We start from the raw sequence: 143155 nt of genomic DNA, 5'->3' as shown, positions 1-143155 counted from the left end.
AAATAGTGTTTATTTTACTACTTTATGACAAAGTTTTCTGAAACACATATCCATTCTTTTTGTTAAATTGTATCCATCCCCTTATTGTCAAAACCTATTCAGTGAAATACGAAACAGAAGGAAAGTAGTCCATGCTGTTGTGGCAACAGAGATTCTATATAATAATCAGGAAGAATGAAGCAAGCAGCAGAACTGCAAAACTGCATACTCCAGCAAATATTTTGTCTTCCAAAAAATAAATTTCGCAAAGTTGCAATTGCAAAGAAGAGACAAATCATTACTAATTTCATTTTTGCATGACATTTTGGGGGTTCTGAATTCATCTAACTGCTAGGGGAGGGAACGGATTCTCTGTTTAAGTGGATAAAGATGTTGGAAGCTTTACAGCTTTACCCTCAAGCTATCATCAATTATATTATAGGGAATAGGCGATCCATAAATTGAATACATAAATAAATAAACAAACAAACACTATGTCTAAATTTGCTAACAGTTCTGTTTCCTCTATATACATTTTCTACAGAATCAATGCAAAACATCAGAAGTCAGGAACTATTGTTTTTTAATTGCAGAACAGAATGTAGTAGAGCCAATGACCCAATAGCAGAAGGAGTTCAAGGAGTGAATTACTCCCCCTTCTCCTGCAGCCCTTGGCTTAACCCCCTCCCCAAATGCTGCTCTTGAGGCTTAGTAGACCTTGAGAACTCAGTGGAATTAGAGGGGAGGTAGTTTGAGGGGAAAGTCATAGAGATAACAAGCTCTTCTGCAACCAGAGCAAGAGCTGAAGGGGGTCTGCCAATTTCCTGTTCTGTCCACAGCTCTCCTGTGGTGCATACTGTTCCTTAGGATTTCCTAACCCTCAGAAACAGCTTTTTCAAGGCCTCAAGGGGCTTTGGAGGGAAGGCTGCAGGGCACAATAATTCAAGGCTTATTCAAGGCTCACAGTATTTAACCTCTGCTTGGTTTCAAGGCAAACCTCTATGTGGTTTCACTATTTGAAAATAGGACCCTTGCTTTGTTGTTAGCATCTTAAAAGAGAGGGGGGGGGGGGGGACATGGCTTTTAAAATTATGTCTGTTTCCCAGCTTTAAAATGGTAATAACAAAAGAGGAGTCCTGGTTCTAAATGCAAACAGAGTGGAGGTAAAAGGGTTAAACCCCCTTCCATTCCCCACATAGCCCTGAAACAAATTGAGGCTGTATGAGCCTGTGATGTGTATGTTATGGATGAAATGATACACATGATCCTCATCTCATTAGTTTGACAAAAGAAGTCACAGAAGTAGGGAATGACTAGTTGTCACATTCATATTGTGATAAAATGAGAGATACCCATGAATAGAGAAACATTTTCCTTTTAACTGCTCTCAAATCTACCCAACTTCAATTTGTAAGAGAGTCAAAACAACATCCGAACTGTGCTCTCCGTTACCTTTCAATTCTCTGACCCACCTGACATTGTTACATCTTGTGAAAAACACTATTTCCAAAATATATTTTGTACAAGTTGTTCCTTGTATCTTTCAGCTCTATAAACACACCAGACCCCCTTCATTCATCTATACAGAATAACTGCCACTCACTCTTAGATTCCATACGTTAAGCTAAACAGAACCCCCACTTTGCTTACAAAACAGCCAGTTTGGTATAGTGGTTGAATGCACAGACTCTAATCTGAGAAAACCAGATTTGATTTTCCACTCCTCCACATGTAGTTGCTAAGTGACCTTGGGTCAGTCACAGTTCTTGAGAGAGCTGCTGTCTCAAGAGCCATTCTCTCAGAGCTTTCTCAGCCCCACCAACCTCACAGCGTGTCTGTTGTGGGGAGAGGAAGTGAAAGGAAATTGTAAACTGCTCTGAGACTCTGAGTGAAGGGCAGGGTATAAATCCAATCTCCTCCTCTTCATCTTTTTCATTGAAAGGATGCAAGTGGTTATTTAATCACAGTAATCCACCCAGACTGAGCACTGATGGTTGCTTTAGATTCATTAGAAGTGAGCTGCATGCCAAAGCAAGTTACTACCACATGTGAATCCTTTTGAGGATCCGGTGCTCCACATGCAATTTCCTTGGCTGGACAACAGCAGATATATTCAAAATTTCTCCTTTTTGGATCAGAACCCCATGAGGAGGACCAAGCAGATGACTGAGGCCGTCAGATGTGAAAATGCTTTGCAGTCTGGAAATTATCTTTCTCACATATCCCACCACCCTCTAACCATGAACAGGTGACCGTCATCACCATGATGGAAAGACATCTCTGTACAGCAGTGTACATATATATGTATCCAGGCCTTGGATTCAGCAAGAGCTCACAGGAGTGCAGCTCCTGACCTTTCTGATGCCCCCCTCCTCACCTACCTACCTTGTCCATTGAATAGTATGTGCAGCTGCATAACAATCCCTGGATGAGCTCCACCACCTATTTTTCTACAAAACAACCCCACTATGTATCTCCTACATTCAAGTTCAGGAGCACCTTAGAGACCAATAAGATTTTCAGGGCATAAGCATTCAAGAGTCAAAGTTTCCTTCAGCAGATGTTAGTGATATTGTTGGTCTGAAAGGTGCTCCTGGACTCAAATCCAGCTGTTCTGCCGTAGACCAACATGGCTACCCTCTGAAACGAAATATTTACCTCCTGGCACTGCACAGAAAAATCTTTGGATACAAACTAGCACACTAGCTTCCTTGTCATCCAATTACACTGCTTCACTCTGTTTCATTGTGCCGAGGTCATCTCAGCAGATGCTGATTAAAAAAAATAAAACCTGTTCATTTGTTCACTTAAATGTTTTACAGATCATTACGACTGGATGCTCTCTGATTGTAATAGCATGCAAAAAATACAAACAATTGCTTCCTGCTGGTGTTAGTTTCTGTTATCTACATAGATACTTAATCAAATATTTATAGAAAAATGACATGAATGTGGATTACGTTTCACCAGGAAGCAATAGACAAATCTAACCAGACAGATTTGCACCATTAAACGTAATGTCCAAAACAATGCTAATGATGATAACTGTGCTTTCAAAGCAGATCTGCTGTGAATCCTATGCAGGTTTATCCCATCAGCTTAGGGCTACATTGTGTTTTCTTAGGGCTACATTGGGTTTTATACATGTGTGTTTGTTATACATAGCTGTGGCACTGATCTGATAATCATGTTGGCTACATTTTATGAGAAATCTTTTAATTTGTGTATTTATCCATTACTTCTTTCATTCCAATCTCATTTGAAATCCAAAAGTCAAGTAATTTGCATTAATGCTTAGCAAGTCATGTCCAAATTCTAAAATTGATGTGTCATCGGTTTAGACTTTGGGATGAAAATAAGTCATTGTGGGCTGAAAACAACCTACTGATTTCAGCTGGTAGCACACATTATAATAAACATTTTCCTGATTGAATTCCAGTGATGTGTACAGGATGGAATGGGAAGCCATTTGTTTTCTAAATTTTCATTGTACATCTGTATCACTAAAGAAAGAAAATGTCCCGCCAACCCACCCACCCATGTTTTTATCAATAGATTTCAAGTTGTGCAACTATGAATGCTAAGATTTATTGAAAGTTAAACTAGGATTCCTTAATTATGGGTGGCAGATCAATATACCTAGAAGTATGTAGGTATACTGCATTCTGAAAATATACATAAATATTGCTATTTTGGGTCATTATTATGATCCTCCAAATCTAGACAAATCTAGGATTCTTAGGCACAATGAAAAGGGGGGTGGGGGAGAGAACCCTAAAAAAAAAACTGTGTTGTTTTCCTGTTTGAATGCTTACCATCAGCAACAGGCATCTTGTTTTTCTTTGACCATCCCAATTTCCAATGACATTTCTCCCAGTCATATCCTTGCAAGGGATCAGGCGGCAAGTGCTCCCAAGTAATCACCTTTGGAACAAGCCCCAGAGAATTAATTTCTGCAAAAGAGCCTGTGTTGAGCAGTGAGTGCTCAGGTTATTCCACCTGCAGCTCCAAATTTATTCAAATAACTTCCCAATGGATGCATTGGGAAGTTATGCAAATAACTTCCTCTAGGATCAAGGAAAAGGTTGGAGGGGAACAATCATGTCACCCTTAGTCAGCAAAATCATTTTCTGTGACTTTGAAAGTGACATTCTTGGAGTTGGCGTGTGACTCTGATTAAAAGCAGAGAACTTTGAGACAGCTCTTAAAAAACATATGTAGCTTAGCCCTCAGGCTCCCATGTCCCAGTCCTTTGCTACCTCTTCATCCTCTCTGCCTCCTAGAATTCCTTAAATACTAATAGTAATTAAGGTACCCCTGCAGCGGACATCCAGCATGAAGACTAGTGTCTCATAGCAATTAGATGATTGAGTCGTCACATTCAATCACACACAGAGACATGCTGTATTTTTTTAAATGAACAATTTCCAAAAATGGGGAGACTTTCCACAAAGGAAGCCTTCCTTGCTTTGTGAAAGGAAACAACAGACAACAACAAGGAAGGATGGCAACTGCAGTTTTCAGCAATAGGAATTTTTTCATTGTATGTCATTGTAAGATTTACACTAAAAGCAGATGCAGGCAGGATTTTCTAAAAATGCCCCCATTCCCGCAGTGGAGAGTAGTGCACCTGTGCCAAAAGTCATTTCCTTTGTCCATCCTGCTTGCAACTTGGGGGGAGCAGATTAGAGCAGGACTACATTTGGTGCTAATTTGATCCCACTGTCTTGAACTGGCAATGTCCTACCTGAACATCAGCAATCGCAATAAAGGTCCCCCATCCCAAATCCTGGATCTGAAATTAAAACCTTTTCTTTGCTGGAGCACAGCCCTACCTGAGAGTCAGCTCATTCACTAATGCTAGTCCAGTAGCATCAGTGCCAGACTTGGACCAGGGATTGCCTTTGAAACACCAAATCAACTGAGTGACCAGGGCTGCCAAGAGCCACCATGAACCCCCAGACAAAGATTCTACCTGGGCCTCCCCATGTGACCATTATCCAAACCAAATATATCAAAACATATCACTTTGTTTGCTGCTACCATGAATCTATAGTAATAAAGGAATCAGCCTGTCTTTCCATTTATGACAGGCATAACTCATCAGAAAATAAAGCTAGGAGACTTAAAATTGGCCATCGGCTTTAGGATAATTGTGGGAGTTTCAGGGTCAAGGGTGAAAGGCATGGGAATAACCTAGCCTGAGACAAACACACCCACCCCTGTGCTATTCTCAGTGGAAGCTAAGGGTTTATGTGGGAGGTATAACTCATCAGAAAATAATGTCACATATTAGAAAACTGGCCACCAACCCAATAATGATAATGGAAGCTGCAGTGCCAAAAATGAAGGGAATTAGAACACCCTTAACCAGGTTGTCTTTACAATAGACAACATGTAATAGGAGAGCTTTTAAGCAACCTGCCATGTGTGTCTAATACTCAAACCTCCCCCCCCCCACCATCCACCACTGAAGGTTGCTGGGTGATACTCTCTCATCTGGACTTACTCACAGGGCTGTTGTGAAGGTAAAATGGAGGACAGGAGAACAATGCAGCTTTGGGTCCCCACTGGGGAGAAAGACAGGGTGTGACATTTGTTACAAATCTAATTTTTAATGGCATTTAAAATATTGCATCATTTGTCATATAGCAAAGTAGCCTTTACAAAGAGCTATTAGATCTTCCATCGACACAACCCAGTGATAACAACCCACTGTCTGAACACAGAGTTCTAACTTCTGTTCCACATGTACAACCATCAAAGCATATTAATGTTCCATTACCATGGATGTTGGATAGGGGAAGCATCCTTTTACTACTTTGTTAGATCACAGGGAAATATTACTCCCTTCTGTCCATAATATTAACAAAAGTTTGCTACTATACTACTACTAAAGTACATTCTGTTGCAAAGCAGGATAGGGTTGAGAAAGGGGTTGTGACCAAGACTTGAAAATGAGGGGGGGGGGGGGGGTTATGGGAAAATTACATCGACAGAAAGATAAATGAATCAGGAAAAGGTGGAAAAATTAGGTGGAAGGAGAGAGAAATTAATGAAAAAAGATGGAAAAGAGAGGGAAAGGTCGTTTCATCTTGCTGCAACGCACTAAGCACTCCTTTGCTTCAGTCATGCATAACAGGGAGTCTAGCCAATAGAATTTAAGAGTGCCTTTTACTGCTCTTAGACTTCCCTGCACCCCTAGTGGCTGCAGTGGGAAGTTATTGCAAGGGCATTCAGCTGGATGCATGATGGCTTCAGGGGGCCTCCAACTGACTTGAGCCCCCCAAATTTTGTCCCCTCAGTTTCCCCACTGTTGGTGGCCCTGTGAATTACCTTGATGGGATCTTTTAAGCTAACATACCTCACCAGGGTGTTTTGTGGAAAATGACAAAATGTCATCAATACATGGAATAAGGGTAGGATAAAATGAATAAATGGAGGAATGAATGGTCTTTCTTCTATCTTCTATGTCTGCTGCCATTTTCTGTCATAAACCACGCCTATAGTTACCATGAATTCTAAGGTCAAATCAAAGCCCCAAACTCTATTACATCAGGGCTAGCAAAGTCTTGGTACAGTTTGTTCCATTATTTTGTCTGAACTCATTTTTTAAACTTATCTATATCCCTCCTTCCTCCTCAGTGGAGACCCAAAGTGATTTACAGCATTCTATTCTTCTCCATGTTGTCCTCATAACAGTCCTGTGAGGTAGATTAGGCTAAGAGTGTGCATCGGGTCAAGAACTCACTGTAAAAAAACACTTTTTCACACAATGCTGTGAGGAGGGAGAAGGGGCTTCTGGTTTTCCTTCCACTGCTCTTTCACCAACAGAAAGGTTGCGGGGGGGTACATCCTTTTTCTCTGGCTCCACATGTGAGCCACACTGCTTTTCTCTAGCTCTTTCACAGTTCTCCCTTACAGAGCTGAGTGAACAAATGCCCTTTCAGGTTAATTTCCTCTATGTATATTAGTCTGCAAGTGATTCCATTCCTGTCAGACATATTGTCTAGTTTTGACCTTTAAATGAAAGGACTACAGAAGGCTGTCAGTTACAGTATGTTTTTTGCTACTAATATATGGCCACGCAACATTGTGAGAGATTAGAGAGCATGGAAGTCTTCATATATTCGTGTCAGTACATTTATGGGATCAGTTACCCAAAATATTTTGTATCAGGTTAAAGATGCTTTTGACACTTTTAAAATGTGGAATATATCATCATAACATGCGCCTTTGGCAGCACCTTATGCATTATGGTTCATTAAGATTTATTTTGTAAGAAAATTGACCAGAGGAAAAAAGGGAAAAACTGAAAAGGCAATTATTTGAGGGCCTTCCCAAATAAAGTAAAAATTAACAGTGCAATCCTAAGCAGAGTTACACCTTTTTAAGCACTGCATTGTAAAACACTATAAACAATGGCTTGTTTAAAAAAAAAACCCCTCTGTGCTGGCCCCTTGCACTGTTAAATACACTATATATAGCAAGCTATTTTCCTGCTCATGCAAGAAACAGAATTCTAGAAATGACTAGAAGACATAAGCAGGAAATCTGCTAGGTGTTGCAGATCTTGTGCAGGTGGAACTGTGCTAAGTCCACTTGCATTTCTGCTCATGCATCACTGAATCCAAGTCAATGGCAAATTTAGTGTAGATTATATAATATCAACTGCTATGGAATCACAGTAGAATTTAATGAGCCTCATCAGATGAGGGCAGTTGTGTTTTCATGGTATAAGGAATTCATGGGATGAAAAGAGCAAGACACACATTTGGACAAATTAAGATAGTATTATCTCCACAGGGAGATAAGTTCTAGGAGCAACACCACCATAAGAAAGCACTGGTGTTTTCTAGTATTTGCTTTATTTTAAAAAAATATAATTATGTCATTGGTGGAAGTACTTGTTGGGCAACAGATTCCCTATGCCCATCAGATTCTCAGACAGAAAGAAAGACTCTACATCCTCAGAGTTATTCACTTTCAGCCAATGTGTTGTTCTATCTCTCTACCTTTCCTTCTATTTCTCCTCAAAACGCAAAAGCCACAGAGTCTTCATGTGTATACTTCGTATACATACTTCATATGTATACTATGTACACACACAAGGCCAGCTCAAGGATTTTGGGTACCCTAGATGAAGGAAGACAGTGTCCACTTTCCTTACTGCTTTCCCAGCCTGGATGTAGAGAGGCAGGAAGATGGGTGCCCATCCCTTCACACTGCAGCAAGAAGGTACCACCCACTTCCCTCTTATGTGCAGCAGAGAGGCATAATGCAAGTAGGGAGGAAGAGGGCTGCCCCCAAAACAGAGAGGGATCCTTGATGGCCACCCACTGGGGCCAGGAGTACCTCCTGGTGCAGACCCCATTGCCACATGTGGGCAGCTAGGCAGTGGGGAAACAGGCTGGTTGGGACCCCTCTACCATTGGCACCCTAAGTGATGGCCTCTGCTTGCGTACACCCTTCCCTTTTTCTAAGCTAAATGGGCGTTACGACAGAGCTATCTTAAGATCATTTCCTGACAATTAGTTCCTGCTGAGGAAATATCTACAGCTGTTGGAAACATCATTTCAGTGCCACTTTAGGTTTACTCATTCAGTCAACAATCTTATTTTACATACCTATATCCATACAAGGGTGGCAAATTCCAGGTACAACATATAAAAGATCTAGCATCAGATATGCCAAATGGATTGGATCCAGCAATCAGTTAAGTGCATGAATAATGAAGAGAGGGCCACAGTTCTGGTACAAAGAAAGCGACACAAAAAGTCCCTAGTTTCCTCTGTGAAATACTGCAAGATATGAAGCTGCACTTTCACATTTGTTGTTTTGATCCACATTTCTCCATTCTCTTTTTAGAAAAGTCTCCTCATAATCAAAAGAGTTCAAGAATCAGTAGGCTTCTCAGATTGTGTGATATTCTGCTGTACAAAATATACACACATAGGAAATCTTAATTATGCTTGCAATCAAGAAATGAATTAAATCAGCCAGTCAGATCCAGAAAGTTACCTGTTTTGTACCTTCAACTACTTTCATCACAAAAATGAAAACTTCTCTCCAATAGTAGGAAGTTAGTCCATGTATTTTCTTATACTTTTGGAACAATTGACTATAAGGGTGATTTTAGAACAGCTAATGGTTCTGGACAGCCAAGACAACAGAAGTGAATTGCCTTGAAGTTATTTGAAATAAAGTATATCTTTATGATGATCCATGACACGGTAACTACTCAGCAGTTATTTAAAATGGTCATTCTAGCAGGCCAAACCAGAAGTCAGTTAATCCTCGGTCTTTAAATTGGTCCTGGGTTAGTTCTATCTCATTCCAGTTATGAGACTGAATCTATAACTGTCCATACAAAGTAATCTAAACTTCCTGATATATAATGCCAATTATATTGCAAATGAGATTTGAAAATGAGCTGAAATTAAAACTGAGCCACAATTATTTTTGGTATCTTCTCCCATGGCAGCCAGTATTGGCAAAAGTAATACTTATTCTGTTGCCATATCAGAATGATATATTCTGCATTTGGTACCATGAATGTCTCCAAGGAAATGCTTTTTGTCAGATCTCTAGAACCAAGTAATCTCAGGGGCTGCATGAAGGCCTGCCCTGCTCTTCCAAGCTCAACCTTCTGTCTAAAACATATGCTGTCAGTCTGCAAAGACTGGTGCCTCCACTGATTCACCATCTGTTCCTTCTCTTTGTTGATTTCAGTGTACAAACATTGGCCCTTTTTGTGGTTCTTTTGGTTGTAAGAAAGTCAAAGTGCATACTCTCAAAGAACATGTCCAGCATCACCACATGTCTTTTCCTAGCGTGCATTACATTTTACCATAAATAGAAACTTCACTGGAATATGAATATATCCTTCATGCCTTTGTCAAAGATGCTGGAGTGAATCCAAGGAGAATCCTCCATCCTAAGGAGCATCCCACCAATTTACACAGTTCTTCCATTGGTCTCCTTAGGTTAGTTGAAGGCTTCATACTTTGTTCAGATGAGTGGTAGGATAGGGGTAGGTGGGGTAGAGTCTACCTACTGTTGCTATGTTGTGGATTATTGTCTATTGTTTTATGTAAACTGAATAGCTGATTCACAACATTGGTTGGGTCAGTACATATTCAAGTTAAGAGGAGGAGGAGGAGACTGAGAGAAAGAGATTGAGTTTCTAGATACTGTGCCATGGAGCAGATGGTCACAGAACCAACTTGCGGGGGGGGGGGAGGCAGTTCTGGGTCCTACATAATGGTCAGAACCTGGTGAGAGATGTAAATGTGACAGCACCAGTTTTGAATGGTGACCATATTACGTTTAACATGATTTGTGTAAATAGGGGGTTGCTCAAAAAGACCAACACAATCACATTTAACTTTAGAAGGAGTAAATTCTCTCAAATGAGGAGGCTTCTGAAGAAAAAACTGAAGGGAAAGGTAAGGCAGGTCAAAGCCCTTCAGGAAGCTTGGAGACTATTTAAAATTACAATTCTGGAAGCTTAGATATAATGTATATTGCAGTTTAAAAAAGGTACAAGTAGGTATAAAAAAGGCCTACTTGGTTAACAAACAATGTAATGGAAGCAGTGAAAGGGAAGGGCTTCTTTAAGTGCTAGAAGGCTAGTCTGATACCGATTTCACACACAGCTTACCTCGCGGCTACGTTCCTCTTCTCTGTGCAGCGTCCATCAGATTTCCCTCTATCTGCGCCAGAGTTACAGGAAGTGTCGCGGTTTTCACATAGCAAACGTAAACCACTAAAACCCAGTTTACAATTGCTAAGTGAAAGTCGTGGCACTTTCTGTAACTCTGGCGCAGATAGTGGGAAATCCAACAGACGCTGCACAGAGAAGAGGAACGTGACCACGGGGTACGCGGTGTGCAAAATCGGTTTGAGTGTGGTAAATAAAATGGAGCACAGACTTTGGCAAATAAAATGCAAGTCAGTTTCCAGCAGGCAAAAAGGTCCTATGAAGAACATATTGCAAAAAAACGTAAATACCAACAACAACAAAAATTTCAAATACATTAGAAGCAGGGAGACAGTAGGGCCCTTGGATGACCATGAGGTGAAAGGATCACTAAAGGATGTTATGGAAATAGCAGAGAAGCTGAATGCTTTTTTTTTTTTTTTTTTTTTTTGCTTCTATCTTTACTGTGGAAGATGGGACATGCTTGGGCATTGCAGAACCATCGATTTCAGGAAGGCAGTTGAAGGACCTGAGCTGGATTGAGATGATGAGAGAGGAGATCCAATGACTGATGGACAAATTAAAAACTGACAGATCACCAGGTCCAGATGGAATACATCCAAGGTTCTGAAAGAACTCAAATGTGAACTTGTGGATTTCCTGACAAAAATATGCAATATTTCATTAAAATCTGTTTCCATTCATAAGGACTGGAAGGAAGCAAATGTAACCCCCATCTTTAAAAAAAAAAAAAAGGTTCCAGAGGAGATCTGGGAAATTACAGGCCAGTCAGTCTAACATTATTATTGGGTAAGTTGGTGGAATCCATAATTAAAGATAGTATTGGTAGGCACTTTGATGACCAAATGCTATTGAAGAAGAATCAGCATGGATTCTGTAAGGGAAGATCTTGTCTCGCTAACATTTTTTAAGGGGGTGAACATCCATGTGGACAAGTAGACAAGCTGTTTACCTAGACTTCCAGAAAGCTTTTGATAAAATTCCTCATCAAAGACTCCAAAGTAAACTCAGCACTCATGGGCTAAGAGGACAAGTCTTGTTGTAGATTAAAAACTGATTAATTAACAGGAAACAGATAGTGAGTATTAATGGGTAGTTTTCACAGTGGAAGGTAGTAAACAGTGGAGTATTTCAAGGTTCGGTATTGGGTTCGGTGCTTTTATCTTGTTCTTTCATTATTTGAAGTTGGGAGTTAGCAATGAAGTGGCTAAGGTTGCAGATGACATTAAGTGCCTGATGTGGGAAGAGGAAGGTAAGGTAAGATGCTTTGAGACTCCTTAAGGCACAGGAAAGCGAGGTATAAAAACTACTCTTCTTCAGGGGGGGGTTGTTTGTATACTGGGGAGGGATTGTATCTCAGTGAAAGAATCTTAGCTTTGCACACAGAAGGTCCACGCTTCAGTCCCCAGCATCTCCAGTTAATGGACCAGGTGGTAGGTGGTGTGAAAGACCTCAGTATGAGACCCTGGAAAGGTTTTTCCAGTTTAAGTAGTTGACAGTACTGACCCTAATGGACCAATGGTCTGATTCAGCGTAAAGCAGCTTCATGTGTGTTCATGTGAAAAATGTTACTTATGTTTTGTTTAAATTGATATTCTTCCGCTTTTCTCATTCAACCCAGCCAGACTTCAGCAGTGATTAAATATTCATTAATTCCAACAGATTTTGACGATTTTATTGTTTGCAGTAAAGCTTTTTGCCAAACAACAGATGACTCTTGAGTCAGTAAACATTTCAAATAAAAGAATATAAGCCATAATTGAAACCATCTCTGATTTGTTTAGCATCATTCATTGTTCTGAATGTCGTATCTCATCTCTCAAGCAGTTATTGTGAAGCACTGCTGCAAAAGTCATTGGCATACATAGTAATGACAGGAGACATTCTGCTAAAATTGTTAGTTTTGCAACAGCATGGTCAGAATTAACTGGGCTGTGCATAAAACCACATACTGTGGTCATTGTAGCAATTATTTGGATAAAGAAAGAACACTCATCACTTTAATTTGGTAAATGGGAGACCTGCTGATACCATTAAAGATTTATGGCCAAATGACCTGTAATCTCTTAACCTGCAAAAATCTGAGCATCAGAATTCATGGTGTAGAAGAACATGACTATATCAAGTTTTTTCCCCTACTCATTGCACAATCTCCTTTGAATGCAGCCATCATTTTAGGCCCAGAAATACAAACATATCTAACAAAGAGGTAGTAATTGCCCTGAATAAAAGGTGTTGTTTTTGGTTTCAGCAGCTTAGGGGTGATTCAGTTTTATAAATATCCAAGAATATATTTTTTAAATCTTGCAAAGAACCTTGACCCTAACTGAATACTGGAATTGCACTCCTAATAGTGCCAGATTTTTGTCTTCCTTTTGCCTCCTGATGTTTCTGAAGAGTAAGGGAGAGGTTGTGACTCTGTGACAGGCAGAGCTTTTTTTGTAGCAGGAACTCCTTTGCATATTAGGCCACACACCCCTGATGTAGCCAGTCCTCCTGGAGTTTACAGTAGGCCTTGTACTAAGAGCCCTGTAAACTCCAGAAGGATTGGCTGCATCCAGAGCCAGCGCGTCCATTAGACAGCCTGAGGCGGCTGCCTGGAGTGCAGCTCCGGGGGGAGGGCACCGATTTCAGGGCTCCCGCCTGCCCTTGCTCCCCCAGCAAGGGAAACAGCAAGCACAGTAGCTGCCGCAGGGCTTTCAGCCTTAGAGCACATGCATGCCGCTCGCTTGCTGTCCCTCCTCCCTCATGCCTGTGCTTCCAAGCTCCGAAGCGCCAGCGCCGGCTACATCAGGGGTGTATGGCCTAATATGCAAAGGAGTTCCTGCTACAAAAAAAGTCCTGGTGACAGTGTGTCTCTTTTTCATGCAGAAGGACTCAAGTTCAACTCCCAGCTTCTCCAGTTAAAATTATTTAGTAGTAGGTAATGTGGAAGACCTCTGCCTGAGACGCTGGAGAACTGCTGACAGTCAGAGCAGCCAATACAGACCTTGGTAGTCAGATTCAGAAGAAACCAGGTTCATGTGTTCAACAAAATCTACCAAATCTGTTTTTAAAAAATCTTGCACATGAACTGCAATAGCAAAATCGTTTGAACCTATGTTTTAGTAGTAAACTCAATTTATTCCAGACTAGAAATGCAAATTAGTGTGAAACTGTATCACAGACATTTAGGATATCTAGTCAGATGAGCTACAATTAAAATTCCAACTGGAAAAAACACAGTTTGTTGACATCCTCACCCAAGCCTCTTGCCCTCCTTCTTCTTCTCCTCGAACATGCAGAGCTTGATTAAACACTGCTTGATCAAGCTCCTGTTTGCAATGATATTATCATGAGCCCTGAGGAGGGGGAGCTGGAAGGGTTAACAGACCAGGAAGAATGGCCTTCCAGTGCCTCAGCTGAACAACCAACGGCTGGCCCATCAATCACTCTCCCCACATTCCAGGCACCAGCTCTAGCTGTTGACAATCAATCTCCTCCAAGGTCTCCCCCTCCCATCTCAAGAATGCAGAGCCGGCTTTGAAAAACACTCTCAGAATGCAGGCACGAGGCACACCAATGCTTCTGATCTCTTAGTCCTGAGTTCTAGGAGAATTATGACCACCCAGGGGGCAGGCTGATTGAGGCTCCCATATAACTCACACTGGGACTTGGCAACCTAATGGAAGCAACAAGTCGATTCTCTGGCTTGCATCCATGCTACTTCCTGATTCCAGCGCCTAACCAGTTTGAATTCCTTGGCACCCTGACCCTTTGGCTTTGGACACTGACTTCTGCTTCTGGTTTGCGATTTTGCTTCGGTGTGTCATGAACTCTGACGAGGAGGTGCTGGAAGGGTTAACAGACCTGGAAGAGTTGCCAACCAGTTCCTCAGCTGAACAAACAGCAGCTGGCCCATCCATCACTCTCCAGGCACCAGTGTCAGCTGTTGATGATCAATCTCCTCCCAGCTCTCCTCCTCCCATCTCAAGAGTTCAAAGCAGGCTCCGGAAAGAACTTTCAGAGCAAAGACATGAGGCACGCCGATGCTTCAGATCTCTCAGCCCTGAGTTCTAGCAGTGTCACTGCCACCCAGGGAGCAGGCTGATTGAGACTTCTATATAGCTCCCACCCAGGACCTGGTAACCTTGTGGAAGCAACAAGTCTATTCTCTGGCTTGCATCCACGCTCCTTCCTGATCCTGACCTGCTTGATTTCCTTGGCACTTTGACCTTTTGGCTTTTGGACATTGACTTCTGATTCCGGTTTGTGATTCTGCATTGGTGACTTGGCTCCTGCTAGACATCCTGGACTTTGACCTTGGACTGGCTTTAAACTCCTTCCTGCCTGCACCCTGAGAACATGACATGGTGATTCAGGTCCTGCTTGACTTCCCAGACTTTGACCTCAGACCGGCTTTGGACTCCCGCCTGCCTGCGCCTTGAGAACATGACAGATATCCAAATACTTGTGGAACTGGACAAAGAGCCAGCAGATTCCAGTTTGGAGAAAAGGGTTTGATTTCCACTTCTCCCCATGAAGCCTGCTGGGTGACCTTGGGCTAGCTGCACTTCTCTCAGAACCCTTTGGCCACCTACTTCACAAGGTGTCTGTTGTGGGGAGAAAAAGGGAAGGAGATCGTAAGCCACTTTGAGGCTCCTTAAGGTAGAGGAAAGTGGGGTATAAAAACCTTCTCCACTTTTGGAGTTAGTAGACTACTATTAAATACTGGGTTCAATGCATGAGGAGGTTCTTGCGTAGTGATTAAAGCTTTTTATTAGTGATTCAGCATCTCTACTAAGTGACTACCAAACTACTCCTAAGCACCAGAACATGTGGCAATATATACAGTTGGGGCTGGACAAACCCAGCCCCCAAGAAGCAGAAACTCATCTGTGATTGTGCCCTTTTTGGATCCTTCATTAGAATATGCATCCTCATTGGCAGATCCTAGGATCCTCTCAGTCTATTGTGATGTGCCTCAAGCTCAGTCCTGTAGCTCCAATGAGCCAGCAGGAACTTACGCCCAACATGTCCAGGCAGGGGCGTAGCTAGGGCTTTGGGGGCCCGGGGCCCAAGATTTATGTGGGCCCCCCTACGTGTGTGCACGCCACCGGAAACAGGAAGTGACGTCACTTCCAGCGATGTCACTTCCGGTGACATCATGCCACCGCCGGAAACAGGAAGTGACATCACTTCCTGTGACATCATTTCCCCCGTGCCACCTGCCGGAAACGGGAAGTGATTCCTGAAAACTTATACTCTGGAACTTTTGTTGATCTCTGAGGAGCCGGTGGACTTTGACCTAGGAGTAATCCAAGTAAAGTTAAGCCATTTTTCAAAAAAAACGGGGCCCAGAAGTATTTAACAGCACTGTGCCAACAGCAGCCATGCCAGCACATTACCTATCATTTCCCCAGGTGATCCAGGTTACTTTTTAAAATCTTCTTGGGGACTTCTCCGTGGCTGCAGAAGTTCTGTACCGATGTTACCTGGAACGCTTTGAAAGGAAGGCCAGGATCACGCACAATCGCTATTGCGGGGGTGGCTGAACTTGCTTAATGTAAGAGCCACACAGAATAAATGTCAGATGTTTGAAAGCCACAAGGAAGGAAGGAAGACAGACAGACAGATGATTTATATTCTGCCCTCCACTCTGAGTCTCAGAATGGCTCACAATCTCCTTTATCTTCCTCCCCCACAACAAACACCCTGTGAGATAGGTGGCACTGAGAGAGCTCTCCCAGAAGCTGCCCTTTCAAGGACAATTGCTACGAGAGCTGTGGCTGACCCAAGGCCATTCCAGCAGATGCAAGTGGAGGCGTGAGGAATCAAACCTGGTTCTCCCAGATAAGAGTCTGCACACTTAACCACTACAATGGGAGGGAGGAAGGAAATGGATGGGGAGGGAGGGAGAAGTGGAAAGAAATATACTTTAACTTTAAATGCACTCTCCAAGTCACCAGCTAGCTTGGCAAAGTGATTTAAAGAGACAAATGCCTTCTCCAAGCCAGCTACAGGGCAGTGGGGATTTCAAGAAACCTGGACTGGCCACAAAAACAAAAGCTCTGTGTTAGAAACTGCGTTCTCATGGGGAATTTGCAACCTCGAGTGACAGACATGTCCATTCACAACCAATTTTAGATCCAAAACCTTCAGGAGTAACTCAAGAGAGTTTTGAGAGCCACACGATATGTGTGAAAGAGGCACATGTGGCTCCCGAGCAGCAGTTTGGCCACCCCTGTGCTACTGGTAACCCCCAGGTCCTTGAACTCAAACTGCACTCCCCAACAGGCTGTGGCACAGTGGAGCAGTCCCCTCTACTCCAAAGCAATTTGGGGCCAGTCTCCATCAGCCTGACCTACCTCAAAGGGTTGCTGTGAGGACACAACACAGCTCCTTAGCTGAGATCAAAGTGCACTGGACAGAGGAGCAGATCAACACAGCAGGCAGGGGACCCCTCCACCCCCAGCCCCCGGGGCTGTGGCGGCACGGAGGCCATTGGGCGTGGGGAGAGCCAAACTCACTTAATGAAAGAGCCACATAAAGTAAACATCCGATGTTTGAGAGTTGCAAGACATGCGCATCAGGGGAAGGAAGGAAGGAATCACAGAATCCTAGAGTTGGAAGGGACCTCTAGGGTCATCTAGTCCAACCCCCTGCACAATGCAGGAAACTCACAAACACCTCCCCCTAAATTCACAGGATCTTCATTGCTGTCAGATGGCCATCTAGACTCTGTTTAAAAACCTCCAAGGAAGGAGAGCCCACCACCTCCCAAGGAAGATGGGGAAGGAGAGGTGGGAAGAAAGCAACTTTAACTTTAAATGCATTCTCCAATCTGCCAGCTGACTTGGCTTGGAGAAGCGATTTAAAGAGAGAAATGCCTTCTCCACAGATCAATTTTCCATTGTACCCTATGAACTCAGCAAAGAGAAGCCGAGATAGGACAAGGGGGGGAAGTATTCTGCCATATATAGAAGGAAAAAGGCAACAGAGAGATGGTGCAGATGTACCTGTGGGATCAGGGAGTAGAAAAAGGGGGAGGGTTTTGAGAAGCACAGGAACAGAAACACCTGCATGGCTAGGAGGAGTATCTGTATTTCTCATTAGCTTTGTATTACCTTTCTGAGGCTTGTGACACTGGAGTACAACCTCTGAGTGGAGACAGGGTAAATGAAAGAAGCAAATTTATATACATAATTATGTTAGAATTTTTGCGCCGAGCAAGGATACAGCGACTGGGCCAGACTTTTGATCTGAGCCATGAAACTGTCCATGTTGCCCTCAACGGCGGTAAAGTCCAGCAGGAAGCTCTCCACCGGCAGCCCTGCCGCCTCGCTCCGCTCGCGGGCCGCCGCCCGCCTGCTGCTGCCCCCGCCGCCTCCAGCTTTTCCTGCCCTCCCTGCCGCCGGGCCCCCAGTGCAGCAGCCCCAAGAGCAGCAGCAGCGGCAGCCTCTGCACCGTCCCTCTGCCCATCGCGCCGCGGAGCCACCGGCCGGGAAGGAGGGGGAGAGGAAGGAGCTGCGGCGGCTCGAGGGCGCCTCGGGGACGCTGCGCTCTGCCCCTGGCGGCGAGCGGCGCTTCGCGGACTCTGCGTCGGGGGGGCTCCCACCGGCGGCCTGCGCCCGCCCGCCCAGGGTCTAGCCGCGGGGAGGGAAGCGGGAGCCAGTGCCTGACGGTGCCCGAGCGGCCAGGGCTCAAGAGCAGCAGCAGCGGCAGCCTCTGCACCGCCACCGTCCCTCTGCCCATCGCGCCGCGGAGCCACTGGCCGGGAAGGAGGGAGAGGAAGGAGCTGCAGCGGCTCGAGGGCGCCTCGGGGACGCTGCGCTCTGCCCCTGGCGGCGAGCGGCGCTTCGCGGACTCTGCGTCGGGGGCTCCCACCGGCGGCCTGCGCCTGCCCGCCCGCCCAGGGTCTCGCCGCGGGGAGGGAAGCGGGAGGCTGGAGCCAGTGCCTGACGGTGCCCGAGCGGCCGGGGCTCTGCGAGGGGCCCCCCAGACCTGCAGGGGCCCCCGAGACCCGGGGCGGGCCGCCCTCCCCGCCCCCCCCCCTCCCGACGCCACTGTGTCCAGGCATGCCTTCACATACATAACAACTACACATAAATCAAGGTTCAAAACTGCAATTTAATCCCAGTTCCAAATCCCGTTGTGCCAAGCAAATGCATTCCAATTTGCCCACACCTGTGTTTGTATACAGGGCACCTTAGGCAAGGCTAACTTCTGGTGCCCCCTCCCGCACTGATAATGTTATTGAGTCATATGGGGGGCACCCAATTTGGCACCCACAGAAGGCCCATGCCGTAGGCAACTGCCTAGTTTGTCTAGTGGCCGGGTCGGCCCTGTTTGTATATCAAAGTGAACTGAACCTCAGTCAAGCTGTGAAGTGTTCCCAGACAAGGAGGAAAGAGGTAAAAGGAATAAGCAGCACACATGAACATAGCAACAAACTATTTTTGCACCCAGTTGGAGATCAAATTGCAACTTCTTGGGAATGCACTCAAAAAGATAGTTGTCCTGTTCCAACCATTTTGGATGTTCCAGTGCATATATTGAGGTTTTTTCTTGTCCAGCAAGTACCTTCACATTTGTTTCAGTGAGGAAGAAATGGGTGTGCAGACATCTTATATGTGCAATATGTATATAGCTTTGCCCTATTTACTGAAATAGGTGTGCTAACTTTTTTCTCATAAAAATACTCACATGCCTGTTAGAGCATAAACATGGTTATTTGAAAGGGAATTCAACATTCAGTGGACTAGATTTTGAGTATTGTGCTTACAGCCTGGACAGAAATGCTCTGAAGACTGTGCTAAGCTGAATTTTGCAAATATAAGGAAAATAGTCAATTTCGATGTTTAGGTTGTGGATTTCAGCTTTCTGAAACTGACAATCATCTATTAAAACCTGTGGGATGCTCTGGAGAAAATGGGTGGCTGACATAATGTGTTAGTAACTTTTCTTTCCAGGTCATTTTGTTTGTTTCTCAGTCTCCTTGCCAACTGGAGGGTATTTCAGGGCTGTTTTTTAAAAAGCTTTTCTTTGTTCTCTTGCTATGGAAGCATTGATTCATTCATGAGAAGAAACTGCTAAAACACACCAGGTTTTTTTTTTTTTAAAGACAGATAACTATATATTACTAAAAATACATTTCTGCTTGAACCACAAAAAGCTCATTGACTCTGCAAAAAATATAACGTCATGAGATACAGAAGTCATAATTTTCAGTGCATTCCAGGTCTTGTTTGTGGTCTTTTATAGTTTTCTGAAGTTAGGAATGGCTACAGTGTATACTCCTTGCACCTTAATGTTTTCATTCAATTGTTTTTACAGCACAGACATTTGTATAATGTGTTTATGGCATCTTATTTCGGTACCTGTTCCACAGTGGATATATATTTATTTAGACTTGTTTCTTGACTGTAAGAAAGCCACAAATCTGTTCTGTGCATATAAGAAAGTTTGTGACCTTCCAGACTATAAAATATCAAGTGGTGCTTGGTATCATTGGCCTCTGGTGCTTTAGAAGGGTAGAGGGCAGCGATGCCATGAATTCCTCAGTGAATCCATACAAACTGACTTGATTTGGTGCACACAATCCAACTGTGATTCAGTCTGGGATGTCTGGATTGCATCAGTCAACTCATACAGCCACTGAACACTAACTCTGTAGTGGCCTGTTGGACAGAAGCCAACTGATTGAGGAAGAGTTCTTCTCCACCCTGCCCCTCAGCAAAAGAGCTAAACAGTGAAGCTGCCAAAGGGAGCTCTTCCCTATGCTGGGTCAGAACAGATGGTTTCAACCTCTGCACTGTAAAAAGGAAAAGAAAAAAGAACTAATTCCTCTCCTCTTTTCTGCAGCTGAAGCCATTAGCTGGGTTTTCTGATATCCCTCCCCACATCCTGCAACTCAGCAAGACTGGGAGGCAGCAAAGTTTCCAGATTGTCAGAGCAGAAGAATCTGACCTCTCTAGCTGATTAGTTGACCACGCCCATCCTCTCAAAAAATAACAAACCTTTGCTGGGACAAGAGCAACATATTCCAATGGGATCAGAAGCAACTTACAGCGGATCCCTCGTCAAGGTTGGCTTCTAAGGGTTGCAAGCAGCCTATTTCTGCAAATGCATGTGAACAGTCTGCAAGATGCAAAACAGCCCACAAATTAACTGGCTGCTGGAGAACAGGAAGTGAGCTGAACTGGCTAGTGTTCAAGCATCCCTTTAGTGGGTAGTACTCAGCTACTGCTGACAAGCAGTGACAAAAAGGGAAGAGCACCAGCATCCCTACCAGGGGGTGTCATGATAAGACTGTAGCAGAAATAGAGGACAGCTGTAGGTACACAGAGCCATAAACTCACCACAGTACCCAGCTTGCCTACAGTCTGCTGCCATCATCATCACATGCTGAATTCTGCAGGCCAATCAGCAGCCTCACGCCTGCCTTTCTGTGTGCCATCTTTTAGTATTGCACTTTCTCTGTTGCTTCCTTGCTTGGTATAGCACTTTCTCCTCTGTTCCCTTGAAATGCCTGTTGGTAAGAGGGTATGGGTCTTGGTTAGTGCTTATCTGATAAATCGCAACATCTCTGTCCCCATTCATTACTAGTTGGTAGAATTTAATATTACTGTGGGAACTGCAAATGTTTTTGTTTATTTATCAAAAGTGTTTTATTCCAAAGCATCATTTTTCTCCTGGGGAACTGATCCCTGTAGACTGGAGATGAACTGTAATTCTGGGAGATCCTCAGGCCCCACATGGAGGCTGGAATCCCTACTCAAAAGGGGCCTGGCACTCTCCTGGGATTAGACGTATATCTGTGTTTCAACTGTACCATAGTATGATTGATAGAGCTAGGGACAGATTTGTGGAGAGGGGAATTTCTGTTCAAAAAAGAAGCAATCCCAAATTTGCAGGAGGGGAATCTGAAATCTGAGGGAAAACAATAAATACATCATGGAATCAAAACTCCCCAAAAGAACAGAAACAACATCTGTAACTTTAAGAATGCCCACTGGACTCTATGGCTGTTGGACGTCACTTGCAACCACAGCACTATTGCCATGCACATGCAGTCAAGCCTTGATTGCTGGAAAGCGAAGCTGTGAGAGAGGGAGCAGGAGTAGACTGACAGGGATACTCCGTTCAGTACCCAAACTCCTTCACTAAACACACCAATACTCTTCTTTTTAACTGACTCATCAGGATTTAAAAGCCAGTTTCTAAACACATCAGACTAGGGATCTCGCCAATCCTCAGAGCTATCTCCTTGTTTTAACTGAGCAGTGAAATTCTTTTCTCACCAAAAGATCTATCCCCTTTTCTGGCCTGAATGGGAGTCTTCATCTAACTTTCCACTCCTCCTGCCAACCTTCCCAGTACTCCATCTGTGTTAAACTGCTCCCAGTCAGGGTTAAACACAGACTCTGTCAGCACTAGACCTATGTCAGGACTAGACTTAGACTCATCAGTACTAGGCTCTTCTCAGTCAGGGCTGAATTCAGACTGCCCTCTCCTCAGCATTCAGCTCTCAAGTCTTTCTCTGCTCAAATAACACTAATCAATCATCTCTTGGAGTAGCCTGTCACTCAAGGCTTTCTGGCTCTGTGAGGAATTCACAGTCCTTTACCTGTTTACACAGCACTTGCAAGATTTTAAAGTGCCATCAGTCACACATCCAATAGAGTTTTCTTGTTTTTCTGAGAAAAAAGGATTACTCCCTAGATACACCTATGTATGTTGATGCATGCATGCACATGAACACAGAGATAATCCCTTTTCAGTGCCAGCCTTATTGAATCATTAAGTTGCAAATTAGTCTTATTCATTTGAATGCAAGGCTTGGATTGAAATGCTATAGATGTGTTCCCTCTAAACTGAGTTAACATGAGCTAGCTCATTGATTTTTAGCCTCCAGCTCACAGATTGTTGTCTTAGCTCAGGAAAGATGACCCCAGAGCACAATAATTTATGCAGTAGCTCACAACTCTGCCAGTAGCTCTCAAAGTAGAATTTTTGCTCACATGAGAGGAAAAAACCCCTTACAGAACATCGTAGTCACCAGCCTGGTTGCCAGAGTGCCTGGAGAAGTAACTCACACACGTCTGGTCAGAGAGTGTGGGTTTGCCTAACCAGGCATGGAAGGGACTTGTAAAGTACTAGCAGCCACAACGCTACTATAGCACTCAAGACCAGTGAAAGAGTGCTAACCAGGAGAACAGATGGTTTCCCGTCGCTCTGTGTGATGCCAATCTTGGCCATGGAGTGGAAGAAGTTGCTCTGCCAGGAGCTATCCAGGCGAGCAGTTTTCAGCACTGACCATGGAATCCAACGTGGAAGGCTAACACCACATGCAGTTATCTTCCTACCATACCAGACTCCATTCCAGCGAAGCGAACGGCTCACGTACTCACCAGATGTCACCTTTACATACAGCAATCAAGCTTATCCTGGGTGTGGACAACTGTCCAACCGCCACAGTCTTTGTCCAACGGAACTCTAGACAAAGACTGGTGCCAATGGAAGATTGAAGAGGAGAAAGACCATCTCCACCCTGAGTCAAGTGTCTTTGTGTAGACTGGATGTTACCTTAGGCAGCAATTTGGCCATCTATTGTCACCATTGTAGCTAAATTCAACCACTCCCATGTACCTCCACCCCAGTAGTTTCACCCTTTCTTTCCCTTGACAGCTACCCTGGAGCATCCCACCTTGGCCCATTGTTACCTGGAGGTCCAATCAGGTAACTAGTGCCAAGTCCTCATTGGCCAGGAGCAGGCAGCCAATTAGGTGTCCCCTCCAAGCCAGCCATTGGCTACCGCACAAGTCCAGCCCTTATGGTCACTGCAGAGCCTCCCCTTTTTCTGAGGTCATGCACCAGTTGACCACTTTCCTCCTCCCTTGTACCTCCCATTTCCTGAGGGCTCAAGGTAGTCCTTATAACCTGTGGCCTAGCTACCCACAGGTGTGCCTCTAGCAGTATCCCAATTCCGCAGTCTAGATCCATCCCCGATTCTTAGGCCTAGTTTCGGGTCCCCTCTCCCTCGTCCTCGCTCGTCACCATTGGAGCCTTCCTTGAAGACTACATCGGTAATTATCACCCTGTTTGTTTACCCATGTGTTTCTCTATGTCTCTCTCTAATTTTCTTAGGACAGTATGTATGATTTTATGAGTATTCTATCTTGTGTGTGTGAGATCTATATTTTCTAGAATAAATTCAAATTGCTTTTACTTAATTATGTATACTTAACCTATATACATAGGCTCTGATCCTTTTAAAGTCAAGTGCCTACCTGTCAATTCCCCAACCTCGGTTTTGAGGGCATTTTGGCTTACACACAAGACTCTGCAGCTTAGAGGGAATATTGGACAAGGAGCTGTTTAAATACAAGAACTTAATGACCAACAGTGCTATTGAAGGGTGTAGCTATGCTTTGCATGGCACTATAAATGTAAAACCGTTGGGCTGAATCCAAGCAGCCTTTCCACTGGTGGTGACAAAGAAGAAAGGGGGTTTCCTTTGGCCACCAGAAAGGCTTTGCTGGCCTTTGTGGGACCTGCATGGACAAAAGTCACGTGTGACAGCAGCTGTAATTAGAAGAGAATTGGACATGACCAAGTGAAAAAGGACATCTGAATCCAATTCACACTCACATTATTTATATTCAGTTTAGGATTTTTCCCCTTTCCCACAATTTAAAAGAAAATCTTAGTTAACTGAACTAGGTTCTCCTATCATTTTGCTACATAATAAAATCAAACAAAATGTAAGAGCAGGCCATAATCTGAGGGAACAATTTCCTTACCCTTGCATGATTTGTTACTGAAAGAATTATCAAACCATATGAAAGATAGGAGTGGGGAATGTAAAGCAAATTGTTGTGTGTCCCTTTCAATACAGAGGACTATTTGATGTATCCTGTATCAGGGATTTGGAGAGCAAAAAAAGAGGCCCCGGGATCAGAATTTTGCATTGATATAAGTATAGTAACTGTGATAGTACAAACCTACTAATGACTCAAGTTGAATCAAGATCATTGGGAGAATCTAGCAATACATGAACATCTCGTCCAAATCTTCCATTAACTGTAATTTGCCAATGATATGCCTAAACACACAGTTGCAAGAACAAACTGTGGATGGTTTGTACTTTGTACAGACTCTTGCACCCATAGGACAGCCATTCCCAGACAGTGAATCACAGAAACTGTGTTCCCAAGATTATAGCAAATAATGTGGAGAGTAGTACACTAAACAAAAGATATCACACAGCAGTCTACTTCCTCATGTGAACTCACTATATCCAACTGTAGCATTTATTGTGCATTGTCCAGTGAAGAGATTTTCCATAAAAATATTGGACATTCCTGGAAGAGAGGCTTCCAGCATTCTCCTTTTCCAAAATTCTTCCCAACTTTTGGGCATCTGAGTTGTCTTTTCTTATTTACAAAGTAGAAATACTGTACTAGGAATTATCCCTCATTATGATTCTTAATTTCTGAATTTGTTAGAGTGGCTGGATTGCCAGCCTCCAGGTGGGGCCTAGAGATTTCCCACTTTTACAACTGATCTCCAGCTGGAAGAAATCAGCTCCCCTGGAGAAAATGACTGCTTTGAAGGGTGGGCTCTATGGAATTCTATCATGCTGAGACCTCTCCCCTCCCAAACCCCACCCTTTCCCAGAGCCACCCCAGGTATTTTCCAACACAGACTTGGCAACCCTATATGAGTCCCAAAGAGAATGCCCCCATCCTTCATTATTTCCAATGAAGAGGTGTTTAAAAGAAATGTGATGGCTAGAACTCCCTTCAGAGTTCAATCGTGCTTGTCACAACCTTGCTCCTGTTTCCGCCTCCAAAGTTCCCAGATATTTCTTGAGTCAGACCTGGCAACCCTATAGAGTGGTCTGCATGCACAGTGTAAACAAACTAAAAGGGGAGGGGGGCAAGCCATGTGTCATTCCTTTTATTCGTTCATGCTTAAAATCCACTCAGTATTAATGTGCATACAGATGTCATTGAAGTACTATAAAAGGTAGATCTTCTATGAACATAGGAGAAGCCATATTGGATCAGACCAGTGGCCCATCTAGTCCAACATTCTGTGTCACATAGTGTCCAAAAAACAAGGTGCCATCAGGAGGTCCACCAGTGGGGCCAGTACACTAGAAGCCCTCCCACTGTTGCCCCTCCTCAAGCACCAAGAATAAAGAGCATCACGTGCCCCAGACAGGGAGTTCCATCTATACCTTGTGTCTATGGGCCACTGATGGACCTCTGCTCCATATGTTTACCCAATCCCCTCTTGAAGCTTTGTACAGATGGCACCTGAGTTTAAATAACAGTTGGTGAAAGGAGCACCAAGTATCTCCAGTAAGCGCTTTCAGCACCTCTGTATGGCATGAAAATCAGGAGTCAGCTTGGCTCTGGACAGAGCGACTTTTAAAGCTTGCAGCTGCCCAAAGCCCTGCAGCTGATGTCCAGTCAAACCTGCTCTTTGTTCTTGGCTCCCTGATCTGATTACATTTTCTAATATGGTTTCATATACCAAAGGCCACTGCATTATCCCACGGGTCTCTCACCAGAATGGTATGTTTAACAATGTGCAGGCTGCCTGTGTGCAACCATAAAACACCCCTCAAAAAAGACTGTAGTATAATCACATCAAGATGCTGTGGGAGTGGGTGGGATTTTGCATTGTTTTAGCAATGGGCATGCATGCCTTGGCAATGCATAGGTGGGAAAGACAAACAAACAAAAGGCAATAAAGGTTCTAGCCAATTGTCCATGCTCTTGTTTTGGAATTAAGTTTAGAAATGTGTCTAAGCACAGAACAGAAGTTCAGTGTGGTGAAGGAACAGAACGAAGCAATCTGCTTAATCCTAATAGCTCATCTCTCCATTACCTGGGTGAAAATCCCCCACAAAACTGGAAGCACCCACATGTCAAAGCAATGCTAGATGCTATGGACAATTGCCACCTGCAAGTGGCCTTCCGAAGGGTATATAGAACATGCATTCTGTGTGTGTTTCACTTCTAGATCAATGACTGTGGCACAAGAGGTAGAACCAAGAGGGAAATGCTGTTGCTGGATATCTTTGAAAACCATGAATATCAATGAGTCACATAAAGAATCCTGTTAAAATAATTTAATGCAGTAATAACCACCTCGTGAAGTGAATAGCGGGCCTCAGACACCTGCTACCTCAGCTCATGGCCTACCTGCAGGTTTTAGGCAGAGTGCTGGCCATGGGACAATCTGTTCTGCCATTTGCAAGAGGTTCAACCCCATTCATTGTCCACTCCTTCTTTGTAGTGGGGTGTGGTGCTATACAACTTGCATTTCACTGTACCATGCTGTACACAAGAAATCACCCCCATGCCTCCATCCTCATGCATAGACTTGCCACCACCAGAACACAGTCAGCCCCACATCTCCCTGCCTTCTCCATAGACCTGCCATCATCATGGGTCTGCAGGCCACCTGCACTTTCTGCTGCCACAGACTGAGAGCTGCTCAAGGTCAACTTCGATGAGTAAGGCAGGCAGGGCTGGCCCTGCAACTAGACAAACTAGGCAATTGCCTAGGGTCTTGGTCTTCTGGGGGTGCCAAATTGGGCACCCCCCATGTGACTTAAGAACTTGCGGTGCAGAGTGGTAAAGCTGCAGTACTGCAGTCGGAGCCCTCTGCTCATGACCTGAGTTTGATCCCAACGGAAGCTGGTTCAGGTAGCTGGCTCCAGGTTGACTCAGCCTTCCATCCTTCCGAGGTCGGTAAAAGCTTGTAGTTTAGATGACTGGGGAAGGCAATGGCAAACCACCCCATAAAAAGTCTGCCGTGAAAACGTTGTGAAAGCAACATCAACCCAGAGTCGGAAATGACTGGTGCTTGCACAGGGGACCTTTCCTTTCCATGTGACTTGGTGATGTTATCAGTGCAGGGGGGAGGGCACCAGAAGTTAGCCTTGCCTAGGGTGCCAGACAGTTTAGGGCCAGACCTGGAGGCAGGTCTGAGGCTCTGACCAATGGTGGCCATGGCAATCAAACACAGTGTGCTCGCCTGCCCAACCAGTCAGCTGCAAAGTGTACAGCATGCCTACATGCCATTTAAATCAGATTTGTCAAGGAAGAAAAGATTTATTAGATCATTAAAGAATAAAATGCAATAAACCAGGGGTGGCCAACGGTAGCTCTCTAGATGTTTTTTGCCTACAACTCCCATCAGCCCCAGCCAGCATGGTTGATGGCTGGGGCTGATAGGAGTTGTAGGCAAAAAACATCTGGAGAGCTACCGTTGGCCACCCCTGCAATAAACTATTAAAACCATGTTGTCTATCAGGGATATGAGTTTTTTAAAAAAGGGAATGAGCCGCACTGAAGCTAAACAAGTCGAGTACGGAGAATCAAGGAGATGATGGCTGCAGAATGGATAAAAATAGCTGCATAACAGTATTGAACTGAGAGTGAGGAGTCGCTTCATTGAAGCTGCTTTCGCTCATTATTGAAAGGGAATAGAACTTTTGGCAGGAAAGATGGAACACCAGCTGATGACAGCACACCCAGGGAGCAATCACCATCCAGGGAAGTAAACATTGCTCCCCTCTCAGCAAGCAGCTCCAAAAGAAGGCAGTGGAGACAATTAATACTTGATTGTATGGCTTTTGTAGCCATAGGTACCTGGGACCAATTCTCTTGCAGCCAAGCCTTACCTCAGTCTCTTTTGCCAGTTTCGCATTACACCTCTGTTCAGAGGCCAGACCAGGGCTAGAGCTGGGGGGAAACCTAGTGAGACTTCAAACACACAGCAGTGAGTTATAAATGGGGAGAGATATCACAGGGTTTTTTTAGCTACATCTCTCTTGTTAGCAACAAAACAAATGCCACATTTAATCAGCTTGGGGAAAGTCAAAAAATGCAGCTGATAAACATCTATAGACGCAGCAGACATTGTTCCTTTTTAAAATCCTAATATATTCCCTGCTAAGCTTCACAACAATCTCTCAGCCTCAGCAGAAAAGAACAGGGGTTAATATTTTGTTTCATCTTTTTTACCCCCAGCTATCTAAAAAGAATCACGATAGGCTGCCTTCCCTCACCTTAAGCAATGGGAAAGGATGCAGTCTAATGGGTGATTGATAGCATGTTTGCTGTTAAATTAAAAAAAATGCAGAACTGAATTGTAATCCATGTTTTTTGTTTTGTTTTTAAGGAGAAAGGTAATCTTACTCTTCGGGGAATGAAGAGACTGTATATTGTAATGAGAAGAATATGTTTTGAATCTCTGAGATTGTTTTTTCCGAAGAAAATAAGATTTCACCCATACTCCGTGACTGAACCAGATTGGTTAGAACTTTCTATGCTGGATAAGAGCAAATGTCTATCTAGTGCACCATTCTGTTTCCAATAGGGCCAGTGCCAGTTAGATGTCTGGGACTTTCACAAGTCAGGTCTGAAGGCCAAAAGCCTGTTGCTTGTTACCAACACTTGCTACTCTGAGGTATACAGAGGCTGTGCTAGCACAGATAATTGCTGCTGACAGATCCTCCCTCTCTAAGTTATAAAGATTTTTAAAAATATATTGATGAGCTGGTGCCAACATTACTGCTGCAGCCATCTAATGCCCATAAATAACTGATCCCACAAGTGGTCTATTCACAGAAGCATTTTAATATCTAAAGTAGAGACTCGCAGAAGATAGCAGAGGTTATTTTCATGATCCTAAAAAGTAAAAAGGTAAAGGTAGTCCCCTGTGCAAGCACCAGTCATTTCCAACTCTGGGGTGACATTGCATCATGACATTTTCATGGCAGACTTTTTTTAAAGTACAAGAGGCCATTCTCTCTAATCACAAAGATCTTCTACCCTTCACAGAGAGCTTTGCCACTTCCTACTTCAGAGATTAACTGAAACACATGCAAAATAAATTAACTGTTTGGAAATATACCATCTGTGCCAGATCCAAACTCAAGGCTATTACCACATCTCATGGTAGGAGACCAGTGGCAACGGCCAGTAGTAGCAGTCAGTGACATTAACGTCCCATTCCTCCCAGGACTGGCAATATAAGGGCTTAAACTACACAATATGTTTTATAGCTAGTCAGGTCTGGGTTCCCTGGAGCTGTGGGCAAGGGCATTTAAGGATCCATAAGGGTACACACAGCTCCAAATCGGGGCAAAAAATTCCCTCTGGGTCTGTTTCACTTCTGGAAAATGGAAATTGGGAAAGGCAGGATCTTCTCTTTTTCCTGTGCTGCAGTCTTCAGCTGAATTGGGCCCCTGAAGACATTTTCAATGCCATTTACAATACTAGGGAAACCAGATCCAACTTACTTTCTCCACAGTTACACAGCAGCTGAGGGGAACTGCATTTTAAAGGGGAACCTGGACTTGATTCGTTGCAAAATGTAACATTGTTTGACCCTCAAGGCAAATTCCACATATACCTGTGAGACAAGGGAGCTGTCCAGCAGGGTTAAGAGCAGGATGCTGATCAGGTAACTGAAACAGCAGGAAAGTAGTCCAGCCAGGTAAGTAGGCTTGAGGCAGAATACAAAAAAGTGGTCAGAAAGCAGAGGTCGCACCAGCAATGTCCATGCAGCTACTGCATCTCTACCCATTCTAGACGTAATAAGGAAACCAAGCTGGTCTGGGATTTGTCTGCGTTCCGCAGGGCCTGTAAGACCGAATTGTTTAAACAGGCTTTTGCGGTTTGATCGAAAAAGGGCTGCCACCGGACATCCTACAGAATGCTGGCGATCATAGTCGAGAAGTCACTCCGCCTATACTGGACTGAAATAGCGCTATAGAATGGTTTTAAAGTTGATATATGTAAATTATGGTTTTATATGTTTTATTGGATTGATTGTTTTTATAATGTTGTGAGCCGCCCTGAGTCCGCTCGCGGAGAGGGCGGGATATAAATGCGAAGTAATAAATAAATAAATAAATTTATGTATGAGACCCTTTAGCAGAGGTTGTGCTGGGAACAAGTAAGCCTCTTGCTTTGAACTTTTGTCCTTCACTTATGATCATCAGCTTCTTTGGTCTGTAGTGGAAACCATGGGATAATGGGCAGTCTCCTGGATGGAGAGAAAAAAGAAGAAAGAGTTGTTTTTGACACCCCACTTATCTCTATCCTAAAGAGTCTCAAAAGTGGCTCACAAATCACCTTCCCTTCCCCTCCCCACCAACAGTAACCTTGTGAGGTAGGTGGGGCTGAGAGAGCTCTGAGAAAACTGTGATTGGCCCAAGGTCATCCAGCAGGCTCCATGTGGAAGAGTAGGGAATCAAGTCTGGATCTCCAGATTAAAGTTGTCACTTTTAACCATTATACCATGCTGGTTCTCAGGATAGCAGGATTCAGCAAAGTCAGTTGGTATTCTGCTTGATGTCTTGGAGCCCCTATCATGTGTCTTGATTCTTCCTGTGTGCAGAGGTATTAAGATCTTCCTCTCTGGATAGTTGCTGGAATTCAGAGTCCCAGTGATTCAACCTCCTCCAACAATGTTCCATCTGCTTTTGGGCTCTTCAGGAGATTGGTGAATGGCATATAAGTGGACCCACAGGGTGATAGAAGAGCAATCTTCATAGAAAAGAAATTCTTGCCCTAACCTAGAAGCATCCAGGGCAGCCATAAAGGAGCACTTCAGCCAGAACCATGGAAGCACATAGTCACTGGCTGGACAGCCCCTTCCAAAGGCAGCAGCCTGAGTTGTATTTTGGGCAGTGTGTATTTACTCTGCTAACAAAGGCTGCACCTCTGCCTATCATCACTGGCAGGTAATTTCCCTTTCCCCGCAGTAGTTGTGGGAGGTGGTTCACCCAAACAAACCACTTCACCAGCCACCAGAGCTGGACATGGGCCCCAAATGTAGAAAAATATGGACATGTGGTCAATGCTAATGTCTATCATTCATTTCTTTTTTCCTTTTTTTTTAAAGAACAGCATGCCTAATTCTACACAGAATTGGGGCCAATCGTTTTATTTCTAGCTAAATGTGGCATTGTAGAGGGAAATCAAGATTAAATAATACCGAAGGAGAAACCGCAAGCTGCAGAGCACTGATGAGACTTCTTTTTCATACTGCTTTCTTGCTGAAACAAAAACCAGCTGAAATCCCACGTTTGAAGTAAAACATGCTGGGCACTAGCTCAGCAGAACATCTGGCACTGGGATTTATTTGTTTGTTTGTTTGTTTGTTTGTTTATGTGATGCCTTTTACTCTAGAGTTTATGGTGCAATCTTCTTCAAGCCATATTGTAGGTGATGCTGCTGTTGAGAATGAGGTCAGTCTCCCAGCACCTCTCCCTAAATCACAGCTGGCGTGGATTTTTCAAAGGGATGAAGAAAAGCAGAGGAATAGCTGGAATCGCACAGAACAGTCTACAGCCAGGTTGGTAGAACTGCAGAGAGAAAAGGCTTTTTAGATGGTGCAGGCACCCTGTCTCCTTTGCCATAATGCTCTACATGCAAGCACCTTGTTTTGTGTAGACCCAAGCGATGTTCCACATACAGCAGCAGGACAAAAGCAATAATGAAAGCAATGGAATAAACTCTGAGAAGCAGGAATAGCAAATGAGGAGGCAAGACCAAAAACAATGGAAGAAGAAAAAGTAAATTATAACGTCGGAGAATGGCAAAGGCCGAATGGATGGAAATGGAAATATGGGTAACATTTCTAAGTACAGAACGTGTGTGCACAGAACATTCATAGCATGGTGCCCAAAAGATTCCATCTCATAGTGTGGAATTTGAAACATCCTTTGTAAAAGTTAAAATTGCTGAACCAAAGTAGAAAGCAAGCTTTAGGGAAAATTGATGGGGGAAGAGTAGAATGAAAGGCAGGGCTCTCAAGAGAGGCACTCGATCCAAGACTGAAAACAAACAGTGAAGCACCAAAACAACAGTGCCTCAAATATTGATTGAGAACACTTAAATGTATGTATGAATAGGCATGGTTCAAGTTACATTTTGATTAGTAAACTTTTGACTGAACATCTTGATATTTGGCAGGGTTTTTTGTGTAGCAGGAACTCCTTTGCATATTAGGCCACACATCCCTGATGTAGCCAGTCGTCCAAGAGCTTACAGGGCTCTTAGTACAGGGCCTACTGTAAGTTCCAGGAGGAGCCCTGATATTTGGTATGTAAAACTGAGGTTCAAGAGACATCTCTAAAGTCCCCTGAGTCACATGTAGCTAGTCAGTATATTATTTTGATCTCAACTTATATTTGTGAAATGGGCAAACATTTAATTTTGTCTCTAGCTGGCCTAGCAGTCTACTTTAAAAGATACCAGTAGAACATAAATAAAACACATGGAACTCCTTAGACAGATTTAACACAGTGGGACTACATCATTCATCTCTGAACATTTAATTTTAATTTGTTCTGTGAATCATAATTTCAACTTCTTTTTGACATGTCTTGCCTCAAGGCAGTACCATGACAGCCAGCCTGCTGTAGTGGTTATCATGTCAGACTAAGGTCCCAGGAAGCTCACTGGGTGACCTTGTGCCAGTCACATTTGCCCAATCCACCTCACATAAGGTTGTCAGCTCCTACAGTGGAGGTGGGGGTCCCCTGCCACCAGGAGACCACACTGCCAATCAGCTGGCAGGGGGACTTACCAGGAGACATTGCCAGTGGGGTAACATCACTTTGGTGCACACAGGGAATGATATCATCACATAGGCAACATCTGGGTGGTGCTTTTGTACTTGGGCAAAACTCTGTGGTAGAAGCCATTTTAACCATAGAGTTTTTTGCCCAGATATCAGAGCATCACCAAGGCTTTGGAGCTTGACAGCATTATCTCCTATGTGCACCAGAAGTCATGTCTTCATATCACCTGGACCTCTCTCTCTCTCTCTCCTGGTAAATTCCCTGGATCCCCTGCCAGTCTCAGAGACCTGGAAACCCTAACCTCACAGGATTGTTGTGAGGATAGAAGGAAGAAGGTGCATGCATCATGAGTTTTTTGGAGAAAAGATGAGAAAAATATATACTAGATAGATAAAACAAAATTGATTTATTGAATCTCTCCAAAAGTGCGTTGTTGGTCCCATCATCTGTTGGAGTCCTTTTCTAACACTCCAGAAGAATGTTTTGGAAAATGTCTTGGTGGGAGAATAAAAATTTCTCCTTGCTCAAAGAGAGCTGCAATTTAGATTAAAAATAATCTCTGTAAAGCATAATTATTCAATTTGATGAATATATTTGTAAAAAAAACCCAGTCTTGTACTCTGGGTTATTTAAAACTTGATTTATTAAAAGTGAAAGAAAAGCACACAATCAGAAACATCATGTTATAATGGATTTGACTCTAAATGAGAGCTGATATACATTTCCAGGCAACACAATAAAAGAGATTTGTCAGACTTCAGGTTACCCTGCTCTTGGAAAACATAATGGCGAGACAGAAATTTAAGCCCTTTTTTCCCCCTCTGAAAAAAAACAAATTCATCCTTTTCATAGGCCAGTGTAGCATGATCACATTTTCTTTCTATTACACATAATAATTCAGTGCTATGACATTTCAAGAAGAAAAGGCCTACAAAAGAACAGACACTACACATCCCATTTTGTAAATGACCTTACAATCACACTCAAACCTGAAGGACTGGAGAGCTACTTGAATGATTGTTACATGAAGGGAAAAAGTTGTGATCTACTCTGATGTCACAAAAAAGGGCATTAACCCCATCCCCCCTCCTTTTTCTGCACTTCCCAAAGTTCATTCACTACTTCTCTTTTATTTGCACAGGCACAGATGGGTAAGATTGGTATTAGAACTGAACAGCAGCAAAACTGGTGGGATGTTTCAGGTTCTTTTTATGATATTCATCTTTTAAAAAATTATTTATTAAAAATTAGGTTCACAAAAAAGAGCAATCTAAAAGCAGAACTATTATAACATCAGGATAGTCATATTTTCTGACCAAGCAATTCTGACATTTTAAGGTGCTTTGTAGAATAAGAGGAATTTTGGACCAGAAGACAATTTCCTAAACACAATCTGTGCTCATAAAGTGCTGCTTCTACATTATGTTTGAAAGGGTTGAATTGGCTCCTGCAAATTGTTCTGGAAATAGTTAAATATTGAAAGAGAAACACCCTCTTCTCTTCTAAAACCCCCAATATACTAGAGCTAGAGATGACATGGAGAATGCTGGATTATCTGGGATTGAATCTGGGACCTTCTGCATGAAGAGCAGATGCTTTACTGCTGAGCCACAGCCCCACCCCACAATCAATTTCATGCTAGGATCTATTGAATAGTGTTTTTGGAAAGGAGGAAAAGCAGGGGACTTTGTGAAAGATGCCAGAGAGAAAAATGAATTTTGTAGATTGTACACAAAGCAAACCGGCCTGTTTCTTAGAAATATGGTAAAGTATCTGCTTTGTATGCAGAAAGTCCCAGGTTCAGTCCCCAGCAACCCCTGTGTTTGTTTGCTTTAAGTCAAGTAGTAGTTAATGTGGAAGACTTCTGCCTGAGATTCTGAGGAGCACCCGTCAGTCAGAGAAGACTAGTGAGTGACCTTGAGAGAACAACAGTCTGACTGTTTCATGTATTCAATAAGCAAGAACTTTGCAGTTGTCTTTGCAGACAGTTTATGGCACAAGAATCATTCACTCTGTACATTGCCAAATAAGTTGGAGTTTGACCCTCCAAACTATACTCATGAAATCTTAGTTGAGTCCCAATGCAGACTTTAAACACAAGGTTAATGTCATGACGACACAGATTTTCGTTTTTAAAAAAAGTTAATTCAAGCTTTTAGGGCTCAGGATGAAGATTTTAATAATGCACATAATTTACTTCTTTAAGGTGCAATGAATATTAAAAATTGGTCCTGATGAAATGAGGCCATGCAAATCAAACATCTGAATCTCTTTGCACCATCTATTTAAATCTAAGAAGCTCACCGAGTCAAATCAGGCTGTTAACTAAAGTCTAATTGCCAGAATCAGATGCTAGGGCAAGGAAAATGTTCACTTCTGGAAATAAATTGCAGAGGGATAACCATGTGACTAATAAAAAAGTGGATCTGCACCTCCATAGCAGAGCACTTTGTGTGTGCAGAGGATCAGATTCAAATTCTGCAGGAAAGCTGCAGGAGATTTTCACTGTCAGCCAAAATATATGTGCTGAGCTAAAGACCAAAGGACTTACTTGGGAAGCTACACAGCCATGTTGAACCTTAAAGATTAAAATTTACTATGGCATACACTTTTGTGGAATACAGCCTGTTTGATAAAATGGACTTTGGTTTATGAAACCACACACCATCATAAAACTGTTAGTCTTTAGGTGCCACAAGAGCTTTTGGAGTTCATTTTGAAGCACATTTTCCTGTAACAGTTATCTGAAAGAAAAGGGGAGGGGGGAGAGATTTAAAAAGATTCCAAGTGAATGTGCCCAAGCCCCTGGTTCTGCCAAAAGTGGCTCTGTGGATCTTGGGAAACCAAACCAGCATACTCAAACTACCCAAAATTCTTGTTGCTTTTATTCAAAATGCTTCTCTCTCCTGAGAGACAAGTATTCTGGAATTCCTAGAAGGGTACTTTTGCTTCTATTCCTGTGTTAGGAATGCTACCTAGATATAATGCAGGCCTCACTACCTCATACCTGGAGGACTACCTCACTAAGCATGCCTGGAGCAATGATAAAAGAATCATCACCATCAACAAAGCCTTATGTTGTAGCCAGTGCTAAAACAAAAAGATATACATCACTCCTTTTAGCATATTTACTGCAAAATGCATTGTTTGCCACAATGCTAGGAAGCTTGCAGGTGCTAAATAAAACTGTATTTATTTAACATATTTATACTCAGCTTTCACGAGGCAGCTAGAATTGCCAAAATAAAACCTTTGAGAATCATCTGATTCTTTTTGAAAAAATCCACAAGGTAAGATGCAATCCTAGTCAGTTCTACTCAGAAGCAAGACCCATGTTATCTAGTAGAGTTATCCATGTTATTCAGTTATCCTCAGGATTGCAGCCTACAGATCTGAGAACTGTAATTAAAACAAAGATCTTTTTCCTGACAGAACAGGGGTGGCCAAACTTGCTTAACATAAGTGTAACATAGGCCGTTTTCGCACTTAGCGTTTGCTCCCCTTATTCCGCGGCGCAATTATGTCCAGATCATTTTTCTCGTTTTCCCACTAGTGACTCTTTGCGGAGTCGCCTTCCCTGAAGCCCCGGCTCAAATCGTTTTCCCACTGGCATCGACTTGAGTTCGATGCCCTGTCAATCATTTTTTTTTTAAGCGCAAGTCTGGTTGCGTAATGACGTACTAACGTAACATCGAGCTGTTCCCTCCCCTTCTTTTCGTGGACAAACCGCATCATGTGTGCTGCTGCTGCTTATGGATTGGCTGCAGCTGTAGAATCCTCCACAGCCCTTTATGTATTAACAGAAGCATTCACAGTGGAGAATCCTAGCACTAGATTCCCCCCCCAAATTCTGAAGCACTAGATTCCCCCCCCCCCCAAATTTCCTCCGCTCTCTTTCCCCTCCCCGGCTGGCGCTTGCAACGGGGACCTGACTGATTCCTGCTGCCAGAGCTCCCCCCCCGCCCCATTCTCTCCTTCCCCTTCTGTGGCGCGTGTGAAGAGCGAGCTCGCGTCTATTTTCTAACCGAGCTGAATGTAGCCAGGGAGAAGAATGCAGGACTCCAACTTCCCATTTTATACATGGCGATTTTGTGCAGGTCCAGAAATCCTGGTGGCACAGCTGAGGGAGGCATTCCCTTTTTAAAACACACACACATGAACGCTTTGGCCCGCACCGGCACTAGATTCCCCCCCCCAACAATGTTCGTTTTCGCATTATCGAGATAACGCAACAGCGAAATAACGCAACTAAAGTCAATAAAAAAAAATTCTAACGAAACCAATTGAAGTGGCAATTGAGGCTATTCCAGGAGGGGTTTTTTTTCTATTTGTTAATTTCGAAATATCGCTATTACGCAAAACTGTGAAGTTTAAAAAAAAAATGGCCGTGCCGGCACTTTGGGGAAGCGCCGCGAAAGGCTGATGATTGGCCAAGGGGGTGGATGGGGTGGGAGGACGGAAAGGGAGAGGGTGCCGCCCACACAGCAGTCGATCCGGCGTGGATGGATTTCCCACTGCAAAGTCCGCGGAGTGGATCCGGTGTGGATCCGGAGGTTTTCAAAAACTCCAGCAGCATGCTGAAAAACATACTCCGGTGTAAAACCCCTGAAGCGCCGGAGCAAAGCGCGGCGCCGGAGCAACAGGTGCGAAATCCAGGAAAAGATCTGGAGGTAAATGGGGCGCTACGCCGGAGCAAAGGCTAGTGCGAAAACGGCCATAAAGTAACATGGCCAAACATTGCTTAACATAGAATAATGCCAGATATTTGAGAGCCACAAGACATGAACATCCAAAGTTCTGAGGGGCCACAAGGAAGGAAGGCAAATAGATTGGGGAAGGAGAGGTGGAAAGTAACTTTAAATGTATTCTTCAAGCCACTGGCTGGCTTGGCACACACACACACACACACACAATCACACATATATATATTCTAGTGTCTTAAGTGTAGTTGAAAGAATGAGACCTGGCACACACTTTTTTCTTTCTAATTCAAAAACCACTTTTAGTTACAATGACATAAATCACAGCTTTTATTTTGTAACATCGAATACTACAGAAGCAGAATTTTTTTAAAAAATATGTCTTGTGGTTTTTCTGTTCCAGATTGTTTAAAAATTCATAGTTCTCTTTGTTTTGGTTTCCAGTTCTGAGTGAAATGTTGACAAAAGAATCTCCTTGGTGCTGCTTCTGCACAACTGTGCCAAAAAGTGAAGGAACCGTTCCTGTATTAGTCACTTTCCCATTGGATTCTAGAACAACATTTTGGGCCTACTGAAGCCAAGGGCAACATTTCCACTAACATCTTGATTACCATCATCCTTGCTACATTTATGAACTTGGAGGCTTTTAACATGATCTTTGGGTGTACGGAGCTGCTGAAAATCTGCTCAGAATCATTTCCCACAAAACTGTGTAGGTCAGGGGTGTCAAATATACAGCCTGATGGTTGGAACCGGCCCATCCAGATCTCTTATCCAGTCTGCGAGCAACTAGGAGGGAAAAACAGCAGGCTGCTCAGGTGGGAGGGGGACTGGTGCAGTTGGTGAGGTGTGTGTGGTCACAGCTGTCAAGAAATAGAAAGAAAATGGCCAGATGATGGGCTAATAGACTGAGGTAAAATAGTGGGTGGGGATGGCAGCAAAGACAGAGAAAGAGGTCTGATGTTTCTTCCCTTCTGCCTTCTCTGTGGCTCAGTGAGGACTGGCAAAGCCACTACACGGAGGAGACAGAGCCAAGCAGCTGGTGCTGCCACCACCATGCCAACCAGCTTCATGTTTTTTTTTCAAGTGGCAACCATGAAGGGGCATATGGCATGGTAGTTTGTCAACGAAAGGACAGGGTTGGTGGAGAAAGGAGAATAAGGGCTGGTGCATGGATTGGGAGGCAACTGGGCTGTCTTGTATATGCCACTCTGAGGGGAAAGAAGTCTTAGCCTTGGAAGCAAGTGGAGTGAAGGGCTGCTCACTCAGCCTGGTTCACCTAACATGATTGTTGTTGGTGATGGGGATGGAATGGTAGAAGGGGGAGTCTGGTGCACCTCCTCAGAGGTAGGATGGCGGAACATAAAAAATATAGAGCAAGATGCAAATATCAATGCTAGCTGATAAGGCTAAGAAGTGTCTGTGCGTGTGCTGAAAAACTAAAATATTTACTTGCAAGATGACTCATCTAAAAGTTAACTAATTTCTGTGGAAATGTAATATACCCCTCCCTTTTATGGTAAGGCGCAGTACCCAAGTGTGAGAATGCACAGACACCTCAAAGAAGATCACTTCCTTTCACTGCTAGGAATCAATTGCTTTTGTTTGTATTTTTGACTAAAAATAATATTGCTAATTGGGTTTGCCAGCATCCTCATAAAGTTTGTATTTCTGGTACCTGGCATTGCATTTTAGGGCACAAATGGCCCAGAACAAAGTGCCATTTATGTCAGATCTGGACCTCATAACAAATGAGTTTGACATCTCTTATCTAGGTGGCAGCACAGATAGGACTGGATTTCTTGCAGATTATTATGTCATTCTAGATAAGCAAGTCCAGAAGTGTATTGAAAACACAAGTATCCACATCCAGGCAGAAAACAAGTTAGTACAGTAATTCTAAGCATGTTTTAGGCACCACAACATGACAAGTCATATGATCTGGCCTTCAGTCTCCACTGTTATAAAAAGAACCCCTGGAATTTAATTATGGGTAGTATATATTCTAATAGCTACGTGTGAATTCATCTGCAATCCTTATATCTGTGGATTGAGCCTACATGACAAGAAGATACGCTTTTTCTCCAAACTTGGGGGACTCTCTCAAGGTTGCAGAAAAAATTTAACCCTATGCTAAAAAGGGGAGAGGGGTGTTAAAAACCTCTAAAACAGTGCTGCTGGAGTTGGGTAGGGGAAGAGGACAGGGGGAAAGCAGTGCTGAAGAAATGGCGGTGTGAGAGGAATCCTTCTACCCACCCTGCCTCCAGCATTGCTGAAGTTTGACTGATCAGAAGCAGGGGGGGAAATGTTAAAAGGACCACTTCTGAATCTCCCACAATGGGGAGAGAAAAGAGGGGGGATGGAGGAAGGGAAGGAGATATTGCTTAAGAAGGGGTGGAATGGAAATTGTGAAAAGGTGGCAGGAATAAAGGGGGAAGATTATCTGAGAAGAGGTGGGTGAGAGATGATTGCCGGATAAGGGGTGGTGGGGGAGAGAGAAGAGGAATACTGACAAAGAAGGGGTAAAGGTAGAAAGCAGGGGGAAAGGTGAGGGAAGATTGATAGATAAGGTATGGGGGCAGAAAGAGAGGGGGGAATATAGAGAAGGGAAGGATGAAAATGTGGTGGAGATGCCTTCTCTCTGGAAGTTTCTTGCAAGTTCTCATTTGTTTTACATAATTTACTGATCAACCTATAAAACACCGTGTCAAATGTACAGAGGAACTTCCTAAAAATGGCGGCATCACAAGCAACCATTTGATTCCCTGTTGATAACTATTTATTAGACTAGAACTGCTAAAAAACCTGTTATTTTTTGTATTTAAATCCCAATCATTGTCTGGAGAGCCTAGAACCAGCTTTCATGTAGTTCTCATCTGGTTTCTCCTCTAAAACCTGTACAGCTGACATCTTAAGAATTAATAATAATGATAATTGTATGGCATTGTGTGTGGTATAGCTGGGAGATTGTAAGATTGTCTAGCAGTCTGAAATTCTAGTTCTTTTTGCGTTATACATGAGCTAGACATTTTTGGGGCTGAGAGAGATCTGAAAGGTCACCCAGCTGGCTTCATGTAGAGGAGGGCAGAATGCTTCCCAGTTCTTCAGATTAGAGTCCGTCGCTCTTAACCACTATACCACTTGGGCATCTTAATGAAATTCAATCCATTCATAAGCTACCATTCCACCATTGTCCCACAAGGCAGCATATATTTCACCACCTTGACAAAAATTAAACTAGGTTTATCAAAGCAAGTTGCAATACTACAGCTTAAGATACAAGATTTAAGCTTAAAGAACTGTAAGCAAAAGATGAAAGTAAAAAAAAAAACCCTTAAAATCAGAGTGGAACTAAACTCTTTCCCCCTCAAACACTGACCATTAGGTTTCTCAGAGTTTAGTAGCCGCTACCCTTTCTATTCCTGTTAAGGAACACTTTTTGCTAGGTGACAACTGGTATTTTAACTAGTGGGTGACTTGGGTAAATTGCAAGCATTTTCCTTTTTGTCTTTCTCCCCTTCTCCTAGTAATGGGGCACATGCATGTACATGTATTACATATAGAGAGAATCAATCACTACTACTATTATAGCTTGATTTTGCACTCTATTTCACTGAAGAGGGTGAGCAATTTTCTCCTTTCTTCTTCTTTGTTCTTTCAGTTATTCTGTTGAATTATGGAGAGTACAGGAAGAGCCAAGACAAAACCAGCTACAGTTCTTCAGAGGACAGGGCATTGTTCTTGAGTTCGTCTACATTCAGAGCCAGCCCTAGAGCATTTTGCACCCTAGGCAAAACTAACTTTGCACGCCTTTCTGCAGTGCCACACCAGAGAAGGGGTTTAAAGTTTAAATCCCCTTCTCTAGAGGCATGCAGCAGCAGCGGCCCAATCCCTCCATTCTATCCTATGGACCATAGGAAAGAATGGAGTTCATTCTATCCTATGAGCCCACAGAAAAGAATGGGGGGTGCAAAGGCAGGGAGAAAGCCCCCACCGTGTGTGCCTCTCAGGAGACTCCTGAGAGGTGCAGAGGGACTCAGAGAGGCAGCCACTGAGTAGCTGCCTCACCGAGTCACATGGGGAGTGCCCAATTTGGTGCCCCTAGTCTGCTGGCACCCTAAGTAACCACCTAGTTTGTTTAGTGGCAGGGCCGGCCCTGCCTACATTATACAGCCCCATACAGTGATTTTATAAGGAAGGATGCAGCACAGCCAAGCAATGCCATTGCCTCTAAAGCTATCTCTAACACCCTGACTCCAGTGGGGATTTCTGCCTTACTATCTACATTCTTATCATTCCAGCTGCATTCTACCTATTGTGATCTCTTGGTCAAGAGAGCCTTCTGTAGGGGATGCAGCAGCTACAGAAATTGTGGGTAATCTTCCAAGGGTACCTGTTCCTGGAGCTGAAATCATTAGTTTTGTGTACTTCATGATTTTGGTAAAGGAAAACCAGCTGCGTTTCAAAGCTGGGCAGCAGAATCCTGCTAGAACTACACAGATACACAGTGAGATCCACCAACTTATGGTGAACATTTTAATGTCACATACAGGCAGCGCATACATGGGAGTGCAAAAATGAATCAGAGAGTACATAAACAACCAAGAATGGCACACACACACACTACATGCTAGTGTACACTGTTTATTAACTTTTCCATAATTTGTGATCGATTCTTTCAACAAGACAAAATTCATTTTGGAAATGAACTTACATTTAAAAATACACCAAAAGGCAGTGAGGCTTAAACATGACAGTAATGTTTTGTTGATGTACGGACTCTTAAAGGACATGCACAGTTCATAATCTGAGGTCTCTGCACCAGGCTAGCTTTCTTTAGATTGGTTTGTAACAGGGGTTCTCAATGCTGAAGGAAAGTCTACTTAACCAGTAGTTCCTTCACAAAAATTAAAAACATAAAACCACCAACTAAATATATTAACTCAGTATATTTCCTTCTACATTTTTGATTTAGCCATATAATAATTAAGACAAATATACAACCAAAATGGTGCAATAGTGTCCTCTTGGCCACAAAAAAGAAGCAGGGGGAGAAAGAGACATTATAAAAATTGTATTTGAGAAGACCACACACTGATTTTGGAGTGTTTCCAAAGCCAACAGGAAAGGGACTCTCACATTGTCCATTAGCAGTCCTTTCACAGCTGGCCAAAATAATCACAAGAATGGAAACTTTGCTCTGATTATCTCTTAGGTCTATCTATGTCATCAATGGCCGCAACTAGTTTTTGTCTTGCTTTTTTATTGATGTGTGATCCCAGACAAACATTCACCAGATTATTCAATTGCTTGGTAGAATATTCCTGGCCAAAAAAGAAAAGAAATAAGTTTAGATTCAAGCAAAGAGTCTAGAAAAAAGACAGGGTCCAAATCCATTTTTCACCATACACAGAACCTGTCACTTCCTAAAGAAATACTAAATGCCACGTGTGGCTCCTATTTATAATCACAAAACTAAAAAGAGAGTGTTCTGCTACAAGTATGGAAGATTATAATGTAAGTTACTCAGTCAAGTGCTGGACAGAATACCATTTTACAAAAATTTAAATATCTTAAGGCACATCAAAATTTATTTTCCATTCTTTGGGGAAAAATATGAAACACTGGCTAAGATTGAAAATAACTGTGAAAACAGACACTTTAAAAATGCTGTTTCAACAAATCTGTTTTTAGGACTCCCGCTCATATTTCCGATTTTCCTTTAGCTAAAGAATTGGAGAACAAATTAGCAACATTATATCAGATCAAAAGAAACATAAAATTTTTAATTGCAAAACCCCCATAAAAGTTGGGAAAATGGTTAACTGCTATAAAAAAAACCAGCGAGGTGTGCCAGGAAACAGCTGCCTATTCAAACAGAGCTCTGCTGTTAGACACTGCCAGAACATCTGAATGATTAACAGAGGTAAAGACTAACAGCTTTTTAACATTTCTTTTTTGCTAGGAAGAATGGTGAAAATGTGAAAACTCCTATCCAAGAAAAGCAAAACCCTAGCTAGAGAGAAACATAGGGTGATCCAGAATTACAAATTCAGTGTGTCATTTTGGAAGTTTATAAATTGCAACCATCCATAGCTCCAACAAGCCCACGATGGCCCTAACTATGCCTTTAACTTCTATTGTTTACGAAATGCAACAGGCATGTATGGAATACATACCAAAACAACCACACACACACATTGGTATTTAGGTTCTGGCACAGGGTCTTAGCTGATTTATAGATGGTGTGATGTATATTTATTGTCTGTTTTTGAAGACTTCTTTAATATTCCAATTTCTTTTTCAAAAACTGGCAAACATAGGGAGTACAATTTGCAGCTTAAATTAGATTTGTTTTGTGTGTATGTCAGATGATTAGCTGGTGACCCTCTAGTGTCTGTGCACTTTCTTCCTCAGATGTCTCATCAAGTGAGAAAAACTAAACACAGCCCTGGCACATCCGATTCATTTTGTTTCCAGGGCTTCCAGATGCAGCATATGGTATTGCTCTCCAAACTATTGCCACCCAGAATGTTTCATCAGCTCACTGCTAATTGACAACAGTTCTATTGCATGATCAAAGGAACACAGAACGATCAGCCTCCAAGTTTGCCTATATGGCAAGAAGCCGTGATTACGGGAAAGTTTTCCTTTTGTTTTTCTTCACATTACTTTAAAAGCACCTTTTGATCAAATGGGTTCAAGCACTTATGTGGGCTAAGTTCAACAGGAAAGACTCCGCTGAAAGTCCACCCTGAACAGGAAGATGGTTTGATATAAGGAAAGCAGGGCCTTACTGGCTGTGGCCCCAGCCTCAAGATATGTACTTTCAAAAGAGACCTAAAAAGTTAAATTTAGCCATGTGGAAGACGGTATATGAAATGCCTTTTTATTAAGAAATTTGAAGGGATTTTATTGTGGCTTACCAAGGCAAATTAGTTTACTTATTGGTTTTGTATGTTTTCATATTAAAACTGTAATAGGGCTGTGTGACCCATTACAGGAAATTACTGTAACAGAATACTACGGAGTTAGTTTCTTACAGATAAATACATTTTCGCCCTAACTTTTTACTGTTAATTTGTATCAGCAATGTCAAAAATCTGAATATTGTTTAATAACATAACTGAAGATCCTCTATTTGTGACAAAACAACTAAAAAAAACATTGAATGGTTCCTAAAAGGCCTTTTCCCTAGCATCACAGATAGAAACAGCAGCAGGCGGGTTCTTGCTGTTCCCTAATTCAAAAGCAGCACCATAAACCCCTGGAGTTTATGGTAACGAAACCAATGCATTTCAGACATAAACACCTTATTTAGCAGCATGTGCTATTCTGGGAGACTAAACAAGCAACTCTACCACTGTAAAGCGCTATGAGAAAAGGGTTTTACACCGAACACATATTGGGGGTAAGTGAGGCAGATCTTGCTGGCAGCAAGCTAGTAGTAGCTGAGTTCCATTTCAGCAAAGATTATTTGCCTCTCCTTGCAGGTATTAAACTGGGGCCAAAAAGTTCAAGCTGAAGAGCAGGAGCCAAAGGGTTCTTGGCTACTAGTGCTAGGTTTGTGGTTCACAGCCTGGAGCTTGGGTCATCAATTAGGACCAGCCTGTGATGTGTTAAACTATATTATTCCTTTGAATTGGTAAACTACATTGGTAACTTTTGTTACCACTGATCTTCTTTGGGTCCCTTCAAGAGGAAAAAAAAAGCACTAAAATGCAGTAAATGAATAAAATTTCAATAAGTTATTTCCTGCAATGACTACTCCTCCCTGCTGCCTGAGAACCCAATATCACAGTGTCAGTACAATAGATATTTTAGACTGGAAATTATTGTATCTCTTGAAATTATAGGTTCAATCACACTCAGAATGGGAAATGGCTTCCACCTTCGTGACAATTTAAGTAAATGTGTGTGGGGGGGGGAGTGTTAAATTAGTGGGCTGTATTTTCAGCATCTTCTTCCCTTCTCTGCACTCCTATCCAGTTTGAGAAGCCAAAGATCAGTTCTTACCCTGTGCTCTTTGATCCAGCGTTCCATGTCATTTTCAGTCAGATAATATGCTTTGATGTAGGTCTCAACAAATTCCTTATCTGGAATTGGCCTGATATCCGTGAGCTTTTCCAGTTTCATTAAAAATTGCTGAAAGTCCAGCTGCATCAAGGCACGGCCCTCGTTGCTGCACTTCTTGACATTAGCATAACTAACAGATAAGCAAAATATTAGCGGATAAGCAACAGAAAGTCACATGCTCGAGCTTTCTTTGGCAATTGCCTTGATAATCCAATCAATTCCACAATTTACTCTAGTGTGTAGGGAGAAGTTAAATGGTGTTAGAGAAATCTCCATTTATTATTTGTGAGATATTTACAAAGCCAGGTCTACTGAACTGACCATAACGGGGGTGGGGGAAAGGTGGGCGCTTGTATATATTCTACTCGACAGATCAAACCAGACATGGAGAGGGAGGCCCATGACCGCTGCTTTCCCTAGTGCTGCAATCCCTTCCCTCTAAAGAGCTGTTTTGAAGGCTCTGTTTTGTTAAAGGGCAATCCTTATCTCTCATGTCATCTACACTGACTGCAATCAGTTTGGAACAGGCACGGTCTAGCTTTGAATGGGCATCAAGGAAATGAAGCTGGAATGTATCTAAACATCCTAAAATCCTACTAAATACTGCCTTGTGGATAAAAAGATGTGTGCTGATACATGAAGCAGCCTGAAGTGCTGTTGCAGCTGTTCCTCCACAGCAAAATTACAAGGGAAGAGCTTTCACTAATAAGGCAAAATCCTCATATACATGCAATAGTTATATGTTGAGGCTCAATTCGAGGATTCTCTCCCTCACCCCCATGTATCAGATGCTGAACAATCAACCGAAATATACATTGTAATTTTTATAGGTTGTGGACAGAACCATTGACCTTGAGGGGAAGAACAAACTATGATAATTTGACTAGTTAGATAATCTATATTTTATAACGCAAAGAAAGAACATGAATGAATCATGTGCAATAAGGTGTGCTTTGCCTCTGAAAAAAAGAGAATGGTGCCCCTACCCTTCTACAAGAGTTCGATTGGCTAGTCGTATACAGTGCTCCCAAAGAATATTTGACACTGGCAACGGAATACGGACTCTTCTTGATACTTCATTCAGCCTCCTGTTGAACTGTTCAAATTCCTAGGAATGTATAAAATGTATATTAGGTCAGTGCAACATAATGCACCTTCCTAGTAAATGGAAAAGCATAACTATGCATAAAGTACATAAAGCAAAATATTTATATAATTATACCTGCTACAAATATGTTGACTGCATCTCTCCTAATAAATCTACATTATTACTGAATTATCAGTGGGATATGCTAATCCCAAGTTTTTATGATGTTCACAAACTGCGTGCATGCATGCACATTGGAGCACACACACACACTGCTTATGCTACAGCTTGTGTATTTCAACACAAGGAACTTAGGTTCAGTTAAGCATTAAAATAGGAAGCATCAGCCTGGGATCATGGCCAAAAAGTAGTAGATTAAACTGACAAAAGTAATGCACACATCTGTGCAACTTGTCCAGGAAATTTAGCAAAAATAAAAAACCTTATAGAATTAACATTTGTAACTTAGTCTAGGAACTCTGGTGTTCTTTTTACAGGACCACAGAAACACATCATAAAATGGAAAATAAAAGGAAGGAAATTATACTACATTATTACTTAAGGTCAATCTGACCGGGTCCTGGCAAAGTTGACTATTTATCAAATTACATTTGGCTCTTTTTCTTTGTGCAGTGTTTCATATGATACATTTTTCAGATTTCAAAGAGTGCCAGACTCTAAAAATGTAATTGTGCAATAGAAAGTCCAACTCAAAATTTGAAGTGGACTCGTATGAAAAACAGATTTCAACATTCATGACTAGCCTGTCACTCACAAGTCAAACTACTATCTTTGATGTTCTCATTCATTATTCTGTTAAACTATTGCTAATCTTTTAGATGTAGTAATGGATAAACCAAACAGGTATATTTTTTCTGCCTCTAAGGCCTAACAATACAGCACCAAGCAGATGAGAAGAAAAAAATGTAGCTAATTTTCAATACAGTCATATGTAGAATTACTCCAGACTAAGTCTATTGATTTCAACTAACACTGCATAGAACCACACTACTTTAAACACTGCAGGGGGGGAAATATTTACCTTTAAAAGTGAATCTACATAAATATTGTGCTGGGACATGATTTCCTTCACATCCCATTTCACGTTGGCCATAAGGTGTAGCATCTGTTCATAATCAATTGCTTTAGCAGCTACGATCCAGTAAATAGGTTTACGCAACTCACTGGCTGTCGATACCGTCTAGAACAGGGTAAAAGATAATGTGTTTGTTTTAATCTAAATGATGCCATGAACAAATTGCACAAGATATTATCAGGATGTAGAGGAAAATGAATGATTCCTAAGCTTTGGAACTAAAACTGGGGATTTCGTGCATCATCCTGACCTGAGAGTAGAATTGCTGAAGAAAAGGTTTCTTGGCTGGAGGCATTACAGTATCGAGATGAGGCTGAAGGAACTCAAACTGCTCGGCTAAAAATACTCTGAGAAACAACACAGAAAATCCATTGTCACTGGGTGCAATCTTTCACAGGCCAACTCTCATGTGGCTGACAAACAAAAGAAAGACTTGGGCAGGGGGGGAGATAGCTTAAGCCCTTTTAGTACAGATTTGTATCAATATTTCATTCTGTAAATCCAATCCCCAAGAACTCCTTGTTAGTAATTATATTATTGCAAGAAACACAAACACACACGGGGAAACTTCCCAGTGGGGCCAGAGTGTTACCTTAGTTACAGAGGTATTATCTAATTATTTCTGAATTATAAAATCACCTCTTTTCCAAAACATACACACACACAAATCTAGACGATCTACAACCATGTATTGAAGGGGAGAGCTTATAAAACCAAGACAACTTTTTAAAAAAGAAAGGCAACAGCTGGCAATGTGAGCACACTGGCAGAGCAGTATATAAGGCCATGTAGTCTGCTATGAAAGAACCACACTAGGGTATTACCCATTACTCAAGACCTATAATAACTTTAAAGATTATTTCTCTTATCTAAATGCTGCTGCAAATGATGGCTAAATATTTGCAGACTTTTCTCAGTCTCTGGGAGTTTCTGCTAGTTTTGCTTTTTTTCTCCTAAGGATGCTTCTAAGTTAGAGGGACCCAAGGGTCCTAGAAATGCATCCAAGATGGAAGCATCAGCAAAAAGTCTATGAATCTCAGGTTAACCAAACAGGTGCATCTTCTGTGTTTTTCTTCTTTGCAGGTGCTCAGAGCCATTAGCTGCATCTGTGTATCAGGAGAGCAGCTCTTTTGGTTTTTTACTTTTTCCTTCTCCGGGCTCTTTTGGTTTTTTACTTTTTCCTTCTCCGGGCAAGGACTTGCATTTTGCCAGGAAACTTGGGGGCTTCACTTTATTTTGCACTCTGTAATCTTGTATCTTCTGCATCCATATGATTTTATACCATTATTCTGTTGCTTATCATCATGTAAGCAAATAATAACAATTAACTGTATTCTGGTGTTTGCATCTTCTCTCATTTAGGTTCAAACCCCTTTTCCTGCCAAATAAACCCTGGTTGATCCAAAACTTATTTGAGGCAAATATTACCCCTTAGCATAGTTACTTTTCATTGCACTGATGACAGTGGATCTTAGTTGCACATGGGGCAAAATTGATAGAAGACTTATCAGTACAGTAAATCTACCCAGTCTAAGTCTATTCAAAACTATTTAGCAGGCATTTATTAACCAAACCTGCCAACACCTTTCAATAAATGAAAAGAAACCTGGTTTACAAGTTTTAACGCACAAGGATTCTGTGGCCACCACTCTCTCTGCCAAGCCGTATAGAGTGCTGCCAGATGTTAGAATGACAAGGTGGCTGAGATGTGGGCTTGGAACTTTCTCCTTTCTTTCTTCAACACCAGTAAGAGTTCCAGTGGTATCAGAGGACATCTCCTGCAAAAAAGGAAATTTGCTGATGAGTCGAATTAGGGTGTCAGAAATTGTCAGGTCTCATTTCTATTAAGCTGAATTTCAAATGGAATAAAGACACTCTAGGGATCATGACCTACACAGTGCTACAGCCCCCATTTTAGGTTCCAGTGGACAGATTATCTAACACTAAGAACTCACACACTTCAGTGGGCTTCTAAGGCAGGGAGGCCAGAAATTTCAGAAGCATAATCACCTTACCTCCAGAGGTGGCAAAGTATGTTCACAGCTACAAGCAAAGATTAAGTTTATCCTACTTGACTCCAACCCTGCAGCTATTTTATGCATAACAAATGAATCCATTTTGTCTATGATTTTAAATTTTACCAGCACAAGCACAAAGAATATATATTATTTTAATAATAACCATACAGTTTTATTCAGTAGGATTTTCTATTTCAGTTGACTGCATTTAATATTATTCAAACAAATCCCTACAGGAAACCTCAGCTGAAGATGTGTCATGCACTAGCATACTCAGTTGGTTCCCAGTGCTCTGAGTAAGAAAAATAAGTTTTAAGAAGGAAGAAACTATTATCAGCAAGTAATAATAATATGATGATATTGGATTTATGTCCCATACTCTGAATCTATGTCCCTATACTCTGAATCTTAGAGTGGTCACAGTCTCCTTTACCTCCCCCACCCCCACCAACAGACACCCTTTGAGGTAGGTGGGGCTAAGAGAGCTCTTACAGCAGCTGCCCTTTCATGGACAACTCCTAAAAGAGCTATGGCTGACCCAAGGCCATTCCAGCAGGTGCAAGTGGAGGAGTGGGGAATCAAACCCTGTTCTCCCAGATAAGAGTCCACGCACTTAACCACTACATCAAATTGGTTCTCAATAAGAAATTGCCAAGGTAATAAAAACAAAAGCATTAGGAACAAATGAAGTTCTACCACAATATTTATAATACAGATGACCCAAAAGGTAATAGGACAATGTACAATGCAAAATCCTACCACACCATCCTATTGTGCATATCTGTATCTATAATTAATGGAACCCTAGTTAATATTCAGATCTCCAACACAGACTATTTTAAGGTATCCACACTGGATATGAACTTGCATCACACATCAACAGATGCTAGTTTTAAGCACCATTCTTGTCTTATGGGAAGGCTATGCCTGGATTCAAATTAGTTTCTCACATCAGGTATTTTTGCTGGTTTCTATGGCCTGCATTTATGACAGTCAGCTGCAATGTCCATGGATGTATGGAGAAAACAAGCACCATATGTTTGGGTAAGGCAACCCACACGATCAGTGAGATTTCATAAAATTTTACCAGGTACTGTGTCACCAGATTATCAGAATTAGTGGGAGAATAAGTATGTTGCTTCTATGCTCATTACAGAAAGCTAGACAGATTCACTGATTAGATAGATCCGTTGATAATGGCTATTAGCCATAGTAACTAATGGGACCTACACATTCAGAGGCCACAAATCTTTGAATACCAGTTCCAGGAAGCACCATCTATGCCCTGATATCAGCCCTCCAGAACAACTGGTTGGCCACCTGGTAAGACACGATGCTGGACTAAATGGACCACTGGTCTGATCCAGCAGGGCTCTTATATTCTTATGTGGAATTAAGCACACTCTAAGTACCATGGCAGTCCCAAACAAACCAATCACCCACCCCTAGATATGCATCAACAATAACTGACACCTAAGATCTCAGTAACTTAACTTCCAGTATTCTCAAAAGTAGTAAATATGTGCAACTTCTCTTCACAGCTCTATTTTAAGGAAAATTTATTACAGCAGATATCTCATCAGATACAATGCTGTGCAGTCTCTCCTGCACATTAACAAGATAGAAAGCTGTACCCTATAGAAACACTTTTTAAAAATCCAGTTTTGTTTGCAAAGTGAATGAGAAACAAGCACCATGCTCAGAGGAAACCAAAGGAAAATTATTGCAAAAAACTGGCCTGGGGAGTCCATGCCAAGAGACAGTGCTCTTTGTTATTGCCTTCATCAGCCTTTAAGTCAAAAAGAAAAAATGGGTTTGTAATTGAAACACCTCTCCAGCAACTGATAAATCTCAGTGAAAGAAGATTTCAGACTGCTAATGCTTACAGCAAGCATTTTTAAAAGAAAATCTGGCTAGAATGCCCATTTTTACATCTGACCTATCAGCTGTATTATTATACTAAGTACAGGTGTGTGAAAAATGGAAACAAAGAAAGGTACAAATGGAAAGATAATTCAGACATTTTTACCAAATTTAAGTTTGGCTATAATTTCAAATGTGCATATCAGGCTGCTCAGACAGAACTTGTGGGCTCGTTCCTGATACCTCCCCCTTCAGAGAGACTGAAGCATGTTTTGTGCCATGTGTTAGCCTTCCCTCTACTACATTTCCCAATTTGCCCTGCAGGTATATAACCAGTGCCTGCTGGGAGCCACTACCTCCTTTGACCTCTTCCCATTTGATTTGGAATTTGAGACTTTGGCTCAAAGTGAGCACCCCCAGTCATCCATCTTAGGACAAGGATGGGAATCTGCAAGCAAAACTGGGAATCTACAAGCAAATTGATATTATTCTCTGGGAATCACAACTCAGTGGAACACCCATATCAGTGGGAAGATTCTTTGCCCTGGTTCACACACACAGGAGAATGAAATGGCAGTTCCTTGGAATGGCATAACTGAATGACTGTATCCACTTGAGATGACTAGGGTTGTGTTCTCAGTATATACCGAGCGAAATATATACATGAAAAATAGTGTATCAGTATTTTTGGGGAATTTATTCAACTGAATCAGATTAGAGAATCTGATCCAGCTACCAAAATAGTCACACCCAAATAAAAAAGCCGATATTATTCTGCTTTTATTCAGGCATGGCTAGAAGGCATTTAAAGAGACTGCCGTTTCTTTAAATGCCTTCTGAGTTCACTCATCAAGTCTTGCCACACTAGGATTATGACAGTTGGTTCTGTTTTTTGTTTTAACTTTCAGAGAATTTTTAACACAAGGAAGCCTTCCAAACATGATCCTCCACCTACAAACTGAAGTGATGTGGTCCATCTAAATATCTTAAGTCTCTGTCATCTTATTTCCCTGCATGTGTGAACCAGGCCTAAGATCTCTCACTAATGATTGGATGGTTTCATCTCCTACTTTGGCTTCTGCATGACTGGAGAAATTGTAAGGTCACAATATGGAAACACCTTCTGAGGAGACAAACTAGTGCTGCAATGATTCTCAAATTAAACCTGATAATACAGCCTCTTTTTGCTTCACTACAAGGCTTTCTATGCTGGGCTGTCTCAATGGGCATCTTCAACCCTAGTTCTGAACATGGCACTAGAGTATGGATCAAAAATCCACAAAACTGGTTCATTAACAGACATGGGATTTTCCCTACAAACCTGGGAGCATCTTCAGTTTTGCAGAAAAAATTGATAAATAAAATGAGGATTTTAAATGATACATAAAAAGAAGATTTTAAAAACTCCCCAAATTGTTTAACTTGAAGAAAACTCAAGCTTATATGATGCTGTGTTATAAAATCTCAGCCATTTGGGGAGCAGCCTAGCAATCCCTCAAAATCTTTCCAGGGCAGGAAGGGGAATGGGTAAGCAGTGGCCATGGTTGCTTATGGGGACAGAAAAAGTCTGGTGGGCAAGAAGACAGCAAGTGGTGGTTGCTGGGAGAAGTTGCCACTACCAACGATGATCACCAGTGAAGCCTAGCTGGTTACCCAGTGATGCAGGTGATGTCACCTTCACCATGCACAAGTGCAGGGAAGGAAGGAAGGAAGATGCAGGGGTGGTGACTAAAGAATTATAGTAGATTGTGCTTTCTAATTCAAGATTCCCACCCTCCCATTACCACTGGCCAGCAGAATGGAAATCTGGGCTTGAAGAAAGAAGTCTCCCTCCCCCCAGTCTGTCAGTGGGATGGCACACTTTCTGTTCCAAACTCAGCCTGCCATCATTTGGTCAGGGTAGTGGGAGAGAGCGATCTTATCACAGAGAAGACCAGTAGGAGAGAAGAGAAAGTAATGTCCCCACTGCCATGAGCTCCTCACTTATACCCTTTAACATTTATCAGGGTAGCATGGAAATGGGTAAGACCATGGGAGAAGACTGGCATCATAACCTGGCTATGCCATAAGCAGAAACTAAGCCTGCACATAAGAGAGTTATCTCCAGATGACATAAGCAGTGTGGCAATCAAATATCCATACATATTATATATTGCATTTATACTATTTAGATTATATTGGTTCCGTTTACAACTAGAGAACAATGGAGCACAGGAATAAGTAACTAGCCAAAAATCACTTTGTGTATCCACAATACCAAATTCATAAGCAGAAGTAAAACTACCTGTGCATATATGCAAAGTGCTTTCCTCTTACCAGTGAGCAACAGCAACCTCTCCTTCTCCTTAAAACAGAAGAAGAATGGCTTAAGAGTGATGGCTCATCTCCAACACAGACGCAAACTCCAGTACCTCTCTCTTTATAAAGTAAGCACTAATATAGCCTAAAAGGCATTTGGAGCTATTTGGGGGTGATAGGAGTTGTATGGGGAGCAAAAGGATCACATTTTCAGAAAAAAAAGCACCATAAGAAGGGTACCAAGGCAGCATCAGTGAGGGAAAACAACAGTAAGCAACAGGGTTAGGAAAAAGAGGCCCCACCTTGTTAATGATATGGGGGAACAAAATGGAAAAGTGACATCCAATGGATTAATAGTGTTTATGTTGTTTATGCTGATGGTAGCCTGTAGAGTAATAGCCTGTAGAGTAATAGCAAAGTGCTGGAAATCTGCAGAATTTTTAACATTGCATTATTGGTATTCTGTGCTACGGCAAATAACTGGCAGAAAAACTGACATATCAACTTATAATCAAAGATAAAGCTAAAATGTTAGATTTTTATGAAACATGGCATGATTTTATTTCATACACAAATCAAAGGTATTCAGCATCTATCCAATCTTTTCCTCAATTTATGGAAAAGGAATTAAATATAAAGTATACAAAGAATTATTTTTAAAAATCCCCTGTGCCATTAATGACTCTTAGCTATATCTTTTTAGATAAATTGAAAAATGTGTTAAATATTAAACCCCTTGTCAATAACCTGATTCAACACTGCTTCCTTTGGTATTGTGTGTGTGTGTGTGTTTTGTAATCTCATTTCTATGTTTCGTAATTTAGAAGGCTCTTTCCTTGTTTGTTTGTCTTGAGCAGCGATTGTTCCTTTTTTTGGGGTGGGGGGGGTGGGGGGTTGTTTGAAAAATTAATAAAATTATATTTCCAAAAGGAAAAAAGAGGTAACAGCTCTCACAATTTAAAAACGGTAAATATTTAAACAACATGCTAAACTGTCACAATATTAATTCCATTAAAATCAAGGGCTTAGAAGGAGGGCAGTTTTGTTTAGGATTGCACTGTCAGCTACGTAGAGGCAATTTCAGGAGAGTGACTGGGCTGGTCTGCAGTACAAGAGTTACATCTGCACATGTTTAGAGCTCTGGGTCAGAAACTGCTTGTAGCTAAGCTAGATTGGAGTCCAGTTGCACCTTAGTGACTAGACTTGAGTCCAGCTGCATCTCAGAGACCAAGATTTTCAGTTTCTGACAAAGAGAGCTTTCACTCTCAAAAGCTACAACCTGACAATCTTGGTGGTCTCTAAGGTGTTCCTGAACTGGAGTCTAGCTTAGCTACAAGCAGTTTCTGACCTAGAGCTCTAAACATATGAAGCCTAGCAACAGCATTCCATGATGGAGGCCAGAAAGGATGCAGAGGAAGAACAAAACGAATGAAGGCCATCTTTTGTATCTCTTCCGTGTAAGACTTCTGATCAAACAAACCTTTGACCAAGTGTGCTAAGAAAACACACTAACTACGTGACCCTTAGTGATATTTTGGTTCTTTCAAACACAACTTTTATGGATACTATACACTGAGAAAAGCATTATTTTAAGAGAACAAAGGCAGCTGGGCACAAAGAAAAGCCTCCTATTATACTAGTAGAGTTTGTGCTTTAAAAAACAGGAAAGATGTCATTCTGTCTCAAGTATTTGTTACATACAGGAGAGATATTTTCTTACTCCATTTTCCTCTTCATTGAACAGGAAAACACAATGGACCTTCTAGGTTTACAGGTGTCATTCAGAGAAAAAAAGCATCAAGTCTTAGCAGCTTTTGTACAGTACATTCCCCTATAATTAGAGAGGCAAAAGAGAGTTCACTGACATTTCATAAAGGCTTTCAGACTGTATTTTGCCAGCAGACATACTTGAAGAGAAGCAACTTTTCAGACTCTAGCAAATATCTCCCTATCATCTTATATGCAAAATAACTACACTCAGAAATTCAACAATGCATGCTCCCAATCTTTGATCAGCGGGTTAATACAAGAAGTAAAGTCTACAAGTTTGGAATCAACAGTTTACAAAATAAATAAATCCTAACAATGCTGACAATGATGGATTGCTGTACTCACCAGTGTGAATCAAAGAATGTGATTTGTTCATTTAAATGTTTCTAACCTTTCCTTTATAGTTTCGAGGTATATATAAAGTTGCAGTTGAATAGTAAAACAAAATAAATTAGATACCATCAATCACAAACTTGCAGCAGAGCTGGACGAATAAACCAATGCTGGTGCATCTCCTGGAAGACTCTGCTGCTTTCTCAGCTGACCCATCTCAGGTTCGTCTTTCTCCAAGTTCTACTGCCAGGCCACAGGATTATTTTCTTCACGCAATTTTTTTTCTACTGTCTTGTCTTCTGAAGCCCTTTCTGCTGTCATCATCAGTCAGAAACCAGCTCTGTCATTCACTGTGACAACCACCCTGGCCCTGGCCAGACCCATTTAGACAATGTATCTCAGACACTCATTATTTTCAGTAGAACTGTTATGTGCAGTGTATTTGGAGTCCTCTGTTCTACATAAATAATTTCTGAAAACCTCACAGATGTTCATAAGAACATAAGAGGAGCCATGTTGGATCCAGACCAACACACTGTCACACAGTGGCCAAAAACCCCAGGTGCCATCAGGAGGTCCATCATTGGGGCCAGGACACTAGAAGCCCTCACATTGTTGCCCCTCCCAAGCATCAAGAATACAGAGCATCATTTGCCCCAGACAGAGAGTTCCAACAAGAGTTCCTATGGCTACAGGAAGTGAAAAAGGACCCTTCCTTGGAAGGCTGTCCAGAGGCCTACAACTGTTACCTTTCAAATCCATACTGACTTCTTTGCCAATTATTAAATATTTCTCTTTTAATACAGAACTTGCATTCTTCTCAGGATTTTATGCTATCAAGTGCTCCAACCAGATACAACACATAACCACCACTCTCTTGAAAAGATGGTTTTTGCCTGGCATTTTATAACCAGGCAGAGCACCTTCACAACAGGATGCTTCAAGGCCTTGGTGTCACTGCTAAAAAGGCCCTGCTGCATCAATTAGTCATCTTTTGACAGATGTACCAGGGGGTGGCAGAGAGGGGGGCAGCAAACAGAATCTCTAAGGACGATTTTAATTTTTAGACAGAATTATCCAGGTGAATGCAGATCCGTATACTTTAAGCTTTTTAAGAATAAAACCAGCACTTTTGAATTGGGTCAAGGAGCCAGTGAAAGGACTGAAACACTAGAATTTTGTATTCTGCTGGAATTGTAAATTCCATGTGGCTCACTCTAGTCAATGCTTCAGTCATTCCATTCTAGACTCAGTGTAGTTTCCAAGCACTTTTCAAAGTGAGCCTCAAAGTACACATCCGTTGTTTAAAAACCAACAGAATGTTCACCTGGTCACCCACAAGGGGAATTATTAGGTATAAAGTTGGACAGCTTCACACCACTTCTCACACAAGTTAGAGCCCTCTGCTTCTTAAATCGTTGTTTCCTTATCAAAGGTCAACATTGTATATTTTGAATTTACCTTTTTTTTGTATTTTTTAAAAACAGACCTACACTAGCACTGGCCTGGATAGCCTAGGCTAGCCCAATCTTGTCAGATCTTAGAAGTGAAGCAGAGTCAGCCTGGTTAGTACTTGGTGAGAAACCACCAAGGATGCATGTGATGGATTGACTCAATAACGAAAGCTAGGGCCTTCAGTTTGCAAGGCTGTTAATGATAGAATGTTTTGGAAATCATTAGTTCATAGGGTCACCAAAAACTGGAAGGGACTGGACAGCATATAATACACACATATGATTACATAGACTGTAATCCTTTAGAAACTTGCTCAGGAGTAAGCCCATATCAAGACATATGAGCAAGCATGAAAAAATATGGCATTGCAAATGGGGAAGGGGTTACATTATTTGAGGGTGGCAGCTGAAAAGGCTCTCCAGTTGGTCCCCACCAGTCACTCTTTTAACAATGCAGATTCCTACAAGATTATCCAACTTCTAGAACATAGGCTTGGAGGCAGAATGATACATGAACATGCAAAAGATGAAAGCACTTAGGGCTTTTGAAGGTCAAATGAGCAACCTTGATCTGAATTTGGAAGTCCACTGGGAGCTAGGGCAGTTAGGGTAGCATTCATTTTATACAAGCTAAAATAACTTGCAGATTTCCCTCCACACCAGCACCACTTTTTCTCTTTTGAGACTCTTCCCCTCACCATTTGTCTTTTTTTCAGGCATCACCTTATGTTTTTCTCTCTTTCTTGGCATGCTTTTCTTCAGCTCCATCTGTTTTCCTCACTCTTTTCCTCAAAGCCTTTCTCCAGCCACCCTTTTCCCCCTCTCCTCCTTCCAGCTTTTTCTCTCCCTGTCCCCATTTTCTACATGGTCTCTATAAGAGACTATCAGCTAATAGTCATTACCAGTCCTGCATGAAGTGAAGGTACCTTGCACCAAAGCAAGGAGCTAGTGTTAGTGGAACAGATCCATAGTATTCAACCCCAAGTTTTGGCTACTGCATTTTGTACCCATTGACACTTCCAAGCCATCTTTAAGGGCACCTAAATATAAGTACACATAGCAAACATTTGCTACTTTGTCTGATATTAGCAACTTCCTCCAGTAAGTATACTTGGTGCAAGTTCCGTGTAATAAAAGCTTATTGAATCAACAAATAAGATTCCTAACACACATACATCACACAAAGCTCAGACCAATCTCCTCCCTTTTTACCTTTGAGAGTTCTTTTTCTCTAACAAGCCACTTTGATAACCTATTAATTGTTTTCATTTGGTATGGTCTCAAGTATAAAACTGTGCATGCACAGTGATTTAGTGCATTACACTCTGTGAACTAAAAACTTAGTGAGATTACCATTCCAACGATTAAAGGATCTACAAAATGTAACTACTGAAGAGAAGCACTTAGTGGCAAGAATTCTTCTTGGACAAATTGTAGGAATGTGGGGAAAACTTAACTATACAAAGTTTTTTTAAAAAAAATCCAGAATCAACTGAATTAACAAAAGAGAACACTCAGATGGTTACTTCCAATTTGCAAGGATGAACTAGATGGCAGTATGTACACATATGTCACACTAAAGCATGCCTATGAATGCTACTTTTTAAAAATAGAGCTTGCAGGTGAAGCTCTGAACCTCTGTTGCCTTACCACAGTGTGCTCAGTTGCTTTCAGCACTTCTTCCCCAGCCTGACATCAGAGCAGGGGTGGAAGAAAGATCCTGACAGAAACAGAACACAGTGCAATAAAGACAGCAAAGGGGAAATTGTTCAGTTTCTCTTAACCTCATGCTCCAGTTTTGTACCTGCTTTAGATGTTAATATGACGATGCATATGGTTTTACACATCTATGGTGATGCATAAGGTTTTACACCATGGTCACTTTTAATTTGGCTATAATCACAATGGACTTCATAAAATACTAAATACATCTAGATAACTTTAAAAAGACAATTTTAAAATCAATTTTTATCAATGATCTACAAGCAGGAAAAATAAATGTTGACTGAAAGCATATAATTTAGAAAGGAATGCACCCCACTGCTCTGGCATCAAGAAAATCCAAGACTGCTCCAGACTGTATTAGTAGATGCCTAGAAAACTCATGTAAGTTTTCAGTGCTGAAGTATATTTTCCCATAGTTGGATTATTCCAAAAGCACATCCAAGAAAAAATATACCAAAACTATAATTTAAGTCACTCTGCAGTTGCTAGCAGATCTATGTTGCTGTGATCCATAAATTCCTTAGTTCATTCTATCAAAATCAGCACTTCTGTAATGCCTCTATGAAGAAAAAGAGTAGCTGTCCACAGAATTTAGCATAGCTCCTCCTTGTCTTTTTCCTGCTAGAATGAAGTGGCATTTGTGTTTACACGCTCTGAAAGGAGCTCCATTAATTTGCTTAATTATTCCACTGCAGAATTGGGGAATGGGGATAATCAGAACATTCCCACTTGTACTACATACAGGGTTGGATCCAAAGGTTTTGATCTGCTGAAGGTAGAACTTTCCTCCTACTAGGAGAACATGCCTCTTCCCTTGGTGGAACTCTTCTTGTACCAGAAGAATGCTCCTCCATTACAGGACCAGAACCTATGGATCCAACTCATGGTTTCCACAAATTAAACTTGTCAAATAATCTCAGCATTATTTTTAGTAAATCCTTTGGATTTATCGCTATTATATCTGGCTAATCTCAGCATTTGACAGTGACAAACCTCGTTGCTTCTTCTATCCCACTATTTACCAAGGAGAAAAATAAATGTCTACTTAATGTATATAATTTGAAAGGCAATGCACCCTTACTGCTCTAGCATCAAGAAAGCCAAGACTACCCCAGATTGAACTAACAGATGCCAATAAAGTAGCAAAACAAAAACATCTGAACAGCAGCTACCAGATATTTTCCCCAACAAGAGGGATTGGTAGAAGGAGAAAAAAAACCCTACCTTAATATCTGAAGGGATTTACTCTTAAGGAGCCAGTTTTACCAGGACAAGGCTTTCTATTATTGATCAACCCATACAGGCTATCAGGAAAGTTTTAAAAAAACAACAACTGGAATGCAATTTTACACCTAACATGGCAGTCACTGAAGTGCCATTTATAATGTCCTCCACCCTACTTTTCTTCAGACCATATTGCATCATTTACTCAGCTTTTCTTATAGAAAAGAAAGCACTAGCTCCAGCTCTGATTTACAAGATAAATACATCCAGAAACAAATAATGCTTCTAGCATCCAGGGATGTATGTGCAATGTAATTTTGGGAAATATCCTGTTGAGGCTGTGCAATATATAATCAGATCAACCCTAAAAAAACCTCAAGCTGTTGCTTTAGGCAACACTTTGCTCATAACATTTCCATAGCACACAGAGCCAACAGGAAAGCTGCTAGCTATTAAATTAGTTCATTCACAGATATTAAAGGACAGATATTTGGCAACTTGGGGGATCAGGAAGCAGAAGACCAATCCCCTGGACCAATGACATACATTATCTGAAGTTATGTGGGTGGCATTATTAGGAATCTGTTTACTCTGATACTAATGAGAATGGTTTTCATATTAAAAAGCACAAAGTGCTTAGACCTGAACATATGTAAGACTGAACTGATAGGCCACTAAGGATATTCAGAGTTGCTGTCAATGGTATAACTCAGCTTCTCAAAGACTTTCAAGCTGGAAATATTTATGCAAACTGCAAGCAGTCAAGTGGCTAAGTTTGCAGATGACACTAAATTGTTCAGGATGGTGAGAACCAGGGAAGACTGTGAGGCACTCCAAAGGCATCTGTTGAGGATGAGAAAGTGGGTGTCAACTTGGCAAATGAGGTTCAACGTGGCCAATGCAATATAATGTACATTGGAGCCAAAAATCCTAACTATAAATATGCATTGATGAAGTCTGAACTGGCAGATGCTGACCAAGAGATAGATCTTGGAGTTGTGGTACATAATTCACTGAAAATGTTGAGACAGCAACTGCAATTTTTTAAAAAGGCCAATGCTATGCTGGGAGTTATTAGGAAGGGAACAGAAAACAAATCAGCTAGTATCATAATGTTTCTGTATAAATTGATTGTGTGGCCTCATTTGGAATAGTGTGTACAATTCTGGTCACCGCACCTCAAAAAAGATATTATAGCATTCGAAAAAATGCAGAAAAGGGCAACAAGAATTATTAAAGTAGGGGTGTCAAACTCATGAGGGCCGAATCTGACATAAATGAGACCTTGTCAAGACAGGACAGGCCATGTGAGTCCTATTTAAGATTAGGTAACAGAGATATAAATTTTATAAAGGGCACAGATGAACAAAATTAAAGATTTTTTTTAAAAAAAAACTTAAAACATGCTTAAAACATTAGCACCCATTGGTCTTAAAGCTGCTTTCATTGTATTTCTTCCATGGGATCCAGGGAACTGGGCAAAGGAAGCTCTGGCTCTTTCCTTCTTTCTCCAGGGGAACCAGGAGGGGGAGGAGCCTCAGCCAATAGAAGGAAGAGAGGCTTGGCTCAGTAGCTCTGCTGTGAGATTGAGAGAGCCTGGCAAAGCAAACTCTGCCTCCTCCCCTTCCTCCCCAAGGGAGAAGCCTCAGCAAATGGAGAAAATAGAGGTTTTGCTCTGTAGCTCCTGTGTGATTGAGGCAAGTATGGCAAAGCATGCTGTGATGCAGTAAGCAAGAGGCAGAAGGAAGCAGATGACAGCCAGTTGCTTGGGGGCCTGATTCAGCCCCCAGGTTGCATGTTTGACACCCCTGGATTTCTCTATGAAGAAAGGAGAAATGACGACTGAGGGGGTGACATGATAGAGGTTTATGAGATTATGCATGGTATAGAGAAGGTAGAGAAATAAGTACTTTTCTCCCTTTCTCACAGTACAAGACCTCGTGGGCAATCAATGAAATTGCTGAGCATACGGGTTACAATGGATAAAAGGAAGTATTTCTTCACCCAAAGAGTGCTTAACACATGGAATTCACTGCCACAGGAGGTGGTGGCAGCTATAAGCATAAATGGCTTCAAGAGGGAATTGAATAAAAATATGGAGTAAAGGTCCATCAGTGGCTATTAGACACAGGTTATAAATGGAATTCTCTATCAGGGGCAGTGATGCCCTGTATTCTTGGTGCTTGAGGGGGGGGCAACATTGGGTGGGCTTCTAGTATCCGGCCCTCACTGGTGGATCTGCTGATGGTACCTGTTTTTTTGGCCACTGTGTGACAGAGTGTTGGATTGGATAGGTCACTGGCCTGATCCAACATAGCTTCTCTTATGTTCTTAATTTATATTAATCCTCCCTGCCTCCAATGAACTCATAGTTACACCATTTTATCCCACAACCATCCTGTGATACAGGCTAGGCTAAAGAAAAGCAACTTATCCATGGGCATCATTTTACTTTTTAGTTTTACTAGTTTCCTTGCCTGCGAGTAGAAATGCAGTCTCTGCATGGCAACTTACTGAATTTTTATACATAACCTGGTTTCACAAATGTCACATAATGACTACGCAATGAAATTGTGGATCTCTAGGGAGAGTGTCATTCTTAAACATTTCTTTGGAGCTTCATAGAGTGTCCCAACCCAAATCTATTCAGAGAATAAATCAAGTCTGCTACAGACTGCCTTTATGGTAAAAGCTTTAATGTAAGAACTGTTTTCAGGTTCTTATATTATCATAAGACCCATAAGGCCTGGAGCCTTTTGCAGCAGAATATTTAAAAGCGTAACATATCTGACGCATTTGGCTTCATTCACTGCTTTATCTACACAGGGTAGGTTTCTCTATTTGGATATCCAAGTTCTTTTCCATTTTTAAATTTCATCCTGATAATTCAAGTAATTACCCAAATCGTGTATTAAAAATTGGTGTAACTTGACTGTAAAAGTTCATAAAGTACTCATACAAATGTGCTACTTGGCCTTTCACAAACCTTTAATGGAAAGTTCTATTCTTGTGGATCACACAGTGGGTATAACAAAAAGGTACCCTCCCTCTTAGCAACAGCAAAAGGATATAAAAGTTGAAGCATTTAGGGCTATGAGGAACGAAGAAACAGTGCTCCTGCTTCCCAGCTACCATCCAGATAAGCAACTGCAGGCTCCAAATGATCAGTGGTCTTTCATTAAGGCTTTAAAGACAAGCACATGAGTTGCTCTTTTGTGGGTTTTTGCACTGCCACGAGTGTAATGTTCCAATGATCGTATCCCAAAAGCATGCACTCTTCATGTTCTTCTAATCTGCTTTAAGGTTATACTGCTAGAAAGAACCAACTAGTCACTTCTAATTTAAGATAAATTGCAGCCTAGTGTTCTTAACGTGCCCCTTCTTTTTATCCCAGAAGATTTAAACCTAATGAGCAGTAAATAAAGTGCCAGGTAATTGGAAACTGGAGAAGGTTAAAGTAGTAATTGGACTCCATGCCTGCATGGCAGTTTGAAAGAACTGTGGTATGATTTAAAATTCACCCTCTAATTGTAAGACCAGAGAGTCTTTAGGTAATTCTGATCCATTCCAGAGAAAGCCACTACCTCACTAAACAATCACGAAACCTTCTTGTATTGTTATATGCCATTCTGATGTATCTGCAACAACCGCCCCATGTTAAAAATCCTATAATTATCTTGTTGTCCCCCCACCAAAGAGATGAGTCAATAAAGCGGTTCGTAGACCAGGTGACAGCTCATATGAGAAGCTCCAGTATGAGACTTCTGACTTCACTATTCTTGAACAGCGTTGTTCCGTTCTGCATGGCATCAGGCATGAGTTAGTTCTGATTCAGTACCATCAGGATGAGATTGGGGTACACCATGATGCCTTTCCTCACAGGCCAGGATTACATACACTAAATATATTTTTGAAACCAGCCCAGTCTGGGACCAATGGATACTTATATAAAGGAACAGTGGGATGCCGGTGCACGTAGGGGGGAGGCTGTGCACATCTCACTATGCCCATATGCTTAAATAGCTGGAATATTTTCCCAAAGGCACAGCTGCACATATGCATTAACTATGATCACTTATTTATAACCTTAATGCAGCTATGCACATCCACAGCCACCTTACTCTCCATATTTAGCTCTGGAACCACTAGGTATGTAAGCTACTATAAAGGTGAGTAAAAGCCTTTCCTAAGATTGCCAAAACGTTTAGTTTTGTTATCTAGAGAGGCCAAGGTTTACTAAAAACATTAAACTATAGTTTTCATAGAGATGTGGTTACTGCAATTTTGATAGACCCTTCTGGAGTTTCAGGATATAAGCTAAGAAGATGACAGGGATGTACAGTGTGGATCTTGGATGACACAATGTGACAGACATGATACAAATCGCTGAGTTTTACAGGAGCCATATAGGAGAATGCTAAGGAGCAATGCTAGCTGGAGAAAGACAGTAACCCTAAGAAACACTGGTTCCCAGCCAGGGTACCTAATTACATAGATGGGACATTACAGCTGGGGATGGGCAATTAGATATTTAGGAGTTAGCTTGAGAGAAGTGGGGGAAAAGGACTTTCTTGGGATAGGGATTATAGTGAAAGCCTCAGCCTTATGTCTGACCCCATCCCCAAGACTTAGAGTATGTGGTACGGATCTTTGATAAAGCAGCCACCATATTAATTATTTCTATAACTACCATTAATTTGTTCAGCATGCATCTCCATTCTGGGAGCATAGTCTGAAGGGGTATGAACAATGACTTGGAAAATGTTCCCACTACATATTTATCGAAAAGTATAGCTCATGCCTGGCATTACACTATGCTGATCTTGTAACAGCCTGGCCTGGCAGACAGGAGGAGCAGGCAAGAACCTGTAAGAGTAGAGTAAACTCCGATATGCCAACAAAGTATTGGGATAGCAACATTTTTGAAAACATCCATACCACACCAGGATTTCACTTACGCAAAAGACATGCCTACTAAGTGGCTAAGTCTTCACTTTGCACCTTCCAATCAAAGCTTATTATCAGAGGCAATGTCACAGTTATGCAGAGGTAGGCAGAGGGACCAGCCAACCTAAATGTGAATTATTCAATTGCATAAGAGAGAGCTTTACTCTCTAATGAAAATATTAAGTGCTAAGATGACTTGTGATGTTGAAAATATAACAAGAAAACGTAGGAGTGAAAGTACTTATTACCCTTTGTTCTCATCATCAAGATGTAATTTAAGTCTCATTATTTGAATAACTCTGTTAAACCACTATGAAAATTTGCACTGCACATCACACCTTATTTAAATACAATATATCTCCCATCAGATAGACTAACTGGGACAATCTACCAGAATATAAATTCTGTGCAGAACAAATTCCCAGAGAGTTCTAATAAAGAATATTTCTCCTACCATTACCTACTGTCTAGCTCCTACTGTGCCAAAATGTAATTCCGTGACAAATCTGTGCCTGCATTCCTCTGCAATATTTCAGTAAAGCTTATGAGATTTCCAAATTGAGTCAAATAAGGTGTTTTATAAACAATGCTGATCTATAATGGTTCAGGCATGATATGAAATGCAGTTAGAGCAATTTTTAAAATATAAGCTTCGGCACAGATTTCTATTTGGATCTTAGTTGCAATGCTCTTCTCAGAATGTAATTAAAATTAATGGCAGAGAATCTGGAATTTGAGTCAAGTGAATACTGAGCACAATTGGCATCAATGATTTTGGAACAGTACAAAGTATTATCTATGCAAGAGATTATCTTTTGTTGTGGGTGCAAAGACAGAGGGTAAGATAACATTAAATATGAACTACATAGGAATGGTGAAGAATTAACCCTCTTAATCTTAGTATGGCACACATGTTCTTTTTTGAGTCCCTCTTAAAACTGAGAAGTCCAGCATTTCTTTCCTTTATACTTATCTTTTCAATTATGAAAAAAGGGTGCTAAAAATATCAAGTGCAGCATCTAATGCTAAACAAGTTTCCTATTCTTGATCAGTTTCAACCCTGCAACTTACCATATCAATGAGACTTTCCTGTATTCTGTTCAGAGTGGTACGAAGTCTGCTACTGCTGAGTCCCAGTCCTGTTGATTCAAACTGGAAATAAGAATAAATTCTAAGTATGTGCAGAAGAGCATCAACAAATCAAAAGATGTTTACAATTTGCTCACATCCATGATGTTGCATAAAAACTCCTCATGGCATTGTAAACAAAACCAACATGGAAATAAGGATAACATCAATGAACCTGTCACTACAGTCACATGCAAGAGACGCGAGCCACCAGCTGTACTGGAGGATTAAGTGCTAGATTCTTTTATAGTACTTCAATATCGGTGATGATGGGCCACAGGAAAACCATGGGTTTTGTGTTCTTGGTGAAAAGGTTATAGACAGCAGATATTTTTGCCAGGTGAAAAACTAATTTAAGGCCAATCTGAATGAACGCTTAACTAACTAGTTTTGTAACAAAGTTACAAATGTAATATGAACAAAGCAGAAAATGTTTCATTGCCACAGGTCACAAAAGACCCAAAACAGGGTCCTGTTTTCAGTAGGTATTTATTGACATACTTTAACTGTATCAGTTAATTCTACCAGCTGCAGCACTTGCTTCTTATCCAATTTTAAATTCAGTGGCAACTATAAAGGCTAAAACAGAACAGCTTGGTTAATAAATCTACATCATGATAGGAGTACTAAAGCATACCTACATTATTAGGCTCTACTTTGGTTGTATCACTAAAGCGGTAGCACATGTTTTACATCAGGAACATATTTTTTCAGTTTAAGTACTGGTGTTGCTTTGATTCAGATTCAATGTAACAACCTTTCCTATTTTTAAAAGTGGCATTTAAAAAACACAACGTTCTTGTGTCCCATCTCCACATGATGGCTAAAGAAAAGAAACAGTTCTGGTTACTCTAAAGGGTTTTTTTTATCATTTTAAACAGAATATAACTCTTAAGCACAACACCTACTATGATTTAGCACAATGAATACTGAGAAGCACTTACTCTGCCACTGTTCCTTAGCAGTGATACTGGATTTCTATCCTGCCCTTCACTCTGAATCTCAGAGCAGTCACAATCTCCTTTACCTCCCCCCCCCACACACACACAACAAACACCCTGCAAGGTAGGTGGGGCTGAGAGAGCTCTCACAAAAGCTGCCCTTTCAAGGACAACTACTGCAAGAGCTAAGGCTGACCCAAGTCCATTCCAGCAGCTGCAAGTGGAAGAGCGGGGAATCAAACCCGGTTCTCCCAAATAAGAGTCTGCGCACTTAATCACTACACCAAACTGGCTCTCTGCAGTTGCTTCCAGTGACAGAAATGTTTGCACAACACTTACTAATTTCTTCCAGTTTACATTTTTCTTGAAAATTCCTAAATATTCCTTCCTTATTTTCAAGTGGCCAGAATTTTAATTGCAAGTAGACAAACATAAGCAACCCAACACTTAAGTGTGTCCCAACCTTGATTGACTCAAATAGCTGAGAAGGCAACTGAATTGACCTAATCTATGGGTTTGATCCTATACAATAGCAAACAAAGCTAAAATTCCTGAAGCTCTTCCCTTTCTATTGCACACCACTCTACCACCAACGCAAAGCTGCTCCTGAGGGTCAGGGGGTTCCATTAGGAACAGTATGGGAAGTGGCACAAAAAGAAAACTTGGTAGAAATTGTTCTATCCTCTCTCCCCTCTCAAAAGTGGCATTTCTCTAATAATGCAAAAATAATTTTCAAAAATTGTGACACTGTATCTTGCTTTTGCATTTTTCCATCAAACACTGGCTAAGATATTTAGAAACAGGTCAATTAAACTATAATATAGCATTGTTTGTGTCACTATTCAGAGTGTTGGATCCAGCACAAAATTTCTGCTTGCACTAAAGCTCTTGCACAAACAGAAATGGAAGAAAAAGACAACAGAAGCCTCCTGCAGTAAATTAGACTCTAACAGTCAAATCCTACGTAGGGTAACTTCAGCCTAGTTTCATTGACTGCAGTGGGCTTAGACTGGAGTAACTCTGCATATGATTGTACTGTAATCAGACAACCTAGCAGCACATAAACCTGTTTACACACTGCACACTGCTGGATCCAAGCCAGTGTTGGTGTATGGGTCATGGCATTACATTTTCTGAACATTTAACATGTCAGCGTTATCCATACTTTTAGGGAAATGAAGCTTTATGAGAAGAAAATATTGCATGATATACATAAGCACAGTGAAGGAGTCTTCAACTAAAGTATCTAAGGGTCAAATTTCACAAGAGCAGAAGATCTGTGATCAGATCTTTAGTGGTTTCCTTTTCTCTCTTGCTAAAACCAGCTGGGACCAGCCCCAAATCAGGTTAGAGGTAGAGAAGGAGAGTCTACAGAGTACCTATACATTTTTCCTTGTATGCAGTTAGTGCGATGGCAAAGGGTTAATCCCTCAGTCTCCTCACCCCACCCAGGCTCTGCATCCCCAATGCAGCTCAGACACGTATCCCCCGCCCCCAAGGTGTTTTATATTGTGTGGATTTAACCATGCATCTTCCACTCTCTCATCTGAACCAGGATTAACATTTGGACTTCTTGATTAAAAGATATTAATGACATTTCAAAACATGCTGGAGGACCTCTTCTTCATATGTACCAGAATATGGCACTGAGAGAACACAACTCCTCAACAGAGTACCACAAGTATCAACAGAGATAAAACTGACTATGAATATTTATCCAGATGTTTCCTGGAAGTGATGACACTTAATTCATGGCCTATGGATGTCAGTGGTGCAAAAACAGTAGTGAACTCGAAGCAACCAGAAGATGCTTCATGGTCAAAAATTCCACATAAGGGCAGTAGCGCTATTTAGTTTTGCACAGCCTCAGGTGGTGATCCCCCAAGCCTAACACAGTCCAAGAGGCTGCACACAGAGACAGTTTCTCTGAACCAAGGCAAAAAACAAGAAGCTCAACAAAACCCTCTTGGGTCACTGTATATGGCTGGTGGGGTGCATTATGATGAAGGACTCTGATCTAAAGCACATACCAAAGAAGCTATTTTAAAATTTCAAAGTTGCTAGAATATACCATCCTCCTATAAGAAATCTGAACCAAATCCACAGACTTCTTGTAATTTGAATGTTTCCTATGAATAGAGAACCAACAATAAGGCACACTAAGCACTTGTGTTATTCAACCACTATGCCTTTATCTGCTTAGCACTCTGTTCTGCTAGATGTGGAAAATGTAGAACTGGATAGGAATTTTAAAATATAAACAGGAAGTGCAAAAAAAGGTGAAATAAAGAATAGCAAAATAGCCAGTGAAAATCAAATCTGATTTAAAAGAAGCAAATCTTTGTCCACCTCTATAAACAACCAAATCTCAATATATCACTCCTTCAAAAAAAAAAAAGAACATGCTGTTCATGTTTGCATCTGTCAAGCAGATAAATTACTCATTTCAAATATTATTTTTAAGGTTCATTCGGCAGTTGATTTGTATTGCATTGTTTTGCAATTGCTATCTCATGGGAAATATCTTTCACTTGTTTATATAGATGTCCTCAAGACATCTTTAGAAGATTTAAAAGTCTTAAATTATTTTTTGCAAAATGTGAAATAAATTAAAGCCAGCTGAAACCATACTTTTTGGTGTGTGAAGGTAGGCTATTCAAAGGTTCACTGAAAGGTTACACAAGCACTTTCTATTATCCTCAGCCTGTGCATCTTAAAAATAGCCAAGAGGCCTGCTGATGACCCATCATATTTGCACTCTTAAAACTGGGTTAACAAAACAGTGTCAATCCCTCTTGCAACTTGTGTCACAATTCTAGAACCAAAATATGCTTATTTCTAAATGACTTGAAACATCTCAATGGGAGTTTTCATCAGACTATAAAGCATACCCACAGGCCTCTTTGGTCAAAATTGTTCCCGTTTGTCCATGCTTCAGCACAGCTGTCCAAGGAAAAGAAGCTTAAGTAGTTCTCCTGGCCTCACTACTGTGAGAACTCCTAAGTAATATCATGTTTGAAAAGCCGAATTAAACAAAATTAATTCTCTTAGCATGGCTTCCCCATCTTCTGTGCCTATATTTCATAAACAAGGAGCTCGTTCTCCCTTGGCCCTTGGATTTTGCTTCCTTACAACACGTCACTTGGTATCCCACTTTGAAAACCTGCTGATCGTATAATCACTGGACTTCAACAGTAATTCACCATTCCAGCTGTTACTGCTTCTCTACTCCATCAAGCATTATTTTGGTGCTTCCGGGAAAAAAATAACCATGACTTGACTGCACCCATGCACACCACACACTAATTAAATAGTAATAAATTTACTTACTGTGTCATTTCGGCCAAAAAATGTATATATTGCATACAAGTAGTAGTCAAAAAGTTGGGACATGAAGTGGATCACGTCAAAGGCAATTGGCTTTAAGATGTTCATCATCTGCATGTATTTGCCTTGAAGACAAAAGACAACCCACAAAAATTAAGATTAAAAACACAGAGCTGGAAGGGACCTCAAGGATTATCTAGTTGAACCCCTGCACCATGCAGGAAATTCATAGCTACAACTCCCAACACCTCCAGTGACCACATTCTCAAGCCAAATCTTCCCATAAACATTAGTGTACTTTCACAGCTACTCATTGTTTCAACCTCCACAGAAATGATGAATGAGCAATTATGCACTAAATAAATACTAGTAGTAGGGTGAACATCTCTGTGTGAACCAGATTTGCAGAAATCATCCTTGTCAAAATGACAGGCTACCCTTTCTCAGGGTACAAGTCAAGTTTTGACCTCACTGTAACATTGGCCTGAACATGTTCTTATTTCTAAAGGAACGAGCAAATTACAGGAGCAAATAAAGTGGGGAGATTCAAGGACCTCCTCTGATAACTGCAAGTGATTAGGATGTAAGCCTGTTGCTAACTGCATAGCTCCATTCTGGGTTCTATTTCTTTGTCAGACTGTGGGTGGATCGATGGATAGCCACTGTGAAATCAAGAACCTGAAAGTTATGCCTTAAGCATACTGAACATACAGCAAATTTCCCAAAAATATCATACTAATCTCCTTAGTCTCATGCGGTATCCTAGTTTTCATGGGCAACCCTTCTCTCAGCTCACCTCTGAATTGCATTCTGAAACACTGAGCTACTGACTGATAGAACAGATCTATTCCAGTTGCTCATAAAGCTTGTGAGTATATACCTCCTCTTCTTTTCCTGTATCTCCTAAAGGTAAAGGTAGCCCCCTGTGCAAGCACCAATCATTTCCGACTCTGGGGTGACATTGCATCGCGGCGTTTTCACGGCAGACTTTTTATGGGGTGGTTTGTCATTGCTTTCCCCACTCATCTACACTTTTCCCCCCAGCAAGCTGGATACTCATTTTACTGACCTCAGAAGGAAAGAAGGCTGAGTCAACCATGAGCCGACTACCTGAACCTAGCTTCTGCCGGGACCGAACTCAGGTCGAGAGCAGAGCTTAGGACTGCAGTACTGCAGCTTTACCACTCTGCGCCATGGAGTTACATCCTGCTAAATCAACTGGTTTCAGTAGATCTGGGAAGCGTGAAATTCTGATTAGGATGGCATTGCTAGTTCCCAGAGGACTTGAAGTTAGGATGTCTTGCATCCTGGGAATTATATTTTCAGGAAGCACCAAGGCAGAGAGTCTTTCCTCTTCTCTTTCCTGGCTTGTTTATCTACCCCCTCCACTTCCATGCTGGCTAGCTCATCCACTCCTGATTCCCACTTCTAAAACAGCAAGAGGAGGAGGTGGGAAAGGGAGTAATCTTCAGTCCAAATGCAGCAGCTGAACAAAAGAGATTTAGGAGTCAAGTGAATCTCCTTGAAATACATCAGAGAATAATGAAGTGACAAAAGCTCTTATCCAAGTACAACAATGGCAAGGTTTAGCTCTGTCTCTAGTCATAGTACTTATATTGTATGTTCCAGCACATTAAAGTGAAATAAAACCACTCTTGGAAGCCTTTGAACACACAAATAACCACATTGGAATGAAACGTATGGGACCAATTTGTACAATAATTGTTTTCATGGCTTCAAGTCACTTAAACACAGACAGGTAAGGAAGGCACATATGGAGGGCATCTGAAGGGCAAGAGAAAGGCAATAAAACACCCTTCTAGTCCTACTAACATCACCAAAATTAATCACATTTCAAGTTTCTTTCCGTGCATATCTTCTTTCTTTTCTGCTTTCTCTGGATCATCTTACACAATACATCTTTGAACATCTGAATAGTCTCAACAATCCTTGGGCACACATGCACTTGAACGAATATACCATGATGATGCGAACCAAGTGATCATAGACATATGTACCAGCAAAGCAAATGATTATGGAGAATGGGATTGCTGCTGCAATCATGAACCATGCTGTGTGTACGTGTTAAGAGGCCTATGGATGGCCAGGGCCTCTTCAGAATAATTTTTTATTTAACAAATATCTTTCACATGGCCTGCTATCTGATTCTTTTAACTGGAGATGCCAGGGGTTGAAACTGGGATCTTCTGCAACCCAAGGTGATGCTCTACCAACTGAGCCACAGGCCCTCCTCAACATTACTTTCCAAACACAAAACCACAATTTGAACAATATAAACACAAGGAAATACAATCTGACATCCTAGTCTGGCACTGATTTCACTAGCCCAGCTTCCATAGGGGCCACAGGTTACATGAGCTAAGAGTTCTTGCTCGTTTCATAGCCTCATGTCTCTTGCTACACCCAGGGCTAAAAGTACCTGTAGAAGAAAGAGATAGATGATCATCCCAGGTCTTATGTAAGTGGCAAGTGGGTTTTTTAAGATGCTAATGCTATCACTTCCATCCAGTCCCTTTCTAAGCATTTATATCTTTCTCCACACAGTGATGCTGAGTAAGGTATATAACCTTGACTATAGTTCTTTCCACTTTGTAAGCAAATATACAGATCCTCTGCCCTGGCCTGAATAGCTCAACAGCTCTCATGAAGCTAAGCAACGTGGGCCCTGCTTCCTATGCTTTCTGGATAGGAAACCACCAAGAAGTCCAGGGTTACTATGCAGGGGCCGACAATGGCAAACCACCTTGCCCTGAAAACCCGATGGGGTTGCCATAAATCAGCTGCAACTTGACAGCAAACAAAAACAGCTACTCTGCTTTATGGATTCCTTAACATGGATTTGACTTTAACATCTGTGCTCTGAATGAAGTTCTTCCCACATTCTCAACAGTTGTATGGTTCCAATCTGTGTGGACTCTTAGATGTCATCTAAAGCTCAATTCTGAACAAATATCACAGTCTGAGCAGTTGTCTGCTACCTCCCCTGTGCAGACTTTTGATGTCTAATAAGGCTTCCTGAAGTTCTTTCTGCATTCTGATCAGTTTTATGTTTTTGCTCCTGCATGAATAAGGGTTCGGTGAAAGTGGCAGTTTGCTCTTCACAGACTCAGCAAGAGAAAATACAGAGAACCCTGAACAAATGAAAGACCTAACTAAATTACCTATGTCACAGAGCAAAAAGCCTTGAAAGGAGCTTACAATAAGCAGACAATGCACTTGTTTTAGAAACAAACAGCAAACCATTCATGGGAAAAAATAGCCGTAATTTAATTCCACTTTAAAGTAGCGATGTACAATCGTTTAAATTTTATTAATTCTAAAATGCAATATGTTCTTGTTATGCAATCATTTTTACTACTGTATTTGTTTTATTTCCACTGGCTTCAGTAGAAAAGCCGTCTCACATCTGCCCATTCTCTACTACATATACTGTGTTGTAGGTAACAGCTACTGCTACAGCCAGTTTTAACCAACGGGTACATCTGCGAAGAATCGCTCTACCACCACCACCCAGTCTCCCTGGTGCCTCAGATGCTGTTCCACCAGAGAACCTGAGAAATATAGCCCTCAGGCGCTTGACACTTTAACATCAGGCAGCCAAATTACTACATTTCCCAAGGTGCATAATGAGGGGAGAAGCTGACTTGCAGGCCACGTGCCTGGCCAGTCACCACAAGAACAGACAGTAAGGGGGAGGAGAGAAAGAAAAGGAAGAGGGTCTCATCACTTTCCTCTGACCTTCTTGAACTCACTGTCAGGTTCCAGGGACATACATTAATAGATGCCATTTGATTTTTAAAATCCAAATTAATAAGGCTTTTCAGATATGTATATTTTTCATTAATTTAGAAATGAAGAACATCCTTTCAAATATTTCTTTCTGTTTGGGAAAAGAAATTTTGAGGATAATGTAGGGAAAAGAAGTTTAATGTAGGGAGAAAATTAAAGTTTCTCATTTGGCTTCCAATTTTTTAAAAAAAACTAATTAGCTCTCACTGTTAAATATTATTGTACATCTGCTTGCCACTATGACATAGAGGCAAAGAGATAGTCACGTATGTTATTCATCCTATATCTAATAGTGGTCTTGCAAGTTCTATCAATGTATCTATAACAATTACATCGTACCACTTCACTGTGGAGGTCAGAGTACATGTTTCTCCCTTCTGCATTTTAACCTCATAACACCCCTGTGAAGTAGAAAAGAACAAGAGTCCAGTAAAGTGAGCAGTGATTCACAAAAGCTCACACCCTGCCATATATTTTGTTAAGGTGTTACTGGACTCTTGCTGTTTTCTACTGCTATGGACGACGACTATCCATCTTCATCTATCTCTGTGGGGTAGGTTAAGCTGAGAGAATATGACAGATGCACAGCACACCAGTGAATTTCATGGGATTTGAACCCCTGTCTCCGTGATCAGACACTAACTGCAAGGTTGTTAGAAAAAGAAGTACTTTTCTCCCTTTCTCACAATACAAGAACTCGTGGGCATTCGATGAAATTGCTGAGCAGAAAGGTTAAAACGGATAAAAGGAAGTACTTCTTCACCCAAAGGGTGATTAACATGTGGAATTCACTGCCACAGGAGGTGGTGGCGGCCACAAGTATAGCCACCTTCAAGAGGGGTTTAGATAAAAATATGGAGCACAGGTCCATCAGTGGCTATTAGCCACAGTGTATGTGTGTATATAAAATTTTTTGCCACTGTGTGACACAGAGTGTTGGACTTGATGGGCCGTTGGCCTGATCCAACATGGCTTCTCTTATGTTCTTATGTTGGATGAATGAATGGAAAGTGCAAGTTAAGCACACTTCTAACTGCCCAAGCTGTAATGCAACAGAACACAGCACTTTCAGGGAGGAGTAATTTTCGCACTTCCATTTGCAAAGAGCCTGTTACACCGCCAAAAATGATATGGGAGAATCCAACCATTACATCCCTGCTGGTTCATTATAGGGAAGTGCTGAAATAGGACAAGTGAACTGTGCATCCTTATTTCTGTACTTGTAGGGGGAATTTGTTTCTCTCTCCAGTAATCACCTTCCCGGGGATGTAAAACTTCCCCAAGACTGCTTTGCCTTGGAAGTGAGGAAAGAAGAAGTACAATTCGCTCACACTCCCACCATACCACATGAAGTTATCCTGAAATATTTATGACCATGCACATTTGAAAAATTGTTTGTTCTTTACAGACTTTGACCACAACACCCCATCAAGAAGCATATTTATTTCCTTTAAGAAACATCTGCCTTTCTAACTGGCACATATGTAAACTGGGATATATGATATAGTTTACCTTTTTTTTAGAAAATACAGAAGGATTTCTTAATTTATCTCTAAGGAGTAAACTGTCTGCATGTTAAAGCCTTTCAAAAAGCATTAAAGAAACTGAAGTCAATTGCAGCTTGACAGCACTTTTACACACAGAGTGAATCGTGTATTAAAGTCTGTAAGGGATGGATTTTAAATGTTTCTTTGGCTGGTACATTTATGGGACAGAAGAGGGAGAGGAAAGCACTTGCGACTACGGGCAACCCAAGGCAATCTTCCCCCCAAATCTCATCCCTGTAAAATCTTCTCTCTGTAGATGCCAAGAACATTTCTTTATCACTGCATCATTCTGCATCTTGACACCATTCACGTTCCAAGAACATTTCTTCTTCATTCCTTCCACAAATAATGCCAATTTTTTTCCAACTGTCCTCTGTAAAACTATTAAGCAACTTAGTTTGCACTAAACAGGTATCTAAAAAGAAATTGGACAGTTCACCAAAAACATGAGCAGCGTTTCTTAAAAAAAGAAAAAGACAGAGAACCCAAAGCGAAGCAAAGAACACTATTAATAACGTTTTCCAAAAAAGAAAACGCATAAAAAGATAGTAAATCCATCACAACACTTCTCAACGCTTCCAACATAGAACAGGCTTTTAAAAATGACATTCCATTGTGCCATCAATTGTCTGAGGAATTAAACTTCTTTTTATATCCCTTAACATGGTTGTAAAATGATTTACACCTTATGAATTTGCCTTCTTGTCTGCTTAGTATTAGCCATGCAATTGAATAAACCACTGAAAACAGAAATGTGAACTACACCAAAAGGCAAAGTATAGTAAAAATGAAGTATACCATGAAGCAGTCTTCGGGCCAGCATGCCAGTCTTTTGAAACCGAAGATTCATCATTCCTGGATTAGAAGACATTTCTCCCCACCCCACCGTGCCAATACCACACATGATAATGCTCTAGAAGTGTGTCACCAAAATGTTTTCCATCATCCTAGCCCTGGTAGCAGCATCTGAGCTTCTGGGGAAATCCCTTCTCGTGCAGTACTCTGCGCACACCTTGCAGTAACCCCAGTTTGGTGCTTTTCAAGGCTGCAAGCCTATACATATTTACTTGGGGTCAGTAGGGCTAACTTCCAAATAAGCATGGTTAGGATTGGGCTGCATATCTTTGACTGCACTTTTCCTAGCTGTTTGTTCGACTAAAAAAGCCAATTTTTGTAATCTCAATCTAATAATCTTCACAGAGCTATTGTGAGACTAAACATACAAGAACGATCAATTAATCCATATCCAGGGGGTGGGGTGGGGTAAGGTACTGCTATCAAAAAAGCAATTCACAATGATTGAGTATGGAATGACAAAAACTCTGCCAGAAGCCCTTGTTTTAGAAAGCTGACAAAGCAAAATACTTCACAGCATCATTAACTGCAGTCAGAAAGATCAGAAATGTATCAGAAGGACACAAACTATCAAATGTACCACAGTATAAGTTTTTATGAACTAGAGCATACTTGGATGATGCATGTGGACTCAGGCTCAAGGAAATTTACACCTCCTGAAAGAGCAACAAGCCACTTTGTTGCTTTTGATGCAACAGGCTAACCCTGGGCTTTCCCCCCTCGGGAATTTCAATGAGGTTATTCAGCTTAAACTCATCTGAAGTACCTGATTTAATAAAGTCACTAATTAAAGTTATAGCTGCAGTCCAAAGAGACTCTTTTAGGCAGATAAGTGACTCTCCATGGCAGTCAGTATTCCATGAGTTTTGGTTAATTTACAAAGGCATATTTTCCTGCATACCAGGGGATCTCCTAGGGGATATCTCCCTGCCTTGGACTGTCGGTTGCCTAATTTTTGCTAGATACATGATTATAACAGAGGCTGGCTGTTCTTCTATTAAAAGGTGTGATGTTACATACTAAAACCAAGAGAGATAAAATTTAAATGTGAAATATTTCTATTGCTTACAATTTGATTCCCCCCCTTTTCTGAAGAGTTGAACTTGATTTATATGTGCTAAGAGTCCTCAGAGACTAAATCCAATCTGAAGGCCAGCAGTCAGTCATCACTGAGTAAGGTGATGGATTCCTTTCAGATTTCATAAACATAAACTAGCATATACAGAATCTTTGGAACAATGCTTTGCCATATCACCATAGCAAATCTGGTGATATGTATTATAGAAACCATTAAGCAAAATTGTAACCTTTAAAAAATGGGAGCTTTGAACACTAGGGACTTTGCTTAAACTTTTTGGCTTGAACAGTTATGTTGTTAAACAACATAAATTCAGCCAAATTCATCTAAACAGTGCAAAGTACAATAAAAATCAAAGCTCTTGTTCAGTTTTGCAGACAGTAATTCTGAACATTCAAGCAAACAGATACGTCAACAGGCTATTAGTTCAGCAAAAGGCAGCATGCACTGGCCAATAACTATGGGGTGATATTTATTAACTTACTACAGCTGTAACCCAGAAGACTCAAAGTGCGGCAGCCCTGCCCATTGGGTCAAGTGAACAAACACAGTTGTTTTCCAAGTGTAATGAAGTTTCAGTAAGAGCTCTGGGAGAACAAGGCAACTGAAAATGCATGAAAATGAGCATTCACATAAAACAATTCAATTAAGTTCTGTGCTCACAAGATGAAAATCAATTTGTCCATATTACAGACTAAGTTAATGACTGGAAGTGGTAACCTGAAATGAAAAATAAACCACTGCAAAAAAAGTAACCAACCCTCCGATACTGAAGGATGCTCAGTTATATGCACAAACATAAAGATACATTTGTCCAACGGATGATCGATGTGGATCTATAAGACATTTAAACTCCTCACATTTGCCCCTTATTTCCTAAGCCAAGTAGTATGCCCTTTAACCCAGTAACAGGCTGGTAACACTTCCTTGCTTCATTAAAATGCTACACTTGCCATTTCAAGGGTATCCTGAAGAGTCCATATGTAGGCAATAGATTTTCCTTGAAGGTCGTCCATATTTCTGTCTTAATTACTCATAAGGTTGCCCAAGGTTTATAAGGTAGAAGAAGAATGGTTAGATGCTCTGGTCCAAAGATCCAAAAGTAGGGATGGGCAGGAAACTAAAAAGGGCAATTTGGTTTGGGGCTACCCACAAACAAAGCCCCAAGCTGAATCGTCCCAAACGGCCCCCACCTGAACTGAACCAGTCTGGCAAGTCTGGTGTCCCCCTTTTTCCCAGCCACAGCTTGCCCTCCTGGAAGGGACTTCCCTTCCACCTTTCTCCCAGCAATGGCTCACCTGGGCCACAAGAAAGGGGGGAAATCACAGGGGAAAGGATTTCTTTTCTCCTCCTGGCCAGGGGGCAGGAACCGCCCTGGAATGAACTTCCCTCCCACCTCTCTCATCGGGGCCAGAAAAAAGGGGGGATCATCGGGGAAAGGATTTCCTTTCCCCCTTTCTCCTGGCCATGGACAGAAACAAGGATCTCCCAAGAAGGGTTAAATGGTTGGCAACCATTTAACCTTAACAGCTGAGCACTGGACACTGAGCACTGGCCAGAAAAAAGGGGGGATCATCGGGGAAAGGATTTCCTTTTTCCCTTTCTCCTGGCCGTGGACAGGAACAAGGATCTCCCAGGAAGGGTTAAATGGTTGGCAACCTTAACAGCTGAGCACTGGACCCTGTGCTGCTCAGCTGTGAGTTCTAAATGGCTGTGATCCATTTAACTCTGGTTTTGCTCCCCTCCCCCTTCAAAGAGAGGGTTAAATGGCTGCCAACCGGCCACTTAAACCTAACAGCAAGGCAGATCCTGCACAGATCCTGCACCACTCCACAGTTAGGATTAAATGGCTGGCCTTGAACAGCTGAACCAGCCAACAACAACAACAACAAATTTTATTTGTATCCCGCCCTCCCCGCCGGAGCAGGCTCAGGGCGGCTAACAACATGATTCAGAGTTGAATTATACAAGTAAATAAAACTACATTAAACATTATCAGCATTTAGTTATCAGCCAGAAGTCTGGTAAACATTTGGGGAAGGTAGTTTCCCTGAACATCAGTTCCCAGCTCTGAACCTGCCCAGGTCCATGCAGAATTTTGGCTTGTGAGCCAGTTCTTGCCCATCTCTAACCAACAGCCTGCATGTAGTTAAATGGCTGACATCGAGGCAATCCTGTGACTAGAGAATCGGCAGGAAGACCCAGAGTGATTATGAAAACAGTGATATGAACAAGCTGCACAGGAAGTGCAACTGTTTTTCTTTTAAAGTTTTCATTCACTAGTCTTTATGACTCAGATTTGGTAGTTCAACTACATTTGGCACATAGATTTGGATCCAACCAGCTTTCCCCCACATGACGACCACAAAAAGCTATGCTGGGGGTCATGGGATCTGCCTAGACAAAAGAGTCATGTGGGGTGGGTGTCTAGTAAGAGGAATTGGGTGAGACTGAATGGAAAAACTGGCTGGAGACATGAAAGAAGTGGGCTTCAAAACAGTGTTGTTATTGTTGCTATTGTTATTATTATTATTCATAAAGAGAGAGAATATGAGTTTCCTACCATGCACATCTTCACAATCTTTCAAACTCACATAAACATACAATATAGAATATGAATTAAAAAAAATTAAGCCAAGGAACAAGTTCACTTACCAACAAGTCTTATAACATTAAGTGTAGTGTTGGTTAAAATGGGTGCATTCACCTTGTTGAGGCAGTAATCTGATCGCTTCTTGCTCCTCAGGGTTTCTCGAGAAACACTGGGTGGAAAATACAAATTATAAATGCTTAAACAAATGACGGGGGCAAGGCAATATAACTCATTTTTTGTTTATGCTAGTATACCAATTAATAAAAGCTAACATATCTAGCCCCATTTCTGTGTCCCAACTGAACTCTTTAAATTTATATTCCTCAAGTATCTGTGAAGATGTTGGTGAGCCAGCAAACCTAAACAGTGGGTGGGGGAGGTAGATATGAAGGCTGTACATGGCTTGGAGCAAGCCAAGGCTGTACATCGCTTGCAGCAAGCTAAGTCCCAGTGAGTTGACAGAAGACATAGAGTTCAAAGCATGGTATAAAAACAGATGAGTATAAAATACAAAACATGTGGTTCAAGATACCTTTTCACTGGAGCATCTCCAGTCTGCTCATCGACGTAGTCTCTTTTCAGTTCTTCAGGAACGTCACTGTCGCTGTCATACTCTTGATAGGCACTCTTTTCCTGCTCGTCCGACTCATACTATAGCAAAATAAATTAGAAGAGCATACAGTTACTTCAGAGTAATTCGGAACACATGCAAGATCCGTCAGTAGTCCTTAAACTTTAATTCTCTGCTCTAAGTATTGCAATTTCAAGTGAGCTCATGCTTCCCATATTGCCCTCCTGGTGAATGACAGATATGCTACCAAACAAGACAAGAGCTTCAGAAAGAAAGCACAACTGCAGTATTACAGGTTTCTTAACTGCAAAAAAAATCTCTCTACTTTGGGAACAGTGCAAAGTATTATATTATATTATATAGATACAGCAATGGAGCCGAAGGGTCACTGAGACCAAGGGTGAAACATCTTTCCTTACTACTGTAGCCCTCTATGGTCCCGCAAACAGTAACTTGTGGGGGTTGGGAGGCTTTCAGAAACAGCATAAAGTATGGAGTCTACTGTGAGGATGCAGAACTGAAGAATATATCTACCTTTGTATGAGTAGAAGTACCTTTCTCATCAGAGTGTGAGCCAAAGGTACATTGCCATAAGAACCACCCTATGATCTGATCTAGCACTTGGATTTGTAAGCTGACATATGAAACACATGCTTTGTATCTCTGCTGCTCAACCTGAACCACTAGAGTGTACTGAACTAGAAAAGAAAATACAAATAAGTACATTGTAATCAACATCATTCGTAAAATATCCCATCAACAGCTTTCATTAAGCAAGAGAAATGTTGTAATTGAAACCTTGATCTAAATATAAGATGCTGTTAAATGATAATAAATTACAAAACCACCTGATCTTTTTAAAGCTAGCCCAGTGCTTTAAAAAAGTAAGATGCCACATGTAAGATTAATGAATCAATTTAGAATGTCTGCAAATCTAACTTTTTCCAATCACGTTTAAGGAAAACATGTGCATAACTCATTTTTTTCCAGCATTCTAATTTTCTCCTCACAGAATGTTCTGTATTGCAAGTACTGCAGAGAAGCCAATCACCCAGCACAAATTCATTTTCATGTCACAGTGAGGATTAACTAATGCAAAATGCTCTAGATTGGCATGCAGCCCTGCAAGGAACAACAAAAAATGAAGCAACCACAGCACAAGGCCACATCTGTCAGTCTTCGTAAAGAAGAGAATGCAATATAGCACTGCCATGGACAATCCACAACAAGGTTACAGAAATCACAGTATTATCTCTTTCAGAGAACAACAACCTATTGCTAGCTGATGTCATCACTGCTCCTTCTAGTGGCTGGTCCCAATAACAGTCCTGCTATGACTGCAAAACTGACAGAATCTTTCTATTTGCATAAAAATGCAGACACGATGTACTCACTCACATTCTAGCAATGGAAAGGCAATCCTTTATCATGAGATCAACCATGAGTTGGAACACTGACCAGAAATGTAAAGGCAAGAGAAAACACTTCAGGCATTTTTACAGTAGCACTTTTGTCCATCAACTACCAGCAGCTTTATATGTATTCTATAGAATTCCAAAGTAGTAGCTGTTTTGGTGGAAGGAAGGAAGGAAGTTCTTTAAAGTGAAAAAACAAAGTACAAGGTATAGAAGGGTGCAAAGTTATTAATTTTGTGACTGAGGCTGTAGTTGCTGGATTTCTGTCTTCTAGGAGCAGAAGGGTGCAAAATATAGGTGTGTAAATGCCAAGTAAACCATCTGGAGTCCCAAAATAATAATGAATATACTCCAATAATGCTTAAAATTATGACAATGCTATTAGATTGCCAATGATGTAACAGTGCACTAGAATTCTACATATAATGCAAATGATATGAAGTTTTAAAATAACGAGCAAAACTGATGAAGAGATTTGTGGTATCTTAAAAATTAGCAAATGTACTGAGGCCTAAGCTTTTAGGGTCAGTGACTTCTACTTCATATGCATGAGGGGTATATCTGCGCCGTGTTCAGAAAGAACGTCTTTATTTTTCCAAGTCCAAAAAAGTTAAACAATTCAAGAGATAGCAGTTGTCTGGAGAGCACAAGTCAATACCTAATCAAATTAACACACGTTCCAATCAACAACTGTGAACCATTCCTGATTAGCAACCACAGGTAATGAATTTGGATAGCAGCACCAATAGCATAAATATCTGAAGAAGGTAACTCATTCAGCAGCTTCAAGCTGGAGTCTGCCTTGAAACTATTTTGTTGAAGCATTCCCCAGTCAGTTTGCAGGACAAGGTGACATTCAGGTATCACCTGCACAACTGTCCTGCAGCATGCCCAAAATGTGTTCCAGGTTTAGCTTAATGGGGAATTCTCAAAAGCCTCCTTCCTATGGGTCCAGATGCAATGTGTCTCAGCAGAAGAGAAGGGAAGGACTAAAAGGCAGTTGCTGAGAATACTGTAAGTCACTTTGGGGAGAAAGGCAGGGTACAAATGAATTAAATAAATTAATATCTGCTTTTGGCATACTGCTGCAACATGTCTGCTGCACTCTCTTGCACTGCCTGACCTCTTAGATGCATACTTTGTAAACAGAACAAACGGTGGCTTAAACACCAGGGCTCTTTTCCACTCAAGGATCCGTCCTCCAATAGATCAAGCCTCCCACACTTAGCAGAATGGGGGAGTAGGATCCAGCCCATAATTCACATAATGCACACATAATAATCAGTGCCCACTCAGGCATCTGAATGAAGCTTGCCCATGACAGCTTCTGACACAAGTTTGTTAGTCATTAAGATACAATGCTGCTACAAAGGAGCCAGGGCACTGACATAAGGAAATGGCTAGATCTGCACCAGGGTGACTGGGGTTCAAATCTCAGCTGGAAAATTCACCATAAAATTCACTTCTTCCTTTTCAGGTCTAAACACTGTAGCAGGATGAACTGGAAATAAGTTGTGCTGCATACACCATGCTACTTCAAGATTACTTTTGAATGCTACCTCGTGGGGGGGGGGGGGGGGGAGGAAACTATCTCCCTCCAAATAGAAAGCTAGAAAAAGTGACAGGCCCAAGGCCTAAGGATATCCTCACGGATCAGGTCTAACCCATCTCATACAAGATAACTAGGGAAATATATCAAGTTGCAAAGCATTCTAGTCACAGAAATTATTATTAAACTATGTCAAATAAATAGCTAATGCCTAGTCCAATCTGTAGGGAAAGGGTCTTTGAACTCAAATGTAATACCCAGCAGACTTCAAGTGTGAGAATCTCATCCATCAGAGACCTGAAATGAGACCATCTCCTCTCATCCAATTACAGTGCTCTCTGATACTGCCAAGAGAAAAGCAACTGGGTGGGAATAGCCCAATTTGTCCATTTTCCAATAGGTTACTGCTGTACCACTAGATTAAAGACTGCAATATATCCCCTTTGAAAAACATGGCCAATTCCCCCAAATTCTCTGAAACCACCAGAAAGACTCTTCTTAAAGTTATTTCTAAAATCTATTAGAAGAATGGCCATTAAACCTGGAAGAAATTATCATTCTCCTCTTCCCACCCCCTAATCCAGTAGCCCAAAATTGGACTGACAAATAAATGTGTTAAGACTGAAGGTTATTCTTTTAAGTGCACTTCTTGTTCCAAAATCATCATTAGAATTTTTTCTGAAAAACTACCATTGTAGCTTCCCAAATGAAACCTTTGTTCATAAGCAAAAGCCACAGATCAACCAAGTTATAATGTTAACTCCCTAATGAACCACAGGGAGCTAGACATACTGGCATTAAAATAAGACCTATTTTATCTGCATGCGCACAAAAAAAGTAATTAGTATTTAAAATTGCCCTGATAAATCTGTATTTTCCTAAGGAAAAGCACAGCCTACAAAGGAAGTCTAGGCTTGGATGAACACTATTGATCCATTTCTCAAGAAGCATGTTTAGTGCACGAAGCTTGGTATTAGCGGTTTAAATAAAACATATCTTGGTTTATTGATTTTAGAAATGGCATTGAATTGTAGAGCAAGTGCCATGACTTGAAAATTCTGAGGTAAAGAAATAATTATTAAGATTACAGTATTCCAAATACACCACAAAGAGTGATTCCGTACCCCATTAGAAGCCAGTACATCTTCAGTCTCATCATCCTTGTTGTTGGCAGGAATTTCAAAGGGATTTCCTCCACTGCAGTACTGCTCAAACAGAGTTATGGTCCTTTCTATTTCTGAAGCAGGCTGCTTGCTCGGTGAGACAGAAGGAGAACGTGACTGGGCCATGAACTTAAATTCCTATTAATATAAAGAGAAGACAGGTTGAACATTTGGCCATGCCGTTTAAACACTGCTCATTACTATTAAAATACTACAATGTCAACCATCTAACCAACAAGATTTCTGTTCTTATATTTAACTGAAGAGTTAATTTGATGCTGTATAATCTTAACCAGGGGCCATTTCTTAGGAAAAAGAGGTGCCGGAGAGCATTAGCACAACTCATTTGCATATGCCACACACCCCTCCTTTTATAGCTATTTCAAACGCGACAACTGCAAAACTGTAGAACTGAACCTACACTTCCCCTTGCACAAGCAGAAGGCAATTCTACTTCTGCAAAGGTGGAGAGGACATCTCTAAGTTTCATGAATTTTCACCCCAGAGCATCAGCTTTCTGTGCTGTATCCCATACTATTCCAAAGCCATCCTAACACCCATAAAGAAATTTGTGGGGAGCACAGCTAGCTGGACATAGGGTGCCTAATGTCTAATGTGCATGGAATTTTAGCTTGCAACAGGCTACCAAGAGTGCTTTTTAACAAACTCGTTTGTCACATCTCTTTTCTGGTTTTAAGCATACTACCTGCAGCATTATATATAGTACAGGATTCATACTGAAAGCAAAAAGAATTTTAAAAATTGTTTCCATTATGAATTCTTTCACAACCCACAAAGATACAATACTCAGCTCAAGTACTGACCATAAACACCCAAAATAATGCATTATGGCTATACTAAAAACAAAGTGTAACGTTCAGTTTGGGGCAAAGCTGATTTTGGCCAAGTGAACTGAATTGTAGATTTGCTCACTTTTATTCAGAGGTCCTATTTATACATTTGCAGTGTAGTTAGATTTCTTGCTGTTCTGATCATATCTGTAAAACAGAAACTGGCTGGCATGCTTCCTGCTGCCGGGTAATAGAAGTGAACAAAGTAATCTAGAATTTCATCAAAATGGCTCCTAGATCAGTCCAGTAACATATCAATCAGTTGAGTGAGATTTAAGGATTCTGTGCAACACAAAATGGAACTAGATAAAAGTAGATAAAAGTTACATCCCTATGGGGATTGTTGAAACTTCATTCCAACCCTTCTCTCTACTAAAATACATTCACTAGCAAGAATCTTTTATGCTTTTGCCTCTACTGTTTGCAATTTTTATACATCCAAAGAGGACTGCACTTGGGCTATCAAGTGCGAGAATTGCATTCGCTCAAAGCTATTCTTTGTGTCCTTATTCTAAGGTGTCACTTCAAGCCACTGCTGTCAAGCCAACTTTGATTGTATGGAAGTGACTTCAGTTGAAACACAAGGACAGAAATACACTTTTGTGTATTTATTCTAAGAAATTTCTTATTTTATAAAAGCAGCCACTGGGAGTGAGATTTAAAGAGGAAGATCTTCAAAAAAGGGAAAAGGGGGCCTTGACTCTTTCCCCTCTGCTGATTTTCTATGGGGAATTACTCCTTTCTTCCAGCTGCTTTTACACCTGCTACTGGGGGGAAAGTCACCCAGAAATTTCCTGCAGAAAAATGGTGTAACAGGATAAGGTTAGAAAGCCCTACTGCTGCAAGGCTGTAAACTCATCCTGTGCCTGTCTTCTAACACGACTGGCACTTACATGCAGCTGCAGTATGCTGAAGCTTGATTTAACAGGGCAAAGTTCCCATGTCTCATTCTCTAAGAACATTCGCAGCTCTTCAAGGCGAGTTCTGAAACAAAATATTTCATGTCAGCAAGCTCCTATACAGTGAATAAAATGAACAGAAATAAAAAATTTTACAATGGAAAAAAGTTACAATTGAGGACAGTGGTGCTTCCATTTAATATTTTTTCCTCTAATCGGATGACAGTAACTGAAGGAGCCATTTGCATCCTCATTTTATCATACGTAACTGTAAACTGGATATCCTGTAGTAACGCATCAACATAATCAGAGAACCTGACGAGACATAACAAGGATTTGGATGCCAGCAACTGCAATTCATCTATACATCCATAGTGTGGTGCAAGCAGCAATGAGAAACAGAATGAGGCTTCATCTTGGACAATAGCCACTGCAGAGTGGAGCACTGGATGCAACAGTATTTTTTCTCTATGGGAACTTTGTTGGTCTTAAAGGTGCTACTGGACTCAAACTTCAGTTTGGTGTAGTGGTTAAGTGTGTGGACTCTTATCTGGGAAAACCAGGTTTGATTTCCCACTCCTCCACTTGCACCTGCTGGAGTGGCCTTGGGTCAGCCATAGCTCTGGCAGAGATTGTCCTTGAAAGGGCAGCTGCTGTGAGAGTCCTCTCAGCCCACCCACCTCACAGGGTATCTGTTGTGGGGGAGGAAGAAAATGGAGATTGTGAGCCGCTCTGAGACGCTGAGATTTGGAGTGGAGGGCAGGATATAAATCCAATATCATCTTCTTCATTTCATTTATTTATTTGCTTCCAGTATAAATATTTTACAGTTTTTTAAATACTTCTCTGGAAAGTAGATACTAGCCAGAAGGAAGTAAACATGAAGATACTGGCTGCCTCCTCTTAGATTTAGTATGTCTTACTTCTGTTACTTTTTAGGATTATAGTGTATATTGTCTTGCAAAGTAGGGAGGAAAAATATATCATATTCAGAAATCTGGAGAAACAGGGGAGGTAGGAATATTCTTCTCACAATTTTGCAGGGCAATATAGGCTGCCATCTCCCAAGAAGTTAGCTACACATTTTTATTAGTTAAACAAGAATCCTTAATACATAGCTGTCCTCTATTTCAAATGTTCACGTATTTCATTTGTTTAATGCTGAGTATAAAATAGCTGTATCATTCAACGGTCAGAAGTCTGCCTTTTGAAAAATATTCTAAACAGTTATGCCAGAAAATTGAAGAAAAAGCAGGAAAAGCCATGTGTGTGTGGGAATGAGAAATTCAGTAGCAAACGCTAACATGATAATTACTGTTGGCAAACTGCAAGGAGCCCCGTGTACAGAATTACTGCAGTTCTAGTCACTTTGCAAAAAAGCAAAAAAGTATGGAAGCATAGTTTTCAAAAGGTGCAATAAGCATCAGTCTTATTTGCTACATCCTTTAAAGAAACAATTAACTAATCAACTAGAGGACTGCCATTGATATATAACAACGCTTTAAGCCAAGGGTGTCAAACATATGGCCTGCAGGCCAGATCTGTCTCCCGAGGGGGTTCCAATCCGACCCTCCAGCAACTGGCTGTTTGCTTCATTCTCCCTTGCCTGCTTTGTCCGGTTGCCATTTTGTGTTACTCCCTGGATAAGCTAGCCAGTAAAGCAGCCTCTCCCTGCTCTCTCTCTTTTCCCCCCCAAAGGGAGGAAAAAGGAGGAATGTCAGCCAATGGAGGAGCTTGGCTCTATAGCTCCGCGCTATGTAAAGTAAAGTAAAGTAAGTTTATTTTTATATCCCGCCCTCCCCCGCCAAAGGCGGGCTCAGGGCGGCTCACAGACATGGAAACCATGATTTAGATAAAATACAATGTAAACAAGAATTTTAAAATACAATTCAATTACATAAATTAATTAAAATAGATAAAAACAGCTACTATAAGGTGCTATAGGTCACAATCATACATAAGATGGCTAGATGGTTACAGGTCAGTTTCAATTTCAGTTTAGTCAGGTTCTATCTTAAAAGCAAGCTGGAAGAGAAAGGTTTTGCAAGCCCTGCGGAATTGATTCAGGTCCCGCAGGGCTCGCATTGTCTCTGGAAGTTGATTCCACCATCGAGGGGCCATTGCTGAAAAAGCTTGCTCCCTGGTTGTCTTCAGTCTAGCTTCTCTTGGCCCAGGGATTTTTAAAAGATTTTGAGAGCTAGATCTCAGTGTTTTCTGAGGGACATATGGGGAGAGGCGGTCCCTAAGGTAGGCAGGTCCTCGGCCATATAGGGCTTTAAAGGTAATAACCAGCACCTTATAGCGAACACGGTACATAACCGGCCGCCAGTGCAGGTCCCGCAGCCCAGGCTGCACGTGTTCCCACCGAGGTAGTCCCACCAGCAGCCTGGCCGCCGCGTTCTGCACTACCTGGAGTTTCCGTGTTCGGTATAAGGGCAGCCCCATGTATTAGGGCATTACAGTAGTCTAGTCTCGAGGTGACCGTTGCGTGGATCACAGTTGCTAGGTCACCGCGTTCCAAGAAGGGAGCCAACTGCCTCGCCCTCTTGAGGTGGAAGAAGGCGGCTCTAGCAGTGGCAGCTATCTGGGCCTCCATTGATAAAGAGGATTCCAGTAGCACTCCCAGGCTGATTATGTTGATTAAGATTCAACACAGCAGAGCTATAGAGCCAAGCTCCTGTTGATTAAGAGTCAGCAAAGCAGCCTCTCTCTGCTCTTTCCCTCTTCCCTCTCCCTTTTCCCAAAGGGAGGAGAAGGGAGGAAGAGCATCAGCCAATGAAGGAGCTTGGCTCTATAGCTCTGCTGTGTTGATGGATGGTTTAGTGTGCCAGTAGATTCAAAAGTTTGAAGCAGAAATCAGGGGAAGGTTATTGTGCATAAAGAAGGCACAAAATGCAAGTAAGAATGAAGACAAATTCTGGTAAGAAGTCCAGAGAGCGAGGGAAAATCTTATTCTGAAAATGTATCATGAGTATGCCTACATGATATGCTCTTGTGCTTCCTGTTGTTGTACCACAAGGCACAATCAGGAATTCATTCTGTTTTACTAGATGAGTTACAGAATTGGATTCAAAGGTTCTGTTCCACAAGGAATCCTCCTTTCAGTGGAAGAAGATTAAGGCCTGGAGGATGGTTCCATCTACTGTTAACAAAACAGGACCTTGGAGCTGGCCAATGATACCAAGCAAGCAGCTGGCTTGCAATGTCATTGAAATAGCACAAGAAATCTCCTAAATTCATGTCCTGACTCTAAGTCTTCTGGATATCAGATATGATCTGCTTCCTTAAGAAAAACTTAATAATAATAGATTTTATTTATATCCCGCCCTCCCCGCCTAGGCGGCTCAGGGTGGCTAACAACATTTCACACAGTTAACATAAATAGGTAAAACTTTAAGTTTAACAATTAAAAAGAAATTAGACATAAAAACCAGTTGATTAAGTTAAAATACATAATTCAAATTACATTAAATATATCTGGCAGCAATAAAATTGTTTGGCGCTGGTTCTGCCAGTTTAGATAGTTCCATAATCGTATTATAGATGGCGGTTCTTTATTCTTAGCAACTCAGCAGTCGATATCAGCATAGGCTTGTCTGAAGAGGGTGGTCTTGCAGGCCCTGCGGAACTGGTCAAGGTTCCGCAGGGCCCGCACTTCCTCCGGAAGTTGGTTCCACAGTGCAGGAGCCGCAGCTGAAAAGGCCCGTGTTCTGGTGTTTTGAAGTTTGACCTCTCTCGGCCCAGGGATGGTCACTTTATTTTTACCCATTGACCTCAGTACCCTCTGGGGTTCATATGGGGAGAGACGGTCCCTTAGGTAGGCTGGTCCTCGGCCATATAGGGCTTTAAAGGTAATAACCAACACTTTGTACTGGACTCGGTAGGTAATTGGCAGCCAGTGCAGTTCGCGCAGCCCTGGCCGTATGTGCTCCCATTTCGAGAGCCCCAATAGTAGCCTGGCCGACGCGTTCTGCACCAGCTGCAGCTTCCGGGTCCGGCACAGAGGTAGCCCCAAGTAGAGGGCATTACAGTAGTCCAATCTTGAGGTGACCTAGTTTTGCCACTACCAAAACATAACCTAGTTTTGCCACTACCAAAGCAAATCAAAATCAGATCCTTCTAGAAACTTTATCACTTTAACCCAAATTAGCCCTTCACATGTACACCCGCCAACACCTAACTCTCAAAAACAAGGGTATTTCCCATTAGAATGCTTCATGCACTTAGTCCCCCCCCCCTCAGGTTTTATACATCAGTCATCTTGATCTCCTCCCTACATTATAGTTTAAAGTTGGCATCACTACATCTACAGCCACTTGTTAACATATGTCAAGATGAACAAGTAAAAGACCATGCTCTCTGAACAGCTTCTGCAAGATAGCTTTTATGCACTAATGCATCTTCAAAAGCATGTAACTTTCCCTAATTAAGCACACAATGGAAAACAAGAACTGTATGTGCTGTTATTAGAAAAACCTAGATCTCCTAAGAACATTATGTAATTTGCAGTAAAATATGCGAACAGTACATTTACAGCTTTAAAAGGCTTTGGAGATGCTACTAAATAAACAAATCTTTACAACACCCTCTCAACATCAGTATCCAACAGTCACCATTATTTGCTCAGATTAGCCAGAAGAACCTGGGCTAAGTTTATTTGTCTAACAATTATCAACCATTGCTCTCTCCCAACCCACAAATCCCAAGGGCTGAATAGATAAAACATTTCTAGCATTTTATTCTTTCCTGCAAATGCAGTTTAATTTATACACACAAATGTATGATACACACATACACACATTCAATATTTGTGTTATAATTCTCTATTAACAGGGTTAAAAAAAAAAACAGAAAACAATCCCAATAAGCAGAGGGAGACTTTAGTTCTATATGTACAGTAGTTCCTGGATCAGCACCTGTGAATCAGACTCAAATACACTAATAAGTCGAGCTGTGACCCTTCAGAAACCATGCAGATCTTTCTCCTTGTCACTGATGAACAGCCTACTGATTACTTATTTTGTGGGAGCTTCTTCTCATTCTTAGCAGAGGCCTTTGCTGCTATCACACTTAGTTTGACCCTTAAATTTAGGCACATGTGTTATATACAAACGTCCTTGAAAAAAATATTGTAAGCACATCAGGTTTTTTATTTTAAAAAAGCATAAAGGCTGGATAAAACTACTTTTTTTTTTAAAGCCTTCTTCCTTCAGAGTTTTAGGCTGCATTCAGACAGCACAATGAATTGGCTTAAATCACAGCTTTTTGTACAGCCCCAGAACACAGGAGGAGTCCAGTAGCACAGCCCCAGTTAGACTACCAGACAGCCAGAGCTTTATGGTAAACAGTATTAGTCTGCTGTCGGCCTCCTGCATCCATCTCCAAGTAAAACCTCCCAAACATGATCTAAAACACCCTTAAGATTTCCAGGCTCATTATGCATACGGTCAGCTTGATCCTGTCAGCAGCAATGAATAAGAGGGAAACAAAGCCTATGGCAAACCAAGTATCCTCTTTGGTTAAAGTTAATTGACCTCTCTCCTATCTAGCTGCCTCTGAGGATTTTAACTGTAACACCAGTGGATTAATATTTCAAGACAGAACTGAACCCAAGATATGTTGTTTTACTTAATTGTGTTTTCCCTCATTTATGTTGTCCCAAATTTCTCCACAATGGGACCCAATGCAGCTTACATTGTTCTCCATTTTATCATAACATCTCTGAGGCAGGTTAGGCCAAGTCTGTGTGACAAGACAATCCGTGGCAAGTGTGCCTGTGCCAAGGGTGGGGTGAGGGGAATGAATGCCTTCTACTTGGGTGGGTGGGTAGACAGCAAGGGGGGGAGCACTTGCTCAGAGTCTCTTTCCAGAGCCCATTGTACTTTTCTTCATCTTATTCCTAGTTTGATATATTCATAATGTGTAATGGTCTGAGAGCCACTTGGAGTAACGATTAAAGTGTCAGAGTTAGACCTGAGATATCCAAGTCTAAATCCCCGTGAAGCTGGGCCAGTTTCTCCCAGCTTCATCTACCTCACATGTTATGAGGGGAAAATGGAAGAGAGTCATTGCCACTTTGAAGGAAAGACAGGATAAAATGCAACAGAAAGGCAAGTGGGATTCAGGTACTATGAAGAATGAGAAATATTACTTTATGACAACAAAAAATACTCCAACAACAACTATGCATTTTTTAAAAAGTAAGATTTATGAAAACACAAATTTCATTTTTAAAATAAAAAGGTTATAATCATGATTTCAAAAGTGAATATAACCCATGCAACTGATCACCAGCCTGGCAAGTCTTACCTGTGATAGTTCTTGAAATAATTAACACTTTGTTTTCTAACTGATTCTTGCAAAACTTCTGACTTGCTGCCACAGAATTCTTCTCCGACTTGCATCAGCCTATAGGAAATCATTCTTAGTTATACGCTTATTTCAACACAGAGAAGTCAAGAACTGTTACAAGAACATTTACTAATTCAGGGGCAATTCCCCATCTTCCCTGCATTTATTACCTTCCTAATCCCATGGAATATAAACCTGTACATAAAGTCTCTTTCTCTCTCTCTTCCCTATTATGTGCCATCTGTTCATATCAACAAAGAACCACAATGCAAGGAGATTTCTAGCCAAGCAATTAAAATATGTAGTACTCTGGAGTCTATACAGATTCTGCAATTTAATAATGAGTCTGCTTATTCATTGTCATTTTCACCTCAGGGACGAAACTGAAGCAACAAGGCAAGTCACAATGAATACCTGCATTTGGAAATCAAGGAAAAAGAAAATGTCTGCGCTCTCTCTCTCTCTCTCTTTTGCCCATGAACATTACATATAATTTACAGGCCATATCAACAAGGCACACTGAACTACAAGGCATGCCAAATCAACCACTGGTGTAGAGCCTCAATAGTGTGGTCCTGCCAACAAGTCACTCTGATGGTTAACAGAGGTTACAAACACTTCTATATTTAAATCTCATAAATCGCCTTGATTCTAACACCCCATTCATGCAACTCTGGGTGCTTCTTATCTGAAGGATGTTTCACAGTTTTCTTAGCAAGTGACAATTCCCAAAAGATCCTAAAGGAAAGCCATGAAAGGTTAAGTTTTAATTGGTGGTATAGATGTGGCCTGAAGTGGCCGTGATACATCTGAAAGCAATTGCATTCTCCTCCTAACACATGACATGGGCAACCTGATCTATGAACCAGGTCAGTGAGAGTATCTAGTCATAGGTTGGTCTAGTTTTATCAAATTAAATCCTCCTAATCGGTTTGTCTCTCATAAACCAGACCAACTGAACTCTAAGAACCAATTTGGTACTGGAGAAGAAGAAAAAAACAAAACAGTCCACTTTATCACCAGTATAACTCAGACACTGTGTGTTAAATAGAGTAGGGATAACTGAACTACTCTTCCCATACAGCTATTTATCACCTAGCTAAATTCTTAGAAAATACTGCTAGTGTACTGCATGACTTCATCAGATGGATGCCTCTTCCTCAATACCTGCTGATAATATCCAGCACGAAGATGAAATCATCATATTTGAAGTTAGACATGTCAGTCCCCAGCAAGTAGGTCTTCACTTTCAGCTGAACATCCTATAAAAATACAAAAACGTGTTGACCAACTCCAGACTATTTAGCGAATGCTTTTGTATTGACCACCCATGCTTATATTACCATTGGGCATGAACAACTGAAGCCTTTTAAGAGAGTTCCGTGCTTATCCTTAGAATCCAGTGCATCAATGGCCAACATACTTTATTACAAAAGAGACAGAAGGTTTAAAGGTAGTTATTCAAAATCATTTTTAAAGTTACGAAGAAACTGCGGCCTATTCCAATAAGAGAGCCTGCAGCTGTATTTGGACATTACAACCAACCTTTAAAACCCTTCTTTTTTTTTTTGCACCAATCTTGGTTAATCTGCCCTTAGTGTATAAGGCCTGATGGCCCAGGCTAGCTCGATCTCATCATATCTCAGAAGTAGGGTTGGCCCAGCTTACTACTTGGATGGTAGACCACCAAGAACTCCAGGTTGCTATGCAGAAGCAGGCAGTGGCAAGTCACCTCTGAATGTCTCTTGCCTTGAAAACCCTATGAAATAGTCATGTCAGCTGCACCTTTACGGCATTTCCCACTACCAGTGCATTACAGTTTGTTCATAAATCCCAGTTAGTCTGCTGCTTGCCTCCTTCCTCACCTCCAAGAAGAATCCCTGGATGCCATTCCAAATTTACTGGAATTGCCAGGCTGCTGGCAAAGCCTCACTATGAACGCTGTCCAGATGCTATTCAAGTTGGTTGCAGTAAATAGAAGAACAACAAGGAGTAGGAAGGGAAGACAAGGGTAGCCAAGCCTCTTCCTTACTCTAAGCTAAGAACAATCAGGCTCCTTTTCCCCTACTTCATCTAGCAACTTCAGTGAATTTCTGAACTTCTAAACTCAAACTTCAGCCCTTCTCCCTTTCTCTTTTACCATCTTGCCACATTTCCTAAGCTCTTTTTCTCTTAGGAAGAAAAGCTCAGGATGCCACATGTGGCTGTGGCCAAGAATAACACCCATTTGCTCCCACTTGAGACATGAGGGACAGTTTGAAATGGTATGGCAGCAGAGGGATTGCAAACTGTTTTGAAGACAATACTGTTTCACAGAGAGAAATATCTATTTCACGTATATGTTGCTGTGACAGATTGTACTTTTTAAAAACTTAGAAGTGCTGTACAAACAGCTGAAGGACTGCAAAGGGTTACTTCTTCACAGAAACAGTCTTCAGTGACAAGCTGCTCCAAGCAATCTGATTGGTTAGAATCAGATGTGCCGAGAGAGACTTTAGCACTGAATGTTGAGGAGGAGAATTCATTCGGTATTCAGCCCTGATTGAGAGCAGTGCAACACAGAGGAATAACTGGGGGCAAGGATGAGTGGGAAGTAGACAAAGACTCCCATTTGGACCAAGGAAAGGCATAGATCTTCTAGAGAGAGAATATTTTCTACCCAGTCAAACACAGAGTTAGCACTGAAGAGTGCAGAGATCCATGGTCTGGTCTGGTTAGAAATTGTCCAAAGAAACCTTCAAAGTCAGTTAAAAACTCAAACCAAAAACTCCAAGCAGTAAAAAACTCAAGATGTTTCAAAAGAATGGGTTTGGGTACTATAAAGAGTGTAGCGGCCTTCTGGAAACCCAAAGAGTCAGAGAATACTCAAAGAAAGTGTTTGGAAAACATTGGAACAATAGTTTAAGAAACTCTCATCAGCCTGAAACATAAGAACTAAAGTTTATGCATGTACTGGTTTTAGCTCAGAGTTATCTATATTGAGTTCCCACAAAATTTTACCCCTTATTTCAGCTGACTTTTCCCCTCTATGTTGAATAAAATATCTTGTTAATTTGGAATATAATAACTTTTTGAACATCACTTAGGCTATATAAGTTAAAGTGGGTTCCCAATCCTTCCTTCAGGTTCCTCGGCTGAACAAACAGCTGAAATATTATACTGTGACAGGGTGGGACAGTCAGAATTCTTCAGGAAACAGACAACTAGGGCAGCTGAATCACAAAAGGGAAAGAAAAACAGAGGGGAAATCCTGCCTCTGAGGGAGGGAAGTGGATGGGGTGTCGTAGCAAGCTGAATAAAGCATTGGATTAAAATTCACAGGACAATCTGTAAGCTTTCCCTCAGGAGAAGCAGATGTCTCTCACACTTGCTCCTGCTGGAGGAATCATTGTTACAGGGGGCAGGAGGGGTGAGTGCAAGCAGGGAGAAGATTTTCTGAGGAAGATCAACAGATGCATGCAGCATCAGTATGCACTTTCCCCCTGGAGACATAATTCAGCATTGTTGGAGAAGTCCACACACTTTTCTGCCTCAATAATTACAGTTGGACACTTGCTCTTCTCTCTCCCATCAACTATCCAGAGGACATCCATCACACTGCCCTGCCCACTTTTATAACAACTCAATGAGATAGGCTGGACTGAAAGAGACTGACTGGAGCTCTGTGTGTGTGTGTGTTGTGTTAAGTGCCATTAAGTTGCTTCCGACTTATGGTAACCCTAGGAATTAATGACCTTCCAAACATTCTATCATTAACAGCCTGGCTCAGATCTTGCAAACTGAGGGCCACAGCTTCCTTGATTGAGTCAATCCATCTCACGTTGCGTCTTCCACATTTCCTGGTGCCTTCAACTTTTCCTAGCATGGGCCGAGGTCAGACGCACATAAATTGACAAGATGGGCATGGATGAAAGCCAGATGCATATCGGATTTTATGCGGTTGTCCAAACATCAGCATCTGGCAATGGTCGTAGGCTCGTTCGTGTCCCAAACTGCCACGACTGAGACGCGGACTTTTTTGTTAGTACATTAAATCCGGAATAAGAATGCTTCCGACGACTCCCACGTATACTTTCTATGTTTGAGCACTCCATTGTAGCCAACTCATCGCAAGCGCACTTTCACTTCCCTGAGAGAGCCCACTCCAAATGATATCATTGCGCCAGAAATTGTTGACTCAGCCTTCCAACCTTCCGAGGTCGGTAAAATATGCACCCAGCTTGCTGGGGAGGAAAGTATAGGTAACTGGGGAAGGCAACGGCAAACCACCCCGTAAAAGGCCTTCCATGAAAACTTTGTGAAAGCAGCGTCACCCCAGAGTCGAAAACGACTGGTGCTTGCACAGGGGACCTTTCTTAAATGGGAGGGGAGGAAGATCGCCCACGTTTGCTGTCTCCCTGCCAGGGGAGGAAGATGACCCACCTTTGCCATCTTCCTGCCAGGCGGAGGGACAGCGAAGAGAGTTTCCTTGCTCCCCCCCCCATTTAAACACCACATCGGGGTGTTTAAATGGAGGGGGGAGGAAGATCACCCACCTTTGCTGTCTCCCCGCCAGGCGGAGAGACAGCAAAGAGAGTTGCCGTGCTCCCCCCCCCCCATTTAAACAACACATCAGGGTGTTTAAATGGGGGGGAGGAAGATCCCCCACCTTTGCTGTCTCCCCGCCAGGCGGAGAAACAGCAAAGAGAACTCCTGGGCTTTCCCTTCCTTTCTGGGTGTTTAAATGGGGGGGGGGGGGGGGCAGATCACCCACCTTTTCTGGCACCTTTAAAAAAAAAAAAGCCAAGCACAATATCCCATGTACTGCGCTTGCGCGAGTGTGGAATGCCATCTCTAAAAATGAGGTCCAGTTGAGACCTCTGATCAACCAGCGACGGGACCAACACTGCTTAGAACTGAAGGATGGAAAGATGTCTGATCAGGAAATTCGTTGTAAAAAAGCTGCGGGGTATAATAGCGACGGGTAAGGGATGGATTTAATGGTGAGTGTGACCGCGGCCATTATTGTTTTTTCCAGTGATTCTTGTCTTCTCATAATGTGACCAAACTATGGCAGCCTCAGTTTAATCATTTTAGCTATTGAACTAGTGTCACTCAATGCATATTATATCTGAGTGTGGATTTGAACTTCTGTCTGATCCTAGTCTGACACTCTAGCTACACTGAATTTTGGCTTTGAGAGTTCTATCCCACCTTAGTTTCAGGTTAGTATGTTACAGAACCTCAAATAAGACTGACTAAATTCATCACTTTGGGAAACGATTTTTTAAGAGTTAAAACAGTATGCTGCCTACAAATACAGCAAAGTGTTGGCTTGACCTTTTAATTCCTAGAGAACACTCTAATGCTTCCGTAAGACAAACTGGCAACACCTTCTAAAGAAATGTGAAAGTATTGCAAATCTGTCTTAAAAGGGCTGTAGGCAAAACATTGCCTAGGAAGTAAAGGTCACTGCAAGATCTTAGTTTATATACTTTATGCTATTTTAAGATTGTGTATAATCTGAATGAATTTTGAATATTCTTTAAAAGTCTGTTTATAGAAAATTAAACTATACTGCAAAAATAAACCCAGTTTAGTTGTATACTACAAACAGACTTGAATAATGTATTCCTACTTGGATTTTTAGCACAGAATATTTTTACAATAACTATGAGGGGGAGCATTTTGCCAATTCCAAATACAGACCTGCCATATTCGTGAAAGTCCATGTTCCAATTTCTTTTTCACATAGCTGCGGTCAAAATTGGTCTCTTCACCACCCATCGTATTGCTTCCATCTGGAAAAGAAATTTAAGTCTTTTTCATTCAAGCTGCCAGAAAAAAAAGTAGCAATTTGTTTTTATTACACAAGCCCAAGTAATGTATTTGCTATGCTCCCCTCATTTACTCTGTGCTTGCATGGTTTCAGGCAGAAGTCCAGTTTTTCAAATGTCATTCACTATGACTCCCTTTCTTGCCTTCAGAGTAACAGAATGTTCTCATAAGTCTAACTTTGACAAAACTAGGAGTATTTATTTTATTTATTAAAACATTTCTACCCCACCTGTCCTCATGGTTCATACTGGCTAGCAGTTGAGCAAGACCAATTAATCATTAACTTCACAGCAGGAAGATGCTTGCCTTGCACCTTTCCAATATTTTGTGAATGGACCCAGTATCCAATAGCAGCTATTATCTGATTGGCCTTGGCCTTCCATGGCAGCCATTTTGTGAAGGTGCCCGTTCTCTGTTCTTAACATTCTAGAAGTGCCCACAAATTCAATAGATTGTTTTAATGCTTCATTGATCTACTGCTGCTAAATCTCATGGACCTCTGGAGAAAAAAAGAGGCTGCCAAAGTAACTGTCAGAGACAAACAGATAATCCTTCCAAGCCCATTGACTTTAATGGATTGAGAAGGGAGTAAACTCTGCTTCGGTCTTCACTGTAAATCACCCAATTTTCATCCTCTAACCAAAAAAACGAAACGTTGTTTTTACCACCAGAGGAATAGTAGAAAAACTATACATTGACACAAAAAGACTTCAGTCAAACCAAATGAGCATTTTTACAGAGTTTCCTTCTGCAAGTCATTCTGCTGCTCATATAGATCAAATACACTGGGCCTGCCATTCTTCTACTGAAGGGGAAACTTGAAGTACGTATTTCATTTCAGTGTTAGTTTCAACTAGCAATAGCCATTGCCTACCAGAAGGTGAAGCAGATTCAGCACAATCACATTTCTCGTGCCACTCCATGGTGCGATAGTAACTGAGCATTACCTCCCACAAAGCTTTGCAGAGGTCAGCAAGGCAAGGAATGTAGCTGTCTGATGTAATGTGCTGCGAAACACATGAGAAAAAGAACTCTCACATTTTCCTTTGCTTTCTAATTCACAAAATGCAAAATTAAAAAGGAAACACAGACACACAGAAGAACACCTAAGGAGCAAAACAGACACTCAATACTTCAGCAAAATTCAAAAAGCACAAGCGATACGCACACAATAGGCAGAGAGGAGCACATGAGACTGGGACACCTTTCCTTATCAGTCTCGTTCAATACACCAGGTACAAAGATATGCATGCACACACTTCCGTTTTCTTAATAGTAATTCTACACAGATTGCAAAGTATAACAAATTCAGTAGTAATTAGTTAATTTTGCTGTTCTTGAGTAACAGAAAATTCTACAAACATTCATGAATAGTTGCAGCTTTGCTAGTGTACCTGCTAGGGTACTGAGGAGCACAATTAACAAGGGCTATAAAGGCGACAATGACCTAAAATTCAGCATGAACTGGCATTTAGAAATCAGGCCTAGCAATGAATTCACAACACACAAATATTTAAACAAAGCAGGAGTCAAGTTGTACATTTAAGACCAACCAATTTTTATTTAGAACGTAAGCTTTCGCGTGCTCTTAAGCACACTGTGCTGGATTCCTCGTGTGATGAAGTGTGCTTAAGAGCACGCAAATGCTTACGTTCTAAATAAAACTTGGTTGGTCTTAAATATACAACTTGACTCCTGCTTTGTTCAACTGCTTCAGACCAACATGGCTGCCTGCTTGGATCTACACAAATATTTAAATACTGATGGTTTAAAATATATATAAATATTTAAAGTAATATATTGATTGTGGTATATTCACCCTTTGACAAGCTTCTTTGAACAGGAAGAAGAGAAAGGCTGTTAAAACTGGATTCATATACAATTTATCCCCAACCGTGACACTGCAATTCTGCAGGGCCTGTCAGATGGAGGTGTTCCACCAGGCCTTTGGTTGAGGCAGTGGACATTGAACATCCTTGGCCTTCCATGTTTCGACTGCTCAAGGCACTTTCATATTATTGACACACAACATAATCCATCCTGATCCATCGCACTTCTAGCATGTAGCTAGTGTACACGGAATGACATCAATTGTCAAACCACTGGTTAGGAACTTAGTTTATCTATTTCAATTTGAATTTTATTTATATAATGTTGGTTATTGATGCTTTAAGCTTTCTTTGATGATGTAATATGAACCACCCTGACCCCATTTGCACATTAGGGTAGGATACAAATCACAATAAATAAACAAGCAGATCACACATCTTTGTTTTAAGTTGGCAGGCGGATGCGCATATGCAATAATGTTGCATATTTAGTGCAATAATAGATTTTAAAAGTATGGAGAATAAAAGTTTTAAATGTTTGTGTTAATCTGGAGTCATTTTCAAATCCCTTTCTTCAGTATTATACCCATGTATAATATTACACTCACACAGTAGGTATTCAGGGGGGGAAAGGGGGTTTACAATTCCTTTTAGCATGGTGTAGACACATTCAACAACATTCACAAAACATTTCAGCCACCACCCATTACTACGTACCATACATAGGTCCTTGTACTGAAGCTTCTGGAATTTCGTGTCTGTGTTTCCAGCACACAGCTCTACATACCCCAGAACAACTTGGAATACTGTGTTGTGAATGGCCTGAGTAAAGTGCATATGTAGTTGGTCCATCGCTGTCTGATGAAAGGAAAGGGGAAGCAAAATGAACTGTTAAAAAGCCAGTTTCCTGCTTCCTGTGCATTGATTGTACTGCACATCTAGAGGATTACAGTACATACAGCAGTAGCTCCATGGGAAGCATGCCCTATTCAGGGCTCCCCTGCCCTGCACTCAGCAAAAGCGACAGGGAGCAGCAGCGTGCCTTTGCCTCAGAGCGCGTGCTGTGAGGCTGCTGTAGCTCCGCCTCTGTGTCTGCTGCAACGGCAGACCGACAGGCAGCCTCACAGTGCGCTTTGCAGCGCAGGTGCACTACTGCTCCCCGTCACTTTTGCCAGTATTTCCCTCACCACGGAAGTGAGAGGACAACACCAGTGCCCACCTGATTATTTGAGAGTTATCTCAAAGGGAAAAAATGTGCTGGTAGAAGGCTCCTGCTGGATTACCCTGCTCTTGCAAACGCTCCATCTCCTTGCTAATCCCCTCCCAACCAAACCAGGTGACAGCACCCCTTTTGGGTAACAGCATAACATTTGGGATAACAATCTAGCCAAGCACAGCACATTTTTTCTCCCCAGTACAACTAAATGCTCTCAGAGCTTTCTATGAGACAACGTAAAGAGGTTGCAATGAATGGGTTGGCTCCTACCAACTTTTCTCCTGCTGAAAGAGGGAAGTCAGTGATTTATGTCTCAAAAAGGCTATCATAGAACCCTCACAGATTAAAAAGCCATGCTGGATGGGCTGCAATGAGGAAGGGATGCCCAATCTTTCTCTTGAGCAAGCAGAAAAACTGGTAAGATTCAAACAGAGGAATCTTTGTGGACACTAGCACCAGGAATCAATGTCAAAATTTTGTCTTCCTGAGCAGCTCTTTGTTTGTTTTTTCCTCTACAGGAGTTAACAGCTCTCAGCAGACAAAACTAATGAGCACGCTGGCAAACATCATTTGATTAGAGATAATTTTTTACCACTGCCCATGGTACCAGGCAGCCAAAGCTACTTTGGCAGGGGGCCTTACGATGTACTTCATCAAGAGGCCCTGCAGGTTAAACAATACCATCTACAGCTTCAGTTGCAGCACCTTTGACAAAGGAAGATGAATGGACACTAGATGTGCAAGTGGCAGAGTGTTTCTCATTCTGGAAAGTACACTGGGCGGGCTTTGCATAAGTTACAGTCGGCAGCCTTGCAGCAAAAAAAATTGAAGTTTTCATAATTCAGATGGAAAACAGGTTGGCTATACGCAAAGGAACGGCTAGAATATGAAGGATTGTTTCCAGTGTGACAGTGGAGAACAATCAATCCTCTCATGGGCTGGTAAATCCACAATTATTTCTACCACCAGCAAAAGACCATTAAAGTAAAAAGAGGCAGAGATGACTAACTGCAGGAAGTTTCTTGTTCAGTAGGTCTGACTGCAGCACAAGAAATCTTGAGCACTTTCTTTTACAGATCTAACATCTTTAACATTTAAAGATCACGTCCAAGTCACCCTAAAGTGCCTAAAATAATGTCAGCCAGGACTTTTTTTTCAACAGGAACTCCTTTGCATATTAGGCTACACCTCCCTGATGTAGCCAATCCTCCAAGAGTTTACAGGGCTCAGAGGATTGGTTACATCAGGGGGGTGCAGCCTAATATGCAAAGAAGTTCCAGCTACAAAAAAAGCCCTGCCAGCTATTTTCAAAAGACAGATTTGTGCATATGAAAGGCACAGATAGTATGGTAAGGATATGCAACTGTTGAGAAATGAATGATTTAGTCATGTTGAGGAAATGACTGAATAACGTCAGTTGTGTTTCTTTGAAACGTTCTAAGTATGTTTTCCTCCTGTAGTGGATATACAGGACAACATGAGATCCAATGACATAGGCTCTATATCTGGAATTTAGTAGGATTAGAAAAGGACTATGACACAGCAGTAAAGGACCTGTATTTGCTGGCTTAAAAGTGCCATTCTAAGTCCACAGAAGTCACTGGGCCTAGAAAACTATAACCCTGCTTAGATCTGTACTGTGAATCACTGAATTCACCAGTCAGAAATAAGGGTCTCTACCTGAGACCCTGAAGAACCACTGCTAGTCAGATAATACAGTGCTGAGCTAGACAGATCAATGGTCTGACTCTGTATAAAGCAGTTATACAGTATAAATGCTGTATAAAGCAGTTTCATAGACTCATGATTAAACAGTATTGATAGAAAGTGTATTCACACATTCTGGCCATCAAAATAATTATGAAGACTAATCCCTTATGTAACACATGATTTCAAACTAAGTATGCTAACCTGTGTTTTTCCCAGTAGTCTGTAAGCTTGCTGAACCTTGGTATAATGGTTGATATCAAAGTTCTTGCAGATTTTGGAAAGCGCAACATCTAACTGCTCCTAAAAAGATTTTTTTTAAGTGAACACAGTCAAAATGAACAACGATAATTATACAATATCACACTACAATTCATGTTGAAACATTCATCCCCCCACAACCAAGCAGAATGCTATTTGAATACCTAAAGCAATTCAAAGGTCAAGATGCACTAAAGCATTCCCTTTCTTTAAAATGCAAATGATAAGCTCTCACCTCAATTTGCTCCAAAGTGTCTTGAAGTTTTGAATTCAATTCACTGCAAACAATAAAGTCCAACATTAGAATCTGTCTAAAACCGAGCCAGTAAGTTACATGGGTGCTTCAGGACAAGGCGACTATTTTAGCACTGCACTTCAATTCGGCAGATCCTTTCAGGGCAATTTTTCTGATAATATATGTGACATTTTGTTCTAATAACACAAGACCATGACCAGAGACACTTTTTTTCTCCAACACCACTTTCATAAAGCTTTGCAAGGCTTGCTCAATCACACAGGAGCTACAGAGCAAAACCTCTATTTTCTCCATTGGCTGAGGCTCCTCCCTGGGGAGGAAAGGGGAAAGGCAGAGCTTTTCCAGGCTCTCTCAATTGAACATCATAATGTAAAAAGGACCACGGAGGAGAGACTAAGCCAGAACACAAAGAAAAAACTCTCAATGTAAAATGCAATTTTAACTTGTGAATAATAAGTATCAAAATACAAAACGAATAATATCAGTACATATCACCAAGTTAAAACCTCATACGTTACTCAGTGCTCCTGTTGTCCTTATGTGGCTGAAAACCACTAAATAACATTCAGTCCAGTGTTAAAAGTAGGTGGTCCAACGGAGAACCGGTCCACTTTGCAAGCCGTTTCGGATCTCAGATCTTTCTTCCAGGGACCATTCTTATAAGTGTTGTACAATTTCCCAGGTCCAGTAGTGCCAAAAGAATTCCTAGCTTTCTCTAATTAGCACGCATAATAGCGGGAACACCGTAGTGAGTGCTATCCTTATCAGCAATGCAGGCGTGGTGGCATGCATTGTGGAGCAGGACTTTCCTACTTTCCCTTTGCACAGCACCCTACAGTGCCTCCCAAAATTCTGTTCCTGGTATCAGCACTGAAGTGGGTGGTGAGTAGATGTTAGAAATCTTGTGTACCGAGCTTCTGGATACCTGCCCATCTGGATACCTGTTACCTTCTCATTAAAGTAGGATCTACCAGCAAATTTGTCTACAATGCTATTCAAATCAAGAGATTCAATGACTTTTTCCAGTTCCTATGACCATTTAAGAGACTTGGCAGTGATCATGGCCTAACCTTCCAGTCTCTTCCAGGAGGGGTCAGTGCCTGTCAACCCTGCAGGAGAGGACCACTTGAAGAAAGACCTCCATACTGTTCATGGATGGACTCATCCAGCCCTGCTCTTGACAGACAGAGGCACTAAGGCAGGGGTGTCAAACTCATTTGTTATGAGGGCCAGATCTGCCATAAATGAGACCAGAGATATAAACTTTTTAAAGGACAGATTTAAAACATGCTTAAAACATTAGCACTTGTTGGTCTTAAAGGTGCTTTCTTTGTATTTTTCCCAGGGGATCCAAGGAAATGGGCAAAAGAAACTCTGTCTCTTTCCCTCCCTCCCCAGGAGACCAGGAGGGGAAGGAGCCTCAACCAATGGAGAAAATTTAGATTTTTCTCAGTAGCTTCTGTGTGATTGAGCAAGCCTTGCAAAGCAAGCTGAGATGCAGAAGGAAGCAAGAGAGTGGGAGAAGGAAGCAGACAAGAGCTAGGAGGTATGATAGGAGCTGTCTGGGGGGCTGATTTGGCCCCCGGGCCCCCGTGTTTGACACCCCTACACTAAGGGGTTGCCATGGTCTGGCCGGAATAGGAATGGCTTCTGCTTTATCCTAGGGCAAAGAACAAGAGAGGGGAAATGTGGCTTGCAAGATTTCTAAAATTTTATTCCATACTACAGGACTAACATACTAGGATGGAGAGACATATTTGGAAAAAGCACTTATCCCTGTTAACCTCCTACTCAGAGTGAGACTACACATGTAGTAATCTGTGATGCCTTAGGGTACAGTGAGGCACAAGTCTGAGCAACGTCAGATGCGGCAGACTTCTTGCTGCTTCCAACATAGTACCAATCAGCACCACAAACAGGACCTAGCATAGGTATCCTTTCACCCAGCTCAGGAACATTGCTAATGCACATGTATATAAAGTCACCACACATTACGAAAATTATTACAAGTGCTGTTAAACGTTTTATTCAATTCAAGCAGCAAGAAAAAGGGGGAAAAATGTGCCAAAAAGAAGAAAGCTATTATTTTACAACCCCAGGTTCTTCCTTGCAAGTATTTCCAAACTGAAGCTCACACTTGGAAGCTGGGAACAATACCTTATGCTTAGAACTGGTTACTTTCAGGACAAATTGTTTCTTTGGTACATTGCAGATTATAGAGAGGAAAAAATGTAGCACAGATTCCACTTTGTATTTCAGGCAATTTACTCAGATACAAACAATGTACACAGCTCAAATCCATAACATGCAACTAAATGAAATTTAGCAATCTCTAAGTAAATATAGTAGCTACAGTAATTGGTGGCATTCATTAAGCCAATTAATAAAAGTATATTAAAAAGGCTCTGTTTACCCTTGCCAATATTAGTCTCACCGTAGGAAGGGAAGAAAAGGGAGCAGCATAAGGCCAGAAAGGTGCAAATCACACACAATGGCGGGAAATCCAGTTACAGACTTATCTATAGCACCTTTCAAAGTGAAGTCCCTTGCTGGGCAATGTACAAAACAGGGGTATAAAAAAAATTTTAAGTTGCAGATTATTAGAAGTTAATTTAGACCAACCTTACCAGTCAAGAAAAGACAAAGCATTCAAAACACGGCTCACAAATTGATAAGATTACAATCACAGTAAGTGATAAGAAGGTCCCTAATATGTGCTGAAAGGATCAAAGATTTCTTCTCCTTTTATGCATTTTAATTAAGTTTTGTTTTGCAAGAGCAGATGTTAAACCTCAAAGGTTTTTGAGCAATTCATCTATGTGTTCCTTAGAGAAACACAGAACAGTGTCTAAATCAACCTTTTCAGGACTGTTTTGGCCTTTGAGCAACCACCAGGTGACTGATAGCATGTAACCTGCATGACTCACCCCAAGCTTGGGCAGTAGTACCCATCCTACTAAGGCTACTCAAGTTCCAACTGAAGTCAGTGGATCCACCAGTTTGGAGGCCCCCAACCTACTGGCACAGAACAGGCCACCACAGGATCCCCGCTCCCAAGGGCTCCGTCACTGTGCAACGTGCCCAGCATGGAAGTGATGTCATCACGCTGGGCACATCATGCCAGGGACACTCTAGCCTTCAGGTAATCTCTTTTACCTGAATCTTAAAGCATTCCTAGCACAATGTGCCCACCATGATGACATCGCTTCCAGGTGACATCATTGCTCCACGCATGCAAGGATTATCCCCCTGCCGAAGCCAAGGTAAGACTTGGCAACCCTACATCTTACAGAAACCAATGTGTTGTTGTGGTTTAGAATTCAAATCCCCATTCTGCCATGGAAATTCACTGTTCCAGTTAGATACACTCAGCCTTACTTACCTCACAGGTAGGGACAAACTGGCCATTAAAAGTTCCAAGATGCTACCAAGTGGATCGATGGCCTCCCCCCACCTGAGCTTGGCCAGCCTTGTGAAAGAAGGGCTGAACCTGGCTTTCTCAAGTCCTAGGCAAGCCCACTTAAGGCAAGGCAATGGAGTCCTGTGCAAGGCAAAGCAGGTGGCAGCGTCGGCTTGGCCTGGCTGGCCTGGCCTTGTGCAGGGTGATTGAAGTGCACTGATCTAAGGAGAAATTACCATCAATTGACTTAATTATGGTGTAAGCTCTTACCAGCCCAAATCAGGCTCAAAGAATCTTGCTCACTTTCAGCAGTTCAGGATCCCCAGTCTGCTACAGTCCCAGAAAGACCTCCTTCACACCAAGGGGATTTTTCCAGCTAGGGTCTTTGTCAATTCTCTTATTAACTCCCTGCTACCCCAGTGGCAAAAAGAGGGCTCTCTAACAGAGGACATCAATTTCAAGGCAGAAATGACGAAAGCTGGAGACCAGAGTGACTTGGTTCAGGGTCCTGATTCACCTTTCTACCTGAACCCAGCTTCAGAGAATCTCCTTCTTGATAACTCCATAGAACAGGATCTAATTAACTCTTCACAACCCTCCCATCAATGGAACAACTAGCAATCACAACTAAACTCAAAGTGTTGAGGGACAAACTTTTGAAAACAAAAAGTGATCACATGCAACAAGTATCTAATCTGCTCATGATGCCCAACACTCTTGAGAATGGTTCAGCTTTATCAGCCCCTCTAACTCCTCTCATTTCTATGGAGGTAAACCAAAGGAAAACAGGAGTAAACCACTCACCCTCCCAACAAGTGAATCCTGAAGAGAAGGCTGATTTAATTTCCACCACAAAAGGTAAACTGGATCTCAAGGAGAACCTAGAGGCATCAACACAAGCTGAAGTTCATACGTCTCCAGTAATGGCTGAGAACCCCCTTCTGAGCAGCAATAGTGAGATCGTGTGGTCAAATACAAGTCAATTAAGAACATCTAGAGCAGCTTGGGTAATGGATCTGTGTTTGAACAACTAACTAGAGAAGACTGACTCACCACCCCTTTCATACTCTCGCTATCCAAACCCTTCACCATTCTGGATATTAAGATCGTCTCCTGGAATGTGGCCGGCTGACAGAATAAGGCCAAGGATGCTGAGTTTATAAGATATCTTAAGGGGTCTTATGTTATACTACTCCAAGAAACCTGGACTCCCCACCAGATCCAACTAGAAGGGTACAAGTCCTATTCCCTTCCAGCCTTCAGGAGTAATACAAGGGGTTGCTTTCAAGATTGTCTATACTTGTCTCCTCACATTTTTCCTTGGAACACATCACTCTACAGGCAAACATCTCTATGGTGCAGGTTGTCAAGCTTCTCCTCAAAAAATTCTCCTTAATTCTTGTGACTGATCAAGATGAGGGAGTCAGTGTCAGGCCTGCATGAGGCAAGGAAAACACCAGCTCTCTGGTTTGGCATGCTGGCTCTTCCTTCTGGGAGGGTGGGGCTGGCAGACTGCCTCTCCCTCTTTCCTTTAGGGGAGCAGGGCCAGGCCAGGTTGAGGGGCTCTTTTCCAGAGTTTTGCACTTGCGATCTACCCCCACTCACAAGCACAAAATGAAGGAGAGGAAAATGATGTAAGCTGCTTTAGGTAAAAAATGAAAAGGAAAATAAGGAAAGGGGTCACTTTTTAAAAAAACAAAACACTGCCACAAGAGGTGGCAGCAGCTGCAAGCATAGACAAGCTTCAAGAGGGGATTGGATAAACATATGGAGCAGAGGTCCATCAATGGCTATTAGCCACAGCATATTGTTGGAACTCTCTGTCTGGGGCAGTGATGCTCTGTATTCTTGGTGCTTGTGGGGGTGGGGGGGACAGTGAAAGGGCTTCTAGTGTCCCGGCCCCACTGGTGGACCGCCTGATGGCACCTGGATTTTTGGCCACTGTGTGACACAAAGTGTTGAACTGGATGAGCCACTGGCCTGATCCACCATGTCTTCTCATGTCCCTATTGTGGAGAAAGGTAAGCTATAAATAAATGAAGAAAATAAATATAGCTGAAGATGGAAGTAAAAGTTGAGTAGGTGAGAAGGAGAAAAGGAAGCCAAGAAGGATAAGAATATGGAACTCGTCAGGTGGAGGGGAAGTGAAACAAGGGAAAGTAGGGTGCCCCCCATAAGTCCTTGCTGGTTTCTAAGCGTGCAACTGAGCCTGCCCTGGCAGCTAACACTGTGCAGCTAAGGCATAGTTTTCCCAAGCAGAAGATTCCAGGGACAGAGAAGGGCAGAAAACTGGAGCTGGTAGTGGACAGGAAGGAGAAGAAGAAGATAGAAGAAGATATTGGATTTATATCCCACCCTCCACTCCGAAGAGTCTCAGAGTGGCTCACAATCTCCTTTACCTTCCTCCCCCACAACAGACACCCTGTGAGGTGGGTGGGGCTGAGAGGGCTCTCACAGCAGCCGCCCTTTCAAGGACAACCTTTGCCAGAGCCATGGCTGACCCAACGCCATGCTAGCAGGTGCAAGTGGAGGAGTGGGGAATCAAACCCGGTTCTCCCAGATAAGAGTCTGCGCACTTAACCACTACACCAAACTGGCTCTGGAGATAAAGAGGCAAGAACAAGAGGCTTTCAAGGAAGGGAAAGAGGAAACAGTGAGAGGAGGGAACAGCAGGACCCGATCTACATGTTTTTTGAGGGGGGGCAAAATTAAAAAATGGCACCCCCTCTTGGGCCATTCTATCTTATGGTCCCATAGAACACAATGGACTCCTTACCCAATTTGATGCCCCCCCTCTGTCGGCAAGCACCCCTCTCTGCCCCCCCCCCTAGATCCAGCCCTGGGGGGACAGAAATAACTCCACCTTTAGTTCTCCAACAGCACTAACAAAAAAACATGATACACAGGTGGACAGAAGCTTCATGTTCTCTTTTCTCTCTTCTCCAGCAGGGAGTTGGCTGCCTGAGAAGGGAAGGCCAATGTGGCCACTTGGCCAGGCTTTAATTAGATATATCTGTATTGTTTTCCTCAATAGGACGGATTTGTACTTTTGGTTTTGCAGATTCTTTTAAATCCCATATTAAGCTGATGTACAATTTCCCTTAACAGAACATTAGCTCAGTATCTGAAAAGCATAAATATCAATATCCACATAACAATCAATAATTAAGATGTGGATTAATGAACTGAATGCCAGCAGGGCCTATGGAATAGGTATTCTTGTTCTTCTATAGTCTGCTAAAAATCTAAATTAAGAAATATGCAAAATTCGACTCACAAATGTTTTCCCCTGTCTCATTCTTATTACTAGGATTAACATTGGCCACTGCCAAGGCTTAAGAAGGCACTAAAAGCACTGTGTGCTTTCCCCTTTCATTATCAGACATTTCCATGTTACTGTTATTTGTCATAAAGTTTTCGAAAACATTTAATTTACCTCAGATTTTTCGGACCATTTCTTCCTCAAACACAAATTCACACACCAGCCCCTATGCGTGACATGAAAGAGCCCCAAATCCTTGGGCTGAGTGTTCCTTTCTTCCTCCTCTCACATGTAAAAGGGAGTTTAGGAACCATTTGATTCAACCACAATTTGTTGAGATGCATGAATTCCCAAACTAACTGGGGTTTCCTTTTTGCCACAAACCAGGGTTAAACTGTAATTAAGGCTCAAGTCTCTGAGCAAGGGATGAACTCCAAACATACCCTCAACAGATCCATAAAGGCTGAATAAGACTTCCTTCTTCAGAGGCAGAATACCTCTCATTGCCAACTGCTGGTCAGGAGCAACAAGGCAAGGCTGTGCCTCCTTTGCCCATTCCATGAGAGCTGTTTGTCCACTAGGGGGTAGAAATACTGGATCATTAGCTCAATCTTGCAAGGCTCTGCCTACATTCACTTCTGGCTCTGTGTGAAAAGGAAGGTAGGAAGCAGTATGTGAGCCCAAGGATTTTGAGCTCAATCACATGAACAAAACTAATTATGGCTGCTTCATATCTGAATGCTGCCAACGTCTGCCACTGCCAACATCTTACAGTTTTCCCCTTGCCTCTTCTGGGGAACCCCCGCCCTGACCCAGCTATTCAAAGATCATGCTTTTCTGCAGGTAGGAAAAGTAAAAGAGCACACTTGGTAAATAACTTTTCTAGCAAGATGTCTCATTTTAATTTTCTCACGACAATTAGGATTAGCAGTGATTAATTTAAATGATGAAGTCAAAGCTAAGTTATTAGGAGTAAAACAGGCATTTAGATATCTGCTATGACCCAAAGCTCAGGTTGACTAAGGGGTTCTCCTTATCTCCTTAATCCCCTGTGAAGTAAATTACTATTATGCTCATTGTATGAATATGTTGGACTGTGAATGAAAAATGGCAACCAATTTGAGCAGCTTGCTCAAGCAGATAAGGCTCAAACACCTTAAGGCTCAAAAAATTATGCAATAAATCTGTACACAATTGTAATACATTCTGCAAATGGGACACATTTTCAATAATTGGCTTGATTACAGTCAGAGAAGATTACACCATGCAAATAACGCATTTCACCAGATTAAAAATTCTACCAGGAAAGTCTATAAATCAGAGAAATGATTTTAAAAATTAATCCATTGGTTGAAGACAGAGATATTCCTGAAAAGAAACCAGAAGCAGCAATGCATGAAAAACTCTCTTCTCCTTTGCCAGGAAGTTCCCCCTGTTCTCTCCCAGGGTTCTGTGGCTTTAAAGAAGCCTTCCAGTATCCTAACTTTATTTATTTAAAGTATTTTTGAACACTGTCTTTGTCCAGTTACAGACTCAAAGCAAGTTACAATGTTAACTAGAACAAGCCATCACATCATCATCAAAACACAACATTAACCACAAATCTATGCACAAAGTAAATAAAAATAATACATTCTGATGGCTACCAGTGATTCAGCAATACAATCCACATATTGAATTGAAAAGCCTTCCTAAACAAGTCAGTCTTGAAACCTTTGTTGTATCTTAACAACCTGGACACCACCTTAACATGTTCCAGATGGCGACTCTACAATCGAAGGACAGCCTCCAAAACACTCTAGAACAGGTAACACCTCTAACGACCTGCAGGAAGGAATACGGCAAGCAATTCCTGGCCAGCAGAGCTACTGCATAGGTACATGCCAGAAAAGGCAGTCCTGAAGGGCCCAGAGGCCATAGGTAAGAACCAGCCCCTTGAACTGAACTCAGCATAAAGGCAGCCAGTGCAGTCTTCTTAAGACAAGAATAATATGTGCATGTATTCACATGGTCAAACAGTATGCGAGCTGCTAAATTTTGCACTAACTGGAGCTTCCAAATTGTCTTCAAGGGCAACAGCCTGTAGCGCATGTTACAGCAACCTTGAGATGGAACATGATTTGTATGATTAGGTCAGCTGAGTCCAAGAAAGGGGACAATTTCAGGGCAAGGCACTTTTCCCCACTGCGCCAACCAGCAACAGCGCAGAGTCCAACAGTCCCTCAAAACTCCTGTGTCAGGCAGTGACGAACTTGCCCTATCAAGCATGGGAGCCTCACACCCTGCAAGATTTTGCCAGCCACTGTTCTTCTCTAATTGGAAACTAGCTCAACCTGAATACAGTGAGAATCCAATGGCTCCTTTAAGACCAACACAATTTTACTCAAGGTATGAGCTTTCGTGTGCAACTACACTTCTTCAGATAAAATGAAATGAAAGGCAAATACCATGCAAACTTATAGACAGGGTTGAACTGCAAATTTAGTATTTTACACACTACTAGATTTCCACTTCAGATCATGCTAGGTTTTCCCAGCATGACCAGAACAAAGACTGTTATGTCCCCTGGTCATTTGATCCTTTTTTAAAAAATCATGTTAATTTATAACATCAGCCCCAAAGTACTCTGCTTCTCTTGCTTTGCAGGGCTCTCCAGGAAACAAGGAGTTCCATTCACATCCAAGGCAATCCTATTCTATGTTAAATTGGGAGAGATGCTGCAGACACACAGTATCATGAACTTCATGCACATGTGGAGCATTCCTTGTCAAAAAGAGAAGAATACAGTCTCCATATGGGCAAAGAATCTTGGTTTGGATCAGATCTCTGTGGCTCTTCCCAGAATGGGCTGGTTATTTTTTGCTTTTTTCTGAGTATTTTGCATGGCACTGTGAACAAAGAAGAGCCTTAAGCTGCTACCCAAGCAAATGCATTATGCAGCACCACACTCCTCTGCCTTCAGCACAAAACAGCATTAATGTTAAAAAAGAGAAAATCTATCCAGTGTACCTATTAAGCTGCTTAGAAGCATGTAGCATTTGCATTAATAACAGCCACTACACGCGTTCAGGAAATTTCATAAACTAAATTGCACTTTATGAGCCTTAAAAAACCAAAGCTATACCTGTCTTTCTAACTAGAAAATTAATTTACAACAACAATGGCACAACAAATTCAAATTAAGCCAGCAACTCCCTAAAGTGTTGCATGTTCCTTCTCAGCCCATGCTGTAACAGAAGAATGGGAGGTGCGCCAGAGAACATCTGTCATCCTACCTTATGCAACTGTAGTGTTTGAATGTGCTAGCTGCTTTCTGGCACTCGAGGCATAATTGTATAGCCCCTGGATAATCCTCCTCCTGAGGGAAATAAAAAAAATATTGAGAAACAAACACACATAAAATCCTCTTTCACCCAAACAGCTAGCAAGGTGTGTGAACAGGGGCAGCTCATCTGCACAAGACTACTTTTCTGGTTAGTTGTGCTAAGTGCAACATGCACGAATGGGTCAGAAAGCTGGCTATAACTGGCCTGCAGGTGCACCATCCTGAGAGGCTGAGTGGCATTTAAAGTTACACAAAGGCAGGCGCTCTGCCATGTGTGAGTTTTCAGCTGTTGCTGGAAGAAAACCTGTGACACTATCTTCTCTGTGCAGCTGTGGGCAAGTAGGGAGAAGTGCATCCACCTCTCCTCTCCCAGGAAAATCCTTTCTTAAATAAAGGAAGAAACTGAAAGCCAAATCACCCAACCTGCAAAAAAAATTATATGAATGGATCAGCCAGCATTTTCTGTTAAAAAGCAGCTGGGAGTGAGAGTTATGATTTGGATCAAGGCTGCAGTCCTGGAAATAGAGGGACTGAACCCTCTCTCAGCTTCTGCACCATTTCCCCAGCAAATCTCACACATGCATCCTTCTATAAGCTGCTATTAGTCCTTAGTACAGTCAGAATGTTTAATAAGAAAATTTGAGTCTTTCACAAACAATTAAGTCCTGGGCTGAACTATTCTTACCTCCAACATTTCACTTAAACGCACATCAGTCTGTTGCTGAAATTTTTAAAAAAAGAGAAACTGGTCACTGCAAGTACGTAGTTTTAAAATTAAGCTGCCTTGATAGATAGCCAGACGCATGCTGTTCATACCAAGGTTTTTATTGTTCTCAGAGACTTGAGCAGCCCCATCAGCAATTGACGTTTCCGCTGGTTTGCAAGAAGGCCCAGACTGGCTTGAGTAAAACCTTCCTTTGCAATATTCAAATGTCTGCAGGAGTCAAGAATTGGGGTGGGGGGGAGAACAAAAGTAAAACTAGTCATCATGGAAGTCAAAGTCTGAGTAACAGATTAGATTTCAGTGTCAGAATCAAAGATTGTTCCCAATATAAAATACAGGACAAATGAACAATAGCCCCAAGCCTAAAGACAAATGAATTTATTTAGCACATTCAAACAGCATTCCACCAAAACACAAGCTGCCCACCCTGCGGTACAATGTATGCACAGGGCTTCTGGCTTGCAAGGTCATTTAATAGAAGAAGCCTAGAAGAGCTCTGCGCAAAAAGTTCCTGCCTCACTACGGCTAAGTTAACCCAATGGCATTTGGAAGTGGAACACTAAATATGTGCACCCAAACCCAGAGGGTCTAACCACTCTAATAAACTGCTGGAACAGGGAGATTTTTTCAGTCATTAAGAAAACAAGTATAATAACTTGACAAAACGTTGGACTAAAGAACTGGATTCACATCACTGCTCAGCAACAAATTTGGTTGGTTGACTCTGGACTGGTCATACTCTTCCCCCAGCCCCGCTCCCCAGGGTATGGAGAAATGCTCTCCACTTCAGGCTACATCACATTTTGAGGAGTCTGGTGGTTGCAAAAACCCCACTAATTTCAACAAGCTTCTCTGTTGGTAAAAAAACAGGAAATGGGAGAAAGATTAATTGCTGTGAAGCATCCCCCCACCATTCTGTCAATGGCTCTCGTAAATGCTAGGAAACACAGGAGGAGAAAGACTAACCCAAGGCAAAAAGAGGAGATAAATTCCCATTATATGAGAGGGAAAAGGTCCACTTTGACTGATTCCACATGCAGATAATGCGCAGGAAGGAGTTCTCACAAACCAGGGTCCATCTCAATGGCTGCCATTAACCTGTGGAACTGTCACGGGGCAGGCAGCCTGGGCAAAGACTCAGGTAATGGATGACTGGTGGAATGTTGTAAACTTAAGAGGAAGTAGCCTATCCTAGAGCAACAAGAACCATGTATCTAGAGGAGAGACAGAGGAATGTGCATATGCACCCTCAATTTGTATACTCAATACTTGCTCAATATGTTGCAGTGCAGACTATGTGTAAGGCCATTTTATTTTTAATAAAATTCTGAAAGTTTGTTCTCCATAATCATGTTAAGCCCCACTCAAACTCCATATTGAAAATGCATCAGGAGAAAGGAAGTGCTTGGTCAACAAATCGTTAGATCCCTGGAGTGCACAAGCATGGTAAACTGCCCCTGCAGGAACTAATCAGAGCAAGTTGGAGTCATGGGGAATAAAAGCACAGCCTACAAATGGTGACATGGATGGAGTGCTGATCCTCTTGGCAGGATGTGTTCAAAACAGCTGGTGGCACTGATGATAGCACAGAGAAATGAAGAACCCCTCTGGGAGTTGGGTGGATTCAGGAAGTGGTGCAATGTCAGGCAGAGACCCAGGAAAGCAGCAGAATGTCTCAACTGCTCAGAGGACTCAAAGCAAAATGACATCCACAAGTCATTTGGGGCGTTCTGTGACACAATATTGTGAGGTTACGATAGGATAGATCCCCACGCATGCCATCTTGAGCTCATGGGACAGGACTTAACTTCACAAAAAATGAAGTTATATGTCAATTTTTTTGTCAGAACACTGAAACACACAGCTCAATAATTTGTTTGCAATATTTATAGCCCATCTTTCTCACTACAACGCAAAGCTATTACACAGTGTAAGCGGATGCAATCAATATGAAGACACATCTAATAAACAGTGTACTAGAACTAGGATTACAGAGATCTGAATAAGCATTGCCTATTGGGCATGGAACAGAGTGCAGATATAGTGAAGAAAAATGGTATTACAACAAATAAAAGTAGTTAATAATAAAGTTAAGTAAAAATTGTCACTGTACCGTCTTCCATTTGTACAAATGACTGCAGCTAGCTGAAGGCCAGTTTGTAATGATGTCACTCTTTCAAGTTCCTACAAAAACACAACACCATCTAAATTTACCCAAGGATAGAAAACCATTGTGTAAAAAAAGGTGATGCTTTACAAACTTATTCTTCATTCACATGAGTGCATTATTTAAAAAAAACGTTTGGACCAACATGTTAACAAGTAAATACCAGGGTACTAAGTGTGGGCCTTGAACAGCAAAGGAATTATAATGGTATAATATAGGGCAATGAATGGATCTGTCAATTTCCTCAATGTCTCATGTTTTATCAGAAATTAATTTCTGTTGCCAGCAAGATAATGAGTCTTCAGCTCAAGGAAAAAGCATCTATGAAACTAGGTACTGCTACCACTATATGGTTTACATTGACATATTTACTGCACCTATTAAACTTAGCCACTAGTATTGTTTATGTAAGGATGAAGCCCGTTAAACAAGCTTTGGAGAACTCAAAAGCTTACTTTTGTGTTATGTTGATGGGTCTTAAGAAAAAGCATCACAGAGCTTTTGCGTTTTGATTCCTCAAACAGCAATCTCCATCTTTCTAAATCCCATGGCAAACTATTTTTGAAACTGTGGACTCTAAAAAGTCCAAAATGCCATTGAATGCATGCAAGTATTGTGTGGTCAGATCATCACCAGAGACTAGAGTTCTTCCCATGTCCTGGCAGACCCAATTTTCTAAAGCAGAGGTCCCCAAACTATATTAAGGATGAGAAGACTAAGAAAACATTTTTAATAGGAGACTACCAGGTTTCATTACCACTGGTAGCGGATGACAATCGCAATGTTTCACTGGTCATACTTCCAGCTCATTCTTTCCATGCCAAAGGAACACTACACAATTTTCTCATCAAGAATCAATACATGCTTATAATATGCTTGACACATTTCAACTCAAATCAGATAAAAACACACTTGACTTTCAGAAAGCACTCTTTACCATGATAGTTTTTTTTAACAATCCCTTAGAAACCATTAGGCGGTCATGCACATGTGTAAATCTAAGTAGAGTACTATTTTTAAAAAATGCTCCACTGCTGCAGCTATTAACATTAAATACTTACTTTGTGCGTTTTATGTGAGGGTAATAACTCTCTTATGAAATAAAAGCATTTAAAAGCCAATAGTGCAAAACACTAAAGGCTAAGTTCCACATTACAGTTTCGCAACTGGCAGAAATAAGATGTACTTGAAAGAGAAAAGCTAACCACACACTTTTTAAAAATTCTAACTATAGTATTTATCTCACTAACTACCAAGATGAGTTGTACTACTTAACATCCCCTAGCCCCAAGAGATGCCTATCCCCTTTCTAGCAAAACGCCTGCCAGGAAAACAGGACTGGATGGACAAAGAAAGAGGATTCCATATATTAGGGAGATACTGTGAGCTCCTATAGAGGAGTGTAGAAGAGATATCTTTGGCAGGTGCATCAGAACATGAAGAGTAAGAACTGTAGCAGATGCCTAAGTTCTCTTTTCCACACAACTACTAAAAAGGTAAAGAGACTTAGTACCCAGTTGCCTTGGGGGAAGTACTTGATTCCCTTTGTTCTCCTCTGAGATATTCTCAGCGCGCTCAGTCCAAAACCTGTTGAGATTCGTGAAGTAAACAGCCAATGATCTATCCAACACACTAACATTTCTGGGTATGTCCAATCCCATCATTAAATGTCATCTTAGATACAGATGTTCTACACCCCAAAAGTTACTTTTCTCCACCTTTATATATTTTGTAGCTAACACTAGGCCAATGAAAAAAAATTATGGTTTGTTCATCAAGAATATTTTTGGTAATTTTATATTGATGGCTCAAGTGCTCTGTTGCTAGGATCAAGCATAACTTTCAGATTTGATGTGCCTCAGATTTCTGAGATTAACAATTTCACAGTCATTACAGCATGCACAACTGTGGCTAATGGAAGTTATTAAATGTTATTATTGGGGAGGAACAGTGGCTCAGTGGTAGAGTATCTGCTTGGTAAGCATCTGCTTGGTAAAAAGGTCCCAGGTTCAATCCCTGGCATCTCCAAAAAAGGGTCCAGGCAAATAGGTGTGAAAAACCTCAGCATGAGACCCTGGAGAGCCGCTGCCAGTCTGAGTAGACAATACTGACTTTGATGGACCAAGGGTCTGATTCAGTATAAGGCAGCTTCATATGTTCATATGTTCAAGTCACATTCTGCATAGCACTTAATAGATAATATAATACATCACCACCCTGTTCAATGCCTTACCTTGACATAGGCAGGCTGTTTTTCAAGTATCAAGTCAGCTACCTTTTTAGATACCTTAAAAAAAACAATATTAAGATGAGGGACACAAATCATGGGAAATATGGAATTTGAGCAAAACAATTTTGCCTCAAGTACATTGAAGAACATCAGAAATTTTAATAAAGCACCAGTTGCATCATAATTTTTTTTAAAAATCATCATCAACACTAACCTCATTGCATTAAAGCATTTGCAAGTCTAAGAGGTAAACAATGACCACACTTCACTAAACTGCAAAAACAAGCAGAATTATAGACTCTATCTGGAAATCAGGAGTCATATTGAAAACAATCTCCTACCCCTTTCCCGAAGAGCAGAATTAAATAAAAATCACAACAACCCAGGACAATGAAGCTTAATATAGTTTACCTTGTTATTAGTGCAAAAACATCAATGATTCACCTTTAAAGGAGATTTAAATAAACTCACTTTTTAAAAATAAATGTCCTACCCTGGAAACAATTTACACACTACAGCAATTACTAATTGCATGCTACTCATAATTTATTATTTTTCCTTTAATGTGCAGAATAAGCTTTCGTCTTCCTGTTCTTTGAATGTTCCTGTAAATGAAGCACTTACATCTTGTGCTTAGCTAGCATTGAGCTGCATAAGCATCTTGATGTTGTCTTATAATCATGCACAGTGCAAGAAAGGGCACAGAATTAATTACATTTCCATCTTGGTCTCAAGACATTTGTTCTGCCAGTCAACCCATGCCATAAAGAGTCTGGTGTGCTTCCCGCAAACAGCAGGATTCTCTACCTCCCTCGTCACAGCAATGCCCCATACACAAACATAGTAGAAATGCCTACACAATTCAAGGGATGGCTCAATAAAGCAATTCAGATAACTCAAGCAAAGCAAAGTCCCAAACTGCAGCCCAGCCAGCAAGGCAAGCTAATCTGAACTGATTTGAAGAAAATAAGAACTTGCTTGTAACACCCATCTAGTCATAAGTGCTGAAAGGTTTTGTATGCAGCGGCCATCAGCCTACCCTGCACTAATTTTAAATACTCCAGTACATTTGTTCTTTGGGTTAAAGAAACACTAGAAACATGTGGTTGTCCCATAGGATGTCATGCATTTATCACATACTTCAGCAATGGCAGTGTATGAAAATGGCAGGGTAGTACTCTGCATGACCATTTATTATTCACAAACTCGTACACTCCAACCTCTCCTTACAGCTTTCATTTTAAGAAGAAGAAGAAGACCACAAATTCACCTCCTGCCCTTCTCACTGAATCAGTCAGAGTAGCTTACAATCTCCTTTATCTCCTTTCCCCACAACAGACACCCTGTGAGGTGGATGGGGCTGAGAGAGCTCTCCCAGAAACTGCCCTTTCAAGGACAACTCCTACGAGAGCTATGGCTGACCCAAGGCCATTCCAGCAGGTGCAAGTGGAGGAGAGGGGAATCAAACCCGGTTCTCCCAGATAAGAGTCCACACACTTAACCACTACACCAACCCTGGAGAGGGAGCTGAACTCTTTAGGATGTTACGACAAGCCATTCACATGTGAAATTAGGGATCAAATAATCTGGAACAGAGAGGGAAAGAGTGGGAACAGCAGCTTTGCCAGCTGCATGAGCTTCCTAGGTCTTCACCTCCCCCCTTTCAGGGTCTTATGAAGCCTGGGCCAATGGCTTTGGAGAGGCCAGCCAACGAGTCCAGGACCAGCCCAAGATGCAGTGTGTTGTTTTGTTCATTGTCAGTTTTAATATTTATATACACACACACAGGTGGACTTTTCCCTCCCCTAGCTGTCAGCTGCACTGGGGCCCCTTCAGGTAAAAAGCAGGGTACAACTGAATAATCAATCAATAAAGTGTCAGGTAAACAGGGGCAGTTGCATACAAAGGAGTCTGAGAACCAATTGTGAAACTGCACAATTGAGATTGTGAAACTGCACAGAAACTGCAAAACTGTGTTCTTGTTCAAGGCAGCTAGCTTTTTAGCTTTTGGCAGAAGAATTAATGACCTCGTGGGGAGCATCCATTCTACTTACAGCTGCTTGTTGTTGCTTTAATTTATCTCTGTACTCTTCCAGTTCTTGAAGACTAAGCACAGGAGGCAGCTTCTGTATGTAAAGCACAAACAAAAATGTTCACACATACTGTTGAATAAGCACTAGGGAAAAACACCTACCCATGACGCCAAGTATCTTAGTCTACCAAGCAACAGATCTGCCTCTGATATTTTAAGGACAGAGGAAAAATACAGATCTTGTACAGAGTACTATAGAACTTCTTAGGAAGCAATGTTTCAATTCTTCTCCCTCCCCCACCCCCAAACAATAAATCATGCCTAAAAATTCCTCCCTTTGACACTTTTCTGCAGCCTCTGGAAGCTGCAACAAAATAAGTATATCAGGAATCAGAATCTTCTAAGAGCAATTGAACCTTTTGCTCTAATGTCACTAAAGGAAGCACAGTCCATTTATCAAGGCATGGCATAACCCATTTTAGCCTAAAGTGGAGTACATAAGGACACTGCAGAAGAATATGCACAAGGGAGTCCACTCACTGGAGGGGCAGGGACATAGCCGATCTGAAAAAGGAATCCTTAGCAGACAACACAGCAATACCACTGGAAAGGGGCAATTGAAATGTGAATATATAAAGGTTCTACATAACTTTGGGCTAACCAAGGAATCTAAAGAAGAAGGACGTTTGCCCTTAGATGGAAAGCCTAGGGCAAGAGGAGACCATGTCCTCAGAGCATCAAAATGAATATAACTCTTATCTCTGGAATAAATCGGTTTGGCCACTTTTTTTGCACTGATTAAAAAGTATTCTGCACTTACAGAATAAGAAAAAAAGAGCCTCCACCTAGGGTCTACACGAGATAACTTCTGTTCAAAAAGCTGGAGCCAGGGAGCCTTATAAGAGTCTCTGATAGTTAGGCTTACCAAGCTATCCTCAGGGGTCTCAAAGAATAAGTGAAACCAAAAATTAAAGGCATGAACCCAGGTACATGCTTCTATAGAGCTAAGACCAAATTCATAATGAGGAGCCAATGATGAAACGCACCTCCGACAGCCCAAAGGAACGAGGACTGTACTCTATTTATAGAATCATCTCCTACAGAAATCCATATATAGGGGCACCATACAAAAGTTGGAAAGTTCCAATTCAAAGGATTAGACAAAAAAGGCAACATGGTGTAGGAGTTAGGGTGTTGGACTGATATTAGGAAGACCCAGGTTCGGTCTCCACTTGGCCATGAAACTCACTGGGTAACCTTGGACCAGCCAGTTTCCCAGCCTAATCTTCCTCACAGGGCTGTTATAACAAAGAAGGCTAATGCGAACTTGGGGTGTATGAACAGAAGCATAACATCCAAATCACAAGAGATCATAGTCCCACTGTACACTGCATTGGTCAGGCCACACCTGAAGTATTGTGTGCGGTTCTGGAGCCCTCACTTCAAGAGGGATGTGGACAGAATGGAGTGGCTGTAGAGGAGAGTGACAAGGATGATCAGGGGCCTGGAGACCAAGCCTTATGAGGAAAGGCTAAGGGACTTGGAAATGTTCAGTCTGGAGAAGAGGTGGTTGAGGGGGGAACATGATTGCTCTCTTTAAGTCTTTGAAAGGCTGTCACTTAGAGGAGGGCAGGGAACTGTTCCTGTTGGCAGCAGAGAAGGATAGGACATCACAATAATGGGCTTATGGGAAGGTACCAGCTGGATATCAGGAAAAACCTTTACAGTAAGAGTTGTTAGTGGCTATACGAATACTTGTCAGGGATGCTCTGGGCTGATCCTGCATAGAGCAGGGGGTTGGACTACATGGCCTGTATGGCCCCTTTCAACTCTATAATTCTGTGCACACCACCTTAAACACTCTGGAAAAAGAGCAAAATAAAAATGCAATATACTTTTCTTACCTCCAACTCATACTTAACGACATCAAAGGAATCATTGGAAAAATAGACCTCTTCAATGCTGTTAATTATTTCTTGCTGTGCCTGAGGATCAGTTGGTTGTTCACGAAGCTCTCTAAGTTCCTCCTTAACATAGAGTACATGGAAATAAAGTGCTACAACATTTAGAGAACAAGCAACATGTAATTCCAAAGGTCATTTACAATGCATACCATGAAAAGCGCTTGGTTACAACAATAGCAGCAGAACACCAGCATTTCTTACTGCTTTGAATAAAGAAACGGTCATCCACATTTTTGTGCCAAAGCATTTTTCCCTCCAAGGGCAGAATACCCTGATGCCAGTACCTGAATCTTTGCAGGATACCCATAATAAATGTCTCCTATTCTTGCTAGCAATAGAGCCATTAAGAGAAACTGGGACTCCCTTCTGGTCTTTCAAGTTTCTGGCATAGACTGGGCAGGTCTGCTGAAGTGGGTTTCCCTGCTGTATTAGGACCGGGGGGGGGGGGGCTGTGGAAAAAGCACAGCAGGAACTCATTTACATATAAGGCCACACCCCCTGACATCAAGCCAGTCAGAACTGCATTCCTGTGAGTTCCTGCTCAAAAACAGCTCTGATTAGGACACAAAACATTTGAAAGAAGAGTCTCCAATACAAGGATGTTAAAATGTTCCCTGAAACTTGGAGTACCACATTCCACCAACTAAGCCATAAAAAGAAAAAAGAAGAAGCTTTTTTCTGCCAGAAATAAACCAGATTTACTGTTCTAGGAAGAAATATAAACAGGGCAAGATCATTTGATCCACTAAGTCAGTGATGCTCAATGGGTTGGGAGTCATGTGTGGCTTTTTGACATGGCACTTGTGGCTTTTCTGAGTACTGTTCCCCAGTGTGGTACCTCTCCCATGTTCCAAAAAAACCTCCAGAAGGATAGATAAGCTGAGAGCTTCCCTGAGAGGCAGACTTCATGCCAGGGATGCAAGTAAATGTGGCCCTTTAGGTTAGTGGTAATTGCAAATGGGGCTCTCCATGAGTCATGGAACAAATACCACTTGGCACATACTTCCCCTGCAGAACACAGAGCAAAGGCACCTAACTCCTCCTAATACAATTGTTATGTGAACAGGAAAACAACTATGGGTGAAGTTCTTATTGGGAAGAGAGAAGGAGGAGATTGGATATATACCCTGCCCTTCACTAGGAGTCTCAGAGCAGCTTACAATCTCCTTCCCTTCTTCTTCCCACAACAGACACCCTGTGAGGTAGGTGGGGCTAAGAGAGCTCTTTGAGAACTGCTCTTGAGCGAGCTGTGGCTTGCCCAAGATCACCCAGCAGCTGCATATGGAGCAGTGCAGAATCAAACCCAGTTCTCCCAGATTAGAGTTCACACTCTTAACTGCTAAACCAAACTGGTTCTAACGGAGTTATACCCTTTGAAGTTCAATGACTTAGAAGGCTGTAACTCTTTTTTTGCATTTCACTGTAAGCCTAGCAGCAGTAAAGGAACATTAGTGTTAGTTTGTCTAATACATAAATATAATAACATTTAGAGAGAGATTTGTCACACTTAAATCTTACTTGAGCAGCATACCTATCCCTGTTACTTGAAAATGAAATAATGATTCTACAACACTGCTGATTTAATTACGTGCAATATTAAATAATAGACTCACAACTGGAGTAAAAATTAAGATTTTGTTCATTTAATTATTGTATAGAACATCTGACTGCTTTAAATGCTATGGCATTAATTTCCCCTTCGATTTCTCTTTGCATGACAAAACAGATGCCGGTCAGGAAGAATCTGCAAACTGCAATCACACAATCAGTTCTCAGTGTTTGTATCAAAGAGGATTTGTTGACTATCCTACAATCAATTCCCATTTGTGTCCACAAAGTCAAAACTGTTCCTCATGTCCCAATCATGCTCGATCAACCCAACGATTCACACACTCCCCAAGTCTTTTCACTCTTCTTCATAATATGCAAATCCCCCATCCTCAGTACTTAGAACTAACCGTAATACAGGGTCATATGTGCAGTTATAACATTACACTTGCTCTTAGCTTACATCTTACCATGGTTGTAAACTTTGGTTTGAATAACCATGTCTGGTTTTAACAGTGGTGCAGATTTCACTCTGCACCATGGTTAGATTCTAAAATGAGAGAGAATACTGCATGGGAAGGAGGAGGAGGAACCTGAAAGACCATGGAGTACTCCTAGTCTCCAATATCAAAAACAAGACATTGGCGCTGGGCTTTTAGGGGAGGTGCACCAGTATTAAAAGCAAAGCAGCAGAACTCTGTCTGCAAAATAGCCCCTCTTGCTGTTTCTATAACAAATGGGCATACAGTCATAGCCACTTTTTATAGGTTCTCATATGAGAAGCAAGTCTAATCTTAGCACAGCAGTCATGACAGCATATATATGAAACACACGTGCCTGTGTTATCGTGAAGGATGGCATTCACAGTTGCTGAGGATCTCTCTGTTGAAGATGTCACACAAAAACAAAGCTAAAGAGTTTCTTAGCACAATATACACAAACAGAGCATCAGCATGGCATAGTGGTTAGAGTGCCAGACCCAGGTTCAAACTGCCACTCTGCCATGAAAGCTTTCTAGGTGACTTTGGATCAATCACACACTAACCTACCTCAAAGGGTTTATTTATTTGGGGGGGGGGGGGAATTATGCCACCTCTCTTGGAATCTGCCCAAAATGGCTTACAAAATCAAAACAAAACATTAAAACATATCAAAATCCAGCATTAAAGAAACAGAGTCTGGAATAAAAACACCATAAAACAGATTACTGACAGCTTAAAATAACTGTTCCAGGCTAAAATAGTGTTTAAAAGGTCAACTACCTAATTAAACCCCAGAAGAAAAAAATTGGTGTGGCGCCAACAAAAAAAGACATGTACTTGCCAGACAAGCCTCAAGGAGAAACACATTCTGTAAATGAAGTGCCACTACAGAAAAGACCTAGTCTCTGATTGCCATCCACCTCACCTCTGAAGATAGGGCCACAGAGAGCAGGGCTTGTGAGGCAGCTCTTAACTAGCAGGATGGACGATATGGAAGGAGATGATAATACCAAGTAGTTACCAGCAGAGGTCTTGCCTAAAGCCCAGCTCTTGCCAAACTCTTGGCTCTTAGCTGAGGTGCATACTTGGGGGGGGGGCTTAGGGACCACAACAGAAGGCCTCAGGATTACATAATACTGCAACAGGAGTTGGAAGCCATAGACTGGTAGCAGACAGGCTATTTATCTCCCTGTAATTCACCCATGGCAGCCAGCAGTTGCTGGTGGAGTTTTGTATTTTGTATCCAGGTGAGTGTGCATCAGAGGAAAATGAAGTGATGCCACAAATGAATTGAGGACAGTTGTGAGAAAATGGAGAAGAGAATGCTGTTGTAAGCTGCTTTAGGTTCCCATCAGGGACAAAAGCAGGATACTAATAAAGATATTCAGGTTTGCTTTACACAAAATGATTCATGTAATATTATTAGCATTCTCCTCTCTGCTAGGATCTAAGAGGATGCTGATTCCAGAGGTTCCTCTTCCCTACTGCTTTGCTTCCTTAGCCAAAGTCACCCTTTTCTCTCATCCTGCCAGCATCAACACCAGGAAGCTGGAAGAGATATCAGCAACTGCTACAGAGCAGTACCAGGTTTTCTCCTCTTCCTTTTCTGCTCTTAGGATGGGGGGCTAGAAGAAGAAAAAGAGCATGGGTCAGGGAATGGGAAAAACTTCCTCAAAAACACGTTGTAAAGGATTGCCCTACAGGATGAATAAATGATCTGTAATTATTCAAGGGGTGTTTGCCAAAGAAATGCACAGACAAGCCCAATCTCATAAAATTTTGGAAACTAAGCAAGGTTGGCCCTAGTCAGTATTTGGGACACAGACCACCAAGGAATACCAGGGTCACTGTGTGCAGCCAGACAACAGCAAACCGCGTCTGAACTTCTCTTGCTTTGAAAAACCTCACTGGGTCACCATGAGTCGACTGTGACAATAGAAGAAAACTGCCAAAAAAACAGGAGTTCCGTTTGACAGTGGAAGCGGTATCTCAGTGCTTTTGATTCATCTCAGCAATGCAAGACATAAAAATGAGAACAAATTCACATGAAAAGGGTGATGGTGTGTGTTGATGCACAATTTCTTCTCGCGCCTCATCTAATTTTCAGAATTAAATAAAACACCCCTACGAAATGTTCCAGCACATATTCAGACCTCAGTCAACAGCTTTATTAAAGTGCCACCTTGTGGAGTAGCTATGAATTTTGGCTATAAAGTAATTTAAGATCTTGGTTTCTAATGCAAAGCTAACGATAGACAAGCTTCCCCAGAACAAGATCTACAGAGCTATATGATGCTTATTTGGGTAATTCTGGTGGAGTAAAATTTCAGGAACCAGAGATCCTAGACAAGCAATAAAATTTGACAGCAGGGGATTTTGAACTAAATGCAAATAGTATTTTAAAATTAAAATATGCTTAGAAATATGAATTATGGATGGATGTCATCAATCCTAAAGCCCCCCTTTTCAATTTTGCTTCTCTCTTGTGGAAATGGAGCCAGTGATTCTTTATTTTTGCATCATTTGCCACATACTAAAGTTTTCTCACACAACACACACATTGTCAACCTTTCCAGTGCATCAGTAAATTAGCATTCTACATAAATGATACTATATGCAGATATGACACATACTTTACCAAATAACAACTGAAGCCATAAAACCAGCAGCAAAAGCATAATCGGAGAAACCAGGAAGAGAACATCATCCCATCCTAAATGTGAACCAGCCCTTCAACCAGGAAGGTGTCCTGTTAAGCACAGCACAGATAACCCAGAAGAGGGCAACAATGGCATTGCCATGCCTTCTGCTGTTCTCATGTATAGCGGCCCTGCGTATTTCCCACCCATTTTTTCCACACAATTACATTTGCAGAGTGCCACACTCACAAGAAAGCACCTCAGCTTTGCAATTACTAGCTTTTTTCCTATCATAGCATATTAGAGCTCTAAAGGGTGAATAACACAAAAATTTCATTATGATTTATAGTGTTCCCTCTGGTCTACAGAGCTCTTGAAAGATTTAATTAACAGTCCCTGGAGATTCTTATCACAAGCTATTCACTGGTGTGCAGGGAGGTGTTTACCTATTCCCTTCTTTGTTTTAAGCACGGATATCAATGATGAACATACAACATCCCTGACTTTGTTTTGTTTTCAGAAAATTCTTCCTTCAAGAAGGCTCTCCCCAGGGAACCTAGTCTGAGAAGTAAGAATTGTCTAATAGACAGTGCTGAATGAGCCTGAACAACCTGAATTAAAACCCTATCATTAAGAGCTCTGTGTGAGACCACTGTGAGACCAAATGCAAGCATATTGTGAGGGAAGGAAGAAGAGTTTAAAAAGCAAGTTAAAACTGGCAAGCAACTCAAAGATACCTGGGAAAGGAAGACCTGTTGCTGGCAGCATTGTCAAGAGTACTACTTATTAAGTACTACTCGTTCAGTACTACTCACATTTCAGTGTATAACAGCTACATTTTCTAGAGTAAGAACCAACAGGACTACATTTCTTGACCACCACCAAGGATATCAGTCTGAATGCAGGAAAACAATTATTTACAGAGAGAAAGATCTGCTGGAAAGACATTATCTGGGTAGATTAGCTACATCTGAACATTCAGTCCATGAAGAGGACAGTGTTGTGAAGAGCTAAAGAGTTATCTGGAATAAACTCCAAACATCTTTACCTCATAAGTCTTTTTAAAGAAACATTTTCTTTAATTTTTTTTCTATCAGAAAAAACAACTTAAGGACTTCATGGACCAATATTACAAGTACAGATAAATAAGTATATTCTTGTATTACATTTTATATCCACCTTTGTTCCATGGAGCTCAAAGTGAAAATAAAGTGAGCCATACCCATGTCTGCTTAACTTCTGCTCAGTTATTGATTGTATTTAGGCCATCTCTCTAGAACCCTTAAAAGGACTGGACAAAAGAGTTGTTCTCACCTGATGGACTATATTAAAGTTCTCTTTGACCCTGCTAGACAGCCAAGGCCACTCATCAGTTACTGGGAAAGCATATGAGATAGGATTTCCCTTTTGGAAACTACAGCTGCTACATTTGATAGACTTCTGTCAAATCTAGTTGTCAAATCAAATGAAATAGGAGAGGAAGGCAATGCCTCAAAATTATGACCTTCTATAACAGTTAATCTACACTATTCATATCACTTGGCTAATTCATCACCAACTGAGAGAGATCTCTTCCCACTTAGACCAGACTTCATTTTCATCTGTGATCCACATATTAACCAGCATACAGTCCTTGAATTACTGGGACTTCTGGTCTCACCTTTGTCACCATGAGTCCTATTTAATGGTCAGGGCTTTTTTTGAGCAGGAACACATAGGAATGCAGTTCCAGCTAGCTTGGTGCCAAGGGGTGTGGTCTAAAATGCAAATGAGTTCCTGCTGGGCTTTTTCTACAAAAAAAGCCCTGCTTATGGTATATCATATGACCATGCCCTAAAATGGATGCTTGAGAAAAGTCAGATTGTGAGAAAGGAATGCTTCTTGGTGACAATGCCTATCTCTTCAATGTGCTTTATTTCTTAGGAAATAAGCCCATCGCAACCTGAAGGAGCTGACCTGCCCATATACATAGTTTAAAAGAGGGGCCAGATGTGTGTTTGGATGTAGAAAAAGAACAGGAAGACTGCTTCTGTGGAAGACAGATGCAGAAAGACTGCTGTGAGCTGGCTGAAGCACCTTGATGGTACAAGATCTGTGTCTTTCTGGGGATCTTATACGGGGTAGTGGACTTGTATTGTAAGAGTGCCTCTTTGCCTCCATCTGTGATCTGTTTGTACATTTGTCAATAAAGAAAAAAAACACACGCCTTCACTGCTTTCTCCTCCCAATGGAATCAACCTAATAAGTGCTACCTCGATATTTCTCATTGCCTGGAGAAGTAGAATGCACATGAGTATATATTCCTGGCAGTCAAGGGAAACACTTCTTCCATCTGAAGAAATGTCTGGCTTACTGAAGTGTGTGTTTTGCCATCAAATTGCTATGGCTTGACAGCACTTTCTGCCACCAATAACAATAATGATTAACTAAACACATACATTAAATCCCTAGGCCCAACATCAAACTTTTAAGTATCTGGGGTAAACAGGTCCCTTAGATTTTTCAAGCCCTGTTGGATGACAATGAAGAGTAGTTATGCAGGCTCTAGCAACAAACACAACAAAACATGCTGTGGCCACTTGGAAACATACAGGTTTATTTGAAACCTGCAATAAACCATATTATTGCCCATGAAATCAGATGTATTAGTGTAATACGGTCTCTGATAACGCACCTGATTGCCCCCGTGAATTGTACTGATATTGTGCTTAACATACTTAAACTACTAAGTTCTAAAACATTACTAGTGGCAAAGATATCAATAAACTGCTATCAATAAATAGTAGCACACCAGAGCAGAGGACCACAACAATACATGAAGCCCTATAATCAGCACAGTAATTTGATTCTTAGGCAGCAATCCCAAGAACTCTCTTCTGGAAGTAAACCCTACTGAATAAAGTAGGACTTGCTTATGAGTAGACCTGCTTTGGGTGGTTCACTTCAGCATCAACATCAGTGTTACCCCCCAGACTACGAACGTACTATTGTCAGGACTTGGAAGAACTTTTCCAGTTAAAGCACTTGTCTGGTCTCTTGGATTCCATTAACCTGAGTAAAACACACATGTTTAAACAATAACTGTTTACAGGTCAGCAATGAATAGAATTACTTTATAGGTTCTTTCTAGATGGTAATAAAACTACTGCCTCTGTGCTGACTCAGAATATGTATTTCTTTTCCATAATGCTCTCTATTTTACAGCAAGGGTTATTCAGGCCCTTGTGCTGTTTATAAACTACCCCAAAATAATATAGTTTTAAGAGGATTTAGTTCATTTCCTGCCATGATATCATAATCCTGCACATCATGACATTAATGCATTACCGTGGAAATCATATCAATCTCAGCTGCATCTGTATGTCAAAAGAAACCACCTGTTTTACTTTACAGTTAATATGGATAAAAATCATTATTGAGCATTCCAAACAATAACATAAAAGATCACGCCATAGAGATGCAGCTAAAGTCTGAAGAATTGACAAATGCGATGATTCCAGAGCTAGGGAGAAAACAGATGCTAATCTCTGCTTTATATTATCAGGGGTCCATACGTTTGTTAGAAATAGTATTCAATCGCACCCATTGTTTCACTAGCCCACTGCTCATTGAGAGGTACAGCAGATCTACAATAGCTTAACCAAATATCTCTTTTGTAGCTGTGCTCATAGAGACTAATTTGCTATTGTACATGTGAGTTGCAGCTCTTCTTGATCATACAGGTATGAGTCTGTGTGTGTGCGCACGTGTATAACATATACATGCATACACACACACACACCTGCCAGGCAGATGCTATATATACATATATCTATAATGATAATAATAATTCCCCTATGGTGATGGCCAAATGGAGCTCTCCCATTGGCTTATGGGTGCATTATATGCACTCAGCAAATAATTGGCTCATCATGGCTCACTCAGCGTCTCTGGCCTCCCATTGGCTGACTCCCCTGCCCCATCTACTGTAGGCCTGGGAATGTTGAACAAACCACCAAAACAGTCTTACCTCAGAGACAGACAAATCTCTGATGCTTCTCTGTGTCCTCTCTGTCAACCAGCCTCAGAAAGGGCTGCTGCTCTACTGTGGCCTCACAAAAGGTGTTGCAGCTGGCAGCAGCAACAGACCTTTGCCAATTCCATCAGTGGCCCACACAGATGGCCCCCAAGCACATGAAGCCTCTGAAGGCTGCAGAAATAGCCAGTGCCATAATCTGACTAAGTGGCAAGGCCTGGCCCTGCCGGGAACATTTCCTCAGAGGCCATGGTTGCTGCCATTCTTGTCACTCCCTCTTCCCCTCAGCCTTGCCCCTAGCCAGAGGCTATTTCTAGGCAATCAATTTCTGTCAGTAAAGGGAGAGGGGGGGTTGAGGAGGGGTGGGACCTCAGACAGGTACAATGCCACAGATTCCACCCTCCAAACAAGTCATTTCCTCCTGAGGAACCACTGTTGCCAATCTCCAGGTGAAGAGTGGAGATCACTCAGAATTACAATTGCTCTTCAGATGGCAGAGGTTCAGCTCCCCTGGAGGTGGGGGGAGGAGTAAATGCCTTCACTTGGGTGGGTGGGAAGACTGCAAGGGGGTACTTGCCCAGATCTTCCTTCTAAAGTCCATTGTATTTTTCTCCATAATGGGCCTCGTTAGAGAGAGAGAAATGGCTTTTTGGTAGAAAAAGCACTTAGGCCACACCCCAATGTCACCATTGTTTCGCACACTGCTTTTCTGTAGAAAAAGCCCAGGAGGAACTCATTTGCATATTAGGCCACACACCCTGATGCCTAGCCGGTCAGAACTGCATTCCTGTGCATTCCTGCTCAAAAAAAGCCATACATGCGCATGCGCACACACACACACAACGCCCCCTTTTTCTGATTCTGGGAAGTCCATTTTTAAAAGGGCTGTGTTGTTTTCCCGTGGGCTAGAAATGGCAGGGGGAGAAATAACTCATGATTGCCAGGTGGTTGGAAGCATTCTTTCCCCTGCTCCCAGCCACAGAGGAAGGATTCATTCATTTGCAACAGAGACAGGAAGAATGGAGGAAGCTCCCCCTACCACCTTTGGACATACTATTGAGGAAGGAGCTGCCCTGGGTGGGAGGAAAGCAGTCAGTGGGCATGTGGCTATTTCTCCAGGAAAACCCCAAAGTTGAATTTGGTCCTCGTGGAACCCAGGCAGTGGGAGACAGAGAGGAAAGGCCTCAGTGTGTGAGAAAGAGAGTTGGGAGCATGTCCCGCCTAGCAGGAAACCCCCAAAAGGACAGTGGTGGCATAAGTACCACCACTAGGGTACAGTGGTGGCATAAGTACCCTATTGGAAGGAAGTGGAAAACCCCTCCAAGATTTGGCAACACCAAACAGGGGCGGGCAGAGCAGGTTCTGCAATTCAATCAGGCCTGTTCCATCACACACACACAAATGCTCATGTCACTAGAGACAGAGAACTCATGTACACAATCCCTCATGAATCCAACTCGCATATATCCATTTGTGTGTGTGTGTTCACACAGCCTCGTAGCTTAAACCATAAAGCAGAGGGGGAAAAGACCAGTTTCTCCTGCCCTAGTCAAGCAATGCAGAACTGTAAATGAGAAGAAATATTTCCTCCTGTTCTCTTCCTGCCCCCTTAAACTTCCCTCTTTGAGTGAATTGCTCAGCAAAACACTGGCAATCAAAAGATGTTCATTCATCCACCCAACAAATGTATAGCCTGTTTCACTGCAAGCTTCAGAACAGCCCACAATAAAAAAGAATAGATGTCCTCAGTTGAAACAATATCCTCTCATGCAATACATTAGCCATCAACAATTCCCACTACAAATAGTCCAGTTATAAACCACAATGCTATTCCTTCTTTATAGCAGCTCTAAAGACCTTAACAGCTACAAAAAACCTCTCAGTTCCTTCAAAGGTCTACTTCTCCTAAAATATAATCTAAGGGAAAAAATCAGTTCAGGGCTCAAAGACAAAGGTTGAAGCAGGATGTTACAACTAGCAGAGTTCTAAGAGGCTGTGCTTTCTTTAAAAAAAAGAAAAGAAAAGAAAAGAAAAGAAAAAACAACCTGCATCCTTTTAAAATACTGGGAAAATTTCTTCTCCCCAACTTGCATAATACTTGAATGATGGGGCCAAATTAACCCAGCCAAGAGAATATAAACAGGGTTGCTAATATAAACAAGGCCAGAGATAAAGAAGAAGGGAAGGACAGAGGAACTTCTGTTTGCAACTGCACACGTGTGGTCACAAAGTATGCAGCTGCCACTATACAATGATGGAGCCCTGCAAGGGTCATTTTGTAGGAAAAGAGGTGCTGGAGCTCATTAGCACAATTCATTTGCATATGCCACACACCCCTGACATCACTGGAAGGTGTACTAAATTATATCACTCACTCTGCCTTGAAATCCACTGGGAGACCCTCAGCCATTCTTGAGCCAGCCTAGCCTACCTCACAGGATTGCTGTGAGTGTAAAATGGAGGAGGAAAAACCAATTTGCACTGCCCTGAGTCTCAAAAGAGGACCAATTTAAAAGTGTGCTAGTTTTCCCTCACAGAGGGCCCCGCCCTCTGCATTAAATATTTCAAAATGCAAGGCACATTCCCACAAGCCTTAAGAAGTACAGTCCATTAAGAAGTACTATGTCTGCAGTCATCAGAAGCATCTTAAGCTTATAGGCTTTCAAGGCATCATGGGAAATATAGTTTTCATTTAAAACAGCACTGAAAAAAGGGAGGGAGGTTAGTGAAAGAGAAAACAACAACTCCCAATAGTCTAATGGACAGCAACTGAGCATTCCTTTATACATCTCCTCTTGCCTACTCATGAGGAGGTGGGCAGCAGGGCAGCTACCCTGCCAAAAATTGTTATTAAAGGGGAGGATTGGGGTGGGGGTTCAGAAAATTAATAGTGGGGGCGCCTCCTGCATTACCCTCCTGCTGGCTACAGCCTTGCCTAGCAGTAACATCACTAAGACTCATAACAGCTAGCTGGCTTCCACAGGCCACACCCAACCCATGGGCCATCAGTTGCCAGTCCCTAATACCAAAGTTTGGTATTTCAAGGAGGAATGTTTACCAGTGCAAAATGTCACACAGAAAACAGACAGCAGCCAACCAGCTTAGCAGGAGATGAAAAAAGTGTGAACCCATTTTCCAATCTGACTTAACCTCTATAGGGCTCATCTCCCTTTCAGATTATCTCAACGGCCCGCCATTCTGTTGCTAGAGACAGTAAGACCCTTTCCTTTAGCCTAGCTGGTGTAATTCCCAACCACTGAGGGAGAGGGAGGAAGACACAACGAGACCCCCTTCCACCAGTTTGCTTCACCCCACCATACATATTACATTTTTCTTTGTTAACTACCTTGAGAGTTTTTTTCTTCCTTTTTAAAAAGAAAGGTGGTTATATGTATAATAAGTGAATGAAGCAAGTAAGTAAATGTACATTAACTATACCTTGCTAGGAATTCTGAAGTTCTCAAGCGGGCTCAAATCATGAACATCTCCCTGAGGACTTTTGAGACCCTTGGGGAGGAGAAAAAAAAACACAAAACAAGTAAGAAATTATTATAATTTAAAACATTTCTTTGCTGCCTCTTCACTCAAATAGGGTCCCCAGGGAGGCAAACATCAAACATTTCAACATTCGAAGAATTTAAAATAAAGTATATTTGCACAATAATTCAATAAAAACAAACACACACAACACCAAAAACGTAGAGGAAAGCCAGTAACAGTTATCAGGGATATGTCAAACAAAAAAAAAAATAATAATCTTTACCCACTGGTGCAAGATAACAATAGAAGGAGACAGAGAATCTGCCTGGGAAGGGACTTCGAAAACTCTGGTGCCATGACCAAGAAGTCCCTTTCTTGGGTCACCACCCATCTAGCCTCAGATGGAAAGACTTCCAAAGATTATTATAGTAGACAGATAGGTTCATATGGGAAAAGGCAACTCTCAAGGTCTGCTAGGTCCAACAGCACCCCCAAGCTATAAGCCCACTCCTTTAAGGGCAGTACAACCCCATCCAGACCAGGATATATCCCATTTCCTTGGTTAAACCTTCCCTCACACACACACACCATTAGTAACTCTGTTCTGTTTGGGTTGAGTTGAAGTTTGTTAGCCCTCATCCATTCCAAAACTGCCTCCAGGCACCTGTTGACAGCCTCCCTGGGATCTGCAGGAAGCATGAGATAGAGCTGAGCATGATCTGAATATTGATGGTGCTCAGCCAAAATCTCTCCATATAACCTCTCCCAGCAGCTTTACACAGACATTAAAAAGCATGGGGGACAAGACAGAACTTTACAGAACCTCAAAACCAGGTTTTTTTCTGTGGCAGAAACTCCTTTGCATATTAGGCCACACACCCCTGATGTAGCCAATCCTCCTGGAGCTTACAGCAGGCCCTGTAAAAAGAGCCCCGTAAGCTCTTGGAGGATTGGCTACATTAGGGCTGTGTGGCCTAATATGCAAAGGAGTTCCTGCTATAAAAAAAAAACCCTGCTCAGAACCCCAAAGATCAAGGGACAGATCAGAACCCCTAGCACCACACTCTGAAACCTACCTTCAAGGTATGACAGAAGCAACTAAAGAACAATGCCTCCCAGGCCAAACCCCAAAAAGACAGCCCAGGAGGACACCATGATCAATGGTATCAGAAGCTGCTAAGAGATCCAGCAGAATTAACAGGATCATACTGCCCAATCTATCTTCTGGTAGAAGTCATCCACCGTTTATTAACTATCCATTTATTAACTAACCAAGACAGTTTATTAACTATCAGCTTCATTTAAGAATCCTTGAAATTCTGTGTACTCTACAGTTTAATTCTGCAGTATTAAGCACTTAAAATGGATTTAATTATCCTAAGTCTATGACAGTCAAACACAGCTAAGTAGTAATATCAGAAACACTTAAATAATTGCCACTCCCATGAATTTGACTACCCACTTGTAAATTTAGGGAAAAATTCACAGCCAGAATTTACCAGCAGAGTAAGAGAATCAACATCTATTGACAACTTATAATGGCATGTAACCTACTATTCCACTGAGCAAAGTTTGCAGTTTTCCTCCAACTAGAATTACCAACAGTTCTGTCCTTTTAATAGAAGGTTAGCATGAGAAAATAGGTAGCTGAAGCTTTTCAATTAATAGAGGTAAACTGCATCATCAGGGAAATAGAATCCCATTAAAATTCTGTTAAAGTAACAGGACATTTTCTCCAGGCCTGCTGGCAACCCTACCTCCAACTTAAGTGGCTCTTCCTCCAAGAGAACAGCTACTTAAGCAGAAGAAAGGTAAGAAGAGATATCCTTCACTATATGCCAGCTCATACCTCTCTATTTAAATTTAAATTCTGTTCAACAGTTCAATGAAAATATATGGTGTTGTGTGTGCTATTAACCTGATAATGGTAAAAAGTTTCAATAATGATTAAATGGTTCCTACAGAGTATCAGTCTATCCCATGATCAAAGTGAACTATTTATAGTGCTGTAACCCCTTTACAGTAGGTGCTCCTAAACTTTGCCACAGAAAGCCTTTACGATTCAAGAAACAAATAGTATTAGATTCCCCAGCTGCAAATATTTTATCATTCACCCTGAGTCTTAACAAGCAAGGAGGACTATAAATGAAGCAAATAAATACACAGACAAAATTACAGTCAAACAAAGCCAGGGCATCTGGCAGAGTTTTAACAGGGATTAAGCCTAAGGAGAAAATAAACAGATGGACAGAGGCAGTTTTTCTGGCAGGGAAAAGGGGATATCTGCTTCTTCTATAACCAACATCTGGAGCAGGCTGGTCTTCTCTGGACAAGACCCCTCTTTTTATTGACATGGGCCTCTTCTCAGAAAAGCAGGATATAAATCTAAACACTGATGAGAGGGATTTAACACCATCATCCTGCAAGTGTGTTCATTTACCATGACTGCTGCTGGGAAGAGCCAGCAACCCCAGAATCTCCAGCTGCCAGAAAAAGCCCAACCCCCTTGGAACAAGAACATCCAGTACTACTTGGCTCAGGTAGCATGTTTTTGGGCAGAAGGGCTATTGCAAAATCTTTGAAGAGCAGCATTTGAAGCAGCAGCAGTCTCCAAGGACTAATTTTTCTCTCCTTCAGCCAGTGCCTTCAGTAGTCAGCACAGTGTGTGATTTTCAAATCTTATTGCATTCACTTTATCCCAATTTTCTCGTATTCTGAGCTGCTGTGAGACTCCTGGTCATGCAGAAATGCAGCATATATATACTTTGAATGTTGTGGGGGGGGGGGGGGGTTGGGGGGGGGTATGTACCTACAGCCATAGAATAGTGAAACCATTTTACTGGCCAGAAAATTTAATTGTACATAAATTGAAGACATTTTTGGGCCAGGGGTGACTTGGCTTTTGTTGTTGTTGGTTTTAAATTGTGATGCCTTTGATTTTTCAAGCCACTTTGAGCCAGGAGAAAAAGCAGGGTGTAGAGAGACCTTACAATATCCTCTCACCAAACAAAACTCTTACATCCCACACAAACAGCATCATTCTTCACCTAGGTTGGATGAAGTCTTCTTTTCCTACATGGATAGCCTTATATAAAACTTTGTTTTGTAGAGCTGATAAAATCATCAAATCATCAACACCCATTTCTCACTCAGAGAATTCTAATAGCTTGACGGAAGCATTCAGCATGACCAGTCAGGGCTAAAACAGTGATAAATTACACTGGGAGCCAGGTTCTATCCCAAAGTCCTATACTTGAAGAATATCCACTATGTTAATTTAAAATATTTAAATTCCACTTTATCTCCTTTGTCTCAGTGTAATGACAATATACTAAAAGATGAACAATCTCTCTTTCCATTCTCCCAATAAATTTATCTCCTTCACTCATTCCTTGCCGGTTTATGAAACATTGCAAGGCAAGTTCCTCTCCATACATAAGCCTTTTTGGGGCAGGGGGGATTCAACAGACCAGGGGTTTCTAATATGGTGCTCAGGAGCACCATGATACCCATCAACCCCTTTCCTGGCACCTGCTCAGTGTTCTTAGAAAGTGGTTAGGGCCAGGCGGGGCTTGTGCCCAGCAGTGATTTTGATGGGCTGTGCAGATTAAAAGACAACCTAGTGAAACAGACCTTCTGCCTTAAATACTGAAGAGTTACTATGAGATTATACATAATATGACTCTGATTAGTTATGGTTGGCTCCACCTCCTGCAAAAGCCATTGTGTTGTTGTGCCTGTGTTAGAATTCAAAATGTGCCCACAGGCTCAAAACGGTTGGGGACTTCTACAATAGACCAAAACAGCTCTAGAAATCTCCCCCCCCCCCCCCCCAGTTCACTGGAACCAAACAAACTTTCTTCCCATTTGAAGGCCAACAACCCCAGCATAATCTTAATTTTTGACACACCTGCACATCCCAATTCCTGTTTTTTTTTCCCTTTCTCCCTCACATCTAAAGATGCAGGTACATGCCATGTTATGCTAGATTCATGTCATGCTAGGTTACTAGCCCTTTTATAATACATAGAATTTTCCACTTTTTACTGTAATAATACTATGCTTATTATTCTACAAACAACCCTCCACTCAGGGCCTGTTCAACAGTGAACAGAGCAGCCATTTGTTAGGGTGAATCAATAGGGGGAGAACAAAAGAGAGTAGACTCCTCCCCCTCAACACCCCTCCCCCCCCACACACACACACACTCCTGCCTGTTCAACAGGGCTAGTGTTGAAGTTCCTCCACATGATACCTGCGTGGGCTTCAAGCCGGGCTACAGAAGAACTGTCACTCCAGCACATCTTGTTCCCAGGTGTGTGCGGGAGGGGTGCATTAGATTTAAAAACAGCTGCAGAGGAGCTTCCATTTTACAGACTTATATTAAATAAGAAGCGGGGGATCGTTTAAAACCATCTCTTAACTAAACGTTACTGGAAGTTTAGAACAAAATGGGAACAGAAATTAAAATTATATCTGGCGGTAGCGAAATCAGAGGCAGACTCAAAGGATTACAAAATTGTTACAAAACTACAAAAGAAAAAAGGCTTCGGAAAGAAGCAACATGCCTCACATCCATATACACCCAGCAAACAAAACAGCAGCAAGAAACTGTTGCTGCTTTCCAGCGCTACTGTGAACCTCCTCGGCCTGCTTCTACATCTGTAAAACCCGCCCCCTTCCACTGCCGGCACCACATTTTTCTGCAAATTACTTCAGTTTAGCATTTTATTGCCACTCTAACCGTTTGCGCTTTTCCCCCAAGCAATACCTGTCGGGTCATAAGCGACTTGATCTTCTGCATGACAGCGCCAACCAGTGTATCTCACAAACCCATATCTCCTAGCGAAATCCGCTCTCTCTGACTCAAGAAAGCCATTTTGCGCATCACGTGATATACTGTTCTCCTTTAAGGCCCAAGGCCCTATGGAAAGTGTAGTGCAGACGGGGCCATGCGCTCCTCACTTTACGGAGTATGAACTACAATTCCCATCAAGCTTATGGCCACGCATTTCGTCCCCCTAGGAGACCGGCCAAAGGAAGGAAATGAATACATAAACAGGAAATTAAAGAAGACGCTAGAGCGGCCGCGCTAGGCTGAGCGTCAGAGCGGCTAGCTCGGTGACGTGCGTTTGGCGTCAAAAATAAAACCGAATAAACGGTGTTTTCCTTGGGAGTGGCTTCGGGTTTTTGTATCTGTGTTCGCAAATGTGGAAGTGGGTAGAGTTTCTGTCACATCTGCTAAACGCTTAGTTCCCTTTATTTAAATGTCTCCTTTATGCTTTCTGGAAACGGATTATAAATTACGATTACATCAGGCAATCAGTAAATGGATTTATGTTGATCTGAAGCAGTAGAACAAATTTTTAGTCCAATGGCGCCTTAAAGCCCAACAAAAGTTTATTCAAGGTATAAGGAGCAGGCAACACTTCCCTGGCTACTCTGTATACACAAGAAAGCTCATACCTTAAATAAGCCTTTTGTTAGTGCTAGATGTGACACCGAAGTCAAAATTTGTTCCCCAGTAAACCGACTGAAAAAGGTATGATAATATTTGAATCTAGCAGCTCCAAGAGGTTTATAATTTTTGAAGGTTAGAAAATACTTAACTAAAAAAATACAGAAATACATTAAAACCATCCAAGCAATTGACAGAAACAAAAATATCAAGTACATGATACAATTCTGGTTTCACAACCCCCATGACCAGCCAACAACAAAATAACTTCTCACACCACTGATTACTGCAAATCAAAAACACTACAGAACCTGGCAACCTTTTTGCCCAGGAGGAGACAGGCACAGCTTGCACCTACCCCATGGATTTCCTTCAATTCTTTTCTGTTTGAATCACACAAGAATAAGGACAATAGTGTCACAGTACCATTCTACACAGGCTACTCAAAATCCTGCTCACCTATTCAAATGGGGTTTACTCCCAGCAAAGTGTTCTTTGGATTGCACTATTGGTCTTGGACCCGTAGTGAATTTTGCATGCAAGAACAGATATGTTTTCACTAATTACTGTTTTCCACAGATATTCATTGTAATCCTATCCTGAGTGGCTTCCTGTAAATTGTCCTTTAAAACAGGCAGCATTTGCCCTTATAATAAAGGGTTGTTATTCCCAGCTGAGACAGAATTATGAGTCCTGATCCTTGTTTCCCTTTGGGAAAAAAAAGGCAAAGGAGGGTTTCTCAATCATTTTTAAAAGAAGCTCTAGAATAGTAATTATTAGGTTTTATGCTGGGTCCTTCCCAAACACCACCTAAAAATTGTGAGATGCAGCTTCCTCACTTTGGGCTCTGCCCTAAGAGTTTCATCCCTAGGTGCCATCCAGAAATTCCAGAATCAGAAAAAAAATGGCCCAGCCTTTCTTAAATTCTAGAAAAGCAAAGAGTAAACTTGTTAGCTGTTTGTTGATGGGGGGTTTTATTTGTTTGGTTTTGCTTTTTAGCTTGGCAATTTAGCAAACAAACTGATTTGCAGGCAAAGACAGCTCTAGTGTGCACCTCCAAGAGCCAGTTTCTGTTTCTCCCTCAAGGCTAATATGGGTAGAGCCTTGCTTGTCTTGTGTTCAGTGATGAAGCTGTGGTTTCTCATGCCAATTCACATTTTTATGAATTAGGCAGGTTGGATTTGGAGTCCCTACCCTGTGTAACAGTCAGACTTGAGTTCCAAGTTTTCCTCAGTTACTGCAAGAATGGTGCCCAATTTGGGGTGAGACAATAGCGTAGGTGGAAAAGGGACATCTGCCTTCCTCTCCAAACCATATTTCCAGCTTGAAATGGCCTTGGGGGGGTGGGGGATGGTTTGCTATATGACTT

General features: G+C 41.6%; 1 protein-coding gene across 2 annotated transcripts; it reads right to left on the bottom strand.

Moving 5' to 3' along the window:
- Window positions 1–42633: 42633 nt before the first annotated feature.
- VPS50 (VPS50 subunit of EARP/GARPII complex) lies at window positions 42634–141246 on the bottom strand. Of its 2 annotated transcripts, XM_060248504.1 has the most exons (28): window positions 141100–141246; window positions 136287–136355; window positions 124105–124227; window positions 122223–122294; window positions 120172–120225; window positions 117885–117955; window positions 115864–115981; window positions 115733–115768; window positions 114998–115080; window positions 105040–105082; window positions 104748–104846; window positions 102338–102478; window positions 100666–100798; window positions 99663–99754; window positions 95142–95236; window positions 93933–94031; window positions 87618–87708; window positions 85835–86011; window positions 81708–81826; window positions 81238–81344; window positions 71296–71417; window positions 66968–67048; window positions 49894–50042; window positions 48515–48611; window positions 48211–48369; window positions 47068–47189; window positions 46022–46211; window positions 42634–43329 (listed from the first exon to the last, which is right to left on the bottom strand). In XM_060248504.1, the coding sequence occupies exons 1-28, from the start codon at window positions 141130–141132 to the stop codon at window positions 43210–43212; spliced, it is 2895 nt and encodes a 964-aa protein (XP_060104487.1). In that variant the 5' UTR covers window positions 141133–141246; the 3' UTR covers window positions 42634–43209. The 2 variants fall into 2 exon arrangements, with proteins under 2 accessions (XP_060104487.1, XP_060104489.1); XM_060248506.1 differs by lacking the exon at window positions 136287–136355 and having other exon boundaries at window positions 141100–141213.
- Window positions 141247–143155: the final 1909 nt, after the last annotated feature.

This window comes from Heteronotia binoei, chromosome 10 (genome assembly GCF_032191835.1).
Source record: "Heteronotia binoei isolate CCM8104 ecotype False Entrance Well chromosome 10, APGP_CSIRO_Hbin_v1, whole genome shotgun sequence".
NCBI classification, from domain to species: domain Eukaryota; kingdom Metazoa; phylum Chordata; class Lepidosauria; order Squamata; family Gekkonidae; genus Heteronotia; species Heteronotia binoei.
Note: the sequence above shows the minus strand (reverse complement) of the source record. Positions and strands in the feature narration are given on the sequence as shown.

Excerpts from the sequence above, each read along its gene's own strand:
- VPS50 (XM_060248504.1), bottom strand. The coding sequence starts at position 141,132 with ATGCAGAAGATCAAGTCGCTTATGACCCGACAG. Across the intron at positions 136,356-141,099 it reads AGTCGCTTATGACCCGACAG|GGTCTCAAAAGTCCTCAGGG; the intron begins GTATTGCTTGGG and ends CTCCTCCCCAAG. Across the intron at positions 99,755-100,665 it reads TGAATCTGCTTCACCTTCTG|ATGGAAGCAATACGATGGGT; the intron begins GTAGGCAATGGC and ends TTTCTTTTCCAG.